Source organism: Pelophylax lessonae, assembly GCF_965119305.1.
Source record: "Pelophylax lessonae genome assembly, chromosome: 7".
In the NCBI taxonomy this organism is placed as follows: domain Eukaryota; kingdom Metazoa; phylum Chordata; class Amphibia; order Anura; family Ranidae; genus Pelophylax; species Pelophylax lessonae.
In genome coordinates this window covers 143,872,183-144,016,361 of record NC_138774.1, presented here as the reverse complement: position 1 = coordinate 144,016,361, position 144,179 = coordinate 143,872,183, and positions in this window count along the sequence as shown.

Sequence of the window (144,179 nt, the reverse complement as noted above, 5' to 3'; positions counted from 1 at the left end):
GCCCCAAGTCGCTTGACATAACAAAAGCAATGTTAATCAATCAGTGCCGTCTTAATTGGCACTACTGAAGTCGCTCCGACTTCAGAAAAGGGTCCTGTACTACTTTGAGGCGACTTGTAATCCGACTTGTCCCATATACTTCAATGGGAGTCGCCTCCTTATCTTAATTGAAGCGACTTGTTATCAGACTTTCCAGGAAGAAGAAAGAGATTAGCCAGGCATTCCCCACATTGCAGCCATGCCTATATGGTATATGGTATATACAATATATATATATATATATATATATATATATATAATGATATATATATTCCATTATCTTTGCTTGGTCTGTGTGAGTGGCACTGGTGGACACTGATACGTGGCACTGATATGTGGCACTGGTGGACACTGATATGTGGCACTGATACGTGGCACTGGTGGACACTGATTCGTGCCACTGATACGTGGCACTAGTGGACACTGATTCGTGCCACTGATACGTGGCACTGGTAGACACTGATACGTGGCACTGGTGGACACTGATTCGTGCCACTGATACGTGCCACTGATACATGCCACTGATACGTGGCACTGGTGGACACTGATACATGGCACGGAGATTGGGCTGCTGCACACAGAAGGCATTAAAATAAACAAAACTTTCTGCTTTTACAATCCCTTTCAACATCCACATTTTGGTGGAAAGCAAAATTCCCTTAAGACTTTAGGCATACCATACTCAAAATTTAGTAGTATAGCAAAGTATACTACTATGTAGACAACCATGTATTAACATCAGAATAGCCACAGGCTTTCCAATTATGACTCATGAAACTATGATTATAAATAGTAAAATGTTCAGTTTATAATATACAATTTATATATATATATATATATATATATATATATATATATATATATATATATATATATATATATATATACACACAACTTTTTATATTTACAAAAATGTGAGGGGTGTACTAATTTTGTGAGATACTGTATATATATATATATATATATATATATATATATATAAAATCAGCAACCATTGTCCTTCCAACCATTTTTTGTTGGAAGGCAAACATGCTGGTCTTTTGGACCTTTAAACATGATTTATCAGTTCCATGACGCTAGATGTTTCTTGCCTTTGTGTTCAGAAGGATTCTGTGCAGTGTAAAGGTCATAATTGACACTTTATGTGTAAATGTTTAACTACCTCAATATAGGGCACTTAAACCCCCTTCCTTCCCAGACCAATTTTCAGCTTTTAGCGCTGTTGCATTTTGAATGACAATTGCGCGGTCATGCAACACTGTACCTAAACCAAACTTATGTCATTTTTTCCCCACAAATAGAGCTTTCTTTTGGTGGTATTTGATCACCGCCAGGTTTTTTCTTTTTTGGTGCACAAATAAAAAAAGACCGAAAAGTTTGAAAAAAAAAAAAAGTTTTTTTGTTTAGGTTATAAAATTTTGTAAATAGATACGTTTTTTCCTGCACTGATGAGCACTGATGACGCCGCACTGACAGGCACTGATGAGGAGACACTGATGGGGTGGCACTGATGGGGTGGCACTGATGGGGTGGCACTGATATGCAGCACTGATGGGCACTGATAGGTAGCACTGATGGGCACTGATATGTGGCACTGATAGATAGCACTGATATGCAGCATTGGTGGGCACTGATAGGCAGCGCTGATGGGCACTGATAGGCAGCACTGATGGGCACTAATGGGCGGCACTGATGGGCACTGATAGGCGGCACTGATGGGCACCGATGGGTGGCACTGATGGGCGGCACTGATTGGCACTGATGGGGGCACTGATAGGCAGCACTGGTGGGCAATAATGGGCACTGGTGGGCGGCACTGATAGATGGCAATAACGGGCACTGGTGGGCAGCACTGATAGATGGCATTGGTGGGCAGCACTGATAGGGGGCACCACTGGCAGGCTCTCTGAGCCCTGTTTGCCATCCCTGGTGGTCATCCCTGGTGGTCATGGGTGGGCATCCCTGGTGGCTCTAGTGGCATCCCCTCCCCCCAGGGCTGCACTGGTAATCAATCATCTGATTACCAGCACAGACCCCCCCTGTGATCAGTGAGTAATTAGAAATACTCACTGATCACCCCGGCTGCAGAATCGATCCTCTGATCTTCTCCTCACTGACAGGATCTGTCAGGAGGAGAAGAGATCGAAGCCGTTACAACGGCTGTATTGACATTACATGACGACTGTGATTGGTCACAGCCGTCATGTGATCAGGAGGGCCAATCACAGGGCCCTCCTGCCGAGTCTTGTTGCTTTGTGTCCTAGGGACACAGGCACATCGAGATCGCGCCGCTGCGCGTGCCCGCGGCGGCGCGATCTCTCTCCTTCTGAAGGACGTTCCGGAACGTCCATTCAGAAGGACGAGACTCCCACCCGGCCGTATATGTACTATGGCCCGGGTGGGAGGTGGTTAAACAAACATTTGATCCTTAACGAATATCCAGTGTGTGTCTGTGTCATAGACGAAACATGAAAAACGGTTCTTAAATTAATGACTTCACCACATATAGTGCACGCCTCTTACTAGATATATCTGATCTCAAATTACAGAGATTAAATTCGCTTATGGTATATCCAAAGGGGTACAGCAGCCAACCTGAGAGGGCTTTCCATTCCACTAGCAATCACACTGACAATCCCAAGGTATCAGGTAATAGGAGGTCAGCTGATAATCACTCCCTATATATGCAAAAAAAGACTTCGTAGTTTAATATGTTTATAAAAGCATTTATTCAAAGCACAAATCCCACTAACAGTTTAGAGGATTTTAAACCAGTGAAGCACCCACATTAACACACACAGCAGCAGTCAGCACCAGCCTGCTTGTGCGGAATGACGTCACAGAAATGACTCCATCTGACACGTTTCCCTGTAACATGTGTCAACTGGGAAAGGAGGCAAGGAGGATTGTCAGTGTGATTGTGAGTGGAACGAAAAGCCCTCACAGTTTGGCTGCTAAATCTTTTCAGATATACCTGAAGCGAGTGTGATCTCTATAATTTGAGATCAGCTATATATGGTAAGAGGTGTGCGCTATATTTGGTGAAGGCATTCATTTGAGCACCGTTTGTCATATTTGGTCTTTGACACAGACATACACTAAATATTCATTATAGGATTGGACATTTGTTTAAACATTTACACATAAGGTGTCACTTATGAACTTTCTTTTTTTTACAAAGGACTATTTTTAAGTTTTATTCATTCACTTGATTTTGGATTATATACTCAATCTTATTTTGATGATTTTTGGGTATTTCATGTTTGAATTTAATCATGATTATGTGAGGAGCGCACCATTTTTACTAAGACTTATAAAGCTAATGAAAGGTCTACTTTAACACTGGCATGTCTGGAGGTTAAGCACTTTTTATAAGTGTGACGTTATTTGCATTTTAATACTAATATTATAGTTTACCACATTTTACCTGTGTGTTAGCACTAAAAACATTTAGTGTGTGTAAAGGAATTTTTTTTAAATAAAATAATAAACAAATTATACGTGCCTGCTCTATGCAATGGAATTACACAGAGTGGCCCTGAACCTCCTCTTCTGGGGTCCCTTAATGGCAATCTTGACTCCTCCTCTTCTGTGTGTGCCCCAATAGCAAGCTGCTTTCTATAGGGGAATGCTTACTCCTGTGCTGGGCTGTGTACTTCCATAGACACACACCACGTGGATCAGCCCTGCCCACCACTCCTTCCTAACAGAATTTCAGTGACAACAGCAGGAGCTCATGGCTCCCTCTGCTGCTTCTGTGGCCCGTGAGGAGAGGAACACAGACCAGTAACTCTGAAGATGGGCACAGTGCTGGATAAAAATAGGGCTCAGGTACATATATAGAGAATTAAGTAGGGAATATAATTACTGGGACAAATTTTGCCCTAATGCAGGGAATGCATTAACATAAAAACTGTCCTGGCTTTACAGCTATTTTAAATATTAAAAAAACTTTTGACATTTTCTACCAAGCTTAAAGCAGGACTTCACACAAAAGGGTAGTTCTGCTTTTCTACCTCAGCCCCCCCCCCCCTCCTTCTTTTGGCACTTTACTTTTTATTTTTTTGGGGTGGGGGGTGAAGCAGGTAACTGGTTTTGACAGGTACCTGCTCCTATTTCCGCCTGGATAGCCTAGGCAATCGGAGTGGAAGTTTGGCCCCCTTCTTCTTGCCCGCAGTCTTCTGGGACATGTCACAAGTCCCAGAAGACTGTGGGATCATTCACAAAATGCAGAGAGGGTTAGGCATGCCCAGTAGGGAAGCAAGCTGTGAAGTCACAAGGAGTCACAGCCGACTTCCCACACTAAACATGCCGACACCAGGGACCTGAAGACTGGAGAAGAGCTGGTCTGGGTTAGGACAGCCCTGGATCCTTGGACAGGTAAGTGTGCTTTAATTAAAAGTCAACAGCTACAGTATTTGTAGCTGCTGACTTAAATTATTTTTTATTTCTAGGTTAAATATCTTCTTTAAACTGTTCTTTCTCATTAAATATAAATACATATAGTGAAAACATCTTGCTGAAAGCATGCAAGAATCTTATTTGCAATTATAAAAGATAAGCTTTAATGTCTACGGAAAAAAAATCAATGTTAGTAGTTTTAAAGACTGTTGTAGCTGTCTTTTTTGTTTTTATTATCTTACAGTGTATGAATTGATAAATGCCAGTCTGTTCTGCAGTTTAAGCTTGTCAAACCTACAAAAGGAGTAATTACCAGATGTACAGCTAGACAAACTTCTCATCTTTTGCCAAACACCTCAAGAATCTGACAAGAAAGCTTCACACATATAGCATAACCTCTTATTAAGTAAACACTTACTGACACTTTCCAAAAAGAAAAATCCATTGGAAGCTTGAGTTAGCAAGAAGTAGCAGAGGGGATCTACACTGACATCTACAAGCATAGGATTTCAACAAATGCACAGTTGGCCACTTGTCAAGGAATAACAAATTAAACTTTGTATTAGTAATAATAAGCCAGCCTTTTGGGTGGAGGTGGGCTCTTAATTAATTATGCATCAAGCATTAAAAATAAGTCTAATTAGAGCATGTAAATGTAATGTTGGTCGATTGCAAACGCATTGGGGTTGATTTACTAAAACTGGAGAGTGCAAAACCTGGTGCGGCTCTGTATAGAAACCAATCAGCTTCCAGGTTTTTGTGAAAGCTTAATTGAACAAGAAGATAGAATGATTGGCTAACATGCACAGCTGCACCAGATTTTGCACTCCCCAGTTTTAGTAAACCAAACCTATTATCTGAGTACAAAAAAAAACAATGATCTGCACATAGAAGAAAAGTTTTTATGTTTACATCTCTTGTTCATTATCTTTCTCTTGTACTTGGGAATGTTTAACAAATAAAGCTCCAGAGTAGGTAAAGTGTCACTAAACCCACATCATAAAAAACTATAAATTAACGGTATATTACATGCTTTTTGTACTCACTCATTCACTATGAGATTTGTTACCTGTATTCTGCAAAATACCTGGTTGATCCTGCTGTTCTCTATCTCTCCCTTCTGTCCAAGTCCCCAATACAACTAGGGATTTTGCAGAGCAGTGTTGGCAGCTCTGAACATTCTCAGTTTTCAGTGAGTTTCTATGCTGAGCATTTCCTCTCTATCACATCTGAGCAATCCATGTGACTATAGAATCACACATGTGGGTGTATACACAGTGGTAAATGACAGCCCACTCCCTCCCTTCTCCTCCATGCCCACTAACCAGCTAAACACAATAGGGACAGGATATTACATGTAAATTGATGAAGGCTTCATCTTCCTCTTATTCTAAGACACAGACTGGAGGGGCTTGACACATCTATATACAGAAAGAGAAGGGACAATGTAAATTAAACAGTGTGTTTTTAGTATTGCTGTCTATCTGCTCATTAGGGAGATTTCTCACTTCCTGTCCTAGTGGCCACACATGGCATACAGGGGACATCCTAGCAAGCAAAAAACATATTCCAGACTGATACTTTCTTTATTCTGTGGTAGGAAAATATGCCAAATATTTTTAATAATTTTTTGGCTATTTGAATGATACAATATTTTTCCTAAAGATTTATCTATTAGAATAATCCAATATTTGTTGTTATCCACTTAACCCCCAGAGGATTTGGCTGCTCAAAGACCAGGCCCCTTTTTTCAACTTGGCACTGCGTGGTCATGCAATGCTGTACCCAAACGGAATTTACGTCCTTTTTTTCCCCACAAACAGAGCTTTCATTTGGTGGTATCTGATCACCTCTGTGCTTTTTATTTTTTGCGATATTAATAAAAAAAGAGTGAACATTTTGAGAAAAAATTACATTTTCAACTTTGTCTTTTAAAAAATATCCAATATACTCAATTTATGTCATATATTTTGGCCAAAATGTATTTAGCTACATGTCTTTGACAAAAAAAATCTCAATGAGCATATTTTTATTGGTTTGTGCAAAAGTTATAGTGTCTACAAACTATGGTGTAAATACTGGAATTTATGCAGCTTTTACTTTCCGACTGCCTATCTCATTTCATGAAGTGCTAAAATGGCAGGGCAGTACAAAACCCCCCAAATTACCCCTTTTTGGAAAGTAGACATCCTAAGGAATGTCCTGAGGGGCATGTTGAGCTCATTGAATATTTCATTTTTTTGTCACATGTGTTGAAAAATTACTAGAAAAAAAAATTACACATAGCTGTCATTGAAATGATATATTGCTCAGGCATGCCATGGGTATATGTGTAATTACACCCCAAAATATATTCTGATGCTTCTCCTGAGTACAGGGATACCACATATGTGAGACTTTTTGGGAGCCTAGCTGTGTACGGGACCCCGAAAACCAATCACCACCTTCAGAATTTCAAAGGGCGTACATTTTTCATTGCATTTTCTCACGACCTATCACGGTTTAGGAGGCCCTGAAATGTCAAGATACCATAACCCCCCCCCCCAATGACCCCATTTTGGAAAGTAGACACCCCAAGCTGTTTGCTGAGAGGCATGGTGAGTCCTTGGAATATTTTATATTTTGCCACAAGTTTTGGGAAAATTAAATTTTTTTTAACACAAAGTAGTCACTAAAAGATACATTTCTCACACAAGACATGGGTATATGTGGAATGACACCCCAAAATACATTCTGCTGCTTCTCCTGAGTACAGGGATACCACATGTGTGAGACTTTTTTGCAGTCTAGCCGAGTACAGGACCCTGAAAACCAATCACCACCTTCAGGCTTTCTAAGGGTGTAAATTGTTGATTTCACTCCTTACTACCTATCACTGTTTTGAAGGCCATGAAATGCCAAGATAGCACAACCCCCCCCCCCCCAAATGACCCCATTTTGCAAAGTAGACACTCCAAGCTATTTGCTGAGATTGCTGAGGCTTAGATTTTTCGGCTGGAAAACAAGTTTGATGAGTATGCCAGACAAATCAGGACAATAAATATAAACTACCCAGCGACTGGCCCTAAATTGATCTGGCACAGACATGATGAATGTTATGGCTCAGCAGATGCATTAGAAAGTGCACTATTTAAAAAACAGATAACTTTCCCAAAATACCTAACAAAGCTTGTTAGACACCCAGCGAGCTAATTGACTTACTAATGGAGATTCAGTCAGCCAAATCTGAAGAGGACCTACAAGGACTTGCATTCCTTGACACAGCTAGAGGTGACAACGCCATTGTACAATAATTGACCTATAACTAGCAAGAGCAGTGGATCACATAAGGCCCCAGACTATAAATTAATGCAATGTTTAATTTCCCCTTCTCTGTTTTATGGGCTTTGTGTTCCAGCATACTAAGACAAAAAAGGATTCTAGTTTTGATTTAATTGCAACAGTGGACAAACTAATGTGATGTCTCCAAATTTTTTTGCAGGTGTGCCAGCATCTCTCACTGAGACAAGGGTCAAGGCTCCTCGTAAGCAGTGTCCCTTACATCAGAAACCAGAATCTCTGCTAAAATGAAAGAAAGAAGTCCATGGGGACTGCAAAGCTTTCCTGAAAGTGAACGCCTTCTGGCACAAGTACTGCTCACCAACATCTCACTTGTAAGTGTAAAATGCACAGAATGTGACAGCTTAGATTACAACAGATTTTTATTTAATTGGGTGCCAAAAAGACACATGGAAAGAAAAAAACATTAAAAGGAGCTCCCCTGAGAGAATCTATGCTGGAAAAGTATCTGGGGGTGCTTGTAGATCACAAATTTAACAACAAAAATACTGGTAGACCAGATGGTCAAGTTGAAATGGTTGCTGCTAGCCCTGAAAAATGTGATATGATGTATAATGGTATGACAGACACAACAAAGGTTAACAGTGCAGTAGACAGAGGCCCCCTACAAGTTCAGGAGAGAAACGGCCCAAAACTTTCCAAGGTGTCATTAAAAGGGCTTGACTCCCAAATAAAAAAGCTCACGTCTATTGCAATAGTGTTTAAAAGTGTGGCCTCAAGGAAAAAAGGCAGACAGAGCTTTTGGAAGCGCACCTGTAAAAAGACACAAGGATGTCTTGAAGTACCCAAGTCAGAGTAGCAGGGGAACACAGGAAAAGTCACCTGATAAGACAGGGTTTGGTCCTTGGGGGTGATGGCTGGCACAGAGCTGCCAAGTTGGAGAAGTGTGGACACCTTTTAGGCCTTTTTAAAAAGCCCTCAATTTAAAGCTAAAAAGCAAGCAGATTGCATGTGGAAAAAAAATGTAATCTTTTTTTAAATTGAAAACAGAAAAGTTTTACAAAATTGCACCATGACTTTTAAGACTATTTTCATAGGCTTCAACTTCAGAGGGAGAATTTAATTCATGAACATTAAGTTAGATTGTACTTGTTCAGATGCAGTTTATAACAATTGTACAGATTTGCGGCATATAATCATATTATTTTTAAAAGGATGCAATTTCAGAGGATAAGAGCAGGTGGATTTCTGCCTGAAATATAAAAAATAGACTGTAGGTTTTTCTGAAACCCCCAAAAAATACAGATTTGCTGCACATATTTTCATTACTTTTATTAAATGTGGCTTTAGAGCAGAAAGATTGCTGTAAGAAATATTAAATTAATCTTTATTTTTTTCAGAGACAGATTATAACAATTATAGAGATTTGCTGCAATATCATCTCTTTTAATTGTAGTCCAGAAGAAGGAAGATTTCAGCAAGAATTTTTAAATTAGACTTTTTTCAGAGACAAATTATTCAAAGTATACCGATTTGCTGTACCTAATCTCATCTTTTTTAATAGGATGCATATTTAGACCAGGAGAGAAAGCAGATTTTCAGTCGAAAATATTACATGACACTGTATTTTTTAAGACAGTTGTACAAAGTGGCTGTTTGGTGCAATTTCTGGGGGAGAAAGCAGGCAGACTGCATCTGTAATTAAAAAGTTATGCTGTATTCTTCCTGTGACAAAGTACAAAAATAATATGCAGATTATCTGCACAGTTTTTAAGAATTTTTGGTAAGTCACTATTTTAGAGGTAGAGACCAGGCATTTCATAATTAAGGAATCACTGGCAGAAAAGGAAAGAAAATATGGGATTTTTGTCTGGTGCTAATTCTCAAGGGAGAATGACACATAAAGAATTAAAATCCCAAAAGTTTATTGATATGTACTGTTTCACAGTAGTTGATTACAAATAGAAAAAAAAAATATTCCAATATTCCAATTTAATGTGGGAAATGTTCTGCAAGTTTTTACTATTTTTAATCATTGACTGTGAAACATATGTAAGAAAACTTTTGGAATTTTAAACGTTTATGTGTGCCTGGCCTCCTGAGAGTTAGCACCAGACAAAAGTCCCATGTTTTCTTTCTTTTTTTACATTTTTAGTACAAGGGATGCTGCGTATTATCCATCATCTTACTCGTTTTAAATGAATTAAGGAATTAATGTTAAACCACACTATATGGAAAAGAGAACCAACAAAAATGATTGCATCAAATGTCCAACACCATGAAAAAAAATGCAGGGACTAATTATAAAAGAATGCATATGCATCCTGTGAAACTGCAAAAATAATGCTATTAGGCTATTTTCTCTCCAGGTTGAATGTTATTCTTAAAACAGAATAGAGTTATTCAGGAAAATACTGCATTATGGCCAATAGTTTGAGCTAGTGATTATAATAATTAGGTATTTATTTCCTATGATCATCACCTCCAAATATTTAGTTTGATTTTCTATAAAAACACCCCAAAGTGCTGAATTTTTCATGCTGATGTATTTAACCGCTTCCATACAGAGCAGTTAGACCCCCTTCCTGCCCAGACCAATTTTCAGCTTTCAGCACTCTCACACTTTGAATGACAATTGCTCAGTCATGCTACACTGTAACCAAACAAAATTTTTATCATTTTTTTCACACAAATAGAGCTTTCTTTTGGTGGTATTTGATTACAACTGGGGTTTTTTTTTTTCGTGATATAAGCAAAAAAAGAGCAAAAATTTTGCAAAAAAAACACTTTTTTTTAGTTTCTATTATAAAATTTTGCAAAAAATTAATTTTTCTTCATACATTTGGGCCAAAATTTATACTGCTACATATCTCTGGTAAAATTAACCCAAATTAGTGTATATTATTTAGTCTGTGTGAAAGTTATTGAGTCTAGAAGCTATGGTACCAATTACTGAAAATTGATCACACCAGATGTACTGATGGCCTATCTCCTTTCTTGAGGCCCTGAAATGTCAGGACAGTACAAATACCCCCCAAATGACCCCTTTTTGTAAAGTAGACAGTCCAAGGTATTTAGTAAGAGGCATGGTGAGTTTTTTGAAGTTATAATTTTTTCCCACAATTCTTGGGAAAATGAAGAAAACATTTTTTTTTCTTTTTTTTTCCCAAAACGTTGTCAATTTATAAGCTATTTCTAACACATAGCATGTACACAGCAAAAATGACACCCCAAAATTCATTCTGCTACTCCTTCTGAGTATGGTGATACCACATGTGTGAGACTTTTACACAGCCTGGCCACAAAAAGAGACTCCACGTCCAAGTAGCACCATAAGGCGTTTTAGGAGCATAAATACACATAAAACTTTCTTACTACCTATCACACTTTTCAAGGCCCTAGAGCAACAATACAATGGAAAAGTCCACAAAATTACCCCATTTTGGAAAGCAAACACTCCAACGTATATTCTATGAGGCATTATGGGTCCTTTGAACATGTCATTTTTTTCCACAAGTTTTTGGAAAATGTGGGAAAAAAATAAAAACTTTTTTTTTTACACAAAGTTGTCAATTTATAGGATATTCCTAACACATAGCATGTACATCGCAAAAATGACACCCCAAAATACATTCTGCCACTCCTCCTGAGTATGGCAATACCACATGTGTGAGACTTTTTCACAGCCTAGCCATATAGAGGGGCCTAAACATCCAAGGAGCATCATCATGCATCCTAGCCACTTGCCTAGGCCTATTTTTGACATTTGGTGTTTACAAGCTAAAATCAGTTGTTTTTGCTAGAAAACTACTTAGAACCCCAAAACATTATATATTTTATTTTAGCAGAGACCGTAGAGAATAAAATGGAGATTATTGCAATATTTTTTATCACACCGTATTTGCGCAGCGGTCTTCCAAACGCAATTTTTTGGGAAAAAAATCACTTTTTTAAATTAAAAAATAAGAAACCAGTAAAGTTAGCCCAATTGTTTTCTATAATGTGAAAGATAATGTTACGCCGAGTAAATAGATACCCAACATGTCATGCTTCAAAATTGCGCACGCTCACAGAATGGTGACAAATTTTGGTACTTAAAAATCCCCATAGGCGACATTTTAAAAATTTCTACAGGTTGCTATCTTAGAGTTACAGAGGAGGTCTATGGCTCAAATTATTGCTCTTGCTCTAACGATCGCGACGATACCTCACATGTGTAGTTTGAACACTGTTTACATATGTGGGCGGGGTTTCGGTATGCGTTCGCTTCTGCACGCGAGCTCGCGGGGACACGGCGCTTTCATTTTTTTTTTTTTTTACTATTTATTTTATTTATTATTTTTTATTTTTACACTGTTTTTTTTTAAAAAAAAAATTGATCATTTTTATTTCTATTGCAAGAAATGTAAACATTACTTGTAATAGAAAAAGGCACGACAGGACCTCTTTTTTGTGAGATCTGGGGTCAAAAAGTCCTCAGATCTCACAAGTACACTAAAAGATAGAAAAAATAAAAAAAAAAAATTAAAAAAAAATTAAATAAAATGAAAAAAAAAAAAGGGACCTTTAAACTGGTTGCTAGGCAACGACGTTTGCCGTAGCTCCGGTCCTCCAAGACCATAGAGTCGAGTGAGGGCAAGCTTGCCCTCACTCGACATCCTGTCTGTGAGGATCTGGGACCGGATCGTTTTCCCCGCTGCCGGCGGGTCCGGTAAGCGGGGAAAAGGACCAGAATGCAGCGGGAGGGGGGGGGCACCTCTTCCGCCACCCCGGAAGGGTGATCCCGCGGCGAATCTGCCGCTGGGACCACCCTTATCGGAAAGCCAACCGTCCACCGTTTAAAAAAAATACCAGGGTTATGGCAGCTATCTGCTGCCATAACACCGGTATTTAGGTTTAAACGGACGACGTATGTTAACCTTTTTGGACTTAGACATGGTGGCTGTATGAAGGGTGACAGGTACTCGGGTACTTTGCTGGGCAGGTGACAGGTACTCTGGTACTGATGAGCAAGTGGCAGGTACTCGAGTACTCCAATAGGCAGGTGACAGGTACTCGGGTACTCTTATGGGCAGGTGACAGGCAGGTGATAGGTACTGATGAGTAGTACTGATACTGATAGGTGATACTGATACTGTACTGATGGGTACGGATGATCAGTACTGATACTAATAGGTGATAGGTACTGATGGGTACTGATGAGTACTGATGAGTAGTGATGGGTAATGATGAGCAGGTGGCAAGTACTCGGGTACTTCAGGTGTCAGGTACTCTGATGAGCAGGTGGAAGGTACTCGGGTACTCTGTTGGGTAGGTGACAGGTACTCGGGTACTCCGATGACGGGTACTCAAAGTACCAGAGTACCTGTCATCAGAGTACCCGAGTACCTGTCATCAGAGTACCCGAGTACCTGTCATCAGAGTACCCGAGTACCTGTCATCAGAGTACCCGAGTACCTGTCACCAGCCCATCAGAGTACCTGTCACCAGAGTACCCGAGTACCTGTCATCAGAGTACCCGAGTACCCATCATCAGAGTACCCGAGTACCTGTCACCAGAGTACCCGAGTACCTGTCATCAGAGTACCCGAGTACCCATCATCAGAGTACCCGAGTACCTGTCATCAGAGTACCCGAGTACCTGTCATCAGAGTACCCGAGTACCTGTCATCAGAGTACCCGAGTACCCATCATCAGAGTACCCGAGTACCTGTCACCAGCCCATCAGAGTACCTGTCATCAGCCCATCAGAGTACCTGAGTACCTGTCATCTGAGTACCTGATGGGCTGGTGACAGGTGCTCTTTATTGGGGGGGGGGCAATCAGTGTGGTTGGGGTGCACTATGATTGGTAACTAGCTGTTACCACAATCTCTTCCTCACACAGGATCAGTGTGTGAGGAGGAGAACACGGTGACAGCTAGTTACCGTGTTCTCTGATGACATTTGTGACCGGCTGTGATTGGACACAGCCGGTCACGTGGTAAAGAGCCAATTTCATTGGCTCTTTACCTAGATCGGGGATGGGCTCTGTCCGAGGGACGAGCCTCGTCCCCGATCGCCGCGCTGCGCGCCCCCGGGGGCGCGCATTAAGGAAGGAACGAGCGGCTCGCGCTGGAGCCGCTCATGTGATCGGCTGTGATTGACACAGCCGATCACATGGTAAACAGCCAATTTCATTGGCTGTTTACCTTGATCGGGGTTGGGCTCAGTCCGAGGGACGAGCCTCACCCCCGATCGCCGCGCTGCGCGCCCCTGGGGGCGCGCAGTAGCGGGGAGATCCGGGCGCCGTCATATGACGTCGGCCCGGATCGAGAAAGGATTTGTGCCGACGTCATTTTACATGACGCGGTACGGAAGGGGTTAATGAGGGGGTCAACAACCTGTAGATTGCGATCTACCAGTAGATTACGGACAGATGACTGGTAGATCGTGATTTGGGCTCACTGACCCACCATCCCAGAGGATCAGAGGGACTACTTGTAAAGTTTGAGCTGTAGTAGGGCGCAAGAGCCTCACAAAACTATGCCTCCTCTGTAGTGCTGGCTCCTGTCCCATGCAGAGTAATTCCAACTGCACTCTACCTCTTATCCCGGCTAGCGGTCTCCAGAGTGTGGCCAGCAGCAGGAAAGAAGAGATCTTTAGGACAGTGTGAAGCAGTACACTGGACATTATAGTATAGGGCTGCTTTCACACTGATGTGCTGTGGTTTACTGCAGCTTTCCTGCAGGTTTGTGGTGAAGGTAAACCACAGTACATTCGTGTGAAAGCAGCTTTCTAGGGTGGTCAGAACAGTAAGGGTTCATTTACATTTGCATTTTGAGGGGTGGTGAAAACTCACTTTTAAGATGTGTTTTTATCACCCCGTTCCAACCTTACCCCCTTTGGCTGCAGTGGCCAGGGGTGTACATAGGTTGCAGCCCCAGCAGGAGTCGTATGCCCTGTCATAGTTGGTGGGTGTAGCACCTGCCAAACATGACTCATTCACATGAATGAGGCCACTCTGCATGTGCCCTGCAACCTTGTACAATACAGCAGACAAAGGGGTTAAATCAGGCAGCCTTGTGTTGCTTTCTCACCACCTGCTTTTACTCCTTGGACCCTGCAGAAGCCTGCAGTTCCGGGGCACTTGCAGAGTGGCCTCATTTACTTGAATGGGCCGAGATTGGCAGGTGGTAACACCCATCAAAAGCAACAGGGGCCTTATTCCTGCTGTGGCATGTGTACACCTTTTCACTTATGCCTCAGCAGTTAAAGGGGGGTAGGGATTGATAGGGATTGATAAATAAATTGACACATTTAAATCATTCTAAGGATACAATTAGTTATCCTCTAATAATTGAATCAAATAAATCTGGTATTTCTAGTCTTAGTGTGTCATTTGGTGGACAAATTGAGCAATTGACTGTGCAAACAATTAGTTAATCGGTAGTAATACTCCAAAAGCAAAGGTGAGTAAAAATTCCAGATTATGCCCTCTGGGCTGATCCGTAGATTTTTGGAATAAAATAGGAAGTTCAGAGAAAAAATGGATGGTCATCTTCATCTTCCTCCAGATCCTCCATCTTGAACTTCATCTTTATCCAGTTCCAGCCATTATTATCTATATTCATCCAGAGGTATCCATCTTGAGGGCTTGATCGGCATCTATCTTGGGGCGATATCCATCCACCCAAAGCGATCCATCTTGAGGCATCACCATCTTGCTCTTCAGGTCTTAACTAAGCAGCTTTTTCCCAGGTGAATCCAAACTCAGTATAGATCACATGACTGGAAAAATATAACTCCATAATTACTTTGAAAGTTCCATCTTACTTCTAAGGTTAAGCTGTGTGTTATTATCTGAGTGATAGATTTTTGCTTCTTTAATGTGATATTCCGCTTACAGTATTATAGCCTCTAGGAATTGAATAATTAAATTTGCAAGTAGTAAAACAGCCTGCAGATAGTCGGTGTGCTGTCCCTTTAAATCATATTAACATAAAGTGCTAAATCAATATTTTGATATAGGAGTTCTTCAAAATACCATAATATCATCCATATATTATTTAACGTGTTTACACCTAATACAGTATATATATGATGTTGAAAGTGCTAACATGCAAAAAAAATCATACAACCAAATACATACACCTATTAACATCTCATATACCAATGATTTAAAATACTCTCTCATCAAAGTGCTATAGTGCATAAATTCAAAAAAAGAATGACGTCCAGATTTCATAAACTTCAGAAAAAGTGCAAACAAGCATGCTGTCTATGCGTGATGCAAAGAACAAATCTTTCTACTTTAATTCCACTAATTCTGTATTATGAAAACCACACCTCCAAGTGAGAGACCACCACCATCAAGAAAGAGCTGCTTACCAGAAGGTAGGCCTCCACATCAGGGGCTACCATAGCATCAGAGGCTACCATAGCATAGTTCTTCACTAATCACTAGGGATCTGCATCAAATGGATCCCGTGTAGACAGCAATGAGAATCACCTCTTTCAGAATTAAAGCTCCAGGAAAAGTGCCTGTGTGCTCACAAAAGGAAAAAACAAAAACATGGCCCTGTGGTACTGTTTCGGAAGAAGTGGCAATGTTTGTTTTCTGTAGCAAAACCCCTGCTGCATTAAATGTATGTGCAGAATGCACACAGATTTCTGGGCAGCTCTAACCAGTATTCCACTTTGCCCAATATCCAAGGGGGTCCTCCAATCTCAGAGTGTCAACATCTGCCCTTGATACCCATGCAATCTTTCACCATATGATTCAGGCCTTGTCTATAGATGCTGGCAGCAGACAGATCTGGTGCTGTGTACTGAATGTGTGATTATATACAAAAAAGTCCTAATTTTCCTCCTACTGCTGTGCCTCTAGTGCCCAATATATTACCCACACAACAATGTGCTTGAGTAGGAACATTATAGGGATAGTGTCACAGATTGGCTCACCATTTTGGTTGCCTACTAACATAGTGATAAAACAGTACATGCGTCCCAATTGTGGAACCACTGAGTTGTAGAAAAAAACAACTCCCCCAAGCCTGTCCTTGTGCAATACTTGCATAAGTACTCATTTATGGCCTGCTGATGCATGTGCAGCCATTGCAGCATGGCAAAGGTTGAGTTTTTCCAGATGGGCGTATTTCATATCAGACAGTTTGTGGGCAGAAGTATGAGGGCACCCATATGAAGTGGCTACTTGCTCTTCTGGCCTGTTTCTGAAGATTCTGCAAACCAGGCTACCTGACTAGGAACCTGTGCACCACACGGTTCAGAATGTGTGCCAGGCATGGCATGTGTTCCTGAAGAAGGGACAGCAGGTTGGGGCTGTTGTCACACCTGACCATACTTGGCACAAGATGGTGGGAGGTTTGCAAATCCATGGGCTGGTCCTGTAGAGCTGACAGCATTTCTGCCCCAGTGTGGCCCTTGCCCCCTAATAATACCAGCTCTAAAACATTGTGGCAATGTTTTGGCTTAGGCATTGCATATGGTCTTGGTCACATGGGGGAACTTGTGGTTCTGAGGATGATTCACCAGAAGAGACAATTAAGGGGATGGGGTGGAAGTGACCGATATATCCCTATCACCAAGTTGTGGAATGCAGGGTAGCACAATATTCTCCAGTGGTATGCCCTGTCTTGCATCCTTCCTGAACACCAGCCCAGTTGGTAATGAAGGAAATATAATGTTCCTGCCTATGCTTGCTGGGACACATGCCAGTGGTCACGTGGACTAGACATTAGGTATGATCGAACTTTTCAAAAGTTCGGTTCGACCAGAACACCCGAACTTCCCGAAAGTTCGGGCCGGATTTCAGAACCCCATTGAAATCAATGGGACCCGAACGTCGGTAATCAAAAAACACCATTTTGAAGCCCTAAAACCCAATAAATGCCCCTAAAAAAGTGCCCAGGGTTCTGGGTCATGCCCCAGGGACTATTAATCACACAAAAAAGTTCTTAAAAATTGTCATTTTTGATAGAGAGCCAATTATTGAAAAAATTATTGAAAAAAAAAATGAGATTTCTTTGGATTTAGTGTCTGGGGGGTCTAAAGCGTGTACCTGTGAAGTTTCAGCTCTGTAGCATGTCCAGAACCAGAAAAAAACCAAATGTTTGTTTGTATTAGAATTGCAATAGAACAGGATAGTGGCTCGGCTATTTTCACACCTTGCCGGTTTAGTAGCAGGCGTTTTTTTTGGGCATTTTTTGGGGGTCTTTGGAAGCAGGCATAACATCAGAACTTCTGTGTAGGGGTATATATACACGCACACATGTATGTATATATACACATACACATATATAGGTGTGAAAGTAGCAGAACACTATGCTTGGGCTAATGAAATAATTAACACCCATATGGCTTCTCTGCTATAACACCTATATATGTGTATGTGTATAAATACATATAAGTGTGTGTGTATATATACCCCTATACAGAATTTCAGATGTTTTGCCTGCCTCCAAAGACCCCCAAAAAATGCCCAAAAAAAAGGCCTGCAACAACACACCTGGGCGTTTTTTTTTGGCGCAGGCGTTTTTTTGGGCATTTTATGGGGGTCTTTGGAGGCAGGCATAACATCTGTACTTCTGTATAGGGGTATATATACACACACACTTATATGTGTTTATACACATACACATATATAGGTGTTATAGCAGAGAAGCCATATGGGTGTTAATTATTTCATTAGCGCAAGCATAGTGTTCTGCTACTTTCACACCTATATATGTGTATGTGTATATATACATACATGTGTGTGTGCATATATACCCCTACACAGAAGTACAGATGTTATGCCTGCCTCCAAAGACGCCCAAAAAATGCCCAAAAAAACACCAGCTACAAAAACGCCCAGGTGTGTTTTTGTAGCAGGAGGTTTTTTTTGGGCATTTTTTGGGGGTCTTTGGAGGCAGGCAAAACATCTGAAATTCAGTATAGGGGTATATATACACACACACTTATATGTATTTATACACATACACATATATAGGTGTTATAGCAGAGAAGCCATATGGGTGTTAATTATTTAATTAGCGCAAGCATAGTGTTCTGCTACTTTCACACCTATATATGTGTATGTGTAGCCCTTGCCCCCTAATCATACCAGCTCTAAAACATTGTGGCAATGTTTTGGCTTAGGCATTGCATATGGTCTTGGTCACATGGGGGAACTTGTGGTTCTGAGGATGATTCACCAGAAGAGACAATTAAGGGGATGGGGTGGAAGTGACCGATATATCCCTATCACCAAGTTGTGGAATGCAGGGTAGCACAATATTCTCCAGTGGTATGCCCTGTCTTGCATCCTTCCTGAACACCAGCCCAGTTGGTAATGAAGGAAATATAATGTTCCTGCCTATGCTTGCTGGGACACATGCCAGTGGTCACGTGGACTAGACATTAGGTATGATCAAACTTTTCAAAAGTTCGGTTCGACCAGAACACCCGAACTTCCCGAAAGTTCGGGCCGGATTTCAGAACCCCATTGAAATCAATGGGACCCGAACGTCGGTAATCAAAAAACACCATTTTGAAGCCCTAAAACCCAATAAATGCCCCTAAAAAAGTGCCCAGGGTTCTGGGTCATGCCCCAGGGACTATTAATCACACAAAAAAGTTCTTAAAAATTGTCATTTTTGATAGAGAGCCAATTATTGAAAAAATTATTGAAAAAAAAAATGAGATTTCTTTGGATTTAGTGTCTGGGGGGGTCTAAAGCGTGTACCTGTGAAGTTTCAGCTCTGTAGCATGTCCAGAACCAGAAAAAAACAAAATGTTTGTTTGTATTAGAATTGCAATAGAACAGGATAGTGGCTCGGCTATTTTCACACCTTGCCGGTTTAGTAGCAGGCGTTTTTTTTGGGCATTTTTTGGGGGTCTTTGGAAGCAGGCATAACATCAGAACTTCTGTGTAGGGGTATATATACACGCACACATGTATGTATATATACACATACACATATATAGGTGTGAAAGTAGCAGAACACTATGCTTGGGCTAATGAAATAATTAACACCCATATGGCTTCTCTGCTATAACACCTATATATGTGTATGTGTATAAATACATATAAGTGTGTGTGTATATATACCCCTATACAGAATTTCAGATGTTTTGCCTGCCTCCAAAGACCCCCAAAAAATGCCCAAAAAAAAGGCCTGCAACAACACACCTGGGCGTTTTTTTTTTGGCGCAGGCGTTGTTTTGGGCATTTTATGGGGGTCTTTGGAGGCAGGCATAACATCTGTACTTCTGTATAGGGGTATATATACACACACACTTATATGTGTTTATACACATACACATATATAGGTGTTATAGCAGAGAAGCCATATGGGTGTTAATTATTTCATTAGCGCAAGCATAGTGTTCTGCTACTTTCACACCTATATATGTGTATGTGTATATATACATACATGTGTGTGTGCATATATACCCCTACACAGAAGTACAGATGTTATGCCTGCCTCCAAAGACGCCCAAAAAATGCCCAAAAAAACACCAGCTACAAAAACGCCCAGGTGTGTTTTTGTAGCAGGAGGTTTTTTTTGGGCATTTTTTGGGGGTCTTTGGAGGCAGGCAAAACATCTGAAATTCAGTATAGGGGTATATATACACACACACTTATATGTATTTATACACATACACATATATAGGTGTTATAGCAGAGAAGCCATATGGGTGTTAATTATTTAATTAGCGCAAGCATAGTGTTCTGCTACTTTCACACCTATATATGTGTATGTGTATATATACATACATGTGTGTGTGTATATATACCCCTACACTGAAGTTCAGATGTCATGCCTGACTCCAAACATGTCCTCAAAAAAGCCCTATAGACGCCTGCAACAAAAAGCAGGGTGACAGGGACGAAGCCACTATCCAGTTCTATAAGTGTTCTAAGAGAAACAATCTTTTCTCTATAGCGGTCACCCTGAAATGGAAGGGTTTTGTCACCCTGCCATAGCAGTCAGAGTCAGTTAACCCTACACTACACTATGGTCCCCTTACACTTAACACTTTCAATACAGAAACTAGATTATTAAATCTAACTATAGTGGAAATAGTACCCTAACTACACTAGATATCCCTTTCCTCACACTAATAATTGCTAAATGACACTTTGAGAGCAGAAGTAACAGAACTGCTTCCACTCTCTTCCACAGCCCTGTATTAAAATGGTAGAGATTTGGCGGGGCTATCTTATATACTGGGGGGCGTATTCACTAATGATTGGCCTCTGGACCCCCTAGTCACTCCAATCACATTCCTAGCATTCTCCTGCCCCCTCAATTGACTTTTACTGATGGTTCTGGTCCAATCACTGGCTTTTAAAGCCCAGTTCCTGTCCCATTGCATTTTGGTTGGTTCTGGTTGCCGAATTCCGAACTTTTTCAGCAAAAAGTTCGGAATTTGGCCGAACCTCGAACAGTCAATGTTCGGGTCGAACCAATGGTCGACCCGAACCGTTCGATCATCCCTACTAGACATGTGCAATTAATTTCGGTCCGAATGTAAATTTCAATTTCAACACATTTTTGGTTATTTGGAGACTTTTGTTGAATTTCTTTTAATTGTGTTTTGTTTATTTGTTTTGTAACGAATTCCAAATTTTCGAAAGATTCAAATTCCGTTCCATTGAAAAATGATCAACCGTTCCGAATTCTGTGCGAAGGCTGTTCAGGAGTGGGCCGGGAAGCTGGCTGCCGCATGCTTAACAACTGATGACTCATCAGCTGTCAGCAGGCTTCCCCGCTGAGAGCTGAAATGTAAGCAAAAAAATGCTGGCAATAGAAATTTCAGAAAAAAAACAGCATAGGCCCCCCAATCCATACCAGTCCCATACTCATTCACAAAATAGGGGGGGCAGATCTAAGGGCTCCCTTGTTAAAGGGAGCTTCCAGATTCCGATAAGCCCCCTGCCCACAGACCCCCACAACCGCAGCACAGAGCTGTGGGGAAGAGGTCCTTGTCTCAATCAACATGGGGACAAGGTGCTTTGGGGTTGGGAGGGGTATCTGTGGCTATTGGACCTTGTTGTTTTCCCTTTCACTGTGAATGGATGACTCGGCCAAGCGAGCGGAGCTCCGCATGGCTGCATTTTTTGCAGATTGTGACAGCTAGCAGGAGGGAGAAGATCCCTCACTACCTGTCAGACTGGGAGTTGAGGGGGAGCAGGGGCCGGTGTGTCTGTAACATATTACAAAAGATAATCTCACCCTTTAATCACTTGAGCTCCGGAGGGTTTACCCCCTTCATAACCAGGCCATTTTTTGCAATACAGCACTGCATTACTTTAACTGACAATTGCGTGGACATGCAACGCTGTACCCAAACACAGAGATTTCTTTTGGTAGTATTTGATCACCTCTGCAGTTTTTATTTTTTGCACTATAAACAAAAAAAGACCAACAATTTTGAAAAACAAACAAAAAATATTTTTAACTTTAAGCTATAAAACATACCCAATAAAAAAAGGTTAAAAAATCGAATTTATTCATTAATTTAAGCCAATATGTATTCTGCTACATATTTTTTGGTAAACAAATCCTAATAAGCATACATTGATTGGTTTGCGCAAAAGTTATAGCATCTACAAACTATGGGATATTTTTATGGAATTTTTATTTATTTATTTTAATTTACTAGTAATGGTGATATTTAGCGATTTTTAGCAGAACTGTGACATTGGTGCGGAAAAATTGGACACCTAACTGACACTTTTGACACTTTTGTGAGGACCAGTGACACTAATACAGTGATCAGTGCAAAAAAAAAAAGCATTCCCACTGTACTAATGACACTGGCAGGGAAGGGGTTAACATAAGGGGGGATCAAAAAAGTTAAGTGTGCTCCTAGGGAGTGCTTTCTAACTGTATGGGGGGGTGGCTTAACTGGAGGAAGACAGAGATCAGTGTTTCTGCTTAGCAGAATTGGAAGATCTCCATCTTCCTCTCTGACAGAACAGCAGTTTGCCTTGTTTACATAGGCAGACTGCCGTTTAACCTCTCCTGTGAACGATCGGTGGGTCCCAGCAAACATCGCGTCCGCCGGACCCGCTGATTGGCTCCAGTTGTGTCCACACGCCCCAGACCCTGTGCACAAAATCACGTACAGGTACATGATTTTTTGCAGGAGGTTATCCCTGCCACAGTATATTTGTGTGGGGCAGTCCATAAGTGGTTAAAGTTTGCAGAAACAAACTTGTTCCTCAGACCAGTTTCTGATCAAATCTTGTTGTTGTCACTACCTCACATAAGTGCAAGAATGTGTGTATCAGCATTTTGACTTTACTGAGGAAGACATGCCTCCCACGATTCGTCAATCAGAGGAATATTAAGCATGTGGAAGCCAGCCATGAACTTGTTGAGCCTGAAGGGACACCATATTCCATAAAGCCAGAATTTCTGGTAAGAAATGGATTTATTTGTACCTAGCATCTGCCACACACTTTAGTAGTAAAAGTAGTAAAGTAATAAAAGACTTTGTTAAATTGTTTAATGTGTGTGTTCTAGTGCATACCTTTCTATTTTGTACCCCTGTTTCTTCATAAATAAAACTTCAGATGCATTTATATAGTCTGGCCGATTGGAGGATAGGATGATTCAGCTGCATGTCAAACTGCACGCATGTCACAATGTGGAGAGTACAGAATACATTATATATCTTGCAGTCCTGCCACCATCATGAATCCCTGGGAATTATTCAATAGAGAAAGATGTGAATGTGGCATCTGTTTAGTTCTAACAAGGATATTCTTAAGTATTTTCCAAAAGAAGAAAACATGAGAAATGTGTATGATGCACACTATTTTAAGGACCTTTGCCTAGAGGTTTTAAGTTTGTGCAGATGGCATCAGTCTGACATCAGTTTAAGACACTTCTGAGATCACTCAGAATTAATTGACTCATTCAATAATTTGCAAGTGAAGCATTGATTTTTTTTTTTTTTTTTTAAGCCATGTGATTCAATAATGCAAGAAAGAAAGAAATTGTAAAATGTAATTTAACAACTTATAGCTACCTAGTAAAACTCTTTGGATATCATTAGACAGGTCGCTATGGATTACTGTATCACATCTAGATACTGCTTTTTGCATTGCCTTACTGCATAAATATAATGTTGTGAGGAACATCAGTGAGTGCATTAGATGTACAATATTTTTCATAACAGTAAAGTTCTTTAAAATTGCAGCTGACTATATTCCATTGTCTTCATAGAAATAAAACAAGCCCTGCCTCGTCTTTTTTCTATTAAATTGCAAGTTGGGAATCAATTTCGCATAAGTGTTGCGTGATATTGTCTGTACATGCTGCAATGTTCAATAAAACACCCTTTAAATCTACAGTATTAAGGCCAAGCCCTTGCTAGAGCTCATTTGAGCGAGATATCTTCTAAAAGAAGAAGAAGCAACTGGATCAAAGTAAAGCTATACACATTAATGTGAGAGGTGTAAGTGAAAGGCAAATCTATATGGAGTCATTATTTTTCCAATATGTATAATTGCAATAGCTAATGTTTAGGATTAACAACTCAGTGAAGCAGAAGATTGCAGTAAAAATCTTTCTTTAAAAGCATCCTTTCCACTGCTTTAGGTGCCTGAATGCTCAGAGAAGCCTGAATCTTGATTTTCTTCATTTTGCAGATCTTTTTAAAATTCAGAACAGTGCTTTCTGTTGTCAATCAGGGTAGCATAAATCAAAGCAGAAATCACACATGAAGACAAGCCAGCAAGGTAAAGTCATGCTGAATAGAGCTAAACGTGTCTTAGCCTCTGTGGTGTCCTTGTCATTTAATGTTGTTGTCATTCATCAGCCATAGTTGTAAGATACAGTCACAAAGTGTGGTCATCGTGTAGCTCTCTACGGGAATTATAAATCCAGTGTGTATTAAACTGGTGTACTAAGCCAAAATAAAAATCTAATAATAATTACACTTTAGTCTTAGTACTCTTACAGTATATCACAGCCTTCATTGGAATTAAAATTTCTTTAGTAAATGTATTTATTTCAGCATCCATCATCTGGTTTTAGAGCTAAACACTTTGGTGTGAAATTAAAGTGTATTGCTATTGCTTTGGATGCATTCTCTTAATGCAGTTGTATCCTCACAACAAAAAACAAAAAAACAAAAAAAAAACCTGCAGGACAAAGGCATAATGAGCTAGTATGCATCGCTGGTGTCATCGGCTGCATGCAGGGCGAATATCTCCTAAACCGTGCAGGTTTAGGAGATATTCATTTTACCTACATGTAAGCCTTATTATACAGTAGGTTTACCTGTAGGTAAAAGTTGAGGAGGTGTCATCTGGACACTTTACTTTATTGTATATGTAATGGTAGCCAGGAGACTAGCATTTTCATCAGAATGTGTCAGTACTGTGGCCGCCATATAGCAAATATTTATTTAAATGCCCTACAATGAATTTGATAATGTAGGGATATCAGTGAAATAACTATTTAAAACATGTCATACTGTTAGTTCTTATCCTGTGGAAGGATGTAAATGACCCTGTTGGAAATATTGCTCGCTATTATTGCACATTATGCAAGAAAAGCTGTTTAGGTTGTGTGCTGAGAGCTGCAAGGAGACCATTCTGCATTCATACTGTAGCTGTAGTATAGTTCTCTGCATTGATAATGACATAAAATGTTCCTGTCATACAAAGCTGAGGAAAGTGATATGAACACATTGGCTGGAACTTACTTTAGTTTACAAACTGACATTTTCGTACAACAATGTTTGCATGCTTAAATATGCATGCAAGGAACACTGAAAACTATGGCATTAACAACCTTCTGGGTTTAGCTTTTATTTTCTAACCCACTCCAAAAATGTAAGCAGATAAACTGCTATGAGCAACACTTCATTTTTTTTCAATTTTTTAAGGCAGCCACCACAATATTAGTTAAGCTAAGCTATGGCTTCCCCTTCAACTGTTCAATCACAACATGGGGAAAAGAACAAGACCTAGTTGTATAACTTTACCACCGTAGAGAAAATGTGAGCTGTCTGGAAGGGCTCTGCAAATCTAAGGACTGGGTGGACAGAAATACAAATTCTTTAACAGGTAAAACAACTCCCCTATATGTATTTCATATGTGTGTTTAGATCTTTCCTTGGAGTTCAGCTTTAAGTAAATCATCCATGTTGTATTCAGTATATTGATCAAGCCTGGGAAACCAGGAGCAGTTTTTGCATGGTGATTATATACTGTGCAGAGGGCACTGAGACCTGTACATAGGGCACAGAGGATACAGGTCAAATGTTCTATTAGAAATTGTCATATTTGGTGTAACTTTACATGTTAAATAGATTTTGCAGCTTGTAATAATAAACTGCCTTAGTGTGTATTGGCCAATAAAGCTGTTGATATATCCTCTCTTATCCTGGCTCAGCAGCATATAGTGCTGGCTTTCAGTGGATTTTACTGAAGAACTCATGCACAGTTTAAGTAAATAAATAGGTATCTTCCTCATCCTTGGATATATAAATACGAGTTAATCCTGATAATTCTTTTCTCCCACATGTTTGACCACTAGCCAAATCCCTCAGCAGGGGAAAATATATTCCTTGGAGATTATTTTACATAATTGCAGATGTTGTCTTTCAGCGGCTTTATACAAATATCAAAGTTCATTTACAAACTAAAATACTGAGATTCATCTTTTACATAATAAAATATTAAGTTATCATTCATTTTACACTGATTGAGTGAATCATATCATATAAACCACAAAATAATAAAATAAAGTTTTATTTTTTTTATTTTTTTTATAAAATAACATGTTTTATATGTATTTTATTTTATTTTTTTATATTTAAGTCTTGCTTTTAAAATAAAGCATAGAATATATAAACAAAATTATATTAGAAATGTGTTGTGTGTTGTATCATATACAACCCACGGGGCTCAATCCACCCAAAATTGATATTTTGTGTAGGTTGAAGTTGGATAGTTGAATTAGCCATCAATGCATTTTAACTCTTGGGTATTTAATTGGTAAAATCAGTATCTTTCTAGTTCAACTCACTTGCTACACTATGGTTAGTGTGAGATTTATTGATACCACTGTTGTCTAAGCAGCAAAAAATACAAACTCCAACATATTTTTACCATTTAGTATGCTAAAGACTGGGTGTTATTGAATTGGAAAAGAAATCAAACAGCAAGGTAAAAAAATCTGTGCAAATCCAACTGCAAGATGTTAAATGCTTGTTTCTACATTATAAATAAGAAAAAATAAGTGTAACAGATTCCCATTTATAACAGACAAAAAAAACCTCTCACTGTAGGCTTTTGTGGGACACCCGTGTTCCCTGGTTAGCTGTCACATGCTACTGTGGTGCATTATGTAGTTATTGGCTACAGCATGTTGCTCATAAAGCAGAGGATTAGGATTTTGTTTCATGGGAACATCTTACAACACCTTTTTGCAAATATAGCTAAGCAAATGTTTCTTCTTGTTTTTTAATTTATTTTTCTTTCTAATATTTTTTCTGTATGGGAGCTTTTGCAGCTTCTAGTTAAATCCTCATTTGGGCAAGTTATTGTTGATATTGGTCCCAGGCAAGAATAGCTTTTTGAGAACCTAAGAACCTCCATTCCTGGCCATTTTTTATGATGCCACCAGAACAAGAGAATTTTATAGAGCAGTGTTTCTTAACTCCAGTCCCCAGGGCACACTAACAGGCCAGGTTTGCAAGAAAACTGAAATACATCACAGGTGATATAATTTGCTGCTCAGTGATTGCAGTATTCTAGTCTGTATCTCTCCAAGATAATATTTAAAATCTGGCCTGTTAGTGTGCCCTGAGTACCAGAGCTGAGAAACACTGTTATAGAGTGCTCTCATTCATTGCAACTTTTTCACATTTATATCAGATATATATATATATATATATACCCCTCACATTTTTGTAAAAATGTTATTATATCTTTTCACGTGACAACAATGTAAAATAGTGAGTGTACAGCTTGTGTAAATTTGCTGTCTCCTCAAAATAACTTAACTCACAGCCATTAATGTCTAAACTGCTGGCAACAATAGTGAGTACACCCCTAAGTGTAAATGTTCAAATTGGGCCAAAAGTGTCAATATTTTGTGTGGCCACCTAGGTGGGTGCTAGTAAAATAAATTTAGTGGCTCTTTTCTGCTTATCAGGAGAGCCTGATCTTTTAGTTTAGCCTGTCACATGTTTCCAAGTGTGATTTATTGGGTCTAAGGGAGTGTCCCCACTGGTATCCAATAAGGGAGCTTGTTGGACAGTGGAGGAAACCTAACCAGTAGCACAGCAGGGTTTATGGGTCTCTCAGTGGGTGGACATTGTTGCAATGCATCCTGGGATTGGCTATAAATCTGGGGGGGGGAGCATGTGACAGGGCATCTTTGGCGGGAAGCAGAGTCCCAGGAGGAGGTGGATGGCTGGTCTCTCCTCCTGCAGGTGTGAGGAAGGTGGTTCAGGCAGTTGGCCTATTGAACCAGGTGTGGAGCTGAGCTGCAGAGGATCCAGAGTGCTGACAAGTGGAGCTGCTGGCAGAATAGTCTTGGGAAAAACAGTATCATGAGTACCAGGAGATCTGCCTAAGGGTCTGCCTAGGAGAGGGGACCACTCCAGAGAAGTCAGGGGATCAAGGAGCTAGCTCACGCAGGGAGTGTATCAGTGAAAGGGGGTGCCGTGTAGTTGACCCTGAAATTTAGGAACAAAGGAGGAAAGGGAGTGCCAGGAAGGGCCCTGAAATTGTTCTGCAGTACAGTACAGTTTACCTCAGGATACAGTTTACCTCAGAAAGTTCATTCAGTCCTGCATCACAGCTTGTGACAGACTGAAGCAGCAGCCTAGTCGTGACTAGCGTTACTCAGCATTTTTAAGTCGCCCCAGCCTATTGTGCATAGTGTAAAAAGTTGGAGTATCCCACTCATTCCCTTCTCCCATCCTAGTTCCAAATAAAACATAAAAACCAAAGCTACTGGACTGTTTCCTGACTGAGCCATAATCACTTGGAAAATTCCTAATTGTCATGCTGTTGCTAATGGTAACCCAGGGGAACCCATAATCAGCAGCTGCCATGGGAGTAGTGCTACACTCAATAGGGTTTAGGTTTGGAGAAATGCTTAGCCAGTCCATCACCTTTACCCTCAGCTTATTTAGCATGGCAGTGGTCATCTTGGAGGTGTGTTTGGGGTCATTATCATGTTGGAATACTGCCCTGTGGCCCAGTCTCCAAAGGGAGGGGATCATGCTCTGCTTCAGTATGTCACAGTACATGTTGACATTCATGGTTCCCTCAATGAACTGTAGCTCCCCAGTGCCGACAGCACTCATACAGCCCCAGACTGTGACACTCCCACCACCATGCTTGACTGTAGGCAAGACACACTTGTCTTTGTACTCCTCACCTGGTTGCTGCCACACATGCTTGACACCATCTGAACCAAATAAGTTTATCTTGGTCTAATCAGACCACAGGACACGGTTCCAGTAATCCATGTTCTTAGTCTTTTTGTCTTCAGCAAACTGTTTGCAGGCTTTCTTGTGCATCATCTTTAGAAGAGGTTTCCTTCTGGAACGATAGCCATGCAGATCAATTTGATGCAGTGTGCGGCGTATGGTCTGAGCACTGACAGGCTGACCCCCCACCCCTTCAATCTCTGCGGCAATGCTGGCAGCACTCATACATCTATTTCCCAAAGACAACCTCTGGATATGACGCTAAGCATGTGCACTCAACTTCTTTGGTCGACCATGGTGAGGCCTGTTCTGAGTGGAACCTGTTCTGTTAAACCACTGCAGGGTCTTGGCCACCATGCCGCAACAATTATTTTTTTCAGGTCCTCAGAGAGTTCTTTGCCGTGAGGTGCCATGTTGAACTTCCGGTGACCAATATGAGAGAGTGAGAGCGATAACACCAAATTTAACACACCTGCTCCCCATTCACACCTGAGACCTTCGTAAAACGAATGAGTCACATGACACTGGGAGGGAAAGTGGCTGATTGGGCCCAATTTGGACATTTTCACTTAGGGGTGTACTCACTTTTATTGCCAGTGGTGTTGAGTTCATTTGAGGGTACAGCAAATTGACACTGTTATGCAAGCTGTACACACACTACTTTACATTGTAGCAAAGTGTTGTAATTTCTTCAGTGTCGTCACATGAAAAGATATAATAAAATATTTACAAAAATGAGAGGGGTGTACTTATTTTTGTGAGATACTGAGTGTATATATATATATATATATACATATATATATACAGTATATATATATATATATATATATATATATATATATACATATTTATATAATTTTTTTTTTTACAATATGCCAAAAACTTTTATTCAGAGTAACAATCCAATTATGTGAAAGGCTTGTTACCTCTCATTGGATTCCTCGAACATTATGGTACTGTTCCTACCTATACTCACAATGACAGTGTTTTAAGGACCAATTTGAGATGAGATACTCATACAAGACATAGTTTACAAATGTGTCAAACCTTCACAGACTTGCACATGCACTTTGGACTACAGCTTGGACTGTGCTTTAGCCTATATACGATCCTTAAAAAGTGCTAACTATTATCCACGACATGCTTTCAAGGAGGCTCTGCCTAGAGGTAATTTTGACCTTTGGTTGCCACAGCTCATGTACTTTTACGTTGGCTTTCTAATTCTCTGATGTTTTGAAACAGTTTCCACATCTTATCCACCACTGCATCATTATTATTGCATTATTATCACTTGACACAGAGGCAGCCTTGTCATAAGTAGTATTATCACATAAAATACCAAAACAGTGGGATATCAAATGTTCCTTAATCACATTAACTTTATCTGTGACACTCCGGCTGATGCCTGGAACAGAGACTACAGCTGGGGAGTATTTCCTCTACCTTTAGCAGCCACCTTCTCTTAAGGCAAGCAGGACTGTTGGGTTACCCCTCAAGTTTTAGAACACAGTGCTAAAGTTCCTGGCCAGATTGTACTGGGAAGAAATGCATGTAATTGGTAAGGATACCTGTAGCCTCAAGGCTAGTCAGATGAAGGGCAATACCTGTCAGCAGAATCCAGGGACAGGCCAAGGTCAGGGAAGGCAGCAGGCAAGTGTCATTGAGTAAACAGTTCCAAGGTCATGGCAGGAGGAGATCTGAAAGAGTAGTCCAAGTTCAAATACAGGGGTCATCAACAAGGAATCCTTGACAGGTTAACTAACAGGGAAAAGCAAAGCATGACAGATAGGGAGCTAGGTAGCAGACACTATCACAACCTCAGAGTCCTGGGCTTGTGATACCTAATTAACCACTCTACTACCGCTCACGGTAATACTACTGCGGCAGAGTGGCTCGTTCCCGTCCAGTCACGTAGTATTAACGTGACTGGACTCCTCCCCTTCTGGGCGGCGCTTGCGCGCCGCCGGAGGCTCGCTCCCGCTGTTTTCATTCACAGCGGGAGTCGGGCCAGGGGAGGAGCAGCGGCGATCGCCGCTGCTCTTACCCGATCGTCGGGGATCGAGTCTGGAGATCCGCCCGCTGTGTGTAAACACAGCGGGCGGATCTCCATAGTGACAGGGAGTGACAGATCGGACTGTTCAGCATAGCTGGACATCCGATCTGTCCATGAATCACACAGTCACCTCCCCCCCTACACGTCAGTAAGCACCAGGCATACATTAACCCCTCCCTCTCCAATAAAATTAACCCCTTCCCTGCCAGTGTCATTTTTACAGTAACAGTGCATATATATAGCACTGATTACTGCAGTAATGTCACTGGTACCCCCAAAAGTGTCAAAAATGTCAGTCAGGGGTCCGGTCTGTCCGCCGCAATGTCGCAGTCCCGCAAAAAAAATCGCAGATCGCCGCCATTACGCGTTAAAAAAAAAAACACCAAAAATGACAGAAATCTTTCCCTTTGTTAGTAAACGCAATAACTTTTGCGCAAACCAATCAAAATACGCTTATTGCGATTTTTTTTACCAAACATATGTAGCATAAAACAAATTGGCCAAAAACTTTTAAAAAAATTGGTTTTTACATCTTTTTTGGGGGGAATTTCATATAAAAAAATGTGAAAAATATTGTTATTTTTTCAAAATAAACGCTCTTTTTTTGTTTATAGCGCAAAAAGTAAAAATCGCACAGGTGATCAAATACCACCAAAAGAAAGCTCTGTTTGTGGGAGAAAAAGGACGTAAATTTCGTTTGGGTACGGCGTCGCACGACCGCGCAATTGTCAGTTGAAGTCGCACAGCGCCGAATCGCAAAAAGTGGCCTGGACGGAAGACAGCAAAATCCTCCGGTTGTAAAGTGGTTAAAGTCACAAGAAAGCACAGCCAACCAGGGGGCAGAACTAAGAGGCAGGGGTGTGTGGACATAGTCCAATCAGTACTAGGGAAAGATAGCCTACTGCCTATTATTCAAGGCGCCCTGCACAAGCTGTACTACTGCCAGCCAATCTGTACAGAGTCTTTTTTTCCCAACAATGAAAATGCGGACAAGCAGACAGCAGCTGGGTGCTGGGGAATAGAGTAGGAGTCAGGGCCGTCTTTTCCAATGGGCATACCCGGCGGTTGCCCGGGGGCCCCACTTGCCAAGGGGCCCCACACACATGGTGGCAATTACTGTCCCCCAACAGGCCAGAATCCAGATTACTAGATTATAGTGTAGCCAGGGCCGCTTCTCGTCACCTCTCCCGCCGCCGCCTCCTTTACTGTACAGCCTGTACTGAGTGTGGAAAATAGAAATACACTGCCCGACTCATCTCTCCTGACTGACAGTAGTGAGTCACTCTCTCTCTCCTCCTGAAAGTCACTCTCTCTCTCCTCTCCTTCCAGTGAAAGAGGCAGCCCACACCTCTATGATCAGATACACCTGTCTGTCTCTCCCAGACTCTGTGGTGCCTCCCTGGTCCCTCCCACGATCGTCCATGCTGCAAGTTACACGGACAGCCTGAGCCAGCATACCTGCTGTCCTGAAGTGGTGTGTCATGTCAGACAGTGACACTGACAGCCTGCATAGGAGACACCGCTGAGGCAGGGCTTGTTGTGCCTTCCTGGAGAGTGGAGACAGAGAGAGAGAGAGAGAGAGAGAGCCATTGGGAGCAGAGCCCTGGTGCTGTGCCTGGAGGTAAGTGAACACACAAAAACATATTGAGTTTATTTGACTGTGTATGTACTCTGTGTGTATATAGACTTGTCCTTAAACTCCTCAAATGTTTGATGGCATCCCCTCCTCTGTCCTCCACCTTCTCCTCCCCCCTCCTCATTACCCCCTCCTCCACCCCCTCCTGCCCCCCTCCTCCTTACCCCCTCTTCCACCCAGGCTGCTTGAATTTCTTTGTTTTTGTCACTCTCTCTCCATTGAAACAAGAGACAACTACCTGTCCTGGAGCATATACCTTACTATATATTGGTCCCTGTAAGATGTATATAGTAAGGTATATATCCTCCAGGTAGTAGTTGTACTCTCTTGTAGTATATAGTCTATATACATATTACAGGGACCAATATATAGTACAAGAGAGTACAACTCCCTGGAGTATATACCTTACTATATACATATTACAGGGAACACTGTATACTACAAGAGTCTCTTGTAGTATATAGTGTTCCCTTTAATATGTATATAGTAAGGTATATACTCCAGGGAGTTGTACTCTCTTGTAATATATTCTCGTGGGTGATTGTGTAGGCAGGGGGCCCCGGTGCACTGCATTGCCCAGGGGCCTATAAGGCTCTTAAGATGGCACTGGTAGGAGTGTGAGTCTGATTCAAACTTCTTGCACTACCCTAGAATTTTTGTAGGTCCTTTTGCCATCTTAACAATTTTATTGCGAGGAAAATATGGAATGTCTTTTTTAGAACTTCTAAATACATTTTTTTCAAACATTTGGCTATGTTTTCTAGTTAACTGATTAGCCTTAAGCTGGGTATACACATACCTTTCATTAGTTGTACATGTGTACCTCTGTCTGTCAAACTGCCCTGCTAGAAAACCAGCATTCAATCGGCACATGCAATCAATGGCTGCAGCACTGATCTGTATTTTATGACAGGGGAGACTCATCGCTGCCAAGATACAATAGTGCATTCGAATGCCTTGTGTAGATATGGGGATCTGCCAGGTTTTTTGTTGTTCAACCTGCTTATTCAATATAAAAAAAAAAACCTCAGTGTGAATACCCTGCTGTAGAATCACACTAACAATTACATATTATAGACACATAAGAGTTGGGGAGAGGTTAAAATAGACAGTTTGTATATTTATGGCATAAGACCTAGAATCGACAGCTAGAAGAGTAGGGAAAACTGTCACCCTACTATGGTAGTACTTTATTTAGTGTTAGGTGTAAAGACAGAGTAGGCAAAATGTAGGTACAGTATACAGTACTCCACACACAAAAATACATACACTGTACATCAATGAGGACCCACTCATATTGCACTGGCAGGCAGGGCATCAATATGCAACTTAATTATACACAGGAATGCATAACTTTCAGCAGTTTTTGTGAAAGGATGTGTCATTCTTGGTAACCAGTCTGAAGTTGGCCACTGCCTATGCTACCTGTGCATAAATGCAACCCCTGGTTAAAGTGACTCTTTAAAGCATCTCTATAGCCAGGCTAAAACATTTTATACAATAGGACACAAGAAAAATGCTCACATCAGGAGCTGGGATTTTTAATGTGCAAAAAAATAAAGAGATCCATGTATAAACACTCAGAAAGCATAAAGAAAGAGACATCAGCAGCTGGGACACACAGACACAGTGATAAACAACAAGACCTGTGGAGAAATCATCCTCCTTCAAGTGGCCCTGTGGGTGGATTGGGGATGGAAAACTCCTTTGTTGGGGGTTAATAACTAACTGGCAATAGCGAAGGATCTATTTATCCCCTCCTGTGGCTAGCACACAAGTGCCCCATCCCACAGCCACTTGATGTGTCTCTTTCTTTATACTTGCTGAGTGTTTATATGTTGAATCCTGGACCTTTTGGATGTTTTTATGTACTATCAGTGTACAGTGGTGTGGTAATAAGTATCCCCTTAGGAAGCCGAACTCAGTGGCGATATATTACCCCAAATTCACCATCCATCATTGATCACATTTGTTAAAGGAGTTTGTAAAGGCAGAAGGTTTTTGATCTTAATGCATTCTATGCATTACGATAAAAAGCCTTCTGTGTGCAGCAGCTGCTCTAGCACCCCCTAATACTTATCTGTGCCTCATCTCTTCCCAGCGATGTCTACGAGTCCCTTGGTCATCTGGGACACTCCATCTTGATTGGCTGAGACACATCAGCAGTGCCATTGGCTCCCATTGCTGTCAATAAAAGTCAGTTAGCCAATCAGAAGATATAGGGGCGGGGCCGAATGGCAGCTCTGTCTTAGTGCCGGTTTCCACTAGTGTGACTTGCTGTGCGACTTGACACATGTCAAGTCGCACAGCAAGTCAAAAGCCATTTGTTTCAATCTGGCCCGTTTTCACTGCCGCGACTTCAGTTGCGGCAACTTCAAAAGTAGTTTGTGCACTACTTTTGAGCCGACTTCAGTGCGACTTCCCTCTATAATGAGGGACAAGTCACATTGAATGTCGCAAGCAACTTTCACTACGAAGTAGCGCTAGAAGTAGCACGACTTCGTAGCCGCGGCAGTGGAAACGGAGCCTTAATTTACACACAGAGCCGCAGCTCTGTTCGGGACACTCAACAGGAGTTAGAGGCCAGGAGCAACAAGGAGGGACCTGAGAAGAGGAGGATTGGGGTCGCTCTGTGCAAAACCATTATACAGAGGAAGTAAGTATAACATGTTTGTTATTAAAAAAATAAAAAAAAAACACGAGACTTTACAATCACTTTAAACTCCAAAACAACTTGATTAAATGTGCCTGTGTTTATGCATTATTTTTGCTATTGCTATGGTGAAAGTCAAGTAAAGTAAAAGTCAAAATAATAAAAGATTTCTGAATTTTAATACCTGTCTGTGAAATTGGGTTACTGGCACCTTAAAAATCCCAGCTCCTGATGTGAGCTTTTTTTTCTTCTGTCCTGTTCTAATTGATGGGATGCGGTGCCTTTGAACTTTTTTCTGTTAACTCGTTTCCTGTGTTACATTTTAAAAAATACCTCCCTTACAAGAAAAAGGTAAACACTTATCTGTCTCACTGCCTGTGCCAGTGATCTCATTATTCTGAAGAGCTGAACTTCCGTGAGTTTCAGATGCCTGCTCCCCTCTGTGGTTCCTCCAGCAGCCCCCATGTTACAGCAGAACACAGTGGTGACACAGGTGCTGTCAGAAGGAACAGCTGAACACAGCAGGCAATAAGGAATGCATCATACCCTGTGGTATTATATGCCTAAAATTCTTCAGCAATTAGATTTTCAAGAAGATCAGTGGCACAAGTAAGCAGAGAAGACAGGAAATTGTCTGCACTCCGGCAGTGTTCTTTCTCACTCTGTATCATTACTCATTGTTCTTAACTGTACTGGAATGTTTATCACTTTTTATGTTTTGTACTTAAAAAAACTTTTTGACTTTTTATACCTCTCTACTGTTTGCTGCCTTTAACCACTTAAGCCCTGGAAGATTTTACCCCCTTCCTGACCAGGGCCTATTTTGCGATTCGGCACTGCGTGACTTTAACGGACAATTGCGCGGTCATGCGACGCTGTACCTAAACAAATTTGACGTCCTTTTTTTCCCACAAACACAGCTTTCTTTTGGTGGTATTTGATCACCTGTGCGATTTTTTGATCATGCGCTATAAACAAAAAAAGAGCGTCAATTTTGCAAAATAAACAATATTTTTCACATTTTTTTATATGAAATTCCCAAAAAAAATGTAATAATCAAAATTTTTTAACATTTTAGGCCAATTTGTTTTATGCTACATATGTTTGGTAAAAAAAATCGCAAAAAGCGTATTTTGATTGGTTTGCGCAAAAGTTATTGCGTTTACTAACTAAGGGAAAGATTTCTGTCGTTTTTGGTGTTTTTTTAACGCGTAATGGCGGCGATCTGCGATTTTTTTTGCGGGACTGTGACATTGCGGCGGACAGATCGGACCCTTGACTGACATTTTTGACACTTTTGGGGTTACCAGTGACATTACTGCAGTAATCAGTGCTATACATATGCACTGTAAAAATGACACTGGCAGTGAAGGAGTTAACTTTATTGGAGAGGGAGGGGGTTAAGTGTGTCCCTAGGGGCGTGTTTCTAACTGTGATTGGCTGTGGCTACATGTGTAAGAACAGAGATCAACGGTCCTACATAGTAGAACCGTGCAATCTCCATTCTTACACAGGGAAGAATGACAGGCGGCTTTGTTTACATTAGCCGCCTGCCTTTCTTCCGGTGTAACGGAAGATCGCGTGTGCCCGGCGGCCTTGGGGTCCGCCCGGCACACGCGCCGGGGGGACCGTGATCGCGCGGGAGCGCGCCTCCGGCGGCGCGAGCTCGCTCCCTAGAGCCTCACAGGCTAGCGACGCAGACCTACGTCGCTTTGCCTGTGAGGGGCTGACCGCCGCCTTACGGTCACTACAACCACCAAATTTCTGAAGTGGTTGAACACTATAAAGAGATTAGCTCTTAACTGTTTCATGGAGCATGAATTATTTACTATTTTTCTATTCCAAGGAGGATTTTTTTTAAAGTTAATAAATCCAGCAAAAGAGTCACTATAAGTGTTACAAAAGTTGCATCATAACTAAAAGCAGTGTTATGCAATGTTTTAAAGGAAAATCTTTGTGTACTTTGTAAATGACATGTTCACCAAATAAATCCCGTGAGTAATACCCCGGCTTTGTGATGTTTTTGTGCATTCAAAGGTATTTTATTGTGGTACATCCAACATAAAATGATATTGTGTGAAGCTCAGACAATGCTGACCCTGTTCACAGATCTCTCTCTTCTCTGCCTTTGGTGTTCCTTTACTCTTAGGCACCTGCCAGCCTTGCTCTCAGGGCCAATCTTGTGACAGCTCCTACTTTGCCTTTGTTCTCATAATTTCATAACCCATTGCAGATAACATTTTTGATGTGAGAGGCAATCAGAGTGTGAAATTTACTGCCAGAGGGGGTTGTGGCCTCACTTACAGAAAACAAAAGTCATTTTTCAGGATTATAGGTAGGGATAGGTTAGGTGTGTAACCTTTCGCTTGATATTAACACATAAAAGCAAGGCACATAGGATTATCTGAAATATAAAACCATCCATCCATTTATCATTTCCGAGATTCCTGTTATACTCACAACCTCTTGTTGACAGGGGATAATAATGTGCTTGTGCTTTGATTCATATTTGTAAAATTTGCAGACCTACATATTGGAAATGCATATCTCGTTTGTAAATTGAAGAGTTATTCCAACGCTGTTTTTCTTGTCCCATGTTCATGGTATGCTGGCCATACACTAGCCAAAAAATTGTTAAAACTCATTTTCAAATAACGAACACTCAACCGTCAGAGCAAACGATTTTGCCATGATGTAATGACCGAAATTTGATCGATAAATTGTTCAATGGACATATATAAATTAGTTTTTCTTTAGTTTTGTCACATTTGCCTAGTGCAAACAGTTCTGGTGAAAAACAAATTAACCTTTCAATTTATTGTTCGTTCGGCGGAAATTTTCCAAACTGTTCCTTTGATTTTTAAGCTCTGAAAAGTTAAAACCGATTTTCTATTTGTGTCCATTAACTGGACGAAAATGAACAAACAGACAAAATGACAGATTTTCGAATGATTTTTCAGCTAGAGTATGGCCAGCATTAGTTGGCTAATAATGCTACACAGCATTATTCAGCCAGAGTATGGCCAGCTAAGCAAAGCACCTAACTAATTAAAGCGGAACTAAACGCATCCATTTAACTGTTTAACAAAACAGTGACTTTCAAGACATGTTATGAATGATAGCTATCACAGTTGCTTGATCTCTTAACTGAACTATCAAACCATTGAATAACTGCTATCATAACTGATCACGTGAGTAATACCAATTGCAATTGCAGGTCAAACAGAAGCTAAGATAGCAGTTTGCTTGGCTCTTAAGGATCAGAGGGTTTAGTTTTACTTTGAAGTGGATGTGGGATATCAGTAAGGTTTAACCCCAAGTATGTTTTGCATTTTCAAAGTAAAGGTTAGTAGATGCCCAGTGAACTCCTGTACCAGCATTTTTGCTGGTATAGGGTAGACCTCATTTGCTGACAAAAAAAACCTTTTAAAATATACAATTCACAAAGCTAACGCAACAGTAAAAGTATACTTATTTTAAAATAAGTGACCGTCATTTTCTGCTGAGTTCACAGAATTTGAAAATTGCAATCACATGGCTATTTTAGAGAGCCTTATGCTTGTGGTAAGATGAGATTTTTATGTATTGCAGTTTTGTACATTTTAAATAAATGGCTTGAACATAATTTGCACTGTCTGAGCTCCTCTTTTCTCACAGAATATCACCATTTACATATCCATCGGCGGGCTTCAGTGATCTTGATCAAAGTGGATATCCTTACCTGCCGCTGGAGTGAAGGAACATTAGGGATCATATACAGCTTTAGCCTGAAAGAATATGTCTTACAAAGCATAAACTGACCTCTGTTTTATCATGAGGTCAAAGTTATCCTGTGAGCTACCCTTTCATTACAAGGGATGCCTACTACTGGATTGGATAGACTGTATATCATCCTTTTAATGCAAACAAGTTATTATTGTGATTCTTATATAGCGCTGCATCTCAAGGAGCCACTGGTTGAAATGGCCCCTTTGTCCCTTGCCTCAACCTTCTGAAAGATCTCAGTCCCTCTTACAGTGCACACCAGGCTGAATGCACAAACACACAATATCCCAGAAAATCACTGACGGTGACCCTAATTACCCAGCAATAAGGCCATTTCTAGAAATAGGCACCACACTGATTGTAAAGGCAAACCTAATATATTGTCACCAAAAAAGTTAGTAATGAGGCAAGCAAAAAAAGAATGAAAAACAAAGATCATAATACACTTTAAGACACAGATAAGTACAGGGCATAAAATGAAGTTTGCTGTCCAGATCATCATAAACCATAACAACGCAACCTGAAGTGCAGCAGTGAGCAGTAATAATACTAAATCTATAAACAGCTGGAGCTAAAGTGTCAGAGCACACTATGCTAAGCCTAAGACTGTCTGGTAAGCATTGTCAGTATTATGGAGGTAGAGGACAGGTAGCGTGACAAGAGCAATCCTTAGGATGTTTATTTTGCCGGCTATCGTTGGGGCCCTTTAAGAGCGTTTGTGCACTTAACAGTCCTGATGGACCTGCAAACAGTTAAAAAATACTATAGGAGTGGTAAGGTCTTTACACAAAGTGGATATGGGTCAAAAACAGTAACAGTTCAATATAACAATTGTATGGGTGTAGTATAGTTTGGATAGATGTGTTAAAGGCTGATACAGATACGGTCTGTGTGAACCGCGGTTAGGGTCCTGTACTCAACAACTCAGTTTTTGCCAACAATGGATGAACCCCATCTGAGGGGGGGGGGGCAGGAAGAGCAAGGAGAGCTGTATGGGCGGACACACACAGACCCTTTACTATGTATACAGGGCTGCTCCGATTCCAGTGCAGTGGTTTTGACAGGGATGGGAGGGGGGAGACAGCCCACAGCACTGCCACCTATCCTGCCAATATCTGAGTGCCTGCAGCAGTGGGGCGAGCATGTAGAGATCCACGAACAGCCCTACATTTTTCTAATTCAGATAATTTTGTGTTAATAGGTGTGGCTACACCTATTAACACAGAATTATCTGAATTAGAAAAATGTAAAAAAAAAAAAAACATGGTTGGGAGAAATATGACCTAGTTTTACCCTACCTTTAATCACTAATCAGGAGCATGTTTACAGAAAAAAAATGAAAAGTCTTTATTTTAATTGACTATCAAAGGTTTACGGCAAGAATTTTATGTTCTATTATTAGGGTACACGCACACACATGCATGTGTACATGGCAAAGTTATTTAGTGTGTTCTTAAAGGAGTTGTAAAGGCAGAAGGTTTTTTATCTTAATGTATTCTATGCATTAGTATTAAAAGCTTTCTGTGTGTAGCAGTATCCCCAGCACTCCCTCACTTACTTGAACCCCATCCCTGTCCAGCGATGTCCACAAGTCCCTCGGCCATCTGGACTCTCTCTCCTAATTGGCTGAGACACAGCAGTGGCGCCATTGGCTCTTGCGGCTGTCAATCAAGGAGAGAGAGGGGTGAGGCCAAACGGCAGCTCTGTGTCTGAATGGATACACAGAGCTGTGACTCGGTTTGAGTGCCCCCATAGCAATCTGCTTGCTGTGGGGGCAATCGACTGAAGGGAGGGGTTAGGAGCAGCAAAGAGGGACCCAAGAAGAGGAGGATTCAGGCTGCTCTGTGCAAAACCACTTCACAGAGCAGGTAAGTAAGGTTTGTTATTTCACTTTAAGTCTTTCTAAAATATAGTCGAAAACTCTCAACCAAGTAACCTTTTTTTTTTTTTTTTTTTTTTAGATGTTCATATGACTATGAATATGTAGACTAACTTTTGTAAAAATGGTGGGATTCTATTGATTTATCTAAATATTCAAACTGTCCTAGAAGAAGACAGTGAAGGAAATCTATTTAATTACCTGTAAATATTACATTTATTTATGCTACAAAATGTCTGGCTCTGTTAGAGATTAACACTGGACAGCAGATGCTAAATGGCAACTTATAATAGCGGTTCTTCAAAAAATTATATAATAATAATAAGCACTACTGGTTTTTCAGTGAAGTACCCAGGAGTCAGGTTGGCATTGAGAGCGCAGAGTAACAGCCGGCAGATATCTGAGGTAAATCTGAGACAATAAATCATAAATTGTCATCCTGAACCTGATGACATTGGTAATTACTACTTTGTACACAGCAGGGCATGAACATTTCAGTGCTAAAAGGGGAAGCAGCTATTCTTGTAATAAAGATGTAGGATAGAAATATAATTGATAGCCAAGGATACAGGGTCATATTTTTTCTTTTGATACTGCTGTATAGCTATTTCCTATGTAGTAATCAAAAATGCCACCTAGAACATTCTTTCAAAGCTAATGATATATCAAAATTGAGTTAGGAAAGGATAATGTCTCTAAAAACATTTAAGCTGATGCCGAAAAGCATTACTAAACCCACAACAGTAAAATTAGTGTGTAAATTCAGTAAAACATGCTTGTTATACTCACGGTGGAACGTTTGATTCTGTCTTCTCTGATCCTCCCCTTCATCCAAAGTCCCCAATCCCTTTTCTGATAATACAGAGACCTAGGGGCACTCTGCACATGCTCAGTTTGGTGTGTATTGCTAGAGAGATTTTTTTTTTTTTTGGGAAGGTGCATGTAATTGGTACAGGGCCAATCACCACTGTCAGGACAGAGGGTCAGATTCATGCAGCCTCATAGAAACAGCCAGAGGAGAATGAAAACTCTTCCTATAAACTCTAACAAGTGCGCAGCCAGACGATGATACAAGTCAGAAGACTGCTATATACTGCTGACGAGAAAAGGTATTTAGCAATTTATATTTACTAAAATAAATGCATTTCCATTTTCTGTGTACTATGGGAGAACAGATATAGTAAATGCAGGTTCCTGGGTTTAGAAACACTTTAAGCTATTTATCAGGACTTTGTTGACAAGATCTTAGTGCTTCAGTTCCCAAGTTCATACTGTAATGTTCCGGTACCTTTGGTACCCTAAATTACACTTTCTATGCGCCCTACCATTTACTTTTGGAAAGGTGCGCATACACCTTTAAGACTGGAGCTGTCATCACTCAGCGCCGGACTAGATGGCTATTTAAGGCGTCGGCTCTCACTCACATGTGTTCGTTCAAACACCCTTATCTGGATGCTAACCTTGCTTGAAGCTTCCATGCTTGCAAGCTTACTTCGCTGACGGAACCTCGCTGCGCTGATCCCTGTATCCCGCTACTGGATCATCCGCCTCTCCTGAACCACCCTTCGGCTGTATCGCTAATAGTGCTAAGTACCCCGCAGGGGAATTCTCTATAAACTTATACTAAGCTTACACTATCTAGCTCTGCATAGTAGAGACTGTTTATCACATCTGCATAAACTAGATTGCTAGCTCTTGAGACTACTGCTACTTTTCTGCACTGGGTTGATCTCTTTTGTATGTCCACCTGCTATTCTATCATCTGCTATCATACAACATTGTTAAACCTTCCTGCATCCATCTGCTACTGTCTCACCTTCAAGTGTCTATCACCTACCACCTCCACTCAACCTATCCCTCAAACCTTCATCATTGTGTTACCACATATATAAAGTCACTCTAGGAACCAGCTTGTTAATTGTGTGTATTTACTGGCTGAAATAAGACCTTCCACACATGATGAGTCATTGAGGTTGGGAATGGTATCTCAGCATATCTCTTACATGACAACTGACGTGGAACTATTTCTGCAGCTGAAAATCCACACCATATAAGAAACGCAGGAGCGTTACAGATTGAACGAACCTAAAAAATGGATTCAGCAGAAATAGCCACTCAGGTGACACAATTAAAACAGCAAGTATCTGCGTTAATACACGCACTTGCTGAATTAAAAGAAGACAATCAGGCTCTGTCGCAGCAGGTAATTAGACTGACACAACTTACCTCTGCTCAGTCCCCTGAACCCAAGATAAATCCCCCTTTGGTATTTACAGGCGATCGCAAAAAATTTCGCGAATTTAAAAACGCATGTGAGTTACTTTTTTTGCTAAAACCTCGTACCTACCTTACTGATCACATTAAGGTTTGTACTATTATTTCTTACCTATCAAGCGATCCTCGAGCCTGGGCAGATTCTCTTTTTGAGAAAAACGACCAGCTTCTCAACTCCTATGCCTTGTTCCTGGCAGAGTTCACTAGCCTATATGATGACCCCAATAGGCAGAGTACTGCTGATCTTCAGTTAAGATCCTTGAAACAAGGAAGGAGGCCTGTGGAAGACTTTGTCGCAGAGTTCAAGAGATGGACCCTTGATTCAGAATGGAATGATGCATCTCTGAAAACCCAATTTAGGCTTGGCCTATCAGAAGCCGTTAAGGACGAGCTCGCCCGAGCGGATCTGCCAAAAACCCTGGATGCATTAATACAACTCAGTATTACCATAGATAGAAGACTACGAGAAAGAAAGGCTGAAAAGATGGGAATGCCATTATCCGTTTCCTCTCGGAGTCTGGCCGTTGACCCCGTTCCTATGGAGATAGGAACCATACGCCCACCGCTATCAACTATGGAAAAAGCCAAAAGACGAAATGAAAATCTCTGCTTGTACTGTGCATCCCCGGATCACAAGATAAACGTCTGTCCCCTAGTCAACAAAAAGAAGGGTGAGTGTTCACATGTCTCTCTAGGAGGATTGACAACTTCATTCACTAACCCCTACATTTCTGTTTTTTTGACATTACAGTGGGACCAGAACAGGATTACTACTAAGGCCATGATTGACACAGGATCTTGTGGAAATTATATGGATATATGTTTTGCTGCTTTAAATAAAATTCCTATTATTTCTAAACTCAAACCTGTCTCAGTAAGTCTTATTACCGGTGTTCCGTTATCCTCTGGTCCGATCACCGATCAGACACAAGCACTTCTAGTCACTATTAACGAGTCTCATAGGGAGACTTCTACCTTCGATTTAATACCATCACCCGACTTTCCCATTGTGTTGGGACTTCCCTGGTTGCACACACACCAACCAACCATAGATTGGAAGAAACGGTCCTTGACCTTCCCTTCTTGTTATTGCGAGGAAACGTGTAACCTCCCGTTTTCCGGGAAGATTCTGTCTGTGGTGACAGATGAGATTGCACCACTATGTTATCAGGATCTTTCTGAGGTTTTTCTTGAGAAAAATGCTCAAGCATTACCTCCTCATCGAGACTATGATTGTAGCATTGATCTACTCCCAAATAGCAAATTGCCGTTCGGTCATGTTTATCCTCTTTCACAGGATGAACTTGCCCATCTCAAAACCTATTTGGATGAGAACTTGGAAAAAGGTTTTATTAGACCTTCCACTTCTTCCACAGCAGCAGGACTCTTTTTTGTTCGCAATAAAGATTCAAGTCTCAGACCTATCATCGACTACAGGAAATTGAATGCTATCACAATAAAAGATCGCTATCCTCTACCACTTATCCCTGAGCTCATTGAGCAGGTGCGTGGAGCTACCTATTTTTCAAAATTAGACCTGAAAGGAGCATACAATCTCATTCGAATCCGTGATGGACACGAGTGGAAGACTGCGTTCAGAACTAGATACGGATTGTTCGAGTATCTTGTGATGCCATTTGGCCTATGCAATGCCCCTGCAGTTTTCCAACAATTTATAAACGATATTTTTAAAGACTTACTAGATGTCTGTGTTGTGGTATATCTGGACGATATACTTATATATTCACGGACCCTGTCTGAACACATAAGACATGTAAGACTTGTATTATCGAGATTGCTTGCACATAATCTTTATGTGAAGCTGAAGAAATGCTTGTTCCATAAAGATGAGGTACTCTTTCTAGGCTACATCATATCCAAAACAGGAATCGAGATGGACATGAGTAAAATATCTTGCATTCAGGATTGGCCTACACCAACTACACGCAAGGCGCTACAGCGATTCCTGGGATTTTCAAATTTCTACAGGAAGTTCATAAAAAACTTTTCTGCTATTGTGAGACCCCTCACACAGCTCACTAGCATAAAAATACCATTTAAATGGTCAGAAGAAGCAAATAAGGCTTTCCACTTGTTAAAGACAAGGTTTACTTCCGCTCCCATATTACGCCATCCAGACCCATCCCTCCAATACATTCTGGAGGTAGATGCGTCAAACCTGGCAGTAGGAGCAATACTCTCCCAACGACCTACCCCCACTTCACCACTTCATCCAGTCGCCTTTTTTTCTAAATCCCTGAGCAGTCCCGAGATAAATTACCCCGTGGGTGAGAAGGAACTGCTTGCTATAAAATTGGCTCTGGAGAATTGGCGACATTTACTCGAAGGCACCCAATTACCAATAATTATATACACGGACCATAAAAACCTCCAATATCTTCAGACTAGCAAAACTCTCTCGCATCGACAGGTACGATGGTCACTATTCTTTCTAAGGTTTAACTTCCTAGTGACCTACACACCTGCAGATAAGAACAAAAAGGCGGATGCACTATCACGACATGTCTGTGCCAGGTCCAAAATTGACACTACGAGACCATCCGGCCTACTATGCAGTCTACCAATACCCCAAACTCCATGGGAGGTTCTGTCATTGGACTTCATCGTAGAATTGCCTCCTTCCAAAGGATTTAATACCATCTTGGTGTCAGTGGACCATCTGACAAAGATGGCACATTTCATTGCTATTCGCAGACTACCTTCGTCCAAACAAACGGCAGAACTCCTGATGAAACATGTCTTCAGATTACATGGTATCCCAAAAACTCTTTTGTCTGACCGTGGATCCCAATTTATTTCTAAATTCTGGCAAGAACTATGTCACATACTACGGATTGAGCGGAAGCTCACTTCTCCTTACCATCCGCAGACCAACGGACAGACTGAAAGAGTCAACCGATGCATCGAGCAGTATTTACGTTGTTACACTTCTTACCAACAGGATGATTGGTTGGATCTTCTCCCCCTGGCAGAATTTGCCTACAACAACGCAACTCACAGTACAACCAAGCAGAGTCCGTTCTACTTGAACTATGGGTTCCATCCCTCTATTCTCCCTCCACGCATCCTTCCTTCAAATAACCCAGTAGCCTCAGACTATCTTTCCCAAATAAAGGATTCTCTGGGTTTACTAAATACTACCATTGCACATGCTCACAGTCAACAAAAGAAGTACTATGATCTTCGTAGAAGACCTTCTCCACAGTATACTATCGGGGACCTCGTTTGGCTCTCAACAAAAAACTTGAGACTGAAGATCCCTAGCAAAAAGCTTGGACCTCTGTTCTTGGGACCTTTCCCAATCAAGAAACTTATTGGAAAAGCTGCAGTGCAGCTTACATTGCCAATGGACCTAAAAATCCATCCCATTTTCCATGTGTCGCTACTAAAACCCCATGTTCCAGACCAAGGAATAAGGCCTAATATTCCACCTCCCCCTCCTGTACAAGTTGAAGGTGGAGAAGAATACGAGATAAAAGAGATTCTGGATTCTCGTATCTACAGAAGAAGACTTCAGTACTTGGTTAGATGGAAGAACTATGGGCCCCAAGACGACACCTGGCTGAACACCTCTGACATACATGCCCCTAGATTAATCCGCAATTTTCATGCGAGATTCCCAGACAAACCAGCTCCAGAGGCCTTCAGGAGCAGGCCTTAAAGGGGGGGTATTGTAATGTTCCGGTACCTTTGGTACCCTAAATTACACTTTCTATGCGCCCTACCATTTACTTTTGGAAAGGTGCGCATACACCTTTAAGACTGGAGCTGTCATCACTCAGCGCCGGACTAGATGGCTATTTAAGGCGTCGGCTCTCACTCACATGTGTTCGTTCAAACACCCTTATCTGGATGCTAACCTTGCTTGAAGCTTCCATGCTTGCAAGCTTACTTCGCTGACGGAACCTCGCTGCGCTGATCCCTGTATCCCAATACTGGATCATCCGCCTCTCCTGAACCACCCTTCGGCTGTATCGCTAATAGTGCTAAGTACCCCGCAGGGGAATTCTCTATAAACTTATACTAAGCTTACACTATCTAGCTCTGCATAGTAGAGACTGTTTATCACATCTGCATAAACTAGATTGCTAGCTCTTGAGACTACTGCTACTTTTCTGCACTGGGTTGATCTCTTTTGTATGTCCACCTGCTATTCTATCATCTGCTATCATACAACATTGTTAAACCTTCCTGCATCCATCTGCTACTGTCTCACCTTCAAGTGTCTATCACCTACCACCTCCACTCAACCTATCCCTCAAACCTTCATCATTGTGTTACCACATATATAAAGTCACTCTAGGAACCAGCTTGCTAATTGTGTGTATTTACTGGCTGAAATAAGACCTTCCACACATGATGAGTCATTGAGGTTGGGAATGGTATCTCAGCATATCTCTTACATGACAACTGACGTGGAACTATTTCTGCAGCTGAAAATCCACACCATATAAGAAACGCAGGAGCGTTACAATACACAGGCCAAAACAAAAACATAGGGTTACATTTCACCCTGATGATTTTTTACATTTGTTTTCAAATATAGAGAATACAAGCAGAGAAAGGACCAAAGAATTAAAAGCAAATATTATTATTATTATTATTATTATTATTATTATCATGTATAAATATAATAATACTCTTAATTATATATTAAGTATTATATTATTAATGTAATTATATTTATATTATATATAGCTATTAATATAATTATTAATAAATAGATTATGACAATGTAGCTTAAAATTATGAATAAATGATAACATTTTATATAATATAAGTATATATTACTATTAGAGTTGAGCGAACACCTGGATGTTCGGGTTCGGCGGGTTCGACCAAACTTGAAAAAAAAGTCCGGGTTCGTGACCCGGACTTAACCCGAACTTTGTCCCGATCCCGAACCCCATTGAAGTCAATGGAGACCCGAACTTTTGAGCACTGAAATGCCTCTAAAACAAACATGGGAAGGGCTAGAGGGCTGCAAATGGCATCAAAATCATCTTAAGAGCATGGCAAGTGCTCTGCAAACAAATGTGGATAGGGAAATAACTTAAAATAACATAAAATACATAAAAATAAAAAATAATCATCTTGATCTAGGAGGACGAGGCCCATATGGAGTAGGAGGTTGAGGTGGCGGTGGATGTGGCGGTGTAGGTGGAAGCGGCGGTGGAGGAGGAGGAGGACGAGGCCCATATGGAGTAGGAGGTTGAGGTGGCTGTGGCGGTGTAGGTGGAAGCAGCGGTGGGGGAGGATGAGGTAGCCAACACTGGTTTTTGTTTTTAATTTTATTTCTTTTTAAATTAGGGTACACCCCAAAAAGAGTGAGAAAGATCAAAAATACAACAATGGCTGGGTAAGGCCGGTATGCATGTCTATTCTGCACAAGGTACGGACAAGTCCTGTGGGATCCATGCCTGGTTCATTTTAATGAACGTGAGCTTGTCCACATTGGCTATGGACAGGCCGCTGCGCTTGTCTGTGATAACGCCCCCAGCCGTGCTAAATACACGTTCAGAGAATAATATAAAGTGATGTTAAACCCGTGCTAACTTAAGAAAAGTGTTGGGATAAGTGATGAATATATGACCAAAGAAAATGGATTAAAAAATGCAGCTTCTGCTCCCTAAGTGAAAAAATCAGAAACGATATATATATATAACCAAATTAACACAGCGCTAGCATAAAAATAGTGCACAGTTTATCCCCAAAAAATAAAAAATAAACAGGTAAATAATCAATAAAACATTTTCAAAGTGTCCAAGTAGGTGCTCAATAAATATTCAATAAAACATAATTCAAACAATGTCCAAAATGGGTGATCAATCAATAAAGTGCAAGGTGCTCCAGTGCAGACATAGAAAGATTTGTGCTCCAGGTGATTGTGGTGTACCTGGAGGTTTCACATGAACTGTGAAAAATGTTGCATTCCATTTGAAAATCAAGGTCCCTGTGTCTGCAGGAAGATTTGAAGATTTGAGAGGCACAAAATCCAAGTTACATAAGGTCCAGTGTGAAGTTTTCACAGTTAGTAATGATTTGGGGAGCCATGTCATCTGCCGGTGTTGGTCCACTGTGCTTTATCAAGTCCAAATTCAGCGCAGCCCTTTACCAGGAAATTCTAGAGCACTTCATACTTCCTTCTGCTGACCAGCTTTATGGAGATGCTGATTACATTTTCCAGCAGGACTTGGCACCTGTCTACACTGCCAAATGTACTAATACCTGGTTTAATAATCATGGTATCATTGTGCTTGATTGGCCATCAAACCCGCCTGACCTAAGCCCCATAGAGATTCTGTGGGGTGTTGTCAATAGGAAGGTGAGAGACACCAGACCAAACAATGCAGATGAGCTGAAAGTCACTATCAAAGAAACCTGGGCTTCCATATCACCTCCATACCACTCCACATTTATGCAGTAATTCATGCAAAAGGAGCCCCGACAAAGTATTGAGTGCATATTATACTGCTTATGGACATACTTTTCAGTAAGCCAAAGTTTCTGTATTAAAAATCGTTTTTGTTATTGGTCTTATGTGATATTCAAATTTTCTGAGATAACTGAATTTTGGGTTTTCACTCGCTGTAAGCCATAATCATCAAAATGAAAAGAAAGAAATGCATGAAATATATCTACGTATCTATATAAAATATATCAGTTTCCCTTTTTGAAATTAATTTCTGAAATAAATTAACATTTTGATGATATTCTCATTTTATGAGACTCACCTGTATATTTTGAGTCTCCTTCCCTGTCAGACTGGGCTGTACAGTGGTAGAGCTGTGTAAATCCTAGGATGGGATGAAAACAAATACAAATCCTTTTGCAGGAAAAACAGCTCTGATATATATTTTATCTGTGCATTTAGCTCTTTGTCTTGATTTCATCCTAAAGAACCACATATCTAACATAGGACACATTCAAATACAAGCTAAGATGCTCTCCAAAAAAAATATTTTCTTGGCCGTGAAGCAGATTTACCAAGGGCAGTGTTATTCTTGAATGCTTCCATAACAGTGCTCTTCACAGTGTTTGCCTCAGCTTCTGGAACAATCCCTTTTACTGTATGAACTTTATATGTCTGGAAAAATTGTATGGCATTTAAACCAGTCTATGTAATGTTAACATTTTATAAAAATCCACATCTCTTTAACTTTTTCCTTAGCTTAAAAAAAAAATAAGAAAAAGTAGAAAAAGTCACACTTATACAAAAACATTTTATTATGCAAAAAACTTCTTCAAACTCCTCCACAGATTTCTTTCTTTCACTTAAAGTGTAATTTTTAGTACAATTTTTTTTTTTTTTTTACAGAAGGGACTCAAAACGTCTGTCAAAAACGTCTATATTCTTGTAAATGGATTGTTTCAGTTTGTTGATGCATGGACATTCTTGGTGTTTAGGGAGTAGTAGACAATTGCACAGCTTGTTTTTAAAATCGGCATTTACTCTCACCCAGTTCTGCTGTCCCATTTTGCTTTTGCCGTGCACTCTACACCCTACATGAATTTTTGATACTTGCCCTCTTCTGTGCTTTTACACACTCTTTTACTCAATGAGTCACTCTACCCATTGTTATACCCACGAGTCACTCTTTTTTAATTTGTCTTCGGGCCACATTCCTCTTATCAGATTGTTATACCTTTTCATCTTTTCCCTGTTAATAGTTTAGCCCATTTAGCACCTCAGCACTTTTTTATAAATTCTTGCAACCTTCCACTCTGCAACCTATGTCCACAATGCCTGATGTTCAATGGCGGCCTGTCCATTTGGGGCGCAGGGGCGCCGCCCCCCTATCCATGCATCCTGCTCTCTAATCTACATGCAGGGTGCCGGACGCATGGATTCCAATGTTTTTTTTTTCTTTTTTAAAGCACCTGCTTAGAGCCAGAGGCTCTAATAGGCTTCAAAAAAGGGTGGGCTCGGGGCGCAGAACACTGCCCCGAGCCCACCCAGTTGTGTGACTAATAATGAATGAATATTAGCTATTGCCACACTGATTCTCTTCCCAGCCTTAGACCTGTTTCCCTAATGGCCGAAAGGAGAAGGCATGCTATTGGCCAAGAAGGTGGGAGGAGACGGCCGCCGAGAAGGGACATGAAGGAGCCTGAGGGGGAAGCCGCCGCCGCCTGTAATTCCGGAGGAACAAGCTAAGTAAACTGACTGACTGACGGGCTGGTGGGGGAGAGATGTGATGGTGCAGGCTGGAGTGATATGGGGGGCAGGTCCATCTGCGGCCCCCCTGACTGATGGAGCACCAGCCGCCACTGCTGATGTTCCATAACATAGTCCTTCATCCAAGGCCTATTTCCCCCTGGCATTAGCTTGTATAGGAGCAGTGTAAACAGTAAGATTGACAAAGCATTTGCATAGTTTTCAGCCAGCTTTGTTAAAAGTGCCATTTAACTCAGGTTTTTAAATATTGCGCTCCACATTCCCATTTGGATCTGTGTTCAGCATTTGCAAACTGGAACTGAATGGTACTTTAAAAGTTTCAACAACACTTGGTTAAAGCTCTGCAAATGCTTTGCCAAAGCTTGCTGTTTAGGAGACACAAGTCAAAGTGCAGCAGATTTATTAATTTATTAGTAAAAAATTTAATTTAGCCACTCACATCAAGTAGGAATAAAAGTGCATACCAAGCTTAAAAACCATCATCCATAAGGACATAGGTCATCTGAAGCAGATGCAAGCAACACTACCAGTGTGAGGAGGTGCACAAGCTCAAAACCAGAGAATACAGTGTTTTAAGGGTATAAGGGGATTGGTATATACCCTTCATTCATACTTGACCCCTATTTTAGGTTTTGGTTGGTGGCAGCTTCACACCTGTACACAATAGATTTTTTACATATTCCATAGCGCTGGTCAATCCTATTCTTTCCATTTATCAGTGTCTCAAAAGCCAGTCTGACAGCACAGGAACTTGGCCGATGACAAGTTCTTGGCTGAAGACAGTTTGAGACTGGGTTCACACTAGTGGTAATTGGATGCGGGTTTCCTCGCATCTAATTTGCATGACAAGAGAGTGTGCCAGCCAGGCTTTTAATGGAACTGCGGAGTGGATTGCACAGGGGTCATGTACATCTTTGGCTTGGTTTCAGGTCCAAATTCAAGCAAAAATTCAGGCCTGATTCGTCCCTGAAACAGAGAACAGGGACGCATCGGACCCCTTCTGTGAGCCACATCCGTTTAAAGTTTGAATCCAGCCTAAAAGAATAGAAAGAGAGGTGTTGTTGCCTCCAAATGCATAGCCATGCCCCCTCCATGCCGTCTGGCGTCTGATGTCATTAGCCAAGTTCCCATGCTGTCAAACTGGTTGCTGAGCTGATATAACCTCTGATTTAGAGCTTGTGCATCTCCTTACACTGGCAGTGTTGCTCCCATCTGCTTTAGTGCTTTAGAAGACCTAGGTCCTCATGGATGACAGCTTTTAAGCTTGATATGGGCTTTTATTTCTACTTCATGTGACTGGCTGTTTTGCATTCTTTACTAATAAATTATTTAATCTGCTGCATCAGTTGTGGGATTACAAAACTCTCTCAACTGTATGCCTCTCAACAGCGAAATCCTATCAAGATGTAAAAGATGAATACTCCCTGCCAAATCATTGCTTCCACCAGTATCTACAATAAGGCTCAATGCACACCTATGCATTTTGCTTTTGAGCATTTCTGTAGTGCATTTTTGCTGTTCGTCCCACTTTTTTTTACATCGATTTTGCCATGATTTTACTGCGATTTGCGTTTTGCAATTGTTCTAAAAAATTTTTTTTTGGAAAATTTGTTGTTAGGTAGATTTAAAAATGCAAAAATGCAAATTGCGTAAAATATTGTGACAATCACAGTAAAAATGCAATACTTGCAAATACAAATTTCATTTGCATTGATTTTACTTTATTTTTGTTTTAAAATCCTTCCCCTATCTGTTTAATTTCTACACCCTAACCAGAAAGCTGGACACATTCTGGCTTGCTAATCCAGCCAAATTTGAATCAGTGTATGGTTAGCTTTATATCTGCTGAGGTCAGAAAGATATAACCAGCCCATTGGAAGTGGAGCAGTTAGGATGTTTACCATATTTGAGTTGATATCAAAAACCCAAAACACATACAATTATAAATAACTATTAATAGAGCATAGTTTTTCATAAATTCTGTCTTTTTTTTTTATCAAAGATGCATTCATTTAATATTTCACACATCCTTTTTAAGATCAGTCACTGTTTATAAGGCCATGCTTTATGCATTAGCCCATGTTCAGTTTTTATATCTGATTCAGATTGCCTGAAAATAAATCAAGAGATGACTTGTTTTTTATATTAGTAAAGAGTCAAGAGGCAGTAGGACTTTAGGTCAATGCTTGACTGCATAACTAAATATAATAGAATAGCAACCTCATAGCAAGAAATAGCTATTCCATTTGCTTTTAATTTCTATCAAAAAGCATATCTTGAAATCAAAAGGATTTCATTAATCGAAGCAAGACTTGTCCACATAATATTTTAACTAGGTCCACATTGCCATACATATTGACCAAATATTTCTTTAAAAACTCAGCACATTGAATAAAGTAATTCACGCAGAGCAACCACATCGCTGTGATTCTGATGGCAGCTGGTCTACACCCTCACATTTGCTACCCTGTTCACAGCCAAAACCTTGCCAGATATCCAACTTTTCTAATGAAATGGAAGCCTACAGTAACAGTATACTTTACTAATGAGTTTGAACAGTTACCTCCAGTTAAGTTGTCCATGCTATTTACTTACAAACATGGAAATTAATTAGATTATATGCCAAAAGGTCAGGAACAATCTTTTAAGGTATTTAAAAGAGGAATAAGATGAATATATTTTCTTTAAAGCTTGTCCAAATAAGTTCAGCACTAAATGTGTTTATGGGATGTGCTTGTATCTTCAGTAACAAGTCCACACTCCACACTTGCACCCGACGGAGTCCATTTTGCTGAGCGGGGATCGATCCGCCGATCCCCACTGAGCAGGCGGATGGCAGCTTCGTCTCCATTCTGGGTGCAGAGACGGAGCTTTCAGAGCCCCGCTCTCCTCTATGGAAGATCGGATGAGAACGGCCTGCCTGTCCGTTTTCATCCGATCTTATCTGATTCGATCCCCCAGATGGATGGAAAATAGGGTTTCCATCCATCCGGATTTCACTGATAGGATTGGATCGGATAGCAGCGGGTGTCAGCGGAGATGTCTCTGCTGACATCCGCCGCTCCATAGGGCTGCATGGAGCATCCGATCCGGTCTGAAAAACTGACAGGCGGACCGGATCGGAAAGCCTGTGTGAAAGGGGCCTATGATTAGATAAAAAAAACATTGCATACCTGCTGTAGAGTTTTAAATGTCACTAAAAAAGAAAATCTTTACAAAATGGAACGCTAGTCTTTTTACAGTGTTTTAGCAGTATATGTGATTTATTTCAACATAAAACAAATGATCTTATCTGTGAGTATTTGTGGCTGATGCTTTATAACTAATATACCTATATCTTTCTTTAAAAAATATATATATAATACATGACAAATGATTCCCACAGCAATACAGTTACTGTATTTTCTGGCGTATAAGACTACTTTTGAACCTCAAAAAAAAATGGGGGGTCGTCTTATACGCCGAGTATAATATCTCCAAGGTAACCTAAGTATAAGTATTACTGGTAGATCATGTAATAGGGGGGTCGTCTTATACGCCCAGTCGCCTTATACGCCGGAAAATACGGTATTTAAAAAGAAAGCACAGCAAAATCTGCCTGCCTTTGGCTTCACTCTGTTTAACTTAAAGGAGTTGTAAGGGCAGCAGGTTTTTTTTCTTATTCTGTGCATTAAGATAAAAAAACTTCTGTGTGCAGCAGCCCCCCTCAGCCCTCCAATACTTACCTGAGCCCATCTTCACCCAGCAATGTTGCAGGAGTTTCTCAGCTGCCCGGGACTCCCCTCCTCATTGGCAATTGGCTCCCACTGCTGTCAATCAAAGTCAGTCAGTCAATCAGGAGAGGTAGGGGGCGGAGCTAGGTTGTGACTCCATGTCTGATTAGACACAGGGAGCTTTGACTCGGCTCGGGTGTCCCCACAGCAAGCAGCTTGCTATGCAGATATTGTGCATATTGTATTATATTTTGTAGATTTCAGCTTCAGTTACTAAGCTCTGCACAAAACAAGTTTTTTGTTTGCACTAAAAGAAGAAATAAAAACATTTAAAATGAAGCCCAAAACCCCACCTGCAAGCTGGATAAATAGCTACAAAATATTGATATGGAATATGTAACATTTATTTGGTTAAAAAATTAAGTTTTTCTAGCCCTGCCTATGATACATAAAAAAAAATACAAAGCCTCTATACATTGCCTTTAAAACACCCGTTTCTGAATATATCTTGAAAGCATATATGCACATAGAAGCAAACATAAGAAGGAACTGTACTTTTTTTTTGTAGTACTACATAATGGCCATTCTCAGATGCCCTTTTTCAGTAATAGGCCAAATGTCGGGTTTGCCAGTGAAGGAAAAAGAAGACAAACAAGTTTGTTGATAATGTTCTTCCAAGAAATTGTCAGAATATCAGCTGCTCACCAAAAATCTATATCTCCCCTATACCACAATACATTCCCTGATTTGATACTTTTCAAAATGTAAATATATTTATCCATGAACACCTTTTTATGTAAAACTGTAATAAAAATAAAGAAGAAGTTTACACATTTCTATAGAAAGTGCAAAAAGCTATGCACAGCACACCTCCCTGAACATAAATATAATTACCATGTAGAAATTGAGATGTAGCAATAAGCTACAGTATCTCAAAAAAGTGAGTACACTGCTCATATTTTTAAAATATTTTATTATATCTTAACCCCATAGAAGTCTATGTAATGTGCTTGCATGGCCAGGGACAGAGAGGAGTTACCACACAAGATAAGAAAAAAAGAGCATGGGACTTTATTGGTTGCCATAGATAACTCCAAATAATAATAAACTAACTATGATTGGCACTCCATGTGCATTGACAGAGGGGGTGACATTGACCTCTAATTGTTATGATTGGAAGCAAAATGGATTAGCACCTTAAGGGCCACAAAATCCTGTAGTAGGAGTCATAGGACGTTCCTATTAAGTACATCCCTTCTGTGGGACATGATGGTAAGAGTGTCAGACAAGACAAACGGGGCCGAGCTTGCAGTGTGTATGGATAGGATGAAAGAAATCTGACTTGCATCTTAGGCAGATTTCTGTGAAAATTGGTGAACCAATCACACAAGCAAGAAATGATGTTTCTGGGGTGTGGTCAGTACACATTCTGTACACACAACAGCTCTAGGTAGCCATATTGCACTGCATTTCCAGAAAATTACAGCGGCTGCAGATTGAAAAGGAAAGTTATTCTTTTACATGTTAATGCTGGAGCGAAATGATCCTCATAATCACCCATAACAAGTGGCCATGAGTACTATCTGAACACAGAAACCTACCCGACTGTGAACAGTGGAGTGGCATATGACTTCTACATCCATTGTGGCTGCCAATATCGGTTGAACCTGAGAGCAGTGAGCAGTGCTTGATATACCCATTTGATCTGGTAAGAGGCCCGACGGGGTCTTGTGAATGCACGGCGGGGAGCACTTTGTTCAGTTTGGGCACCAGGATTGTTTATTTTCACTATAGAAAAGCACTTACCCTATTCCGTCCGGTAAGGAGGCTTTCCAGCAGGTGGAGGGAACTTCAATTCACAAAGCGAATTAACCATCACCTGTCAGCACCTCACCATTGCTGGTGGTTTCACCATTGATACAATTGTGTTGGGACTTATACACTGTTTATTTACATTTATACATTGATTTGTATTGTATAGAAGACACATTCACTTGTCACCATCACTGTTGGTGGTCTCACTATTGACACAGTTGTGTCGTGGGACTTTTCTTCACCATTTCTGTATATATATATTTTGTTTATATTTGGAATTGTTTTTGTATTGATTGGAATACACACTTTATAAGTTTTGATATAGCGCACCATCAATTATTCTATCAAATATATTTATCCATGAACACCTTTTAAACAGTTTTTATGTAAAACTGTAATAAAAATAAAGAAGAAGTTTACACATTTCTATAGAAAGTGCAAAAAGCTATGCACAGCACACCTCCCTGAACATAAATATAATTACCATGTAGAAATTGAGATGTAGCAATAAGCTACAGTATCTCAAAAAAGTGAGTACACTGCTCATATTTTTAAAATATTTTATTATATCTTAACCCCATAGAAGTCTATGTAATGTGCTTGCATGGCCAGGGACAGAGAGGAGTTACCACACAAGATAAGAAAAAAAGAGCATGGGACTTTATTGGTTGCCATAGATAACTCCAAATAATAATAAACTAACTATGATTGGCACTCCATGTGCATTGACAGAGGGGGTGACATTGACCTCTAATTGTTATGATTGGAAGCAAAATGGATTAGCACCTTAAGGGCCACAAAATCCTGTAGTAGGAGTCATAGGACATTCCTATTAAGTACATCCCTTCTGTGGGAAGTGTAAATATATATATATATTTAAGTATCTGACAAAAGTGAGTACACCCCTCACATTGTTTTAAATATTTTATTATATCTTTTCATGTGACAATACTGAGAACTAAGAAATTACACTTTGCTACAATGTAAAGTGGTGAGTGTACAGCTTGTATAACAGTGTAAATTTGCTATCCCCTCACAATAAATCAACACACAGCCAATAATGTCTAAAACTCTGGCAACAAAAGTGAGTATATCCTTAGGTGGAAATGTCCAAATTGGGCCCAAAGTGTCAATATTTTGTATGGCCACCATTATTTCCCAGCACTGCCTTAACCCTCTTGAGCATGGAGTTCACCAGAGATTCACAGGTTGCCACTGGAGTCCTCTTCCACTCCTCCATGATGACATCACAGAGCTGGTGGATATTAGAGACCTTGTGCTCCTCCACCTTCCATTTGAGGATGCCCCACAGATGCTCAATAGGGTTTAGGTGTGGAGACATGCTTGGCCAGTCCATCACTTTTACCCTCAGCTTCTTTAGCAAGGCAGTGGTCATCTTCGAGGTGTGTTTGGGGTTGTTATCATGTTGGAATCTCCGAAGGGAGGGGGAATCATATTCTGCTTTAGTATGTCACAGTACATGTTGGCATTCATGGTTCCCTCAAACTGTAGCTCCCCAGTGCCGGACCATGACACTCCCACCACCATGCTTGACTGTAGACAAGACACACTTGGCTTTGTACTCCTCACCTGGTTGCCACCACACATGCTTGACACCATCTGAACCAAATAAGTTTATCTTGGTCTCATCAGACCACAGGACACGGTTCCAATAATTCATGTCCTTAGTCTGTTTGTCTTCTGCAAACTGTTTGTGGCCTTTCTTGTGCATTATCTTTAGAAGAGGCTGCCTTCTGGGACGACAGCCATGCAGACCAATTTGATGCAGTGTGTGGAGTATGGTCTGAGCACTGACAGGCTGACCCCCACCCCCCCTTCAACCTCTGCAGCAATGCTGGCAGCACTCATACATCTATTTCCCAAAGACAACCTCTGGATATGACGCTAAGCACATGCATTCAACTTCTTTGGTCGACCATGGTGAGGCCTGTTCTGAGTGGAACCTGTCCTGTTCAACCGCTGTATTGTCTTTGCCACAGTGCTGCAGCTCATTTTCAGGATCTTGGCAATCTTCTTTTAGCCTAGGCTATCTTTATGAAGAGCAATAATTCTTTTTTCAGATCCTCAGGGAGTTCTTTGCCATGAGGTGCCATGTTGAAATTCCAGTGACCAATATGAGAGAGTGAGAGCGATAACACCAAATTTAACATACCTGCACCCCATTCACACCTGAGACCTTGTAACATTAATGAGTCACATGACACCGGGGAGGGGAAATGGCTAATCGGGCCAAATTTTGACATGTTCACTTTAGGGTGTACTCACTATTGTTGCCAGCGGTTTAGACATTAATGGCTGTGTGTTGAGTTATTTTGAGGGGATAGCACATTTACACTGTTATACAAGCTGTACACTTACTACTTTACATTGTAGCAAAGTGTCATTTCTTCAGTGTTGTCACATGAAAAGATATAATAAAATATTTACAAAAAATTTGAGGGGTGTACTCACCATACTGTATATATATATATATATATATATATATATATATATATATATATATATATATATATACTGTATAAATACAGTATATTGAATAAATAAGTCTGTGGAAAAACCAAACTGGTCTGCCTAAATCAGCGTACTTGTATTGGAACTTGACTGTGTCACCCAAGCATTCCGAGCATCGCTGACAGGGAAAACAGAAAGAATGTAATCAATGATAAAAAGGTATCTTTATTGACAAAGAAGTATCCACTTATATTAAACCACTACCACTTGCCGAGCAGTCATGTACCTGGTACATCACTGGTCTTCAAGTGATTGTACAGCTGCAGGCTCCATCCCTGTATTGTTTTTTAGAGCTGGCAGTAAGCTCTCTTGTAATAGCATTTGGAGTGGCTAACTAGCCACTCTATTGTCATTACAAGCTGCGGGAGGGGACAACCCCCCCCCCCCCCATTGCCTATTGCTGTCACAAGGATGTTTACATTCCTTGTGACAGCAATAAAAGTGAACAAAAAAAATTTTAAACAGTAAACATAACAAGATAAAATAATTATTTAGTAATAGAAAGTGTCCCCCGGAGCTAAAGGCGAACGTGTGCATCTGTCCCGTACGCACGCAAACAGCAATTGTCCCGCACATGTGAGGTATCACCAAGAGCGTTAGATCATGGGCAGTAATTCTAGCACCAGACCTCCTCTGTAAATCTAGAGTAGTAAACTATAAAGGCTTTTAAACAGTTTGCTATAGATAGTAAAATTTACATCATCTTTTATATTTTACAAAAAAAAAAATAAAAAATGGGTTATGTATTGTGTTTTTTTGCATTACTATTCAAAAAAGTGCATTCTTCCTAAAAAATTGCATTTGAAAAAACGCTGAACAAATGCCATGTGACATAAAAAAATTAAAACAACACCAATTTATTCTCTAGGGCCTCTGCTTTTAAAAATATATAATGTTTGGGGTTTTTAAGTGTCAGGGCTTATGGAAACCATGCCAGTATTTTACAGGAAATGAGAATTTTGGTCTGCTTATGGCTTTGTGAGCATATGAACACATAAAATACAACAGACTCCTAAAGCCATACAGATACTCTTGGTACCCTTGAGGATTTTGTTCTTCCTATTTCCCTTTTTGTTTTGTTTTTTTCTAATTTCTTGTTTTCTCTCCTTACTTTTTTCGGTTATATATAAAAATGGCCACTTTGTTACAAGGATATATGATGGACTTAATGTACTAAATCCCGAAAAGGGACGATGGCCGCAATTATTGTGTATTCTTTTTCATGTAAGCATTATTTGTACAAGACTAATAATCGACATATGCAATGTATGTACCTGACTAATAATCGACATATGCAATGTATGTACCTGTTTCTATCTTGTAATATTTTTTCTTTATACAATTCATTAAAAATCATTGGCAAAAATAAAAATCCATTGTGGATATAAGACAATAAGATTTTTATTTGTAATATACATTTAAATTTCAACTTAGTCAAACCTGTACTGCATTCAAAAAAATTAAATGCAGTACAGGTTGACCAAGTTGAACCTAGATATATCTTATCAATAAAAATCTTAATGTTTTATACCCACGATGGATTTTTGAGGTGCCTGAGAAGAAAGCCACATCAATACAAAGTAAAACATTTGGGGAAAATGCTCTCTAACTTTACAATTTTCTTAATACAATTAATTTAAACTAGACATGAGCCAGCCTACAAATTTGCAACATGATAAGTAAAAGTAAATACTTAAACTGCATCTCTAAAATAGCTTTATACCATGCACATATGTGATAAATGAATGGTTTCTAACATGGAGTAATTGATCCCTTCAATAAATATGACATTCACTTTAATTGTAAACTTTGTTGGTGTTGCTTTCTCTTTAGGCATCTCAAAAATTATTTGTGGGTATAAAACAGGATTTTAAATATTATTAAGATGTGGTGACCCCACAAGAGGTCCTGGGGCATCTCCAGATCTACCCGATCTGATATCTTACCAATAGTTTAAGTATATTTTCATTATAGTATATTTTTTGTATAATCAAGGTTCATTTTTCCAGGCAGCGTGTGTATAAGCCCCAGTTGCCATTGCTAATAATTAGGGTTGAGCGAACACCTAGATGTCCGTGTTCGACGGGTTCGGCCGAACTTTAAAAAAAAGTCCGGGTCCGTGTCCCGGACTTTTACCGAACTTTTCCCGGACGCCGAACCCCATTGAAGTCAATGGGGACCCGAACTTTAAGGCACTAAAATGGCTCTAAAACACCAAAGGAAAGGGCTAGAGTGCTGCAAATGGCAGCAAAACGTAATTAAGAGCATGGCAAGTGCTCTGCAAACAAATGTGGATAGGGAAATAACTTAAAACAACAAAAAAAAACAGAAAAATAAAACAATGTTCTTCTTCATCTCTGAAGGACGAGGCCCATATGGAGTAGGAGGGAGGTTAAGGTGGTGGTGGATGTGGCGGTGACATAGGCGTGCGCACAGGGTGTGCTGGGTGTGCCTGGGCACACCCTAATCACCTAGGGCACATAGCATTGCCAGTGAGGAGATGGGAAAGATCTCCCTGGGACCTGCTCTGCTCTATTTCTCCTTGCCTACAGGTACATGGCCCCGATACATTACTCTCCCTGCTGGCAAACACATGCATGTGTATTTCAACTTTGGGGTGCACACCTTAATGCAATAGGCTGCGCACACCTATGGGCGGTGTAGGTGGAAGCGGCGGTGGAGGAGGACCAGGGCCGGATTAACAGCATCATGGGCTTGGTGCTGAGGATTTTGAAGGGCCTTAGGGCCGTGCCTTGCCATGCACCCAGAGGAGGAAGGGTGCAGCCATGCATGCCTAATTCAACATGGGATGCTGTCTCTGAAGCCCATAAACACATCCATGCATCGCCAACTGTCCCTCCTTGTCCGGCCTTCACGCTGTGTGGGGAGGTTCTGAGGGTGCTGCCTGGGGAAGCGAGCATAGAAGCCAGACTTCTGTGTTTACAAGTGACAGAAGAGCGGTAACAGTGAATATGGCCAACCCGGGGCCTATATAAAAGGTAGGGGCCTGGAGCTGCAGCTCCAATAGCCCCTACATTAATCTGGCCCTGAGGAGGAGGACGAGGTAGCCAACACTGCTTCTTTTCACAAATTTTAAATGAGGGTACACCCCAAAAGAGTGAGAAAGAGCAAAAATGGAACAATGGGTGGGTAAGGTCGGTATCCATTGCTATTCTGCATAAGGTACGGAAAAGTCCCGTGGGATCCATGCCTGGTTCATTTTAATGAACGTGAGCTTGTCCACATTGTCTCTGGACAGGCGGCTGCGCTTGTCTGTTATAACGCCCCCAGCCGTGCTAAATACCCGTTCAGATAATACACTGGCTGCAGGGCACGCCAGCACCTCCAAGGCGTAAAGGGCAAGCTCAGGCCATGTGCCCAATTTGGAGACCCAGAAGTTGAAGGGGGCAGACCCGTCATTCACTACATGTAGGCGTGTGCACACATACTGCTCCACCATGTTGGTAAAATGCTGCCTCCTGCTAAGACGTTCCATCTGAGCTGCTGGTGCTGCTGTTTGTTGTGGCGTGCTGACAAAGCTTTTCCACATTTCGGCCATGCTAACCCTGCCTTCTGAGGTGCTGGCGGTGCCCTGGTTGCGTTGGCGACCTCCTCCTCCTCCTCCTCTGCCTTGTGCTTCCACTGTGGCCCCGCTGTCAGATGGGAATGCCAGCAGCATGGCGTCTACCAGCGTGCGCTTGTACTCGCGCATCTTGCGATCGCGCTCCAGTGAGTGAATTAAGGACGGTACGTTGTCCTTGTAACGGGGATCCAGCAGCGTGGCCACCCAGTAATCAGCACAAGTTAGAATGTGGGCAACTCGGCGGTCGTTGTGGAGACACTGCAGCATGTAATCGCTCATGTGTGCCAGGCTGCCCAGAGGCAACGAAAGGCTGTCCTCTGTGGGAGGTGTATGGTCCGTGTCCTCTGTATCCCCCCAGCCACGCACCAGTGATGGCCATGAGCTGGCCTGGGTGCCACCCTGCTGTGAACATGGTTCCATCTCCTCCTCCAGCTCCTCCTCCTCCTCATCCTCCTCATCCTCCAGAACTGTGCCCCTGCTGGACAATTGCGTCCCTGGCGTTTGCGTGTGCAGGAACCCACCCTCGGAGCCCCTTGCGAATGACTGCCCTGAAAGCCTTGGAAATGTTACCTCTTCATCCTCCTCCTCCTCCTCATCCTGTGCCACATCCTCTTCCATCATCGCCCGAATTGTTTTTTCAAGGAGGCATAGAAGTGGGATAGTTAAGCTGAGAACGGCGTCATTGCCACTGGCCATGTTGGTGGAGTACTCAAAACAGCGCAACAAGGCACACAGGTCTCGCATGGAGGCCCAGTTAAATTAAATAGCGGAATAGAAAATATGATCCAAAAAAAGTGTATGTATATCACACGTACACAACCACACTAGGCCCCAATTACTATTGTTTGTACCCCTAAAAGGCTAGATGAGGAGTAGGGGGAGTATGGAACAGGCAGCACCCTCAAACCTTCAGAAGTATGAGATGAACCCCAACAACTTGGAAAGGTGGATCTCTCTCACACGTACCGACACAGACTATCCCGCAATTCAATTGATCCTCAAAGGTTTTTATTGAATAGCGGAATAGGAAATATGATCAAAAAAAGTGTATGTATCTCGCACGTACACAACCACACTAGGCCCCAATTACTATTGTTTGTACCCCTAAAAGGCTAGGAGTAGGGGGAGTATGGAACAGGCAGCACCCTCAAACCTTCAGAAGTATGAGATGAACCCCAACAACTTGGAAAGGTGGATCTCTCTCACACGTACCAACACAGACTATCCCCCAATTTAACTGATCCCCAAAGGTTTTTGATTAAATAGCGGAATAGAAAATATGATCCCAAAAAAGTGTATGTATATCACACGTACACAACCACACTAGGCCCCAATTACTATTGTTTGTACCCCTAAAAGGCTAGGAGTAGGGGGAGTATGGAACAGGCAGCACCCTCAAACCTTCAGAGGCTTGATAGCTGCTGTTGATCCAGGACTGATTCATTTTTATAAATGCCAACCAGTCAATGGAGTCTGTGGACAGACGCTCTCTTTTATCTGTCACAAAACCTCAAGCAGCACTGAATCCATTCAGAAAGCCTGCTGGAAGCAGGACAGGCCAGTAGCTTGATTGCATATTGAGCAAGTTCTGGCCAGTAGTCTATCTTCCAAACCCAGTAACCCAGTGGATGCTCAGTTGGAAAGGTCTGCTCTTGCCCCTAAATAATCCTGCTCCATATACTGCAGATGCTGCCGATGGTTGCTTTAACCTACCAGCCCTGGGTGCTGAGGACTAAAGAATTGTTTAAAGGCATTGGTCCATTGGCCGCCTTCTCCATTGATCCTCCTTTGACCGAATGAAGCCTCTGAAACACGTTGTCCAGGAAATGGTAACCTTCCAGTGTCTGGAAAGGTGTTACACTAATTTATCTTCAAGGTGTCCTCAAGATGTTTCATCCTCTGCTCCCTTTGCGTAGGCAGGGTGAGCTCTGAAACTTTACCCTTGTAACGTGGATCAAGAAGGGTTGCCAACCAGTAATGATCCCTCTCCTTGATATCATGAATCCTCGGGTCCTTTCGCAGGCTTTGCAGCATCAGGGAGCCAATGCAGCATACGTTTGAGGAGGCATAAGATTCTGAGTCCTCTGGGTCACTAATGATGACATTATCAGGAGTAACCTCTCCCCAGCCACATACAACTCCTGGGGTTTCTGTGTGCTATTCTCTACATCCATGCTCTCACAATCCTCCTCCTCCTCCTGTGTGTTTTGTGGTCCCGCAGGAATGTTATCTGCATAAGGGGGCCCTGTGAAGAAAGGAAGTCCTGCTCTTTCTCCCTCTATTCTGCCTCAAATGCCTTGTCCAAGATTGCATGAAGCGTGTGCTCCAGCAAGAAGACTAGAGGGACAATGTCAATGATGCATGCATCATCATGGCTCATCATCCTTGTGGCCTCCTCAAATGGTGACAGGACAGTGCATGCATCCTTTATCAGCAGCCACTGGCGTGACAAAAAGAAGCCAAGCTTCCCTGAGCGTGTCCTTGTGCCTACTCACACTGGTACTCATTGATGGCCCTCTGCTGCATGTGCAGCCACTGCAGCATTGCTAATGTTGAGTTCCACCTGGTGGGCATGTCCCAAATGAGGTTGATTCCTGTTTAATGTCAGCCAGCCGAGCACTGGCATTGTAGGACTGATGGAAATGGCCACAGACTTTTCTGGCCTGCCTCAGAAAATCTTGTAAGCCTGGTTACCGATTCAAGAAAGGCTGCACCACCAAATTCAGGACATGTGCCAAGCATGGAACATGTGTCAAGTGTCCCTGTCAGAGGGTGGAGAGAAGGTTGGTGCCATTGTCGCATACAACCATTCCTGACTCATGCTGTCATGGTGTCAACCACCTTTGAGCCTGCCCCTGCAGAGCTGATAGACCAACTGAAGCACTGCATTACATATTTTAACCTGACTGCTTGCGTAGCCCCTTGAATGCTTAGGGAGCACCGCTGCTTCACAGGACAATTCAGCAGAAGAGGCCATAGAGGAAGAATAAGAGGAGGGGGTGGATTAGATAGATGTGGCAGAATCACTACCAATGTTTTGGAGGCGTGGTGGCAGAACAAGCTCCAGCACTGAACCCTGTCCTGCATCCTTCCCAGCTGCCAGTAGAGTTACCCAATGTGCCGTGAACAAAATGTAATGTCCCTGACCATGCCTGCTGAACCATGAGTCAGCAGTGATATGCACCTTCCTGCTGACTGCTCTGTCCAACTATGCCAAAACATTGCCTTCCACATGATGGTACAGAGCTGAAATGGCCTTTCGTGAAAATAATTTTTTTTTTTAACCTTCCACTGGGGTACAGCACATTCTGCAAATTCAAGAAAGGGGGCAGAATCTACCAGATGAAAAGGCAGCAGTTGTTGTGCTAGCAATTTGGCCAAGCTTGAATTTATTCGCTGAGCATGTGGATGGCTGGGACAGTATTTTTTTTGTCTGGTTCAGCAACTGGGGTAGCAAAATTTGCCTGCTGGTCAAATCAACAGGTGGTGTACTGCTAGTAGATTGGGTGGAAGTACCTGTGGCACTCATTGCTATACCATCATCCCTCTCAGTGCAGATTTTTGAGAGGACTTGAGGTATAGTAGGGGTAGAGATTCCAGATGAGGAGCAAGGAGAAGTCTGCATTTTATTATGATGTGGGTCTTTCAGGTGCTGTTGCCAACGAACTGCATGGCAGGTCATCATATGTCTTGTCAAGCATGTGGTGCCAAAGCAGCTGGTGTTCTGGCCATGTTTGATCTGCTCAGACAGAGATTGCAAACAGCAAAGCTGTGGTCTGCTGCACATGTGCTGAAAAAAGCTCACACCAATGAACTTTTGGAAGTCGGCACGGAGTTAGCAGCGCCCCGCACCTGTGGAGCTCTGTGGTATAATGCAATAGGGTGGCTGCCCTTAAGACAGCCCCTGGAGGACATCCTGCCTCGTTGGAGTTGTTCCGCCTCCTCCTCCTCACTATCCTCCTCTATTCTTTCAGGCACCCAAGTACGGTAAGTGACCTCATCATCCCCTCCCTCCTCATCAGTGGAGCAAACTTGGCAGTATGCTACAGCTTTTGGAACATGACTGCTAGTTTCTTGTCCGTCATTGTCACCCCCTCTCTAGGCTCACTTTATTCCCTTCCTCAACCTGGTACCCAACATCAGAGCATTCAAATTGCTGCACATCCTCCAGCATCATGTAACTGACACTATGATCGAATAATTCGGGTGACTTCACCGTGCATGATGGTGAGGCTATGGAAAGAGTAGCTGTGGACAAGGAGCCTGTGGAATAGGCCGCTTTGGCAGCTGCTGTGGAAGTCAAACTAGTAGGAGTCTGGGTGACAGAGTATGAGGAGGATGAGGACGGCTTAGTTATCCACTCCACCAACTCCTCTGCATGTTGTGCCTCAATAACATGGCCTGCACCGGAAAAAAAGGACAATCATTCCCCGCCTGCAGAGGATGCACCACGTCTGCGACCACCACTTTTCACTGTGGACACAGAGGCTGCTTGCCCTCTTTTAGTGGCCTGTGAGCATCTGCCTCTCCTTGTTGGCCTTTCGGAACATAACGGGGATTTTTGGAGGGATTTTTATAACTTTTAATTACAGAATGTGGCATGAAAATATGATGCTTGGGTGCAATACTTTTGTGCTTGGTGCCCTATAAACCGTTTTATTATTGTTCTTTATTTTTTGGGGGGAATATTCATAATTTTTTATTTTACAGTGTGGGAAGGGAATATGGTGCCTGGGTGCAATACTTTTGTGCTTGGTGCCCTATAAACCATTTTATTATATATTTTTTTAATAAAGTAATGCTTAATAAAGCCAAAAAAATGAAAACCCCTGCTTATGCAGAAGGAATAGTAGCTATGACGCAAAAGGGGGGACAGCAATTATACCCTAAATAAAATTACTGCTGCTGCGCCACGAAAACAAATAACTGCTGACGCACAAGTAATAGCACTTGCAACACAAAAGGGGGTACAGCATTATTCCCTAAATAAAATTATTGATGCTGAGCCAAAAATGCTGCAGCATTCTGCAAGTTTTCTCTTCTATACTTGAGATCAAGCCGCCTTCAGGAGAGCACAGACCGGTTTCATGTATGGACTCCATGGACTTTTTCATAACATCTTTCAGGTCCGTTTAGTTTTCTTTTGATTATTAGGAGCCCATTGAGGTTACTTTTTAGTCCGGTTGCGCTAGTCCTTTCATGTTTGTTAAAAATAAATAAACCACTGCTGATGCACAAGTAATAGTACCTGTGACACAAAAGGAGGGACAGCAAATATGCCCTAAATAAAATTACTGATGCTGCGCCACAACAAAAACAATCACTGCTGATGCACAAGAAATAGCACCTGCAACACAAAAGGGGGCTACAGCAATTATGCCCTAAATTAAATTACTACTGCTGCGTCACAAAAAAAAAGCCCACTGCTGATGCAGAACTAATAGCACCTACAAAACAGAAGGGGAAGTACAGGCATACCCCGCTTTAAATACACTCACTTTAAGTACACTCGCGAGTAAGGACACAGCTTGTTCAGCTTGGCATGACACTACTCCCGGTTTTTAACATTGGCGTCTATAGGAAATCTTGGTCAGCTTGACATGGCACTGCTCCCAAACCATAAGTGACAGGGATACCAAACTTAGGGAGCACCGAGAGGGGACCCAGGACTACAACATATCCTGTTTTTGGCTGGCCAGCTTGCCTAGGTAATCTACTATGTCATAGTCCTGGATCCCCTTAACATGCTCTCCAAGCTTGGTGTCCTTGTCACATGGTTTGGGAGCAATGCCATATCAAGCTGACCAAGATTTCCTATGGAGCTAGTGTATTTACATGCATTGAGAAATGAAAAAAGGTATTGCTTCACTTTAAGTACATTTTCGTTTTACATACATGCCCTGGTCCCATTGTGTACTTAAAAGTGGGGTTTGCCTGTATTAATATTGCAGCAACAGAACCTGATAAAAAAAAAAAATTATCAATGAAAAAAAAAATGTGATCAGTGGGGTGACACAGATGTGTTGTATACACCAACACTTCAGTGGCCCCCCACCCACAAGAATCACAGCACAGCACTACACTGACTGCACTACACTGTGCTATACAAAAATCAGCCCTACACTACACCGCACTGCAGTACAATGTGTATACAAAACTCAGCACAGCACTACATTACACTGACTGCTCTACACACAAGAATCAGCAAAGTACTACACTAAACTGACTGCGGTATACTGTGTTATACAAGAATCAGCCCTACACAACACTGCACTGACTGAATTTAATATGAAAGCACAATCCACAAACTACCTGCCTAATCTCCACTCCTAATCTCCACTAACACACTACACACGGCTGCCATGTAAGCAGCCTTATATAGTGTGCGGCATGTACTTAGCCCCTGAGCCATGATTGGCTAAAGGCACCCTGCCTCTGACAGGACATTGTACTGTGATTGGCCGAAGCATACAGGTCAGGTGCATGCTTTGGCTAATCACAAACAGCTAATGCGCTGCAATTGCTCAGTGGATTATGGGGGCGCTCATTGGCGGGTGAACTTCTGGCCAAGAGCCACATTTGTTCGTGTGTTCAGCAAACAGATACAATGAAGTTGATTTACTAAAGACAAATAGACTGTGCAGTTTGCAAAATGCAGTTGCACTCTTCAAGTGCAGTTGCTCCAGAGCTTAGTAAATGAGCAGAAGCTCCGCTGACTTCCATTATCCAATCATGTGCAAGCAAAAATGTTATTTTTTTTTATTTTTTATTTTCCTTGCATGTGATTGGGTATTCTTTACCAAATTAAGCTTTATCTCACTTTCAATTTGTATGCAATCTGGCCGGCCCTTGCACTACATAGAAAAGGTAAATCTGAAGGAAATCTAACCACAAAAGTTGGATAGTGTGTATCCAGCTTAACACACCTAGACATTGCAAACAAAGGTTCTCATGCATAAACATCTTAAGACAAAACAGTTCTTCATACCCATAAGCATATACCAAGTTATTCTTTTCATTTACCAATATGGCTAATACCTGGGAGAATAAAAGTCACTTGAAAAGGGTTTTCTGAAAGGTTTTTATGTCTACTGTAATGTATAGGAAGCAGTGACTAAGGCTTGAGCCTTGACCTTACCACAGACGTACATCTTTGTGGAGAAAGTCATTATGGGGTGCTATAATCAGGGCCGCTGATAGGGGGGGGGACCACCAGTCCTCTTGTAGGGGACCCGACCACACAGGGGGGCCCACACAGGGAGGGGGATTTGTGATTTACAGAAATCTTCCTCTAGCAACTGAAAGCTGACCTATCTCCCTCTCCCTGTTGTGAACTTTTATCTGCTGAGAAAGAGACAGTTGTCCCTCACTAACCACCCTCCCTGTGTGGGCCCCCCTTCCCAGCACTGCCTCTAATGTTAGCTCTGCTCAGGAGTTTATCTTTGAAACTTTGTTTCTTTCTCTGCAGTTCTTTCTATACTCCTTGTCCCAGCCTGTATACTTTTTTCCTCTCTCTCCCACATTGCTCTGTCTTCCTGACACAGTCACAGCTGATCAGCTGCATTCCCATGAGGTGAAGAATCTACTGTTACACTGGTTCCATAGCTGCCTGTTATCTTTTTCCAGTGCAGTTTAGTGTGCAATTATGTAGCTGGGCTTCCCACTTCTCTCCCCCCAGGTCCCTTTCATACTTGTGCAACTTGTCCTGCGATTTTGGGACTGCAAAGTCACATGACAAGTCGTACTCCATGATTTCCAATGAGGTACCGTTCTTATCTGTACGACTTCAAGTCGCAACGACTTCAAAGTAGCCCCTGCACTACTTTGGGCCAATTTTAGTGCATTTTGAGGTCCAAAGACATAGGCATTGTTTCAAGCCCATTCAAAATCGTGGCAAATCATATCAAAATTGCGGCAAAATCGCCGTAAAATCATGCAACTTTTAGGTCGCACAAGTGTAAAAGGGGCCCCAGACTACTTCCTAAACTATGCAACTTTTCTTCTTCTACGCTTCACTGTCAGTTCCCTCTGCATCCATGTATCAACTCCTTTTATTTACCCATTTACTAACTGATCTGGTAGTAGTAAACTCCATGTTTTATCTTGTATCTACAGGTAAGCCTATAATAGGGCTTACCTGTAGATTCAGTGAATATCTTATAAAGGTAGCAGCCGGTGATAGCACCAGCACATGTGCACTACACTCTTAATGGATGACATAACATCCATTGAGAGAGCTGTGCTGTTACCATGACACCCACGCATGTGAGTTACATTATTGCAGTTTGGCCAAACGACTGGAGCCCAAGAAACCAGAGAGAAGACCAGATGAAGATTTAATCCCTCTTAGTAGTGACAACACACCACTGGAAAGATCTGTTTTTTTAAGTTTGAAAAATATAAATAAGGGTTCCCATAGGTACTCTGGCTGTGTGAAGGAGGGGTTTGGGCTGGAGCCCCCTGTCATTCTATGGGGATGCAGCACCTGTATGAACATAGCCGCAGGCCCTACTTGGACAGGTATGCAGGTGAGTGGCCCCCAAATGCACACTGTTTGTGTTCGGGCCATATACCTGCATCCCCACGCCTGTCAAATTAGGACCTGCAGCTGTGTTTGTACAGCTCCAGGTGGCTCAAACCACATAAATGAACCACTGATTCACATGGTACAGACCACAGCACCCATGTGCGGGACCCCCAACACCTCCCCCACACAGAGATTTATTTATCAATTCAGTTTCATCTTTTAGATTTAGCAGGAATTCTGTGAGTTATGTGAATATTTGTGTCTGCTAATAAGGATTTTATTGTATTTTTATCGAAATATAGCTTTAATATTTTATTGGGGGGGCTGTCAGGTAGTCTGCACGGGGCCCCACAATTTCTATCAGCAGCCCTGGCTATGATGCTACAGTTGTGGGCGGGGTCAACTGCACCCGTGCATGTGGGGTAATACTCATGTGGAGCGTGCTCATTTACCACTTGAAGATCAGGCCCATTTCTGACATTTGTTGCTTACAAGTTAAAATCAGTATTTTTTGCTAGAAAATAAATAGAACCCCCAATATTATTTATATATGTGTGTATATATATATATATATATATATATATATATATATATATATATATATTTGATATATATATATATATATATATATATTTTTTTTTTTTGCAGAGACCCTAGAGATTGAAATGGCAGTCATTGCAATATTATATGTCCCACTGTATTTGCGCAGCAGTCTTTTAAACACAATTTTTTGGGGAAAAATACACTTTAATGAAATAAATAAAAAGAAAAAAAAGCAGTTAATTTAGCCCAAGTTTATGTATAATTTGTAAGATGATGTCACTCCACGTAAATAGCTACCTAACATGTCACAAGGTAAAATTGTGCACACTCATGGAATGGGACAAACGACGGAACTTAAAAATCTCCATAGGCGATATTTTAAACATTTTCAACTGTTACCTGTTTAGAGTTACAGAGGAGGTCTTGCACTAGAATTATTGCTCTTGCTCTAACGATTGTGGCGATACCTGCAGGCATTACCCCGGTACAACCACTGGAGCAAAATGACGTACAGGTACGTGACTTTTCAGCAAGTGGTAATGCCCAGAATCAGGCAAAGACTGCGGTCATGTGCACAATCAAACATCAAAGCAGTTTCCTGACTCAGAGATGGGTCTTCACTGTGTGCAGTAATAAAGAGCAGAGTTCCTTTGAAATGCGACTTATCCCATGTCACTACACACTGTACTTGGATGTTGCATTAGGAGGGACGTGCTGAGCCTGCGCCCATTCAACCAGTCCAGCGTACCTCTATTACCTCGCTCCCAGTAACAGAACTGGGTACCGGTGAGCTCCTAGTATAGACCTCATGCAAGCTCTCACTTAACTCTGTTCTTCCTATACCACATGACCAATCCATAGACCTTCATAATGATAGTCTGCTCTCGGTTTCTTTGGGAGATGGGCAGCTGGGGAGGGAGCCAAAACATCAGCCCCCTTACTACCAGAGGATCCTTCACTTTACCAGGTACAACTCTTCAAGACTGGTTGCTGTAGCTTGTTCCTTCACATGGCTACCCGTACCAACTACACTTCTCTTCCTTGTCTTTGCTGAGTTAACTTTTTGTAGTTGTGTTGCTTCATATCCCATAGTGGTATTACAGACCCAAGCTCTTTAAAAATACTTCAGAAGCAGCATGCACCCCTTTGAATAACTTCAGACCAGGCTTAGAATGGTTATTATAGCTTTAGTGAAAAAAAAACATTGTGGCAATACAGCATGAATAACATACTGTTGCTAAGTCTAACTAAAAGAGCATGGTGGCCCAGGCATACCTCCATGAGGTGAGAGTCCATATAGGCATTGTCCAAGACTTGGCAGCTGTCTGTGACTCCAGGTATTGTCAGTACTGTCCTAGCCCTCACTGGAGGGTGTCCATACCCTCGGCACTACGTACTCCACTCCAACTCCTGGTTTTGGCTCTGGAAACCACCCCCCTAGTCTTAGCGGTCCCCCTCTTTATATTACAGATGGGCCCGCCAAAATCAAAAGCCCGGGAACTAAACCAAACATGATTAACCCCTTCCCCAGCCTGGCCTGCAGCTGGACTAACTATACACATTTCAACCTGCCGACACAGTGAAAACATAATAGTGTCTAGAATGGATGCTATGGCAACAAAAATGGTTCTGTCTTAAGCTGCTATGCATTCTACTCAATATAATACAATTAAGCAATGGTCCACATATGTGCACTTAATTTCAGTTCAACCCCTGTGATTTCTTTCTGGGATGTAAAATTAATGGAGGAATAAAAAGTGCAAAAAGCTATAAAATATAAATCCACCTATAACTAATAGTATACTACTGGGCATACACCACTATATTAACTCTAAATCACAAACCTGCAGTGCTGCTACAGCAATATAGAAACATAGAATGTGTCGGCAGATAAGAACCATTTGGCCCATCTAGTCTGCCCAAAATATCTGAATCCTATGAATAGTGCCTGGCCCTATCTTATATGAAGGATAGCCTTATGCCTATCCCATGCATGCTTAAACTCCTTCACTGTATTTGCAGCTACCACTTCTGCAGGAAGGTTATTCCATGCAATATCTACCACCCACAGCTGTTGGACTGCCCTAAACCTGTCCCTAAAAATTTAAGTGCAGCAACTCTGCTGTATACGCTGTGGTCATGAAAGGACTGATTACATTTGTGGGGAAAAAAACATATGGACTGCAAGAAAGAAACATGGCAAGTGATCCCAATCAAGACTCTGACAGCTACAGGCATGACTCCCAGAGGTGGAGGCCTGATGGTATTTGTAGTTTCACCACAGCTGGAGCGCCAAAGTTACCAACCCCTGCGCTAAAAACACATGTGAAATACTGACTGACGTGGGATATGAAAAATTTGTATTTCTGTTTATTCATCCAGGTCTGAAATGTAATTAGCTCTGCTGCATAATTCTCTCCATCATGGCAAAATAACTAATTATTAATTGCTGCAGTTAAGTAACATTTACAAGTGTTTTGCTGCTGTCTCTATTTTCTCTCATTACTGTGATTCTGACCAGTATCTTTGTGACTAAAGTAAGGAGTAATCTCTTCAATTGGGGCATAAAAAATAATAAATTTGACAGAGGCTCATACCCCTCATCACTCTATCTGGAAAAAAAAGGGTAATCTGTTTTTCCAGTTATATGTTCGCATTTTACAAACATTACAGGCCTTAAATAAAATACAGCAAAACAGGACTTGATCTTTACAACTTCAGTGAGCTGACATAGAGTTAATAAAACACAGTAACATATTTTCCCCAAAATTGATGGCTTTCTGCAAAGTAAATTGCAGGTTGTTCAGACCCCAGTTTGTTATGTAATAATGAGTAGGAGGCACGACTGCTTCTGAAGGTTTACACAATAAATGTGTCCTTGCACAACCTTTGCATCTGAAAAAAAAAGGTATTGCAGTAGTAATATATGCAATATGTATTAAGTTAATTCCACTTAAGAGAAAGCTTTATCTATATGTGACAGGGTATACCAAAATCACCACAGGACAACCTGCATAGACAACATACATTTTAAAGGTACACGCCAATCAAAATGTAAAATGAAGCCTCAAAAGATACAGAAAACACAACTTACCTGTTTTGGGCTTCAGTTTTTCATCCTATTAAACTCAAACTCATCTACAATGCAGTAGGCCAGCCCCTTTACTTTGTGTTGGATTACATTGTTTATATGTTTGCTTCATTCACACCTGAGGATATTGATTTACTGGCGTTTTTAGTGTATTTTTCAAAATGTCAGGTTTAGTTCAGTGCAACACTTACGTGCTGTTTTTCGGGGTACTTTTTGGAGTTCGGGTTGCTGTCCTGTCTGTAAGCAGATTTATAGTCTATGTGGTGACATTGCTTGTCCAAATTCCTTAGTTTGTGCCCATCAGTCTGATACAAGGAGGCTGTCAAAGCCAGTTGGTTTTGTTGTGCTAACTTGCAAAAGCCATCTCTTTCACAAAAGCTATGCAGGAAAAGAACAGCGTGGACAACTGTTGGGTCTGGAAGAGTGAGGACTGTGGAACATTAACATTTGGCTTCTAGTGTGACTGCATAATCCTTGTTTTTTTAGCTAGAAGATGATACAAAGTTAGCAGATATGGGTGTTTGAGTGGCAACCCTTCTGTGCACAGGAAGGAGGTCTAACACTTATACATTTTCAGAGGTCTTACCTGTCTATAATTTACAGCAAGGGAAGGTACTTTATATAGCAGAGTTCAAGGATTGGTTAAAAGTTAGTTAGTCATGATGCTAGTAGGTGGTCTGATTTTGAGTTATACAAAAGAGATGGTCTGTATCCCTCACACAAGGGCACTGAGCTTCTTAGTATGGAATTAAGGAGTTTTTTGGACATGAATTTAAACCGAGAAATGGGGGCAGATTTTTAATTGAGAATTTCGGTCCCTGCAGGTTAACCACTTCAATACCAGGTACTTTTGTCCCCCTCCTGCTCAGGCCAATTTTCAGCTTTCAGCGCTGTCCCATTTTGACTGACAATTGCACGATCATGCAACAATTGTGTTTACACAAATAGAGCTTTCTTTTGGTGGTATTTAATAACCACTGTTTTTTTTTTTGCTAAATAAACAAAAAAAGACTAAACATTTTGAAAAAAAAAAAAAACACTTTTTGCAAATAGATAATTGTTCTTTATAAATTTAGCCCAAAATGTATTCTACTACATTTCTTCAGTGAAAATAACCCAAATCAGTGTACAGTATCTCACAAAAGTGAGTACACAAATCAAATTTTTTTGTAAATATTTTATTATATCTTTTCATGTGACAACACTGAAGAAGTAGTGAGTGTACAGCTTGTATAACAGTGTAAATTTGCTGTTCTCTCAAAATAACTCAACACACAGCCATTAATGTCTAAACCACTGGCAACAAAAGTGAGTACACCCCTAAGTGAAAATTTCCAAACTGGGCCCAATTAGCTATTTTCCCTCCCCGTGTCATGTGACTCATTTGTGTTACAAGGTCTCAGGTGTGAATGGGGAGCAGGTGTTTTGAATTTGGTGTTATCGCTCTCACTCTCTCATACTGGTCACTGGAAGTTCAACATGGCACCTCATGACAAAGAACTCTCTGAGGATCTAAAAAAAGAATTGTTGCTCTGCATAAAGATGGACTAGGCTATAAGAAAATTGCCAAGACCCAGAAATTGAGCTGCAGCATGGTGGCCAAGACCATACAGCAGTTTAACAGGACAGGTTCCACTCAGAACAGGCCTCGCTATGGTCAACCAAAGAAGTTGAGTGCACGTGCTAAGTGTCATATCCAGAGGTTGTCTTTGGGAAATAGACGTCTGAATGCTGCCAGCATTGCTGCAGAGGTTGAAAGGGGTGGGGGGTCAGCCTGTCGGTGCTCAGACCATACGCCGCACACTGCATCAAATTGGTTTGCACGGCTGTCATCCTAGCAGGAAGCCTCTTCTAAAGATGATGCACAAGAAAGCCCGCAAACAGTTTACTGAAGACAAGCAGACTAAGGACATGGATTACTGGAACCATGTTCTGTGGTCTGATGAGACCAAATTAACCTTTTTGGTTCAGATGTGTCAAGCGTGTGTGGTCGGCAACCAGGGGAGGAGTACAAAGACAAGTGTTTCTTGCATACAGTCAAACATGGTTGTGGGAGTGTTGTGGTCTGGGGCTGCATGAGTGCTGCCGGCACTGGGGAGCTACAGTTCATTGAGGGAACCATGAATGCCAACATCTACTGTGACATACTGAAGCAGAGCATGATCCCCTCCCTTTAGAGACCAGGCTGCAGGGCAATATTCCAACATGATAACGACCCCAAACACACCTCCAAGACGACCACTGTCTTGTTAAAGAAGCTGAGGGTAAAGAAGATGGACTGGCCAAGCATGTCTCCAGACCTAACCCTATTGAGCATCTGTGGGGCATCCTCAAATGGAAGGTGGAGGAGAACAAGGTCTCTAACATCCACCAGCTCTGTGATGTCGCCATGGAGAAGTGGAAGAGAATTCCAGTAGCAACCTGTGAAGCTCTGATTAACGACATGCCCAAGAGGGTTAAGGCAGTGCTGGAAAATTATGGTGGCCACACAAAATATTGACACTTTGGGCCCAGTTTGGACATTTCCACTTAGGGGTGTACTCACTTTTGTTGCAAGCGGTTTAGACATTAATGGATGTGTGTTGAGTTATTTTGAGGGGACATCAAATTTACACTGTTATACAAGCTGTACACCCACTACTTTACATTGTAGCAAAGTGTAATTTCTTCAGTGTTGTCACATTAAAAGATATAATAAAATATTTTAAAAAATGTGAGGGATGTACTCACTTTTGTGAGATACTGTATATTATTTTGTTTATAGGAAAGGTAATGAGTCCACAAACTGTGGTATTTATCTGAAAATTGATCAATCCTCATGTACTAACGGACTCTCAATTCTTGAGGCCCTAAAATGCCAGGAGAGTAGAAATACCCCCCAAATGACCCCTTTTTGGAATGTAGACAGTCCAAGGTATTTAGTAGGAGGCATGGCGAGTTTTTTTAAGTTGTATATTTTTGTCATAATTTTTTTTTTTTACAATTTTTATTCATATGATGTTCAGTCAGGATGGGAAGGCCACCTTTATTCAGTTAACGTTTCTGGTGCTGGGGGGGCAGGGACAATCTTCACCTTGGCTCACAGCACCTGTTTAACCTGTGCCCGGAGTGGTCCGTGAGCTCCCTGGAATCTGCTGCACCTGCCGATCCACCAGCTGTCTCTCTGAGCCACCGCCATGACCAGATCAAAGAAAGGAGAATGGAGAGATCTGAGACTCCCAGCATGGCACCACTGCTCTGCCACAGCGGACCCCACATGGAGCTTAGAAATCCAAAGATAAGGAGACTGGGGTCTCCAAACCCACGGGCACCCAGTCTCAAGGTAATGAAGGCACCAGATGTTATATTATACCCAAAAGCTGCCACTGCCATGTGCACATCCTAACAGCGCTGAGGACTTGGATGCAGACATGCTAAAAGAGGATGAGGAGGGACAACCAAGAGGGGTGGAAGCCATCTTAGCTAAGCAGGATGACCAGTCTCAGGATGATCTGGAGGAGAATCCTGCAGAGCAAGAACAATCTATGCTTTGAGAGCAGTTTGAATGCTGAGAGCGGTTAATAAATGCACCGTTTGAGTTGAGAAGCTTTAAACACATCTGGGCAGCCTATCTGAGGATGTCACTTTGATCAGACATGACCTCCTGAAAATTATGGATTGCACATCAGCCATTGAAGATCGCATCAGTGAATTAAGGGACCCTTGAAAAGATCCATGATTACTGCAAATATTCATAAATATCACCCAGGTATTTATGACTTTCAAGAAACTCACCTTACTAAAGACTCTGTGGCGCAAGTGCCCTGTCCATAATGCCATGCAGAGTATGCTCCAGCAGGAACACAAGAGGGATAGTATCACTGATGCATGCATTGTCATCCTTGTCACCTCCTCAAATGGTGACAGTACAGTACATGCATACTTTATCAGCAGTCATTGGCGTAGGGAAAAAAAAGTCAAGCTCCCCTGAGCCTTTTCTTGCGCCATACTCACACAGGTATTGATTGGTGGCCCTCTGCTTCATGTGCAGCCACTGCAGTATTGCCAAAATTTAGTTCAACTTGGTGGGCATGTTACAAATTAGGCGATTTATGGGCAGGTGGAATTCCTGTTGAATTTCAGCCAACAGAGCACTGGATGGGTATTATCGCCCAAAATGGCTACAGACTCTTCTGGCCTGCCTTAGAAGATCTTGCAAACCTGGGTACCTGTTTAAGAAACACTACATCACTAAACTGTGGACATGTGCTAGGCATGCCATATGTGTCAACTTTCCCTGTCGATGGGCGGAGAGAAGGTTAGTGCCATTATCACAAACCACCATTTCTGGCTGAAGCTTCCATGGCGTGAACACCTCTGGGCCTGTCCCTGTAGAGATGAAAGAATCTCTGCTCCGGTGTGGTTCCTGTCCCCTAGACAGACCAACTGAAGAACTGCATGGCATCTTTTAGCCTGATTTATTGAATAGTCCTTAAACGCTTAGGGGGGTACTGGTGGTTCAAAGGACAATTCAGCAGAGGAGAGCATGAAGGAGGAGGAGGAGGGGTGGAGCTGAAATATCTTGCATCATCACGACCATCGGTATAGAGAAGTGGCAGCAAAATCACCTCCAGCACTGAGCCCTGTTCTGCATCCTTCCTAGTTGCAAGCAGAGTTACCCAGTGTGCTATGAAAAAATTATATTTTCCCTGACCATGCTTGCTGGACCACGTGTTAGCAGTAAGGTGGACCTTGCTGTTGACCACCTTGCCTAACAATGCAAAACATTGCCTTACACATGATGGTACAGAGCTGGAATGGCCTTACGTGCAAAGAAATAGTGACTGGGGACCTGCTATTGTGGTACATTCTGAAAATTCATGGAAGGGGGCAGAATCCACCAGATGAAAAGAAAGGAGTTGTGAAGCCAGCAATTTGGATAAGCTGGAATTTAGATGCTGGGCATGTGGGTGGCAGGGAGTATATTTTTTTCGATGCATCAGCTGGGGCAGAGAAATTTGCCTGCCATACTCTACATCTGGTGGTGTGCTGCTGGCAGACATTTCTCTGTCGCTCATTGACAGACGTAGTCTTCTTGATTCACATCAATTGGGTTATGTTGTCTCCGCAGGAGTAGGACTAGGCAGAAAGAAAAAACGTTCTGGCTCCACCCTAGGGGCAGTCCCAGAGGGTATATCCTCCCTCTCTCTGCTACAAGGAATCAGTTTTTTTCTGTCTAGTCAGGAGTAAGGACCTAAGTTCCTTGCTGGGATCTTTTGGTCCTGGCAAGATTTTTTTTTTAGAAAAAATATTTTTTTAGGTAGTTTTCTCCAGTGTTTTTTCCTGTGAGATCTTCAAGCAATTATGCCGGATCTGGGCGACACTAGTGGTCACCCCAGCCGGCCTACGAGCGAGCGCAGACCATTGCATCGCGCTTGGTCAGCCGCGACACATTCAAGTAAGTATACGGGGCCGGGCGACGGGCTGGATGTTGAGATCCAGTGGTCACCCCGGTTTCTGCCTACGAGCGCGTGCAGACCAGAGCTCCGCGCTGGGTCGGCCGCGACGGAGTCCCATTGGAGGGACTGACCTTGCGAGTTAAAAGTCTCGCTTGGACGCCAGGAACCAGAGAGTCGAGTCGTCCGGAGTGGTCAACAACCCCCCACCCCGGTGGAGAGGGTATTGTGAAGAGAGGGTGCCTGTCGGTTCGGTATGGTGAGTAAATGTTTCCTTTTTTCCTCGTTATGAGGCAGTGTGGAATATGGGCCCCTCCATACATGGTCAGTATCTATCTGACACTAAAAGTCCCCCTTGTAAATACAATGGGCAAGCGGACTTGGTTTGGGAGCTAACACTCTACCCAGCAGACTGCAGTATTGCAGCAGACATAGGAGGTATAATCCCACCTTAATTGTAGTGGACCTCCTGCAGATCGATAAACCGCCATCAGCATGATATACAGGTGGATGTGCTGGGAAAACGAGACTTCGGCAATCCGCCGCCATTTTGCTGTAGACCAGGTACATGTATGTCCGCAGGTCACGTCGGCCGCCATTTTTTTTGAGTCTATTGTCTCCTGTATGGGGGCGGCCATGTTTGAAGAGCCCAGCTAACCTCGAGGAGAGCTGGGAACGCCGGAAGGCGTACACAGGGGGCGGAGCCACTTCCTTCTACCCGGAAAAACGAACACAGCTCTTTCCAGTCTGTAAGAGACAAACGCTGACTGCAGTTGGTAGGAAACTTCTCTGCATCGGGTGGTGAGCCTTGAGGGTCCCTCTCTCTCTCTGTGGGGATCAAGAAGCAGGTACTCTGAGGGGCGCTATTGCGCTAGGGGGATACACATAAAAAAAAAAAAAAAAGAAGGGTTTTTTGTTTTTTCTGGCAGAGGTGTCCTGAGTTAACATGGACCCTGCCACTCATGTATCTCCACCGGATCCCCTCGAGGTGTCTGCAGGATCCTCCAGCACCCCACTGACGATTGAATCATTGTCAGCTATTATGGAAACTTTTGTGTCCCGGGTGGAAGTGGCTTGTCAGGGACAGGGCGCAAGAAAGCGACCCCCGCCTAACCCCATATTATCTGAAACTTCGGATTCAGAATCTGAGCCTATTTCTGCAGTTGCAGGTACCTCATCTGGGATTGGTTTCTCGGGTACTGTCTCTTCAGACAGTGAGGAGGATGTTTCGGCATCAGCCATAGCCCGAGAGGAAGCGTTGGTAAACGCACTCATTGTATCTGTTCAAGAAACCTTAAGATTACAGGGTACTCCGTCGGAAATAGCTGAAACTGAAATCCCCTTTAGGACTAAAAAACGCATCAAAGTGGCGAAGGTTTTTCAATTGCCCAAATGTTTTGGCAATCCAATCAAAGAAGAATGGAGTCTGCCAAAGCGCACTTCTGCTATTTCTAAACGCATTAACAGGCGTTATCCGTTTGAGGAAACACTCATTAAGAAATGGACAGAACCACCTGTGGTGGATTCACCAATTGCTAGATTGAATAAAGCCACGGTTATTCCTTTAGAAGACGCTCCGTCTTTTAAAGATCCGGTGGATCGCAAGATAGAAGCTATGTCTCGCACCATGTTTTCCTTGATTGGATCAGCTTTCAGACCAATAATTGCTATTGGGCTGGTTTCGCAGACTGTAACTGAATGGACCAAGTGGTTACGCCGGGACTTAGAAGAGGTCCCTCAGGCGGTATCAGATTTGTTGGAACAGATGATACAGGGGTTACAGTTTGTGTGTGATGCGGCGTTAGACGCCACTCCATTATTGGCGCGAGCATCAGTTTCAGCAGTGGTTCTCAGGCGTACACTGTGGCTAAAAGGTTGGTTAGCCGACCAAGGTTCCAAAAAAGCATTGGCTAATATCCCCTTTTTAGGAGAGCGTTTATTTGGAGCCAACTTAGATGAGATCATTAAGGATCTCACGGGAGGAAAGAGCACCTTTTTACCGCAAAATGTTAAGGGTAAAGGACCTCATCAAAGACGAGGGCCTTCTTTCTCTGCTCACAAAAATTTTTTTCGCACCGCGGGTGAAAAAATTAAGTCCTCCAAAGCTCCTTCAGGAGGCTTCAGGGGTCGTTGGTCGGGCAAGCAAAGGCCCGCCCCCTCCAGACCTGAAGATAAGTCTACCAAAGCCTGAAGGTGCGCCCCCACCCATAACTGGGGTGGGGGGACGTCTTCGCCGGTTCCCGGATCCATGGCTTTCCAGAATCCCGGACAAGTGGGTTTGCGAAATCATAAGGTCAGGGTACAAGATCGAGTTTCGATCTCTCCCACCGGCGCGATTCTTCCCTTCCAATATCCGACTATCCCCGGATCGTTTAGAAGATCTGCGGAGAGCAGTCACGGATTTACTACAACAAGGAGTGGTAGTCCACATTCCTTGGACAGAACGCTTTCAGGGGTTTTATTCAAACCTATTTACAATACCCAGGAAAGAGGGCAAAGTGCGTCCAATTCTGGACTTAAAGGCACTCAATTCCTTTCTCAACATAAGAAAATTCAAGATGGAATCCATTCGCACAGTAGCAGCCTTCCTGCATCCAGGGGATGTCCTAGCGTCCATAGACATCAAGGACGCCTATCTTCACATTCCCATTTTTGCAGGACATCAGCGGTTTCTACGTTTTTCCGTAGAAGAGAACCACTATCAGTTTGCGGCATTACCTTTCGGTCTCGCCACGACTCCTCGGGTCTTCACGAAGGTGTTGGCCCCAATGTTGGCACTACTGCGCCAAAGAGGCATATCGATTCTAGGTTACCTAGACGATCTCCTGCTTCATGCAGAGTCTCCTCAGACCCTGCTACAAAACATAGAAATTACTATAATTTCTTTACAGGAATTCGGGTGGCTGGTGAACCAGCAAAAGTCATTTCTGGTTCCCACCCAGAGGCTCGAATATCTGGGTCTAATTCTAGACACAGTCAGGACAAGAGTTTTCCTTCCGGTAGGGAAACTCCGGAAGATTCAATCAGCAGTCCAGTTGTTACTATCCAACAGCTGGTCTTCCCTTCGGACTTGCACAAGGGTTCTGGGGTTGATGGTGGCTTCCTTCGAAGCAGTCCCATTTGCCCAGTCCCATACCCGAATTCTTCAGCAAGAGATTCTCCTCAGATGGAATCGGAATCCGGAATCCCTGGACTATCGGATCCGACTGAGCGAACAGACCAGAGAGTCTCTGGTCTGGTGGCTTCGGTCTCCGATGCTCAGCCAGGGAAAGTCATTTCTGCCAATATATTGGACGATAGTGACCACGGATGCCAGCCTATCCGGATGGGGAGGAATTCTCGGTCAGTTATCCGTTCAGGGACTTTGGTCCCCGGAAGAATCCAGGTTACCGATAAATGTATTGGAACTGAGAGCGATCAGACTTTGTCTGATTCACTGGACCGAGCATCTCCAGGGCAGCCCGGTTCGGATCCAGTCGGACAACGCCACGGCTGTGGCTTATGTCAATCACCAGGGGGGCACCAAGAGTGTCCGAGCGGCCAAGGAAGTGGCTTGCATTCTTCGCTGGGCCTAACAATTTGTTCCAGCTATCTCTGCGGTGTTTGTTCTGGGGGTGGAAAATTGGCAGGCAGATTATCTCAGCCGTCAGACTCTGGATCAGGGGGAATGGTCCCTCCATCCAGAAGTTTTCCACCAGTTGTGCCTACGTTGGGGCACCCCGGATGTGGATCTGTTGGCATCACGATTCAACAGGAAAGTACAGAGATTCGTGGCTCGCTCCCGCGATCCTCTAGCAGAGACCGCAGACGCACTGGTCGCCCCGTGGGGGCAATACCAGCTAATGTATGCCTTCCCTCCTCTCGGGTTACTGCCAAGACTTCTTCGCAGAATAGAGGAGGAAGGAATTCCAGTAATCCTGGTAGCTCCGGACTGGCCTCGCCGAGCTTGGTACGCCGACTTGGTCAGACTGGTGGCGGACGTCCCGTGGAGACTTCCTCTCAGGGAGGATCTACTGTCTCAGGGACCGATCTTCCATCCTGCTTTACGATCGCTGGCTTTAACGGCCTGGCTATTGAGACCCAGGTGCTGAAGGACAAGGGATTGTCAGCTTCAGTTATTCCTACTCTAGTTAAAGCAAGGAAAGCGACTTCCAGAAAGATTTATCATCGCACATGGAAGTCCTACATTGCATGGTGTGAACCCCTGGGGTTCCACCCACGATCTTATTCGGTTAGTCGAATATTAGCTTTTCTGCAACAAGGGGTTGAGCAGAAACTGGCCTTGAGCACTATCAAGGGTCAGGTCTCAGCATTAGCTATCTTCTTTCAGAAGCCTTTGGCTACTCATTCCTTGGTGCGGAATTTCATCCAGGGGGTGCGACATCTGGCTCCGCCAGTGCGCGCGCCGTTACCACCCTGGGATCTTAATTAAGTATTGTCGGTTCTTCAGAAACCTCCCTTTGAAGATATTAGGGAGATTCCTCTACCTACGTTGTCCCAGAAGGTGGCCTTCTTGGTGGCTATCACTTCTGCACGCAGGGTGTCAGAGCTGGCCGCATTATCTTGTCGTTCCCCATATCTGGTGGTTCATAGAGATAAGGTGGTTCTTCGTCCGAATCCATCCTTCCTACCAAAAGTGGTTTCAGAATTTCATCTGAATGAAGAAATTGTATTACCTTCCCTGTGTCCTAAGCCCAGTCATCCTCGGGAGTTTGCTTTACACTCCTTGGATGTGATCCGGGCGATCAGGGTATACTTGAAAACGACAGACTCGTTTCGCAAGACGGATTCACTTTTTGTGATCCCGGATGGACCCAAAAAGGGGTTGCCTGCATCTGCCGCGACTATTTCCAAATTGATCAGACAGACGGTGGTACAGGCTTATTCTATTAAGGGTCGGGAGCCCCCGTTCCCTGTTAAGGCGCACTCCACTCGGGCACTTAGTGCGTCATGGGCCTTTCGCCATCAGGCGTCTGTGGTCCAGGTGTGCAAGGCGGCTACCTGGTCGTCGGTGCATACCTTTACAAAACATTATAAAGTTGATGTAATGGCATCGCCTGATGCCTCGTTTGGCCGCAAGGTTTTGCAGGCCGCCATTTGAGGAGACCAGTGGTCTACCTCGAGGGTTTTTTTCCGTTGGAATTTTTATTTGAGTCTCATTCTTTGCTTATAATGAGCCTTTAAAACTTCTAGTTGGCACCGGTTGGGCCTTCTAGATTGGATTTTGATTTCTGTCAATCCCACCCCTCATTTGTGGCACTGCTTCTGGATGTCCCAATTGATGTGAATCAAGAAGACTACGTCTGTCAATGAGCGACAGAGAAAATCGGATTTTTGTAAGATCTTACCGTAAAATCCTTTTCTCTTAGCTCATTGACAGACGTAGTACCCGCCCCTCTATCATTGAGTTGGGTTGGGTTAAATTCTCTGTTGCTGCTTTATAACAGAACTGATTCCTTGTAGCAGAGAGAGGGAGGATATACCCTCTGGGACTGCCCCTAGGGTGGAGCCAGAACGTTTTTTCTTTCTGCCTAGTCCTACTCCTGCGGAGACAACATAACCCAATTGATGTGAATCAAGAAGACTACGTCTGTCAATGAGCTAAGAGAAAAGGATTTTACGGTAAGATCTTACAAAAATCCGATTTTTGCAAGGATCTGTGAAACCCTTTTCTATACCATCATTCCTGTCAATGGAGGATGCTGAGAGGTCATGAGATATAGCGGGGGCAGACATGAAAGGTGAGGACTGAGGAGTAAAAGAACTTTATCCCTTTTAAGTTGATTTCAAAGGGCTTTTGCCAATGGGCTGAGTTGTGGGAGGTTAAATTACTTTGCAAGCATGTGGTACCCAAATGGCAAGTGTTTTCACCACGCTTGATCTGCTTGCAGCAGAAATTCCAAATTGCAACAATGTGATCAGCTGCACATTTGCTAAAAAAAGCCCACACAGCTGAGTTGTGGGAAGTGGGCCGCTCCACAATCTGATGGAATAAGGTGGCTGCGCTTTACTGTTTCATGATGGCTGCCTCTGTAGGACATCCTGCCTCATAGGGGTTGTCCCTCACCCTCACTTTCCTCCTCTGCTCTATTGGGCACCCAAGTCCCGTCAGTGACCCCTTCATCCTCATCATCACTGGAGCCAACTTAGCAATGCAATAGTATTGTATTATAAATATAGATTATTATTATAATATTAATAATTGTTGTTTATCACTGTACTCCCCTCTCTATAGGCTTATGTTACTCCCTTCCTCAACCTCAGAACCAACATCAAAATCAAATAATATTTGTGCATCATCAAGAAGCAAGTGACTGACGCTGTGTTCAAATAATTCAGTTTACTCCTCGATGCATGATGCTGGGGTTATGACAGGAGTAGCTGGTGTCAGTGTGACCAGCCACATACACAGGTATGTTTGGAGCTCTGCCTTATGTTTAAGTGGACCAGAGACACTTCACTTCAGTGGGAAGGCCCGTCATGAGGGGGAGGAGCCTGGCGACGTGCACGTAGGCTGTGAGGGAGGAAGGCTGTCTGCAATATGAAGGAGCTGAACATCCGATCCGTTCCCGACCTACCCTCTGAGCCAAACCCAGAGCGTTTGATGCCTTCCGAGGCTGAGTGGTAGACCTCCAGCCCTCCTCCGCCTACCCCCCCCCCGCCTCTTGATCCTGGTGCTCCCATACGACTCGTCATACCTCCTGGACGTATCAACACCTGGAGGTGTCTCTCCCCTGCCCGGCTGTGTTACCACGCCACGCCGACAGACAGCAAACACTGCTCCACTGGACGCAACAGACATAGCTGTTCGAGGCAGAGAGTGAGAAGCAGTACCCGAGGGAGTGAAGGTGAGAGCCGCTCTCTTCTCTGTGAAACCTGGGAGAGCTGCAAAGTACACAGGAGTGCACGGGAGCATTAGGAGGGAGATTCCCTCACCATCCCATCTATCACGCCTAATAAAGAGCTTCGCTATCCTGCAACCGAGGGGTCAGAGAACCGAGGAGGACAGGAAAGCGGACAATCGACAGAAGAATCAGTAACAAAAGAGACAGACTGTTTCAGAATCGTGAGTCAGGGGAATAAACCCCATTTTTCTCTATATCTCTATAATGCCTCTATAACTTATTAATCGAGGATTGATTGGACTGTTGGAGACTTTTAAGGCAAAAAAAAAAAATAATAAAGTGACCAGTATACAAAATGCAGGACTTAAAACAAACACACCCAGCAATGAGTCAGTTCACTAATTGAAACTCAGATAGTATCTGGCACCCTGAGGAGTAATCAGCAACATTGACCCCACACATGCTCTAAATCAGTATGTGCTGGGCCATATGGCACCTCTGTAGCTGAAGCTCATATATCGGGGTATGTACATGTCAAACCAAAGTAAAGTAAAATAAAGCGGGGTGAAGAAACTAAGGATTAAGGACTAAGGGACGACAGTTAGGCAGAAAAGAGACAGCTTCTCTTTGCCCCCCCTGCCGCTCATAGTAGTCCGCCACCAGTCTGCCATATACCATATACCATCAACCCCCTGTTGATTTATCGACTGTTTACTTTGTTGGCCTCACCTGACATCTGAGGGTCTTACTTTTTACTCTATTACCCTTTTACAGGGTTGTCTGCGGCCGCCACCGGGATCTACCCAGGTGGACTTTGATGCTGCTGCATATCCCCAGTTACATGCAGATTTATCCTGCGGACTAAGATCTGAAAATACCTTTTCCCCTTCCCTGATTACTATGCGATCACATCATTACTGCTGAACCCACATAGATGAGATGTGTCCACCTTGTCTACATTCCTCTCCAGTTTAATATTAACACATACAGCCTATTTATTTACCCACGCATCTGTACATATCGTTCCAAAAACGTATAAGAGGAACTCTAAAGTACTACTTACACAATGAGGGGTAAATCAACAAGAGGAGGGGCTATAGCAAAATCACAGAGGGTGTCTGCAAGCCCCAATACAATTAAGAAATTTATGACTCAAGAAAACTCGATGGAAAAAACCTTTCAGAAAAAACAACAAGGAACAGGAAAGAAGAAAGGGGAGACAAAGGAGAAAAGTCAAAAAACGGAATTAAATAAATCACCTATAAGCTTAGCAAATTCTGAATTAAGTCTAAGGACTGAAAATGAAGAAGAAGAAGAACAGGGAGAAATAAAGGAACATGCCCCTACAAAAGGGGCCATGCGAGAAATGTTTGCAGAGCTAGAAAAATCTTTAAAAATTGAACTGGTTAAAATCCAGACTGATCTGGGACATGTCCAAACGGATCTAGGTCTCGTACTAGGAAGAGTAGAAGAACTAGAGAAAAAACAAGAAGATCAAACAAAAATAATACAGGGGATGAGAAAAGAAATAAAAGAAGTTAAGAAAAATGCCAGAGGTCTAGCATATAAGCTAGAGGATCAAGAGAACAGAGCAAGACGAAAAAACTTGAGAATCCGAGGACTAACAGATACATCACAGGAAGAAAATTTAAGAGAAAATATTCAAAAAATTCTCAACCCTGTTTTAGGAAGAGATGAAGGTTAACAACTATTGATTGAAAGATTTTGAAGAGATATTGCTAGAGATGAAGTAAGAGACACCACATCCCATAAATTGAGTAACTACAATAGAGGGGGGCAAGTGGGACTTTAACGGTGCTAAATGATGGAGAAAAATCTGAATTCTCAAAAATTATACATTTTATTACACATAGAAAGTGAGGACAAGACAATACATCAATATAAAATGATAAAATCAAGAAAATGCACTCGAAAATATCAACTCTACATGTTTCGCCATCTTCATAATAGCTTCTTCAGGAGTTTTCATAGACATTTCTCGAGAGTGAACATTTCTAGGTAACAAAGGGAAAAGACATAAAAAACATGACATGTGTATGTATATAGGGCTTATCTCAATGGTCCTAATATTGAGTGCCCAATTGATTTACATGATTATAAAGACAATGATACCAATAAAGTACCTTAAGATGACTTGAGCCCTTTCTTATGCCGAAGGTGGAGGTAATAGAGGTGACGCCACCAAAGCAAGCACAGAGGGGGAGGGGAGCCGAGACCCTCAGACTCCTAGAGTTGACCCATAGAGAGGGTGACAGCCAGGCTAGAGATGATAGATAGAGATAATAAAACCAGAGCATAGAAATACATTTCAACCCAAAATTTGCTATTTCTCCAATTGGTATGAGGCTAAATATATCAGGTAGGAAAAGTTACCAGAATAATCACCTGATTATGAATAAATGTGCAGTTGATTCCTTAGGTACCTCAATGTAACAAAGACAGGAAGGGAAAATGAAGTCCCCTTAATATCCCCCAAATGGGAGGTATCCCTTGAAACAAAAGAAAATGGAATTTGTTGAAGATAGTAATAAATATAATAAGGGTCTGTCAAATTTTGAGGGTATGAATACTTACCCAAAATTGACAAGATTCAGCGCCTAAATTGTCATGCAGTATTCAAAAGTTCACCGCCATTTCAATTCAACAAGTTTTCCAATAGTACACAAAAATGGAGGAGACTGCACGGGAAGAAAGAGAAAGAGGGCATGGAAGAACATCCTCAGCGTTGGAATCCACCAAACATGTATGGAGAGAAGCAGGGTTTAAAAGATTTCATTTACCGCAAGTGGTCTCAAAGATCATGTATCGTTCCCCGGTGGTCTAGTGTAATACTGACCATGTGGCGCCGGCATTTATACACCCCCTCCACTCCCTCGGCGTCTGACGTCACCGAGGGAGTGAGAGCGAGGTACGCCCAGTGGTCCAATGGAGGCCGAGAAGGAAGTGCGTCATTAAGACGCGACCACATCACGTGATTCCGCCGGAACCGGAAGGTCGGGGATGACAACATCCGGTCAGGACATGAATGTAAGCAGAGGAGGTAATAGGTTGCCGAGAGGCAATCTAAAAAGGATCCAAAATGAAACTGACAGCATCGCCGAAGACCGGATTTCAAGGAAATATATCCGCAATGCCTATACAATGGGGAAAGAATCCAAAGACACAAAAGGGTCATAAAAAAGAGAAAATTACCCCATCTAATAAATAAATCAGTATAGTGATACAGATGACAATTAAATAGAAAGGGAATGTTAGTAAAAGCTCCATAAAAGGACAACTGGGCGTTTTAAAGCGGTGCTGCTACTAACCAGGTTGGACCATTTTTCCTGGAAAATAAATGTAGGGCACCGCGAGTGCCCATATGGGCAACCATAATAGAGGCTGAAAATAGGCTCGAATCCAAAAAGTCCCCCAATGTGCCTGCCCCGGGGTATGCCACCTACAATCACATCCACATAACGGCGGGGGTCAGGAAAAAATATATGATGAACAATTCACAGAATATTCTTGTTCTTTAAATGGTAATTTAACCACATCCACAGAAATAAACACATGTAGGCAATTTTGCCAAAATATATAGGATGTGCCAATAAAGGCACCTAAAAGGAGAGGACTTTGTAGCAAAAGTACAAGATCCCAAATGCTGACCAGCTACAGAGATCCTGTGCTGAATCAGCAATAAGTACAAATGACATTATTTAGCCTAGAAAGGGTTTGAAACTAATGGATTCATTTATACCTGGATACTGAGTGGCTGATAGGTTAAATATCCATTTGGTTTCACGTTGCAATAGGTTTCTGTCTACACTTCCACCTCTTTCATTCAGTGGGATGTGTTCCAAGGCAAAAAAAGTCATCATCCTATCATCAAAGCCATGATATAAACCCATATGTCGACTAATGGGACTTACGAACTTTTTGTTTTTGACAAGTTTGACATGGTCACGAATTCGATTAAAGAAAGGCTTTTTTGTTTTACCTATATAGAAGGCTTTACAACTACAATACATTATATAGACAATTCCTACTGTTTGACAATTCGCATAGAAATTCGGTCTATACAGTTTTCCATTAGGGAGAATGATTTCACTTACATTAGGTAGATATCTGCAGAAATTACATTTTCTGCAGGAATATGTGCCTGTGAGTGTTTTTTTTGATTTGTTTGAAGGAGCATAATGACTATGAACCAATTGGTCCCTTAAGGAACGAGACCTTTTAAACGTTATCTGGGGGCGGACATCAATAAATTTCGATACCTTTTCATCTGCCTCTAGGAGGTACCAAAATTTTTTAAGAATTGACCGTACCTGGTCATGTTGACCAGAATATCGTGTAATTAGACGTACCCCGTCGGAATTAGTTTTATTCTTCTTTTTGCCAAAAATCAAATCAGTCCTGTTCCATTTTTTCGCTCTATGGTAAGATTTTTTCAAACAGGCCCTACTGTAGCCTCTTCCCAAGAGTCTCCTCTGTAAGCTCTTAGCTTCTCTCTCGAAATCTTTGGATTTCGTACAATTACGTCGTAATCTTAGATACTGGCTGTATGGTATACTGGATACTAAAGGTTGAGGGTGGGAGCTGTCTGCCCTCAATATAGTGTTACCTGCAGTGGTTTTGCGGAAGAGGGTGGAGCCCAGAATGCCATCTTCATCTACATAGATGGTAATATCCAAAAAGTCCAAAGACCTTTGGCTATAAGTGTGAGTAAATCTGAGATTGAAGTCGTTGACTTTCAAAACCTCAAAAAATCTCAAAAGCATACTCAAAGGACCTGTCCAAATCATATTGATTGAAAGAGTCCACCGTATAAGAAAACCAATAGGAATCCCAGCAGAATCACCTAGAGACGTGATAATTAGGTTCCAAAATTACAGCGATAAAGCACAAATATGGGAGAATTTAAAGAAAAATAAACCATTAATAAATACGGAAAACAACAAGATACAGATCTTTACGGACTTAGCACCTGAAACATTGAGGAGAAGGAGAATCTTAAAACCATTAATAGAAGAGATGCAAAAACGGGGAATCAGATACAACTGGGGATTCCCAGCATGTCTGATAGGAAAGAAAGATGGACGATCTGCAAAACTTACCTTCCCAGAAGAAGCTCAGGACTTCTGTAAAAAACTGGATATACAAGAGCCAAATATGCCCGGATGGTATGAGGATGACGACAACGGAGAAGAATCAGGAAGAAACACACAAATTGAAGAGCAGAGATGGAGACTAGCCGGAAAGAATAAAAAAAGCGGAAATAGCAAGACGACTTAGGACAATGAAAGAATGAGGGGAACTTCCTTTTTTTTCCCCCGCCTGATTTCTTCTACTGACTTTTGCCATGTAGGGAGGGGGGTGGCGGGGGAGGGGGTGGAGGAGGGATGAGGGAGGGGAGGGGGAGGAAAGGAGGTAAAGGAGATTAAGTAATATAAAGGGAAGTAGGACAGCCCCCCCAGAAAGCCGTAACGCCCTTCCAACCAGGAAGGAGATAGAACGTGCTAGGCCAATCGAGCACCACCCCAAAAGAAAATGGGTACCAGGGCAAATGGCCCAAAAAAAACAACCAGATACCCTAAGATCAAAAGTAGATTAAAGGAACACCAGCAGGAGACGGAGGGGGAAGGAGGAGGGGGAGGGTCAAAGAAAGGGGGGGGAAGGGGGGGAGGTAGGAGGGAGGGAGGGAGGGGGAGGGGGTCAGATAGGGATAGGGGATCTACCCACTTGCCAAAAAGGAAAATAAATTTCAAAGGAAATATGGTTCTCCAACCTTGGAAGAATGTTTTTAGAAAAGCTTCAATCGATCCTGCCCCCTCCGCGGGCGGATAGGAGCAGGACCGAGGAGAAAGGTTGAAAAATGAGAGGTGAACAACTAAAAATAGTAACCTATAACTTAAGAGGACTAAATTCCCATATGAAAAGATATAAGATCCTAGAAGAATTAAGAAGGGAAGCTGCGAATATAGTTTTCTTGCAGGAAACACATATTTCTCTCCACTCAAACGTAAAATTATACTCTAAATATTTTCCAACTTGGTTTTATGGAGACACATCAGTTGAACGAGCAAGAGGGGTGGCAATAGGTATAGCTGGGAATGTAGAATTCTCTCCAGAAGAAATAAAAACTGACCCATTTGGACGATATGTTATTCTTAAAGGACAAATAAGGGGGATAGAATTAACACTTGTTAACATTTATAATCCAAATAAGAATTCAAGTGAATATCTGGGGAGAATCCTAAATGATTTGGAAACCTTTAAAAAAGTATATCTAGTAGTAGCGGAAGATATGAATTTCTGTATAGATCCAAGTCTTGACAGTACCTCGAGAGTAAGGTCACTGGGAAAGCAAAAACTCAGAAAAATTAAGAAAAAATTACATCAAACCCAATTAGTAGATGCTTGGCGGATTAAACATCCCAAAAAAAGAGATTATACCTATTACTCCTCGGTACACTTGATGTATTCAAGACTGGACTATTTTTTCATAGACCACTGATTGTTGGAGTATATGGAAGACATAGAGATAGGCACAATAACATTATCAGATCATGCGCCCGTGACATTAATAATCAAAACACCAGCATATCAAAAAAATATAGGAATATGGAGGTTAAACGAAGATATAATCCAAGACGAAGAAACAGGAAATAGAATTGAAAAGGAACTAGAGTTATACTTCAAAAAAAATGAAACTCCGGAAATACCATCTACGATAATATGGGAGGCACATAAAGCCTACATTAGAGGAATACTAATATCCATAGCCTAAAAAAAAAAGAAGAAGAGGACTAACCAAATCAGAAAATTAACAACAGAGATATATGAAATTGAACAAAAGCATAAAAAAGATTTAACTAAAGAAACTGAAAAAGATCTAATATCGAAAAGGGATGAATTAAAAGAACTATTAGAGGAAGAAACTAGATGTTATTTTAATAAACTAGCAAGATATAGATATAACTTCAGAAATAAACCTGGAAGATCCTTAGCAAGATTATTAATGAAGAAAAAATCAAAAAATTATATAGAAAAAGTCAAAAATAGCAGAAATTAAATAACTAATTCAACTCCAGATATAGCAGCATCTTTTCATTCTTTTTATAATGCCTTATATAATGTCCGAAAGGGAGAAACTAAGCAAACAAGACAGGAAAGATTAATAAAAATTCAGGAATACTTAATAGAAGCAAATTTACCTAAAATACCAGTAGACAAATTAGAATTCTTAGATGCCCCGATCACTGAAAACGAGATCAGAGATGTACTAAAAACTATCCAAAATGGGAAAAGTCCAGGCCCAGATGGATATACAATAAGGTATTATAAAAGATTCAAAGACATCTTAATACCAAAAATGCAGACTTATATGAATAAAATCGGGCAGGAAGATCTGAGGGAAGAGTCTCTGATGGCCCATATCATGGTAATACCGAAAGAAGGGAAAGATCAAACCCTATGTTCCAGCTACAGACCAATTGCTCTGTTAAATACAGATACGAAGATTTTCGTGAAAATCTTAGCAATGAGATTAAAAAATGTACTGGAACTCTGGATCCATCCAGACCAAACCGGATTTGTGCCAGGCAGAGAAGAAAAAGATAACGTAATCAGAACTTTATTACTTTTACAAAAAACTAAAAAGCATGAAGTCCCCTCCATCCTATTGTCGATCGACGCCGAGAAGGCCTTCGATAGGGTGGACTGGGACTTCATGAAGGAGACAATTAAAATTTTAGGGATCGGACTAAAAATGAGGCAATGGGTAGAAGCCCTATATAAAAAACTGACAGCAAGAATTAAAATAAATGGAGCTTTGTCAGAAAGGTTTGAAATGGGAAATGGGACGAGACAGGGATGCCCTCTGCCCCCCCTTCTATTTATATTAACCCTAGAACCTTTATTAGCAAAAATTAGACAAAATAAAGATATAAAAGGAGTGAAGGTAAATCAGGACGAACATAAAACTGCGGGATATGCAGACAATTTATTATTTTTTTATCACAAATCCCAGGATTACACTCCCCAATATCCAAAAAGAACTTAAGGAGTATGGAAAGCTATCAAATTTTAAAATAAATCCAATAAAATCAGAAATTCTCAATATAAGTTTAAATATTCAAGAAGAACAAATGTTAAAATCATATTTCCCATATACCTGGGAAAAAGCAAAATTAAAATATTTAGGGATATATATAACATCACAAACTGGAAAACTATATCAAGCTAATTATATATCCCTATTAAATGAAATAAAAACAGATATAAGAAAGAGATCAAATAATCAAATCTCATTAGTCGGAAGAATAAACGTCATCAATATTACCAAAAATTTTGTATAAATTCTCTTTATTACCAATAAATATTCCCGTAACTTTTTTCAAAGTAATAAAAACTTTACTAACAAAATATATATGGCAGCGGAAAAAACCTAGAGTACAATATAAGATACTCACAAGAGGTAAAACACAAGGGGGATTGGCAACACCAGATATAGAAAGGTATAAAGCAGCAATCATTGCACGAATGACGGAATGGACAAAAGGAGACACGGGGAAAAGATGGGTGGAGATTGAATGTGCACAAAATAACACTAATCTACATAAAACTATATGGATACCGCCAAAATATAGGGATTCACAAGGAGCACACGAATTAACAAAGGTAGTTTATAAAGTATGGGATAGGTTAAATAAACAATTAAAATGGGAATATAATTCACTAATGATATCACTAAACGGCACAAAATATTTCCCACCAGGGAATGAGGGAAAACATGTAAACTGGACTGGTAACACTCAGCTAAAAGATGTACTTCACAAAGGTCACATAAATACACTTCAAAATTTAAAACAAAATAATAAAAATATGAAATTGGATGAATGGAGATATTTCCAACTGAGCCACTTTATAAAATCATTGCCACAACTGATCAGATCCGATAAAAACTTTAACGTTATTGAGAAATTATGTAACTCCACCAACCAAAAACATGGAGTATCACAAGTGTATAAAATGTTGACAGAGCGGCAAGGTCTGGAAATCCCTCCATTCATAGTAAAATGGGAGAAAGAAATAGGGACACAATTGTCAAAACAGGAATCTGATGTAGTACTGAAGGCGGTTGGATCCGTTGCCATAGATATAAATTCGACAGAACTAAATTACAAATGCCTGTTAATATGGTATATAACACCAGAATTAATAAAAAATTACCAATCGGATAAAACGGATAAATGTTGGCGGGATTGCGGCAGAACCGGAACAATGTATCACATTTCCTGGGACTGCCCAAAGATTAGAGAATTTTGGACTGTGGTAATACAACTCATTGGTGAAATCATGGGAATAACGATCCCAAATGACCCCTGGGTATGTCTATTTCATAAAACAACAACACCACTAAAAAAATATAAAACAACTCTGGTTCCAAGTTTATTAAATGCAGCAAAGGGAACAATACCGAAAAAGTAGAGAGAGATAGACAGCCCCAAAATAAAGGACTGGTGTGTTAAAATAAATAATATTTTTCATATGGAATATATAAGTAATTCCCAAGAGGAGATCCCAATAAACATGAAAGGAAAATGGGGAAAATGCATACAATTTAAAAAATCACCGAAGTATATTGAAATCAATGCATAAACAATGTCACATCCGGGGAAACAGGAGGAAGAAGGCAAGATGGGTAGAGAAGGGAAGGGACTATATGGAAGGGAGAAGGGAGGGACAGAGGCAGTTAGGGGACAAAGCAATATAAAGTTCATAAGTCATCACCGTTGCTTATTTCGTAGAATATACTTATATCTGGGAAAATTGTTTTCCTCATCTACTTTTATACGGAGAAATGTGCTGTAAAATTTTATATGCAAATAAAAATAAAAAACTTTAAATATTAAAAAAAAAATGACAGGAGTAGCTGTGAACAAAGAGACAGAATAAGCCTCTCTGGCAGCTTCAGTGGGCTGCCCACTAGTCTCAGCTTGGATGATAGAGGCTGAATAGCACATGCAACATCACCAAACGAGAAAAACGTGTCTTGCCTGAGGTAGACCACCTCCACCTTTGCCTGTGGACACAGATGCTGTTGGCCCTCTCATAATGACATGGGAACATCTGCCTATACTTGTTGGCCTCTCAGACATGATGGGAAGCTTATTACCCACATTTTTTAGATACTGGGAAATGTGTAATTGGATGCACTTTATTCAATGAAAAGTGGTGCTTGGTGCACTTTAAATTGAGGACTGCCGCTGACAGAAATGTAAAAACTATAAAAAAATAAAAAAAGGGGTAACAACAGCATGGCAGTCAGAAAAACTGCAGCTGACAATTTCAAAAAAGGGGGCAGGCACAGAAACACTACACTACACTGACACTACACTATACTTACACGATACTTCACACTATTCACACACACTATACTCACACTAAACTGACACACTATATTCACGCTACATTGACACACTACTTTATACTCACACTACACTACACTATACTTACACTATACTCACACTATACTTCACATTATACTTACACTACACTAACACTGCACTGACACACTACACTTAGAGTCACAATAACACACTAACTCACTAGTAGGAAACAGAGCCCTGCTCTATCTATCTCCACTCCAACAACACACTGCAAATGTTTCCTGTGGGAATTAACCTTTTATAGTGTGGGGTGGGTCTAAAAGGCACTGAGCCATGATTGAGCAAAGTCATCATTACTCTGTCCAATCATGGATCTGACTGTGCTCTGTGCCCTGACTGGGCAAAGCCTTGCACCTGAACAGCATCATCCAATTTGGCCCTAGAATACACTGTGCAGCTCTTCCCCCAACTTTGGGTGTTTGCCGAACGATGTTCTGGCCGAACTTTTGCTCGGTTTTAACTGTTTGCCCAACTCTACTACTGGATAAACCCAATTTACCTCTCTTACTAATGGGTGACTTTACTTGCTACCTTCACCCCTTGTTAGACAAGCACTCTCCTTCTACCATGGGAGCTCATGATAGAGGCACAGTTCATACAAGAGGTTGGCTGGATTGACTTCTGGCTGTGCTAAGCACCCTCAGGAGAAACAATTTTCATGCTTTTCCAAATCTCAAATGTCTTTATCTCAGATTGACCTATGTCTGGGTACGCCCTCCTTATTTCCCCACCTTGTGAACATTAGAGGAATCCCAAGATCCCACATGCCAAGAGGAATATTTGATCACTCACCTCTGGTGATCCATCTGGTAGAAGGGCCCTCATCTACCTTACTGTGAGCCCTGTGGAAGCTTAATGCTTTTTTACTTAACCTTTTCCATTCACATGTCACTATACACTGGTACACCAGTCTATTGCTTATTTTCTTGTAGCTCATGAGAATCATGCTGATTTAACGCAAGGTTGGGATGCCTTTAAAGCATTTCTAAGAGGTATACCTATAAGCCAAATTAGTGGAGTTAAACAAAACACGAATTGTATGCAAATAAAGCTCAAGCAACAGGTATGCCAATTGGAGCAAGCGTATATAGATAACTCTACTAGGGGGTCCTGGCTGTCTGCTCACAATGCACTGGACCATCTGGTATCATCCTTGGCAGATAAGGAGCGATTCTTCTCTAAGTTGGCATTTTATCCCAGGTAGCAAGGATAACTTACCACAAATTTGTGGCATTGTTGAATTATAAGTCTGGTAACTTGCTGCACATTTTCACTAGCAAGTTGTACACCTGCAGAGCAGTTGAAACATAAGTTCTAGTTGACACTTTTTCAATTTGCATGGCAAGTCTCTAGAAAGAGCAAAGTTACAGTGGTGAGTCTACAGCAAGAGCTCTGGAAGTCACAGTGACCCCTGTGGTGGGATTATTGCATAACATAACTGAAGAACAGACTGCAACTTGCAGAATGTTTGCAAAAAAAAATTGATCTGGAGTCATGCAATGCAGACTTGCTGCAATTGTGCAACAAACTTGTGAAACCTGGCAAGTCTAGCAATAGCTTAGCAGGCCATTTTCAAACCTGTGGCTCAATTGCTTGCTATCTGGGATGAGGAGGCAGAACAGACAGGGAGGTTATTAGCCTAAATTGCAGGAGCGTAGCACTCTGGAGGCACTATAGGTTGGCACATTAGCCATTACTCCGGATTCCATAATCACAAAACCAGTCTCTTTTTATTTCTCTCTATACCAATCAAAGTAGGTATGCACATAAAAATATATCTTGACTTATTTGAATGGTATCCGCCTACCGGAACTGTTCATCCAAAACTGGAAAATTATTTTCTCCCCAACTACAATGGAGGAGCTTCAGCAGGCAATTACCACATTTCCATACTGCAAGGCCCTGGGAGATGATGGTCCCCCGGTAGATGTATACAAACAGGAGGATAATATATTGCCATTCCTGTTAAAATGGTTGAATACTGCCAGGTAATGTGCTACCTTACCATTTTCTATGATGAAAGCTAATATCATACTCTTGTTGAAACCAGGCAAGGATCCCAGTGATACAGGGTCTTATAAGCCAATCTCCCTATTCCAAAGTGACTTAAAATTTTAGCAAAGGTACTGGCTCTAAGCCTTAATTAAGCTATCTCCAAGATTATCTATCCAGATCAATCTGGCTGTATGCCCAAAAAGTCCACAGCTGTCAATCTGCATAGGTTGTTTCTCAACATACAGGCCAGGTCTGATAACATAGGTAGCAGGGCTGTGCTGTCTTTAGACGCAACCAAGGCCTTTGACAGTATGGAGTGACCCTTTCTTTAGGCCATCCTTTCCAGATTTGGTTTTGGCCCTGTCTTTATCTCATGGGCTAAATTGCAATATAACCACCTGGAGGCAGCTACCTGGGAGGCTGGGTGGATTTCATCCAGATTGCCCCCTAGGGCTGCCCCACTAGTGACTGACCCCTTGGCTGCTTCCATTAGGCAGAACCCTGACAAAATAGGATTCAAATTTTGTGCACGGCAGGGGAAAGTCATACTCTATGCTGACGACACCATGTTACTGATAGGGGATACCTTACACTCCCAAGGGAGTGGTGTCTGCATATAGGAGTGGCTTCACAAGACGGCTCTCATCCTGTGTCTGCGGGTCTATGTGGTGGATACGGAGGTGGATCATACCTACTTTTATCCAAGGACTTATGAAAAACACTGAAAGATCCCTGAAAGAAGGCTTTTGTGCATTATACATCTCAGGCGCAAACAATCTGGCATTGTGGTGAGTGGGGAACCAAGAGGGGTCACCTATCACCTTGGAGCACCTTTGAATATTTCTGCACTTGAGCACTTTATTTGGATCACCTCACAAGGACTTTTATAATCAATTGTATTATCCATATTTATTATATCACATTTAACACATTTGTTTTTATGCTAGCGCTGCTTAAATTTTGTTTTTAATATTTCTCCTAAGATTTACTTAGAGTTGCAGCAGCTGCATATTTCTGTTTTAATTCACTTTTATTCACTATTTATACACAATTCATGTTCATCTATTTTCACTTGGTTTTAAGAAAATTATTTATTCACAATTTTCAGTAATTTTGATATATTTATTTGATCTACTAGCGCGGGTATTAATATAGTTTTTTCACTGATGAGCACTGATAGGCGGAACTGATAGGCGGTACTGATGGGCACTGAGAGGTGGCACTGGTGGGCACTGAGGGGCAGCACTAATGGACACTGACGGGCAGCACTGATGACCACTGATGGGCAGCACTCATGGACACTGATAGGCAGCACAGATGAGTAGGCACTGGGGGGCACTGACTGGCAGCTCTATGGGCACTGATTGTGGGCACTGTGGGCACTGATGGTGGGCACTGTGGGCACTGATGGTGGGCACTGTTTTTTACTTTTCTGTAATGATCAGTGCCCTGATTACCTGTCCTAGGCTTCCCTTTGAGGAGGAGCCGCTGATCGGCTCTCCTCGCCACACACTCTGACAGGGTGAGGCAATGAGAGCCGATAAATGGCACTTCCTCATTTTCATGTGACCGGCTGTGACTGGACACAGCCGATCACATGGGTAAAGAGCCATGTCATTGGCTCTTTACCAAGATCGGGGTCGCGCCTTATGCTAGCAGGTGCGCGAGAGAGGCTGTTTTGGTGCGCCGTCATATGACGGCGTCCCAGAACGAGAGCCGCACTGCTCTGCCGTCATTTGACAGTGGGCGGGCGGGAAGTAGTCAAAATAACATATACAAAGAATATAAAACACCTATAAAAGGTGAACACATAAATCACCACCCAGAATAGATATCTACCAACTATAGTAGTCACATAATAGTAGACTTTGTCTCTGGTAATGTATGACAAGGCATCATTCCTGGGTTCAGCATCAACGCTGCTTTTTTAGGACAGAGTGGTTATTTAGTATTCCACTATATATTAACAGAAATACAAAAGGTTACTACAAATTAACCTCTAAACTTCTTTTATGAAATAACTACTACAGAGAGTACTGAGTATAGTCACATGTTCAAGCGGTGTGAAGGTTTTATGGGTGGACATAGGGCTCCATGGGAACTGCAACGCCTGGAAAGACAGATTGCAGGTAGACCAACACCTTGCAAAAACATAACAAATCATCAATATCTTGCCCACTGTAACTCATAATTAAATATCTGTACTCCCAGTACTCACTGATCGGGTAGGGAGACATCCAGGGGGATAAGCTCTCTCTATATGTAGTCAACCATGCAAAGATTGTACATAAACACCCTGTCCAGGTGGGTATACTGTCACAAAATTGTCCTCAATCTGTAAGTGAAGAGCACAGGATAGTACTAACTATGGAGACTCTGAGCCCCTAGAACATGCAGTGGCTCCTACTCTTCATTTTTAGGACTGGAAGCTATGAATGACAGCAAAAAGTAATAGGAAACATCAACCAATATGTGGTAAAAACGACTCTAGTATAGGTTTGAATATAATCGATCTTTTATCGAACAACTTAACTTAGGCAGAAAAAGAGGTTTTTAACCTGAGATAACAACTCAATGAATTATTCACTATGAGATTGTGAAGGATCTGAACCCCTTTGCATGAAAATTAATCTATAGGTTTCTTTTTTGTAAGGATCAAAAAACTAAAAAAAGTGAGAAGGCATTGATGGAAGGATTTTATTATAAAAGATTTTCATGCGCTGAAGGATCTGATGCAATTATTAGAGGACAATGAGGAATGGGGAGACCCCTCTCTAGATTATATCCCCCCCCCCCCATCCAAAACTATGGTTGTGGAGGAGAGAGTATTTAAAAACAGGATTGACCCTTTGATAAAAAATACATTTGAGAAATGTACCCCTTTTAAAAACAACCCCCCTGCGGGACAATCCAGTGGTGGTGGTCCCCCCCTCCCCCTCTTGATTTTCTTATTCCAAGATACCTTAGTTGTTTTGTTAATATATGCTAACAAGTAAATATACACTTAATCCTCAGGGTGATGTACATACTAGGGACCTTGATATTTCCCCCCTCCTAACCGCTTTACTTTCAACTAGTGGGAAAAAACACTGGTCCCTCCTACTGGGTACTAAATGCTCTGGTGAAAAAACACTTTTTTAAACATTTTGTAGATTGCAAGACCACTAGAAGGGTGGTAATATTTTTGTTTTGTGAGTGTGGTGCCTTTTATGTTGGAAATAGGAAATGCCCCTTTTGGTGCAGAATAAATGATCATGTCTATTATATACAAAATGGAAAACTATCCATGCCAATAGGAAAGCATATCAGCGTATTTCATAATTATGATACCAAGGGGAAAAAATGCAGCTTTAGAGCAGATATTAGAGGATCCTATGTGTGGGGATTTTGCAAAATGAATTTATAATTTTTAATCTGTATGTGTTTGTAAATGTGCCATACCTGGTGAAATTTATTTAGTAATTTACAGTATATTATTTCTAGCTTGTTATACATTTATATATTTTATATATTGCATATGTATTTGCATTGTGTACATTAATGCATTCATTGTCCACATTTTTTCAAACCTTTTTCTATATAGTTTTCATACTTCTTTTATACTATGGGGTAGATTTACTGAAGGTAATGGTGCTGTAGGCTGAACCTTATTATAACAAAAATAATATTAATTAAAAAAAAACTCATTTGACTACAAACTTGCATTGGTTGATTGGCTGCGGCCATTTATTAAATAAAATATCCAAACATGTCTCATTTGGTTCAGCCAAGAAGCTCGAACCAACCATACTATATAATTAACCATTGTAGTTTAGCCAAATAGCTCAAACTACCCATAACCAATTAACATTAAAAACCATTCCATTAACACAGAAACAAAAAATTACCGCGACAAAAAGTCAGGGCGGGAGGGAAGGAAAATTTTCTTCTTCTGCTCCTGCTGACTGAAATGGCTCAACGGCTTCTTCTTCCTTTATAGGTACACTTCTGACATCAAGGTGTCCAAATTCTCTTTTTTAATCCAATCACAGGTAAGTGACTAAATAACTGACCAATTAACTATTAAAATCTAACTGACCAATCTGAATCTTCAGTTAAATGACCAATTAGCTGTTTACACTTTGAAAATGACATTTCTTCTTTTACTATTGTCAAGCCACAGCCCCATATATGCAGACTGGGTACAGTTTGACCCTATCTGCATTTCCAATCCACTGTGCACTACAAATGCATTGCAAGTGCATTTGGAAGTGCAGTCACTGTAGATATGAGGGGAAGATCTGAAATGAGTGGAAGCTCTGCTGATTTCTATCATCCAATCATGTGCAAGCAAAAATGCTGTTTTTTTTTTTTTTCCTTGCATGCCCCCCTCAGATCTACAGCGGCTGCACTTCCAAGTGCACTTGTAGTGCACAGTGGATTTGCTTTTAGTAAATAAACCCCACTGTTTTTATATAGATGTGGTCCAATTTAAGACAGGCGCTCTGTTGATGTGAACAGTGGTAGTCTTTTTCTGGGTCCTGCCTATCCCAGGGCCTATATTAGATTGCTCTGTATTCTGTCCAAACAGGTTTGAGAAAGAAGCTGATGCTTTGAAATGTGTTACCACCTAACCACGGCTCTGTGCTAACATCACATCTAGCTCAGCTTCCTTCTGTGATCCCCACTGGTTCCCGCAACTTCCAGCTGTGACCTTCGGCTATCCCAAAGGTGTGCTGTCAGAGCAGGGGAACTCATACTGGGAGAGTTTGGGAGACCATGTTGATTTTTTTATTTCTATTATTATACTGTATAGTGGAAGACTAAATAACCACTCTGTCCTAAAGAAGCTGTGCCAGTTGCAAAATACATTTATGGTGAATCTGGGAACAAAGTCTACTTTTCTGTGACTACTATAGTTGGCTGGTGTCTAATCTCACTTTTGAGCATTGATTTATGTACTCACCTTTTATAGGTGTTTTATATACTTTGTATATGTTATTTTAAAGGGATATGATAAATCGTGTGTTTTCATGCTTCTTGTTTGCCTCATAATGTACCTTAAAAAGTCAGACTTTATGGAGCAACATTTTTTTTTTTTTGTTTCTCTATTTTTCTGATTATACATATAAAAGGATGTGATACAGTGGAAGTCTAAGGTAGTTTAGCGATTATCATCTGTTGTAGTCAAGTTAATGGAATCACTCCTAATAAGAAAGATAATTGATCACCTAAAAACACATAATTTGCTGGACCCAAAGCAGCATGAGTTTACTGTAGGCAGATCATGTCAGAATCACTTGACTGAATTTTTTGACTATTTTACTCATGTTTTGGAGTGGTGCTGTGGACATAGAATATCTTTATTTCAGTAAAGCATTTGATACAGTTCCACATAATGATTTATCAACCACTTTACCACTGGTCACTGTGCTGCTACTGCGGCAAAGTGGCTTGTTAAGGTCTGGCGACGTAGACCTACGTCACCAGACTTTCCCCTCTCTCGGCGGCACGCGCGGGATCACCGCCACTCTTCCCCGATCATCGGGGATCGAGTGAGGAAATCCGCCCGCTTGTGTAAACAAAGCAGGTGGATCTCTTCTGTGACAGACAGTGACAGATTACAGGATTCAGCATAGCTGAACCTGCGATCTGTGTCTCTGTCACACAACCCCCTCCCCCCACACACGTCAGTAAGCATGAGGCATACATTTAACTCCTTGATCACCAATAAAGTTAACCCCTTCCCTGTCAGAGCCAATTATTACAGTAACAATGCAAATTTATAGCACTGATTACTGTAGTAATGTCACTGGTACCCCCAAAAGTGTCAAAAATGTCAGTTAGGGGTCCGATCTGTCTGCCGCAATGTCGCAGTCCCGCAAAAAAATTAAAAAAAAAATTAAAGTAACGCAGTGCCGAATCGCAAAATATAGCCTGATCAGGAATGGGGTAAAATCTTCCGGTCTTAAAGTGGTTAAAAATACGCTCATTGAGAATTTTTTTGTCAAAGACATGTAGCTAAGTACATTTTGGCCTAAATATATGACAAAAATTGAATATATTGGATATTTTTTAACTGTCAAAGTAGAAAATGTCAATTTTCTTGCAAAATTTTAGCTCTTTTTTTATTAATATTGGAAAAAATGAAAAGCGCAGAGGTGATCAAATACCACCAAAAGAAAGCTCTGTTTGTGGGAAAAAAGGACGTAAATTTTGTTTGGGTGCAGCGTTGCATGACCGTGCAATTGTCAGTTAAAGTCGCACAGTGCCAAGTTGCAAAAAGTGGCCTGGATGTTAGGCAGGAAAATCCTCCAGGGCTAAAGTGGTTAAAAAGTTATACAAGCTAGGACTTCACCCATGGGTAGTTCAGTGGATATGCAGTTATCTAAAGAATAAATACTACAGTGTGGTTGTAAATTGGATTCATTTGGGACATACCTCTATATCAGACACGAGTGATATACCACAAGGCTCCTTCAAGAAAGGAAAACTTTTGCACTAAGAATAATAGTTCTATTTGACACAAAAGATAATGGACTAAATTTAAACCTGGGTTCTCTAAATCACTATCCAACAGTTTTACGGGCCCCTTCTGTTAGTGTCTCTCCCCAACCCCCCCATTCCCACCAACTCCTTAGCTTTCTCTCTGTCTTATCTCACTAACTATCCTAGCTTAATAACCATCGCTGTGTGCATTTTTTTTTTCCCTCAGAGATTACCTTACATTCTGCTAAAACTTTCTGTATTAGTACTGCTTGGACCTTGAAGAAGGGGGTACACCCCGAAAGTACATGCAGCTAAATTTGACTGATTTTCTTAACTTTCCCCACTTTTCCATTGAAAGTGTCCACTCCAGGTGTTGGTTGAGCCATATTATCCATACTAATTACTGCTTAGGAGCCTACTGATTTTACTAGTCCAGTACAAAATTTGTTTCACAGCACCAAGCTCTGATGAAGCGGGACTTCTGAAACAAATTACCTTTTTATGAAATAGGAGTTTTAATAAAATTGCATCTGTACTTTATGTGGGGTATGAATGCATTTAACCACTAGAAGGTTCTCATTATCACAGGAAACAAGTGTGCTCTGCAGCTCCATCCACATAATGCAGAAATTTCTGTGTTTACATATTTGATCTGCTAAAAGAATAGCATGAGAACATTTGATTTTGCCCCAATGGTACAGAAATGTACATGCAGTTGTAATAATTTATCAGCCAATCAAAAGTTTTTTTTTAATATACTCCCATGCATTCTACATTTTACATTTTTCTCCTTGCACACCAAGCAATACCTTGACAGGAGTATTAACACTTTTGTAACACTATTCTATCCAAAACTAAAAATAAAATGTTTAAGTTTGAGTTTGAGTTAAACTTTTGCCTTGCTTTCTTAGATAGGGATGTACTCATATTGGGGCTGTATTAGGTTGTCAAGGTAGTCACAAACAGTCCTCAGTGAATTTATTCAAGTAGTCTCACTTGTTTGTTTTAGGAAACTAGATAAAGTTAGATTATATATTATTGTTTTAGTTTTATTTACCACACATAAACACACAAATCCCACCAATAAAACTACCAAATATTATATAAGTATAGAGTACAGACACATATATACACATTCTTTAGAAAATAAAACAAAGAATTACAAAATACTGAACCCAAGGCACATTAAGTATAACCAGCCTTGTGACAACACAAAACGTTTGTCTTTATTATGCAGCACTGGATATTGTTTCATTAAATTTATACTGGTAAACTGGCAGTGAACTTTACATTAATTAAATGGATTATTCAATGTTATATTTCAGCTATGTATTTGCTTTCAATTAAAGACTTGCCATCCAACAGCAATTCCCTAAATACATTTTGTCATCAAACTGTGGAGAATAATATTTTCTAACCAGTTGTATCGTGTTACATTACATGTAAACACGATTTTATAAATCTAATTTTGCTACATTCCTTACAAATTATCATTATATCCAATTTCACCTATCTTTACAGCTTGCATAACTTTTGGTCACTGTATTTTCGTTGCATCAAAAGGATTGACAGTGGATAGAATTCCACTAAAAAGTCACAGATATGACATGAATCAAGTCATAAATCATTTTGATACATTGTTGGAAACAACAATACAGTTACATGGCTATTTATATTTCCTCTACAAACAGAATATCCAAGCCGAAGTGTTTGTTGGATAGCATTTTCTAATGCTATCCAACAAACACTTCAACTGTGCTGAAATCAGAAAGTTCTCTCCATGTAGCCTAATCAGAATTTTGTGTATTCTGCTACAGAACAACTCTATCCAGAACTTCACAAGGTCACTGGGGATGTAATTCCTGAAGTTTATGTTGTATAACCTCTAATTTCCTCTGGTATCACCCCTTACATTTAAAAATGCTATACTGGTAACCAGAGAAAAATCAAAGTAGTAATATTTCTATTACATTAAATTTTATTCATGGGAGAGACAGCAAGAAGTCAGGAGTGAGTGTGTTTGGGAACACATCTCCTAAATTACAAGCACAATTTGCTGTGCTGTGCTTTCTGCATGCAGCACAATTTTTACTTTTCCATTTTTATTGGAGTACACCTTTGACAATGTTTGACTATAAAACATTATTGGGCTTTATTTCTAAACTAGTATAGGTGTGCATATGTTTTCCAATCAGATTCCAGTTTTTCCTGTGCAGGTTCAAAAATTATGTACACAAAATAAAAATACGAGATTTTCTGCGCTAAAACCAATGAGTGAAAATGACAAAAATTATAAAACGTATAAAGCAGCTGGCACAAGATCTACAAACAATGATCAACAAACAATATAGTCCAAAAAGTGCAGCAATAAAATATTAGTGACATAAAAAGTGATAAACTTAAAAGATCATCTGAGAGAAACAACAAAACGAGAGTGACTGGAGAACCAAGAAAAAAGTCCCATATTTGAAGGTGAATCCAAAAATATAAATCAATTCTTCCTCCTTATGACACCCAGGAATTCTGTGAAGGGGGACACCTCTGTGCACAAGTGTGAGAAGCAGCTTACCAAACAGCCGGCTCATGGAAACAGCCACTGGCGACTCCAGATGCAGTTGTCCACACGCCCCTTCCATGAGCCGGCTATCATTTTTCTATGCTGATTGGATACATGCGGAACGCCACTGTTTGGATCCTCAGTTACCAAATCTATGTGTCTGTTCTTTTCTACCTATATGTGAGTAGTTTTTTAATAAATATATTATTTTATATCTTACGGGATTACGCTATGGTCCTTTTGTATCATCTTTTTCCCCACACCCTCATCTGACCTCTATGGAGCTACCTTGAGGAATATATTATCTTTTGGTGTTATCCATGACCCCTTTGAGTTCCTGAGATCCATGTTATATCTGGCGAGGCTGTCTCATTCATTTGAGTAGCCATGGCTGTTTGGTAAGCTGCTTCTCACACTTGTGCACAGAGGTGTCCCCCCCTTCACAGAATTCCTGGGTGTCATAAGGAGGAAGAATTGATTTATATTTTTGGATTCACCTTCAAATATGGGACTTTTTTCTTGGTTCTCCAGTCACTCTCGTTTTGTTGTTTCTCTCAAAAATTATGTACTTGGTTGGTTGTCATGGGCAAGGGCGCCTTTCCTTTTTGCTCCTCTGCATTTTTTGTTATCAGAACATTTATTTAATGACCTAGTATTTTATGGTGTACCTACTATTCAAGCTGGTAAGGTAAATGTGGCTTGTGGTTAAAGTGGTAATAAAGGTAAAATCAAAAATGAAATAGTGTATAAATGCAGTATCTCACAAGCACAAAAGTGGTTTGTTCTTCTGAGTCCCTGCTGTACTTTTTTTTTTTTTAACCTATTTTTCCTGCTGTAATTTTTCAATTATTTTTACAGACAAAGCTGTGCAGCAAAATTAGTATTGAAAGAAACCATTTAACATGGACAGGGGGTCTTACAATAGTCAACTTTTATTCCTTTAGTTAAAACCTTTAGCCCAAAAGGAAAAGAATGTTATATCAATAATTTTTTTTTAAAGTGTTAGCTGAAGCTAGGCTTTAATTTATTAATCACTTATTTAATAGTCCATCTAATACTACCTTGTCCAAGGGTGTCTCTGTTGCTGCTTCATTTATTTAACCAAATTGGGGGAGAGGTGTGGTATATTATCCCATTGGAGAATATCATCCTTGATAGAGTATGAAACCAACCATATATATTTCTAAATGAAAGGGACTTTAAATATACAGTATATCTTTAATGAAAAATAACCATCTTTAAAAATGCTCATACATTTTTATTTATAGAACATGTTAAAAATACAAATCTTTAAAAAATGTCAGTTAGATGCCAGTTGATTTACAAATGGTAGGGACTTGAACTGTAGAGCCCCCAGAAACTATTGAATGTGGGTAACCCATTTCCTTGGGACCTCACATCTCCGCCAACGAAGTAATTACTACCATAATATCCAAAAACACATGTTAAGCCTTTTACAAGTAAGCCTTTTTAGTAGGCCACGTTTGAAGGGTGAGAGATGAGCTTCTTTTTAGCAATTAATAAAACATTACAATGGATTATATTAGACAAAAGAGCCAAAAATAGAGCACAGGCATGATGCACATTCTGTAAGCCTTTTTACTAGGCCACACTTTCAGAAGGAGAGATGAGACAGGTTTTATTAAGAAATAAATATGACAGTGGGCTATGCCAGAGACAAGAGCTGTAGGATAGCACAGACATACTGCACATCATGTAAGCCTTTTTAGTAGGATAGTAGACAAGGTATGTTTTTAGTGACATAAAAATTACAGTGGATTATGTCACAGAGAAGGACCAGAAATATACCACAGACACAGTGAAATATTTTACGGTCACCATTGGATTAGGCTGAGCTTTTTAAGCCTACAAATCCACATTTGACACAGAAAAAAGAAAGAATTATCGACCAGACTACATCATTGGGGACAGATATTAGACTCACCTGTTTGATACCCAGATGCTAAGATTTTGTCTATATTTTTTTGAATGAACCAGTTCTGAATAAGCAATAAGTACCAATCACCGCCGCTCCTCCCCTGGCCCGACTCCCGCTGTGACTGAATACAGCGAGAGCGAGCCTCCGGCGGCGCGCGCGCGCCGCCGAGAGAGGGGAATGTCTGGCGATGTAGGTCTATGTCATCAGACGTTATCGAGCCACTTTGCCGCAGTAGCAGCTCAGTGAGCAGCGGTAAAGTGGTTAAGCTAACGGATGGTGGAAAGTTAATTTTTAGGGTGGAACTCCACGTTAATGCATTCTATACATTAAGATAAAAAGCCTTCTGTGTGCAGCAGCCCCACCTAATACTTACCTGAGCCCCAAAAACAAACTACTAAAAGAAATGCCTTTTGGGCCTGGAATGACCCAAAAGGCATTTCTTTTAATAGTTTGTTTTGTTTCTATACAGGCTTTCATAGAACTAAGTATCCATGCAGATATGGCATGAACAGTCAGGGGCTTCAGGACTTAATGTGAAAGGTATCACTTGCATATTGCTTGTCCCTCCCTAACCCCAAATGCTAAGTCAACATTTTGAACCCTGAACAGTTTATTAGGCTCAGCAACAGGAATAACTTAATGTGCCTATTTTCAGACATTCTTTTTAGGTCTCAGATTCTATAGTGTAGCCAGGTTCTATATTTCATCAATTAAAACTGAAAGAAGCCAAATATATCTTAACTTTCTGTTAGCTTTAGTTTATTTCTCCCCTTTGTCAATCACCTGTCTTTCTCTGACAAAATATGAAGCTCTGCATCTATTAGAAATTAGAAAAGAGTGTGCCCTCTCTGCTGGCCATTCAGAAGAATGCAACCAATGTGCCAGTCAAAATAGAGTCCAAATGTAGGACATACCGTGCCTGCTTTGTAGGCTGACTATAATCCCATCAGAAGACACAACAACTGAATTTAAGTTATAAAGGATGCTGCTTTCAGGATTTTAGATTAATACAACCGGTATGTCTTGTCTGAGGCTAAATATCACCATTATGCTTATCAAGAAGGTGAGGGGGGACATTTGTGTGGTTTCAAGTTTAAAGGTGCTCACACTATTAAATTTATAGTTCTGTGAAAAAAAGCACAAAATAAAAGTTTGCCTCCACATAAAGGTTTATATTTTATTTTAAAGTATACAAAAGGGCTACATTATATTGCTGCTTTAAACATATGTACATATGGAAATTCATTTTTCAACATTTCAACATGCAGTCAAAATTTAAAGCCAATAATTTTTTGTAAAACGGTAAAGATCAAAGATTTTCTAAACCTTAAATAAGTAACTGTAAAGTCTTTGTTGCGTTACCTATTTAGGTCTTTACTGAAATGATGTTCCTAAAACTATTCTAAAACTCCTAAGTTGTAGGGGGGCACTAAATAAATGTAGTGTAGTAGTAGACTATACATCTGTAGGTACTGTTGGGCCATATTGAAAGTTATGTTTATGAAGGTAGGTTGTGCCTGTATGTTTTTTGTTAAATTTAATTTATATTTGTTTTGTTTTTTTTAACATTTTACTTTTTTTTCATGGTTATCCTCACAAGGTAGTTGGAAGTATTCTTTGTGAAAATATACACACACAGCTGATGACATGTCTACGTTTTGGAAGTTTCAGAAACCCTAAAATACCCCTGCCATCACTCCTGTTTATATAGATGGAAATTGGTGATACAGACTTCCCTATCACCTGCTTGCCCAACGTTTTGAACAAAAGGGCAGCAGAATGGACCAGGGAGATTGATGCAGAAGGTGATATGGTTGAGGGGATTTTTTTTTTTTGACTGGAGGATTTTTAGCCATCCAAAATATGTTCTACAGTTAATGCAAATGACGCACATTTAAAGTTGAACTGCTCAAGACTAAAACAGCAGCTGTGACTTTGTTTAAGCACTAATTGCCATGACCTATTACATACATCACTAATTACCTAAAAAAGAGCCATCCATGACATATGGAATACATTCTTTGCTGTAGGTTAATCTGTTGTTGATTAGTATTATTTTTAGGCCTTGTACATATGAGCTGTAGCTTGTATAGGAGCAAGGTTTTACAAAATAACTGCAAAGCTTTCAGCAAGCTTCTGGCAGCTTTATTGATATTTATATATGATATTATATATTTATATTAAGGCACAGATAATAATCAAAATGCTGGCTGTCACTTTAAATAAATTCCTGGCACCTGTAAAAAGAAAGGTTGGCTATAAACAAAGAAGTTCCCACTGCAGAAAAGGTAAGTATTCAAATAAAGGGTTACGTTTACTTCAAAAACTTCACAGGCATCAGGATTTACAGGATTTTGTCATCTCTGAGCTATCCACCAGTAAAGGTAGTAGAAGGTGATCCTAGAAAATGTCTGAACAAAGATGACTCCTCCTGTTAGGAGAGAAAAGTAAGAGAGTATGAGAGGTAATAAATAGCTGGGAGTGTCACACCTAAAATTTACTTATTGTGCACTTTTCATGAAAAGTATAGCTGATGCTAGGTCTGTTGCAGTTAGCATTAGGGTTACATAGACCACTAATGGGAGGGATAGTGAGAAGCTAGGCTGGAATAACAATTAAGCAATATAAGCACATGATTAGGGCATTATGGTAAGAAGGAACTTCAGAGTTTTTCCCCAGCTATCATGCCTTTAAAGGATAACTGCACTGATAAAAAGTCATTTTTATCATAAATCCATAGTACCTTTCCTTTTTCCCCTTTGCCTTAAGCTAACACATCCCACCCTTCCCCTCCACAGATGTATACTAAAGATGGCTATGCTCTATTAGAATCTTGTTTTTGTTTTAGGAAAGTTTGTTTATTTTCTAGTCATTAATGGGGTCAAAATTGACATTTTGTTCTCAACCATATTGGTGAAAAAAATTTAAGGAACAGGATGGAAAATGTATCTTGAACAAACAAATTTCTTACATTGCATCTGGTTTTCGTTTGGGGAATTATTTTCATTCCAAAATTGAATGTGCAAAGCAAATACATTTGTTAGGTAATTTTGAATGAAAGAGTACATAAGAAATGAGACACTCGATTAGCATGGCACCACATTCAATACAAATTTCGAAAAAAGAGCATGGGACTTTATCGGTTGCCATAGGTAACCCCAAAAGAAGGAAATGGGTACTAAAAATATACAAAAGTTATTTTCATATCATTACATAGTTACATAGTAGTTGAGGTTGAATAAAGACAATAGTCCATCCAGTTCAACCTGTGTAGATGTGTGAGGCCCTTAGGGTGAAAATCCATTTTACTTCCAATCATAACAATTGGGGGTCAACATCACTCCCTCTGTCAATGCACATAGAGTGCCAATCAAAGTTAGTTTATTATTATTTTGGGTTATCTATGGCAACTGATAAAGTCCCATGCTCTTTTTTCTTCTTTTTACAAATACTTTTGAAAGAAGTTTGTCGAGTCTTTGAATATACAAAGAATTTTCATATGAATGTTCTTGTGAATATTCGTAGAAACTTTCATTTTTTATTAATATCCTGTGTGGCAACTCCTCTCTGTCCCCTGGCCATGCAAGCACATTACATAGGCTTCAATGGGGCTTACCTTCCTTAATCTTCCCCAGACAGTAGAGGAATGTAAATGAAAACAAAGACTGTTCACTTTGAAAAGGAATTTTCACTTTGCTTGGGAAGTTTCTATTAGCTTAGTGAATGTAGCTCTGCTGACTTCCATTATTCAGTCACGAGCGTGAAAATTATTGTTTTTTTTTTATTCTGCATGTGACTGGGTATTCTTTGCAAAGTGATTTTTTACCACATTCACTAAGTTAAGGGCACATTATAAAGTGAATAACCTAAGTGCCTAACTGCCTTTGCAGTTAAGTAATGGAGGGGTCACCATTGTTGGGCTGTGCTTAAGACATAATTGCCCTTTGTCCAGCTCAGATGTAATAGGTAGGGCATTACTGTCTGTTCTGAAAACTACTATAGTAAGTCTCCTAGAGTTGAAAGCATGCATAATGCAAAAAACAGCATGCTCTTTCAAGATGCAGGCATTGCATTTTAAAATACATGTTAGGTCATGTCCAAAGCTTTAGCTGAATTACAGCTTGTCCTGACCGCTGGGGAATCCATTTTGATACCAATATGTAAATGAAATAAATAGAGTTGTGTTGCATCAAGCAACAATAATTTGCTGATTTTTGAAGTGTGTGAAAGAAAGCTAAACTGCCTTAATGTTATAGGAATTGTAAATGACAAAAGTACATGGATAAAGCAAGAAGAAGAATGAAGAACTACTGTCACATCAGTATCTGAGCAGACTACAAAATGAATAAAAAAATAAAGAAATAAATTATTTAATTTCAAATGTTGTGCTGAATTGTTGAGCAGTTCCAAAAAACTTACATCATTATATATGTCTAAAATGGGGTACACACTAGTAGAAAATCTGCCGAAAATTCCGTACGATTTTTGGCTAGTGTGAACACAACTTTCAGCAGCCGATGCCGACATTTCCAACGAAAAAAAACGGAGGGACAAACACCAAAATTTTTATTGTCCGTCCCCAGACGACCAATTTTCGTTTAATGTGTATGCAGTACGTCCGTGAAAAATTGGATACGAAAGACCGTGCATGATCTGAAGTTGCTGACAATCCGGAAGTCTAGGAACAAATGTCCCAAAAAAAAAAAAAAAAATCGGACGAGAAATTTCGTGAACATATATGCACTGTCAACTAAAAACGGTAATGAACGCTGAGCAAGAGAGAGAAAAATCAAAGGATATTTTGTCCGATTTCCGTCAAGTGTGTACAGGCCTTAAGTAACAGTAAAACAACGTACCTTGTAAAAAAAAGTAAAACTTTTAACACAAGAAATAAGAACAAAAGAAATAGAATCTAAATGAAGAGTAAATATATATATCCAGTTTGAAGTTGCAAGTAGTCTGATTTAATAAATTCAAACAACCAAAATACTTACTGTGCAACTTCAAAGGGATGACACTGATAATATACTGTATAGTGTAGAAGAAGAAGTTGTAAAATATTTTAGGCAATGTACAAACAAAAGTCTGTGCTTAAAATTATTATATAAAGCCAGCCTTTTCTTTTGCACTCAAGTCATGGTTTATATGCAAAGGTAGCCTTTTCTAAAAAAAAAAAAAAAAAAAAAGAGTTCACTTATATCACTGAAACACACATATATTCCAAGCGTTATGCCAAAGTCTCATAGGTACATATAAAGGAGTTAAAATCATTGTTAAATAGCCCAAGACTGCAGTCACAAATGCACTGGGATTAGTGATGTAAACAGTTACCGGTCAGGATATAACTCAGGGCTAATAATGCAAGTGGTCAAATGGTGGTATTCCTCAATGTATAGGCTTATGTTCTCCAGTGGATAAACAGTTAATGTAATTTATTCCAAACTTAAAGACCAAAAAACATTCAAACAAATAAAAGCAAGCAGTACCAAAAGTCACTGTATCTGGGAAGTGATGGTAACTTACACTTGCATTCCAATGGTAGGGGGCACTGAAGGTGAGGGTGTCAGCCTGCGGACTTACTGTGAAAGGATGTTCCCAGCTATGAGATGTTGTATCCAGGCTGCGAGAGCCCCTCTGCCCAGTGTGCCACGGATGACACAGAATGGGCCACTGGAGGGAAGAAAGGAGAAGCCACATGAAGCCAGCTTGGACCGCAAACGTGGATGGCTGCCATGACAATGACATGAAAAATGCTTTTATTTGTTTTAATGTTCTGTGGTCATTTAGTTTGGAATAAATGACATTAACTGTTTCTGTTTGCACACAAGTTTATACATTGATGGATACCACTATCTGACCACTTGCAATATTAGCCCTGAGCGATATCCTGACCAGGTAACTTTATATATCGCTAGTAAATCTGTCTTCTGTGATAAATTAGATGATGTCTCACTGTGTACCGAAATAACTTATATTCACCAAGTGAGATTATGGTAATTATTGTTGATTTGATATAGATACTGTAAATACAGTTTCAAACAAAATCTGACATCAGTGCATGGCCAGCTGCCAGATTTCCTTTCGAGTAGAAGAAAGAAATCCTATTGTATCCTATCAATTGCACCTTTTCCATCTTTCACATTATCCTTCACCAGTAAAGCATTCTGGTGTAACCAAAAGGGCCTGACCTTCTCAAAGTAAACCTGTCAGTAGATTAATAATGGGGTTGCCATTACAGACTTTTTACAGGAAATGCTGGTATACTGGCTGCAATAATGACCCACTTGCTTCTTTACTTTGTCAGCCACAGGTTTCCCAGCTGAAGGCCTTACTTGCAAAACTCAATGTATTGAAGTAAAATGTCCAGCATGACAGCCAGACAATTAGAATTATCAAAGATAAAGGTCAGCAATGGCAGCCTCTCTGTTTTTATCAATAAACATTTATTTGAAAGCTTGACTATAGCCAAAACATGTATTATATTTCATGTAAAGGATTCTCTGCCATGTTTTAATTGCCATTTGTGTGCCTTTATGCCGTTAATAGCGATATCATTTCATTTCTCCCTTCCTATCATTTCTCCAACAGTGACATGAACAAAAACCAAAGAATATGGTAAATATTGGTTAGAACTGCCAACAATAGGTTAAAATAATTTAAATATGTAAAATATTTAAAATAATAGACACTGATAAATTAGCAAACTGAATATTCACTTACCAAATCATGTATGTGAGAAAATTAAAAACAAAAACAGCATTTTTGCTTGCACATAATTGGATGATTAAAGTGAACCCAGATTCACTTTATTTACTAAGCGAAGTGAAGATTTACTTTGCTAATTAAATTAAGTACATTTTCCAAATGTTTTTTTTGTGCTGTTCATGCTTCCTGTCCCGGTAACACCCTTTCAATTTGATGCAGACACAGAAATTTAGGAACGATCTCCCAAACAGGATCTGGCAGGAGTTAGGATTTAAGTTGGAAGTGTGACAAAGTGAAGTGCACTAAAGCAAGCCTGGGCCTGATTATTATACAATGAAAAAAAGAAGAGAAATAATGTCAATAGAAGTGAATTGTAAAAAAACAAAAAAAAAAAAAAAATCGGGTATAAATAAATGTGAAAAATTTAGCTTATTTTTAATCTCTTCTATCTGCTGCTCTTTACATTTTTTTTAGAACTGCTTACAATCATTTTTTACCGCCACAAACAGTTTGTATATAAATATTTATTTTGATTATTTAATGACCAGGAGACAGAGATGAAATAGAAGTTATATTTTTCAAATGTATTTACACCTCATTTTTCACTGTTTGCCCCTGCTTCTGTTTTGCTTTAAGTTATACCCTAGTTATACCCAGTGCTTTTTTCAGCTGGAACACGGGGGAACGCAGTTCCGGCACCTCCACCACCTCCACCACCTCCAGCCCTGAATGTATCTAATAGCAAGGGGTGCTGGGGTGTGCTGAAGGGTCCGTGGCTAGTGGGGGATCTATTGTTTCTGAAGATCTATTTTCACGTGGCAGTTTAATGATGCTGGGGGGTCAATTGTTGCTGAAAGAGATCTACTGTTGAGGGATGGGTCTATTGTTGCTGGTCACTGGGAGATCTATTGTTGCTGGGGAGGTCTATGGTTGATGGTTGGGGATCTTTTTTTGCTGGTTAGATTTGTGTTGATGGGGAGTTAAATATTGCTGGAAGGGATCTACTGTTGAGGGTGGGTTCTATTATTAGTGGCTGGTGGAGAATATATTGATGCTGGGCTGGCTGCTTGGAAATCTGTTGTTGCTGCCGGGGTCTATTGTTATCGGGGTCCATTGTTGTGGGGGGAATCTATTGTTGCTGGGAAGGGTCTATTGTTGCTGGCTGCGGTGGATCTACTTTACTGCTTTTCTTGTTGTTATTAACAAATTCCATACGAATTACTTAGCACCACAAAATGATACTTGGTTCTGTATTCTCTAAAAGGGGCAGTGATAAGAGGTGGAAGGAGGGTGGAACCAAGGGATGGTGCTCGGAGGTGGGCAGGGTTACACCAGACCCTAGTTTGACACTTTCAGCCTCTCCATGCCACGTTTTATTCCTGTTTCCTCCTTACATTAAGATAGGAATCTATTTTCATTATAAAAGCAGTACCCAGAAAACATCTCTGTAACCTGCCAATCTGGAATAAACTGCACTGGATTTTTGCTTCTGAGACATCTTAAAGGGTTAACACTGCCTGTGGGTCTTGTTGAGTCAGTAAGTTGCCATAATATCTACACAGACTGTGTCTTGGGAAGTATGATTTCTTTGACAAATTGCTGATGTGGAACATGTATGAACATATTGGATATCTTAACCACTTAAGCCCCGGAAGATTTCACCCCCTTCCTGACCAGGGCCTATTTTGTGATTCGGCACTGCGTGACTTTAACGGACAATTGCGCGGTCGTGCGACGCTGTACCTAAATGAATTTGACGTCCTTTTTTTCCCACAAACGGAGCTTTCTTTTGGTGGTATTTGATCACCTGTGCGATTTTTTGATCCTGCGCTATAAACAAAAAAAGAGCGTCAATTTTTTAAAAATAACAATATTTTTCAAATTTTTTTTATATGAAATTCCCCCCCAAAAAATTTAAAAATCAAAATTGTTTAACATTTTAGGCCAATTTGTTTTATGCTACATATGTTTGGTAAAAAAAAAAAACACAAAAAGCGTATTTTGATTGGTTTGCGCAAAAGTTATTGCGTTTACTAACTAAGGGAAAGATTTTTGTCATTTTTGTTGTTTTTTTTTTTTTCACGAGTAATGGTGGCGATCTGCGATTTTTTGGGCGGGACTGCGACTTTGCGCGGACAGATCAGACCCTTGACTGACATTTTTGACACTTTTGGGGTTACCAGTGACATTACTACAGTAATCAGTGCTATACATATGCACTGTTACTGTAAAAATGACACTGGCAGTGAAGGGGTTAACTTTTTTTTGAGAGAGAGGGGTTAAGTGTGTCCCTAGGGGCGTGATTCTTACTGTCATTGGATGTGGCTTGAGGTGTAAGAACAGAGATCAACGGTCCTAGTCCTACATAGCAGAACCGTATGATCTCCATTCTTACACAGGGGAGAATGACAGACGGCTAATAATGACAGGCGGCTGTGTTTACATTAGCCGCCTGACTTTCTCCCGCTGTAATGGACAATCGCGACCCGATGTCCGCCGGGCACACGCGCGGGGGGGGGGGGTCCGTGAACGAGCGGGAGCGCGCCTCCGACAACGCGTGCTCGCTCCCTAGAGCCTCACAGGCTAGCGACGTAGACCTACGTCGCTTTGCCTGTGAGGGGCTGACTGCCAACGTAAATCGTCGTTAGGCAGTCGGCAAGTGGTTAAGACCTGATATGCATATGCTTGATCCAAATAGAGAAGGAAAAAAATGATAAGTCTGGAGTGTGAACCTTCAAAACCAAGTCAGCAATGACAACTTCTATATTTCTATCTAAATAGGTTCTTTTTAGCTTAAAACTCTTCTGGCAAATGGTCTGCAAAAAAAAGTACCTTTTAGAAAGTACATATCGAAAGTGCTATTCTTCCTCTCATACAATGTTCCTGGTGAAATTGGAGAATTAGATATTTCAGATCTACAAAAATAGACATTCCAGGGACTTCAGATTTTAGAATTATAAAACTTTCCATTTCATGGGACACAACTTGGTAACAAACATATTAAAGCGGAGTTCCACCCAGGATTTGTTTTTTTTTTTTTTAATACCCCCGGGACAGTCAGGGCTAGTGCATTCCACAATGGCTAGCCTCTGATCTGTCCCGGGTTGCACTTACCTGCAAGACGAAATACTTACCTTGCAAACGTCTTGTCCAGCGCTGCCATCTCAGATGTGGGCAGCTTGAAGCCAGCGCGTCCTCTTCGGCGTCTTCTTCCGCCTTCTGTGGTCCCACGATGCTCTGCGCCGGCCCCGACGTCACTTCCGGGTCGCGCGCGTCACCCCTCCACAGCTTCTGGGCATGCCCAGAAGCTGTTTAGAAGGGGATGACGCGCGCGACCCGGAACTGACGTCGGGGCCGGTGCAGGCGCAATGATTCCTGGGAGCTATGACGTCCAGCTCCCAGGAATCATTGCAGAGCCAGGAAGTGACGACGGGCCGCGGCCGAGGAAGGAGGAAGAAGGAAGTAAGGTAAGTATATTTTCTTCGCTACGAGGTAAGTAAAAAAAAAAAAAATATGCGATTATCCATTTCTTTTTCAGGTGACCCGGAGCGAGAAGATGGAGGTAAGTATAAAAATAGGGTGGAACTCCACTTTAAGCTGATTTTTCTCCTAAGTAAAGAATATTTAAGGTTTCAATTACAAGCTTTGTACACTGCTCAAAAAGATTAACCACTTAAGGACTAGAAGTTTTACCCCCTCATTGACCAGGTCATTTTTTGTGATACGGTACTGCGTTACTTTAACTGACAATTGCACGATCAAGCGACGCTGTACCCAAATAAAAAATATTTCCTTTTTTTTCCTACAAATAGAGCTCTTTTTTGGCGGTATTTGATCACCTCTACAGTTTTTATTTATTGAGCTATAAGCAAAAATTAAGTGACAGTTCTAAAAAAAAAAAAAAAATTTACCTTCTGTTTTAAAACATTCCCAATAAAAAAAAAAATTAAAAAAATATATTTTTTTCATTAATTTAGGCCAATATGTTTTCTGTCACATATTGTTAGTAAAAACTATCCCAATAAGTGTATATTGATTGGTTTGCGCCAAAGTTATCGTTCCTATCATTTAGGGGATAGACTTATGTAATTTTTATTTATTTATTTATTTATTTATTTATTTTTTTACTAGTAATGGGGGCGATCAGCAATTTTTAACGGGGCTGTCATATTGCGGCAGACAGATCGGACTGACACTTTTGAGGGGACCAGTGACTTTACTACAGTAATTAGTGCTAACAATATGCACTGTTACTTTACTAATGACACTGGCAGGAAAGGGGTTAACACCAGGAGCGATCAAAGGGTTAAGTGTGTCCCTAGGGGGATGCTTTCTAACTGTGTGGGGGATGGATTTACTAGATGAACACAGAGACCTGTGTTCCGAAATAGGAGGGACACAGGATCCCTGTGTTCATCAGTGACAGAACAGTGGTCTGCCTTGTTTACATTGGCAGACCGCCGTTCTGTCTCCATGGGGAGCGATTGCAGGTGGCCGTGGACATCACATCTGCTGGACCCCCTGATTGGCTTCCCCTCTAGCCAATCAGCATGTGTGCATGCCCCTGACGGCGAGTGTGCACCCCCACTATCTGTTTTATAAAGTGATGTACAGGTACGTCTTTTCTCGTAACAAAGCCAACCTGCTGCAGTGAAACTACGGTGGCTGCTTGGCAAGTGGTTAAAAGAACACTTTGAAAACACATCAGATTTTAATGGGGAAAAATAGCATGCTGGCTATCTATACTGATGTGGACTGGGTAAAGTGTTAGGAACAAAAGGATGCCCCATCGTTTAATGAAAATGAAAATGATCAGCCTACAGGGGGCTGAATTCAAAGACACCTCAAAAATCAAAGTGAAAAAATGATGCAGCAGGCTAGTCAATTTTGCTTAAATTTCATTGCAGCAACTCAAAATGGTACTCAGTAGTTTGTATGGCCCCATGTGCTTGTATGCATGCCTGACAACATCTGGGCATACTCCTAATAAAACGACAGATGGTGTCCTAGGGTATTTCGTCCCAGATCTGGACCAGGGCATCACTGAGCTCCTGAACAGACTGAAATGCAACCTGGTGGCATCGGACAGACCGAAACATAATGTCCCAGAGGTGTTCCAATGGATTTAGGTAAGGCAAGAGTAGAGGCCATAGATACAATATATAAAACAGTGCAGTGCAATAAATAACTAAAATATTTCTAAAAAGTTAGATTGGTAAGAAAAGTCCAAAGTGCCCAGAGGATCCAAGTGGTCCAATTCATTGTAGAAAAGGAAGTTGATTATTTCACGTGACAGACCCTTCACTAGTGAGAACACACCGTGCTCACCTGAGAGCAATGACCTCTGTGTTACCAGCAGGTCAAACACACTTTCCCATAAAGGGTAAACCAAAGGCAACAGACTCCACCTTCTTTAAAATATCCAGGTAAAAGATAGGGACTGAAAATCCTCTTGGGGTTACTTGAGTCAGGTCACCATAAAATCAACAGGTCCTTGTCTGGAAGAAATTATGTCACATGTATAGTAACACCTAGATACCAGCAACTAGGAAAGACTGGCAGAGGAAGGGGCTGGGAGGCTCTGGAAGTGATGTAATCGAAGGCCGTAGCATGGCGGCGAAGCTTACAGCGCGTAGAGGCCATTCAATGATATCAATTCCTTCATCCTCCAGGAACTGTCTGCATACCCTCACTACATGAGGCCAGGCATTGTCATGCACCAGGAGGAACTCAGCACCCACTACACCAGCATAGGATCTGACAAAATGTGTTCAAGGATTTCATCCCGGTTCCTAATGGCAGTCAGGGTGCCATTGTCTAGCCTGTAGAGGTCTGTGCATCCCTCAATGGATAAGTCTCCCCAGGCCATTACTGACCCACCACCAAACCAGTCATGCTGAACGATGTTACAGACAGCATAACATTCTCCATGGCTTCTTCAGACCCTTTCACGTCTGTCACATGTGCTCAGGGTGAACATGCCCTCATCTGTGAAAAGCACAGGGCATCAGTGGCGGACCCACCAATTCTGGTGTTCAGTGGCAAATGCTGGTCGAACTCCACGGTGTCAGGCAGTGAGCACAGGGCCCACTAGAGGATGTCGGTCCCTCAGGCCACCCTCATGAAGTCTGTTTCTGATTGTCAGAGACATTCACACCTGTGGCCTGCTAGAGGTAATTTTGTAGGGCTCTGGCAGTGCTTATCCTGTTCCTCCTTGCTCAAAGGAGCAGATACCAGTATTACTGATGGGTTAAAGACCTTCTACTGCCCTGTCCAGCTCTCCTAGAGTAACTGCCTGTCTGCGGAATCTCCCTTATGCTCTTGAGACTGCGCTGGGAGACACAACCAACCTTCTGGTAATGGCACATATTAATGTGCCATGCTGGAGGAGTTGGACTGCCTGTACAACCTCTATAGGGTTCAGGTATCGCCTCATGCTACCAGTAGTTACACTGACCCTAGGCAAATGCAAAACTAGTGAAAAAAAGTCATAAAAATTAATAGGGGAAAAAAATAGTATCCACCTGTAAAACCATTGCTGTTTTGGAGGTTGTCTCATTGTTACACATCTAGTGCACCTGTTATTAATTTCATTAACATCAAAGCAGCTGAAACTGATTAGCAATCCCCTCTGCTACTTAATTGACCCGAATAATATCCCAGGAGTTTATTTGCCTTGATGGTATACTCTGATTAAAACGTGTTCCTTTAATTTTTTTGAGCAGTGTAGTAAGGCTCTATATATTGTGCACATTACTGCAACATATGACAGACAGTGCCAAACCTATAGTGCACCTTCAATGCAGCTCATTACAGCATGCAGTAACACACTGCTTCATGTTGTAGTGAGCAGTGTTTGAAAGAATAATGCATGTCATATTTGCAGTTTATTGTGGGGCATTGGCAGCCTGTTCAAATGAATGGGCTGCCTTAACACAATGCACAATAATGATCAATATAAAATGTGTATGTAACACACCAAAGTGGATTGAAAATAATGGGCCATAAAAAATTCTTACCTGCCAAAGTATGAATGTACAATTCCAAAGTATGACCAATCCCCTTGAGGGCCTGTATTGATGGGCTTTTGTTAATTTCAAATGGGTTTTGCATTCCCATACATGTCTATGGGAATACAAAACTTGCTGAAAACAGGTTGGAAGGAGGTCAACTACAGATTAAAATGACCTGTCAGTTAATTCTGAATGACTCAATTCTCAAACACTTTAGGCCCCTTTCACACATACATGTATCAGTGTTTCATCTGTTTTTCATACATTTTTTCATAAATTTTTCATCCGTTTGTCGTCCGTTTTTTTTGTCCGTTTTTTTCATCCATTTTTTTTACATCCACTACCAATGAAAAAACGGATGAAAAACAGACCGTTCGTCCGTTTACATCCGTTTTCCGTCCGATCCGTTTTTTTGATGGATGAAAAATAGGCCATTTATCTGTTACAAAATATGGACATTGGCGGAAGCAGATGAAAACAGATGATCATCCGTTGTCATCCGTTTTTCCATAGAGATGCATTGATTTCCGTTTTTCATCTGTCAACGGATGGATGAAAAACGGACAAACGGACCGTATGTGTGAAAGGGGCCTTAAACTATTGCCATGGACACAAAGCCTGCTGACACATGGTCTAACCCTGCTAGTCTCAACATAGGTTTTGTGGTTCCTAGGGCAGCTATAATTACATAACTTTATGTCAGAGCATTAGCAATCTGCCCCTAGGTAGGCATAGCAATGTTAAAATGAACCAATCATGGAAAAGCAACACGTTTGCTTCAATCCTGCACCCTAGCATGTATTTAGCCCTTTTTTGTGAATATGGAGGAGCATAGGATTGGGTAAATGAATTCTGTCACACGGAGAGTATGTAGCCCTGTGTATGATACGAGTCCATTAACTTGTAGGATTTTCCTTAATTTCTGGTGGCTGAAATGAGCAGAGGAGGATTTTTTTTTTTTTTGTATATGCAGTTAGGGAGCCTAGTTAAAACTGTTAAGATTAATCAGGCTCGGTTCACACTTGTTTTCCTGCATGGGTTCCCGCATCACATCTCACTCGCAGGCAGTTCACACTGTCCTCTGCGAATTGCTGCGGGTGTCAATGTAAAGTTATTGACACCCCAAAATCGCAGATTTGCAGATCGCAGTGCGAATTGTGAAATCAGACAGGAATCGGATCGCATGGGTGTTCACACCCATGCGATCCGATTCTAATGTGGGCCAAAAAAAGTGTCCAAATGGTCCAAATGCGATGCGAATTTAACCATACAAAACTGTATGGCTGAATTTGCATTGCGCAGACACCACATGTGATGTGCACAGTAATGTGGTGCGAATCCCATGCAACGTGGATGATCGCACCAGTGTGAACCCAGCCTTAAATAACTTTTGTAAATGTTCAAATAGCTAATAAGATCTATCTTTCAATAACTGTTATGCAATTATACATTCAGTTCCTTGGTTGCTCTAAAACACTTACTTTAGTCTTCAGTGGAAAAAAAAAAACTTAAATGTACTCATATATTGACAAAAAATCTACAGACATGCTTGTCATTTTATAGTGGAATAAGCTAAGGTAAGGAAATGTTAACATTCATTTGATTGAGATAATATGTACCTTATATCACCCAACTGCACATATTATCAGAATATGTCTTGCAAATTATTCAGAAATAATAAAATGGATTTGCACATTATCTCTATCAGAGCATTGTCAGAAAAGAGGACAAGATAATTTTAACTTGTCTTTCAGCTTTAATATTTTGTTATTGTATGTTTCTGGAATTGTATTCCTTATGTGAGATTTCAATGCATTGTATGTTGTTTCTGGAATTCTGGTTCTATAATTATTTCATGTTCCTATTCCTAAAATGTTATTTCTTACAGAGGCCCTGCCACTGTATTAGGCAGATTGAAAACAACACAGGGTCCTCACAAATTTGAAGGGGCTCCACATGCTCAATTCAGAGTGGAGATTGAAAACTTATGGTTTTCTCCAGATTTTGTAATTCCCAAATCAGGGTTTGGAGTCCGGAAGCCTCTACTCCTGTCATACCGGAGACCAGCAGGCTGAGTGCGCAGGTGCCCAGTCCTGTCAAACATCTGACGAAGACTGTGTGTGTCACTGTGGTGCACGTGGTGCATGGAAGCAGTGTGTGTGACCAAGAAACTAATCAGGTGTTCATTCTAACTTGAAAGACAGACATTCTAACGAGGCTAAGGCCTGAGAGAAACAGATAGCCAGGAGGCTGAACAGTTTTTGTTGAGTTGATGCTGAGTGAAGCTGAAATTCCTGTGTGGAATCTTGCTAAAAGGAGCTTTAGTTTTCTTTTTCAATAAAAGTATGCCACAGTCCCTGAAACTGTACTTCCTAGCTGGATTGGACATACTTACAAGCACCACACTTGAGCTAACAACCCTCAACATACCACACATGTTTTCTAAAATTATTGTTTGTTCCTATTCCCAATATTCTATTCTATTACCTAGACTCTAAAGTTATTGGGTGTTTTTGTTACTGAAATTGTATTCCTTACAATGATGTAATAGAATAAATAGATGTTCTCAGTTCAACAATTATTCCTTAAATAGGCTCCAACATTATTGTATTGGAATTTTATTTATTTTTATGAATGGGCTGCCAATACATCAAAATACACTGCAAAATAATTGGAATTTCATTCTTTTCATGGACTCTAAAGTTATTACATGTTCTAACTCCTGGAATTGTATTCTTAACATGAACACCAAAGTTGTATGTTTTTGTTCCTGAAATCTTATTGCTTACATTATTGTATGTTACTGTTCTTGGAATTGTATTGCTGATTGCTTAAATAGGCCAAAAAAACTATTATGAAAAGAATACTAATACAATAATTTGTTGTGCAGTTGCATCTAAACCTTACCAGCATTTATGAATTTAGGATAAACTATGTTATAAAACTAGTTTTGATCAGGGTCTGTGGGTGAACTACCTGATGATAATTTGAGCTTCAATCCACTCATCGTTTAATATGTAGGAAGACTATTATATAAATCTGGAGGTCTTTAAAAGCTTTGATAATGAGTGAAATAATGTGTGGAGGCTGCCAGTTTACTTCTTGAGTACACAGTTAGGAAGCCAATGCCTACACAAAATCTCACACCAAACAATGAAGGTAAATATTGTACCTGCTGCTGCTTTGGTCCCTCTTCCTTATTGTTCCTTTTCTGGTTCTGTTGTAGCCATTAAATCAATTCTAAACTATACAATTTTAAGCATTTACTAATTATATTTTTAAAACAAACTTTTACAAATGCATCTAAGGATTCACACATTACCACAATAATAGTGGAGTGTTCCATTTGGCAGTAAAATTATCCATTCACAATTGCATCTTCGTAGTAAGAAGAACCGCACAAAGCAGATCTAACAGAATAAAAGTGTGGCCTCAGTAAACACAATTATATATAATTGTTTGTATGAAATGAGCAGTTTAGATGAACTAATGTATTGGCTGTTTTTGTAGGTGACAGCATGTTATCAAATTATATATGCCCACAAGTAGTTTAGACCTACTTTATCTTTACAGTATTGTGTTACTTATTGTGAAGAAAATATCCTGTGGAGAAAACTCTTTTTTTAAAAAAAGAATGCTTCACTTTTTTTGGCTCAGTAAGATTGTAAAAGGAGCTACTGAACAGTAAGATCATTTGAACCATCTATTGTTGTGTTTTTTTACCAGAGTAAACAAAAGCAGTTTATATGAACTTGTAAAAAACAGTATAAGAAAGTCAATAGCGTTCAGTCAAAGTTATGAAGTCCAACTATTTGTTTTTATCAGTAAGTGGTGACCCTTTTTAAGCTACAATGCATTACATTTTTGTTTTTTACTTTATAAATGCTTTAAATCTTGTCTATACAAAAGCATACCCATGCCTTCCTCCTACACCGCTTATTCGCCAATTGAAAAAAAAAAAACACTTCCAGAGCAGATTATTATTTACTTGTCAAATGTTATTTGCTAGTGCCACTTCCTAGACTGAAGACCAGTTATCCAGTGCTAGAGACTAGACCAGTTTCCTTGCCTCCCCTATGCATGCAGTTGTCATGGCACTGAAGTCTTCTGGAGCATTAGAGAACTCTGCCCCTACAAAACTAATGGGAAGTGCCGATTTCACACATGCAACGATATGGGCACCCAAAAAGGACCCACCCACTCTGCAGTCCAGAAGGAAATTTAGTACCCTGGCTCATCACATGATCATGTATTTAGATGGGTGAATCACGATTTTAGTGTAGTTTTCTTTGCAGCTCTTTAAAAGGGCAGCTTGACCAGAGTGAAGCTTCAAAGTTTACAGTTACATATCCATCTAAAGACTGCTACACATCAAACTTTTTTTTTCTTCGCTCAATCTAATTGGGCACCCCTTCCAAGCTTTATTATTTTTACCCAGTTTGCATTGCCATCCCTGCATATATTTGGTTGACTATGGCAGGTATAGCCTTACAGGAAAAAATACAATAAAATAATAAAAACTGCAAAAAACTAAAATCTGTAAATAATTTTTACAAAAATTAAAATGCTTAAAATATGTCATAGCAGGCAGAAATATGTTTCACCATGTGTTATTCCCTAAATACTTTTTCCTTTTTCTCCTCATATAACCCCAGCCTCCAGTACCTCTCTTCTTATCTCATAATTAAAATGAAGATGAAGGAGGAGAAAGGGAAGGAAGATTGAAGAGTGGTGACGATATAGGGGAAGACATGGAAGAGGTGAAGGCATAGAGGGAAAAGGAGTAGAGGGAGGAGAAGGTGGTGGTGGGGAAGGAGGGGGGAATTAATCATATTATCAAGACACACTATTTACTACCTGCATGTGGCAATACCTCTATGTCTCCTTTAAGGATCAGTTGCTGGTTTGGAACAAATTTATACTGTTCAGAGTTTTTGACAAATGGCTGAACTTAATAGGTGTTTTAGGCATTAAAGTATTTACATACTCTTAAAAAGCAGTCAAAGAGCTTTAAAACAAGTCCTAACTGTGTCTATACTCTTGGAGAAAGTTGTCTTTAAGCATGTGCTTGTTTAGGAAAAGTGGACTGCAAATAATGATAACAATCCAATAATATTGGTAATTGGCGCTGCCTATATAAAATATTAACGTATGAATCACTGCGTGATATATGTGGATATAAATGAAAGTGTCTGTGTCAGTGACAGTCTGTACAAATTATATGAATAAATAGACCCACATATAAAAGCAGAGATAAAATAATAAAAGCAGCATATACAAAAATGGGTAATGAATCCCAGTGATGAAAAGTGCAATCCAGTGATATATATAAAGAAGTTAAATAAATAATATAAACGATATAAAGTGACAAGTGACAAATAGTGCTATATCATGTGCAATAAATTAATTGTACTAAGAAAATTGCAACAAATACAATATTGTGCAAACGAAAAATGGTATATAGTAGCTAGCAAAGTATATCGCATAAATAATATATGATGGCTAGCTTAAATATTATATATATATATATATATATATATATATATATATATATATATATAATCCAAATGGCCAATGTTAAATCCGTGAATAAAGTGCAAAAGGTGCCAGTATTGTGCAAAAAAGCAATAAATAATTTAGTGACTAATTTAAAAGTTTAAAAGTCCTAATGGCCAATTTTGGTGATAAGAAGTAGTCCAAATAACAAAGGAAGATCCAGAAGGAATCGGTGAAATGGATAAAAAGGATCAGTGGATAAATAAAGACAGGTTGCAGGTGACCCCGTGGTGGGCAACTGGCGAGGTGCAGGGGGATCCCACTAGTAAACCTACTAACCAGAAGTACCCACCCCACACATGGGTATCGGGCGGGTATTAAGCTGTAGCTTGGACTCCTTCCCTTCACTCCTAGTGGTAATGGAGGCCGTCCCTGGGGTCCCGGGTGTCACCGAAGTAAAAGAGGATCTTTAGGGTCCACTCCAATGGGGATGTTAGTATGTACCAAATCCGTGGGTAAAGGCCGGCCACTCAGCAGTAGTATATACAGGGCAGAAGAAAGGACTAGATAGTGTGATACAGTAAAACTAATCTTTTATTTAAATAAAAAGCTGGGTACTCACAATATAGCAAAGAATATAAAGCGGGGAAATGGCGTCCCGGAACGCACTGCGTTCCACCAGTAAGTCCGGAACCGGAAGTGATGCAACGGCGCTGTACGCGTTTCGTCATCCGACATCCTCTGCAGCCCTCCCCTTTGTCAGCTGATCCTAATGACAATTTGCTTCCTTTTCTCCAGTTCATCTAAACCCTTTTCTATATCCTTTTTTCGCCTGCTTGGGCTAATTCTCAATTTTACCAAATCATGTTCTACTATAGCTTTAAAAACCTCAGTGAAATGATTATTAGCTACCTTCAGGTAAAAAACAGAATTATTCCTTAGTTGGGGGTGTTGATAGTAACCTGCCTCCTGATCCACTGGTTTTTGACCTTTTGCATAATATTTCTTAATATTAATTTTTCTTCTAAATTTCTGAAAATCAATAAAAACATAAAATTTCTTTAAATTCCTATCCGGGGCATATTTTAAAGCAAGTTCTAAAACCTTTAACTCATCTTCTGTAAACTAAATGAAAAATTCCTTATGTTTCTTTTTCCTCTGCCCTCCTCTACAGCTTCTTACCCTTCTCGTCTTCCTTCCTCTATATAAGGTTGGGGTTGTATCATGGGATACCATGGTCTCCATTCCCCCTCTCTCTTGTCTGGCAGCTTGTGATCTATCCCTCGCCTGCTGAAATTAGACCCTCCTCTCCCCCTCCATGGGGGTCCTCCATATCCTCTCCTGTGAAAATCCCTCCTGTAATTATTGGGTCCTGCATACCCTCCATGACCTCTCCTAGGGCTGTCATCCCTATCTTGGTTAGGAGTCTAAGAAGAACCTCCTTTACCTCCCCTATAACCGTAGCCTCTACGATTAGGGGTTCCTCTATATGATGGATAAGTATGGTCAGTTCTGAGTGGTTAAAACCTATTATAGGTGGTAACTCCATATTGTGAGGTCTCAAAGTGGGGTCTCTCATGAGCACTATTTTTGTAGTCTCCTCTCCCCTGTTCTCTCTGTGGTCGTTCGTTTATATTAAGAGATGTTTTCGGATTTGATGGGGTGGGATAGATTTGTTCTCTCTCCAGTGTGGAGGCGCTAGATGTCCCCACCTGTCCCTCCTGATCTTCTTGCCATTTATATACCTTGTTGGATTTGTAGTCATTGGTATCTCTAATATATTTTTTCATCTTTGTCTTTTGTGTCTCTTTATCTAGTCTTTCCATAAATTCCTGAAGATGTTTAATTTTTTCTTTATATTCTGCTATTTCCTCCAAAGACAACAGCTTGGATTTCACAGCATTGATGTTAGCTTCCAAAAATTATGTTTTCTCTCTTTTCTAGATATTAACAATTCCAATAATCTTTTTTTGGTAAGAATGAAGACTGAGAACCATTCATTCTCTTATTCTTTACCTACTATGCCATCATTAGGGGCCACATCCCATCTTAATCTCCTAGGTGTAATCCCATCTTTTACATATTTCCCAAGCGTGAATACATCCCACCAAGTTCTAATTTGTTTATCTAAAGCACTTCTTAGTTGTTTTCTTGATTAAGATCCAAATTCACATTTCTTTGTGAAAAAATTGAGTCCGCATCAATAGTTCTGTTGATAACAAAAGTGAATACCTCCATAGCTGCTGATTAGAGTGCACTCTAATCAAAGAAAATCAATGAAAAAAAAAAACATATAAATACTCATGCTATGTATGTGTGATTCCAAAATATCTGCAGCTGTTGTCCACCCAGTGCTGAATACACCTCAAAAAATACAATTATTATAATACAGCGTTTGCAAATGAAAATATATAATCATATATCATAATGTGCTCAAAAAACAAAAAAAATATACAAAGTCTTTCAAAATGTCTCATATAAAGAGCTCAGGTGCTCCAAACTCCCTAAATAAGGTGCTGAAGTGTTTCATGTAAACCTTCTGTGAAGTGTGTCACACTTCCCTCTCGTATCCCCACTCACCAGAGAGAATGGACCCACAGCTTTTCAGTCTGGGGGTCAACCAAGCTTGTATCTGGTGTTGTGGATATCAGGCCTCTTGGCGTCTAAATCGGGTCTCACCAATAATACTCTTGGGGTGGCTTAAAAATCCTCCAGGCTCAATAAAATAAAATGGTGCTCATAGTGAAGTACTGTAAAATTATATTTACTTGTGCAAATGCAAAGCAACTTACAAAATTGTAAAAGACGGGCATAAACAACTATGAGGCTGTTCCGATTTTGCCGCTGCTCAGCGAGCGTTCCATGAAGAAGGGAAGTGATGTCATTGGTTAAGTGAAACCAGAAATACGTCAATACGTCATCGCCCTTGATGATGCCATGGAGGAGGACCAAAACACGTTGAGATATTATTGGTGAGACCCGATTTAGATGGCAAGAAGCCTAATATCCACAAAACCAGATGCAAGCTTGGTTGACCCCCCAGACTGAAAAGCTGTGGGTCCATTCTCTCTGGTGAGTGGGGATGCGAGAGGGGAGTGTGGCACACTACACAGCATGTTTACATGAAGCACTGCAGCATCTTATTTATGGAGTTTGAAGCACCTGAGCACTTTATATGAGAACTTTTGAAAGACTTTGTATATGTTTTTATTTTTTGAGCACATTATGTTATATGATTATATTTTTTCATTTGCAAGCGCTGTATTATAATAATTGTATTTTTTTAGGTTTCTGTTTATTAGTCAGGTATCCTGTCACTGGATTTTTTTGGTTCACTTATATTTTTATTTTTGCTGAGTGCTGATCTATGCTGATGGATTTTTATTTCACTGTAAATAAATCTCACTTAAGCATATATAGCCTGGTCTCAGTTTCTGAGTGTAGCCATGCAGACCTGGTCCTCTCTGCTGCTGAATCCTGACACAGTAATTTGAAAGAGGGTGAGCATTGACAGAAAATTATTTTATGACCAATAATACCTTCCAAAAAGATGTTGGTGTGCTTCCAAATGCTCTGGATAGACGAACATTGCCAAAGAGGATGGTTTAAAGGAGTTGTAAAGTCAGAAGAATTTTTATCTTAATGCATTCTTTGCATTAAGATAGAAAACCCTCTGTATAAATTCCAAATTTCTACTAGGATCTTACATCTAACATCCTCTCTTTACTCTAGGCAGCCAAATGGAGAGGCATTGAGCAAAGATAAAGTAACTATGTACTGCCAGGGTTGGGAATAGCACCAGTCCCTTTTTTTCTTGTTCATTGAACAAAAAGAGTAGTATGTGCCATATTCTTTTTGATGTCATGTTTACCATTTATTTTCATACTTTAGCCATAATTTTTTAATTGCCTGAATTTTTAATTCCCCCCAATGCTATTTTGTTTTTAGGCAGGTAACTTGTATTACAGGTTCTTTTAACAAGACAAAACAGAATCTAACCTAGAAGTCAGATGTCATGTGGTTAACTTCTGAATATCTTGTCTTACAGATTCTTAACACCCTCTCCAGGTCTCCAGTGTGCAACCTATTTTATCTTTTCTCATTTCTATTCCTACTGCTCCGCTTCAATAAAGTTTAGCAGAGATCATCAGAGATCAATGATTTTGATTCCAGTATTGAATTATAGCTCTTTGAAATTGCAATGCTTTCTTTATGTCCTTAATGCAAAACAAAGTCTTTATTCTAGTCTTTTGGAATTATTTTAGGGCCTACTTTTTTTTTTGGAGGTTTGCTAGTTATGTTTAAAGGAAAACAGAACACATTTTAGAGTTAGAGCTTTAGCTCTTTACCAAGTGTAGGTTATGGCAAAATAAAATAAACATACAAAAAAATATATGCAGTGAATCTCTGCAATACATTTCCCAAATTTTATTCCTTTCAATGTCATGCAAGTTCAGAAAAATACCCGTTGATTTGCCAGAAATGCACTCTGTCCTTAATTCCTGTTGTAGTCTGAGAACACACATCATTTTTGTGGACTCAGTGATGTCAGGCCTGCTCAGTTGTTTTTTGTTAACTACTTAAACCCAAACTCTATCCTGATCTCAAAAACATAAAGACTAATTACTCTCTAGTTGTAAAAAAAAAAAAAAAAAAAAAAAAAAAAAGGAATTAGAAGGGCTATTTAGAGGGCTATTTAGACTTGACAAGGTAACATTGGAAGTGTGAACAAGGTGCAAGAGTATTCTGAATATCTGACAAGATCAATAAGTGTTTTTGAACTTATCAAATAGAAACAAGAAAATGCTTTCAAGGCTATATTTAACCACTTCCTTACCGCTGGACATCATATGACGTCCAGGGATTTAAGTGGGGGCATCATTCAGATATCATTTTTTTCAGTCAGGGATTCCCTTTACCATAAGAAACAATCATAGCGCCTGTTCATAGTTACATAGTTAGTCAGGTTGAAAAAAGACACAAGTCCAACTGGCTCAACCTATAAAAAACAAACAAAAAAAAAAAAAACCCCAAAAAAACAGTAAAGAAAACCCAACCATACAATCCCATATGCACAATCATATACCCGGAGAGGCAATCAGATATTCCCTGGATCAACTTTACCTATAAATACTAGTACCCATTTATATTATGTACACCAGGAAAGAATCCAGGCCTTTTTAAAAGCAATCTAGTAAGCTAGCCAGAACCACCTTTCCACATATTCACAGCTCTTACAATGAAGAAACCTTTCCGTATTTGTAGATGAAATATGTTTTCCTTTAGACGTAAAGAGTGCCCCCTTGTCCTCTATGTTGGCCTTAAAGTGAATAACTCAACACCAAGTTTACTTTATGAACCCCTTATGTATTTATACATGTTGATCATATCCCCTCTTTATCTCCTCTTCTCAAGAGAGAATAAATTCAGTTCCTCTAATCCTTTCTCATAGCTGAGATCCTCCATGCCTCTTATCAGTTTGGTTGCCCTTCTCTGCATTTTCTCCTGGTCCGCGATATCTTTTTTAAGAACAGGTGCCCAAAACTGAACTGCATATTCCAGATGAGGTCTTACTAATGACTTGTACAGGGGTAAAATTATACCTCTCTCTCTGCAGTCCATGCCACTCCTAATACAAGAAAGGATTTTGCTCCATTTGGAAACTACAGATTGGCATTGCATGCTCTTATTAAGCTTATGATCTACCAGAATACCCAGATCTTTCTCCACCATTGACCCCCCCGAGTTGTTCTCCCCCTACTATGTATGATGCATGCATATTCTTAGCCCCAAATTTAAAACTTTACATTTATCAACATTAAACCTCATTTGGCACACAGTTGTCCATTGAAACAGTGCATTGAGGTCAGTTTGTAAGTTGGAGACATCCTGTAAGAAAGTTATTCCACTGCATAGCGTGGTGTTATCTGCAAACACCGAAATGGTACCTTAAATCCCAGACCTTATATAATTTAGAAATAAATTAAAACGTAATGGTCCCAACAATGAACCTTGGGGTACGCCACTGATCACCTTAGACCATTAAGAGTAAGAATCCTTACCTATTATGCTCTGAATTTAGGTCTTTAACCAGTTTTCTATCCATTTACAAACTGATTTTTCCATGCCTGTAGACTTTACCAACACATTAGCGATATGTGGGGAACTGTGTCAGATTTGTCTGACAACTTCTGTCTTTCCTGAATCCTTGCTGTCTGTTACTTAAAATATTTTTATCTATCATTCATTGATGTACGTACAGGGGCAAAATGATATCTCTCTCTCTGGAGTCTATGCCTCTGTTAATACAAGAAAGGACTTTTCTTGATTTGGAAACCGCAGCTTGGCATTGCATGCTATTATTAAGCTTAGGATCTACCAGAACACCGAGATCCTTCTCCACTATGGATTCCTCCAGTTCTATCCCCCCTAGTATGTATGATGCATGCATATTCTTAGCCCCCAAGAGCATAACTTTACATTTACCAACATTAAAAATGAGCCACATAGTTGACCAATGCATTGAGGTCAGCTTGTAATTTGGAGACATCCTGTAAGGAATTTATTCCACTGCAAAGCTTGGTGTCATCTGCAAAGACTGAAATAGTACTTTTAATCCCAGATCCCATATCATTTATAAAGATATTAAAAAGTAAGGGTTCCAACACTAAACCTTAGGGTACACCACTGATAACCAGAGTAAGAATCATTAACCACTACTCTCTGAATTCTATCTTTTAGCCAATGTTCTATCCATTTACAAACTGATCTTTGCAAGCCTGTAGACTTTACCTTACACATTAGCTGTCTATGGGGAACTGTGTCAAACGCTTTTGCAAAATCCAAGTATACTACATCCACAGCCACCCCTCTGTCCAATGTTTTACTTATCTCCTCAGAAAAAGAAATCAGGTTTGTTTGACAACTTCTATCGTTCATGAATCCAAGCTGTCTATTGCTTAAAATATTATTTTCAAGCAAGAACTAATCTATGTTGTTTTTTTTTAAACTCACCAGTATCTTCCCAACTATAGAAGTTAAACTAACAAGTCTAAAGTTACTTGGCAAAGACTTTGATCCCTTTTTAAATATAGGCACCACATTGGCCCAATGCCAATCCAGTGGTACTATTCCAGTCCTTAACAAGTCCCTAAAAATTAGAAACAAAGGCTTTGGAATTACAGCGCTCAATTCTTTTAGGATGCATGGGTGGATGCCATCTGGTCAAGGTGCTTTATCCACCCTTATTCTGTCTAAATATTTTTGGACCATATCACTTTTGAGTCATTGTGGATCATTTGGGGCTGTGTCAATACCATCCTCGTTATGGTCATGAGCTCCCCCATGCTCCTTTGTATACACAGAGTTGAAGAAAGTATTTAATACATTTGCCTTCTCTTTGTCCCCAGTCACACACTCCTGATTATTTTGTGAAGGGCCTAAATGCTCAGACCTAACCTTTTTACTATTAATATATTTGAAGGTTTTTTGGGGGTTTGTCCTACAATCTTTTGCATTGATCGATGCACAAAATGATCGATGATCTGTCGTTCATTTTTAATTTTTTGCGTCCTTTATTTCCTTTTTACATATTCTGTTATCTTCTTTGTAACAATTAAGAAATGATCGTGTTCCTTCATTTTTAGATTTTTTAAAAGCTCTTTTTTTTTATTATTTATAGCTTTTTAACTTTGGTTTTGTTTTAGCCTTTTAAACGTATTACCCATGGAGATACACTTTGCAGTGAGTTTGCATACAGTCTTTTTGAAAATTTCCCATTTCTGTTCTGTGCTCATCAATGCCAATATTCCCTCCTAGTCTAAATCCTGGAGAGCAGCCCTCATCCTTGGAAAATTTGCTCTATTAAAGTTAAGTGTTTTTATATTTTTTTATATTTTTATATTTCCTGTATGCATTTATTTCCTGTATTTTTATAAAAACACTTAACTTTAACAGAGCAAAGCGACGTGTTCAGCCACTTGATTGTCCTTACAGGTGGCGGGAGGGGACATCCCCCCCCCTCCCTCTGCCCTTCGGTGCTTCTCCCGGCTCGCCCGTGCGATCGGCGAGCAGGAGAAGGAATCGGCCACCAGCGGAAGTACATCATAGGGACAGATGGTCCAAGTCAAAGACAAGGAGCCTTCTATACAGAAATCCTCATCAGGAGTAGCCTGGGAGGCAAGGAGACTTCTCAGCTACACCCTCTCTAGGCTAAGGTGTGGGAATGAAGGACCCTTTTAAAAGAACACCCCATTTATTTTTCCACTTTCTTAGCCACAACATTGGAATAAACCCATCAGTGATTGACAAATGCAGAATACAAATTCACAACTAAATACACTGTATCTTCTCATTCTAAATAATTTAGGGATGAACTGAATGTACCCAGGTTTGGTTCCATGCAGATTTGGCCAACATGACTAAAATTTGGACCTCAAATCCAACCCCCATTGAAGTCAATGGGAGCTTAATCTTAGAAATCTGTAATGGCCTTTTCTGAGCTAACAGGCAACTAGTTAGCACACAAATAACCCCAGGAACTGGGCAGTGACCATGGACATGTACCAATGAAAAAAAGGATGAATAATTATATACATTATTATTGTTCAGAAGGATGAGGATCCTTTCAGGTGGCTTAAAGGGCAACATTGAAAATACAAAAATCTCTCAAGTTACATGCTTGGCGGATGCCTTGACGTACAGTATATGGTTTTACAGAACATTATGATTCACAAGAACAGCACCAGTGACACCATATTGTGGCAGCACATAAATTGCAGGTATAATAATTTCGTTTACTTTTACATTATTTATTGAATCACATACCATAGCAGAATCATAATATGGTTGATTTCCGAAGGAAAAAAGCTTTATTGGGTAGTTTTTCAAAAGACAACAATTGTTTAGTGTAACAGTGATAATGATAAACCATAATTGAGAGATGGAAGTAGTGTGGAAGTTGCTAAAATCTATCACAAAATACATACTTAAAAACAAAAAATAAAACTTACACTATTAACTTCATACAAATTTCCAGTGTCAAAACAAATCCAATAGCATAGCTGTTGATCCTATTTTCAGTAACACACTGTATCGTGTGCAAAGTTTAACCACTTGCTGACTGGGCCATAGCTGAATGACAGCTACAGCGCGTTCGGCTTAATCTGGGAGGGCGTACAATGAAGTCCTTCCAGAATAGCAGACACATCAATGCCACATCCACGGATGAGCAATGACATGGCATGGATGTGGCACAGATGAGCACTGACCTGGCATAGATGTGGCACAGATGAGCACTGATGTGGCATGGATGTGACATCCAATATTTAATATAAAAATATAAAAAAATATACAGTGCCTTGTGAAAGTATTCGGCCCCCTTGAACTTTGCGACCTTTTGACACATTTCAGGCTTCAAACATAAATATATAAAACTGTAATTTTTTGTGAAGAATCAACAACAAGTTGGACACAATCATGAAGTGGAACAAAATTTATTGGATATTTCAAACTTTGTTAACAAATAAAAAACTGAAAAATTGGGTGTGCAAAATTATTCAGCCCCTTTACTTTCAGTGCAGCAAACTCTCTCCAGAAGTTCAGTGAGGATCTCTGAATGATCCAATGTTGACCTAAATGACTAATGATGATAAATAGAATCCACCTGTGTGTAATCAAGTCTCTGTATAAATGCACCTGCACTGTGATAGTCTCAGAGGTCCGTTTAAAGCGCAGAAAGCATCATGAAGAACAAGGAACACACCAGGCAGGTCCGAGATACTGTTGTGGAGAAGTTTAAAGCCGGATTTGGATACAAAAAGATTTGCCAAGCTTTAAACATCCCAAAGAGCACTGTGCAAGCGATAATATTGAAATGGAAGAAGTATCAGACCACTGCAAATCTATGAAGGCCTGGCCATCCCTCTAAACTTTCAGCTCATACAAGGAGAAGACTGATCAGAGATGCAGCCAAGAGGCCCATGATCACTCTGGATGAACTGCAGAGATCTACAGCTGAGGTGGGAGACTCTGTCCATAGGACAACAATCAGTCGTATATTGCACAAATCTGACCTTTATGGAAGAGTGGCAAGAAGAAAGCCATTTCTTAAAGATATCCATAAAAAGCGTCATTTAAAGTTTGCCACAAGCCACCTGGGAGACACACCAAACATGTGGAAGAAGGTGCTCTGGTCAGATGAAACCAAAATCAAACGGCAAAAAGGAATGGCAAAAATTTCAGTCTCTCGATGTGCAAAACTGATAGAGACATACCCCAAGCGACTTACAGCTGTAATCGCAGCAAAAGGTGGCGCTACAAAGTATTAACTTAAGGGGGCTGAATAATTTTGCACGCCCAATTTTTCAGTTTTTTATTTGTTAAAAAAGTTTGAAATATCCAATAAATTTCGTTCCACTTCATGATTGTGTCCCACTTGTTGTTGATTCTTCACAAAAAAATTACAGTTTTATCTCTTTATGTTTGAAGCCTGAAATGTGGCAAAAGGTCGCAAAATTCAAAGGGGCCGAATACTTTCGCAAGGCACTGTAAAATTATATGCATTGGGGGATATAGAATTATATGCATTGAGTGCAGGGCCGGATTAAGGTAGGGGCTATTGGAGCTGCAGCTCCAGGCCCCCACCACTATTTAGGCCCAATTTAAAGTCAGCAGGGAGGCTACATTTAACATCAGCGGCCGCTGGCCGGCTACCTAATATATCCAGACACAACACTTCCTGTCAGCATCATCCCCGGTCCCCCCCCCCCCCGAAAGGACACTGCCTCCGTGACTGTGACTCCAATGCTTATGTGCGGGTGTGCACTAGTCTACTATGCAGCGCAGTGTGCCGAGGCTGCGCGCTCCTCCCCTACACTTGGGTGGAGCTTCATCCCGATTCCCGGGCGCGATGTGACATCATCCAGAGACCGGCCCGGGCGTTGGTAAAGTGCAGTGACTGTGGCCGCAGCGTGAGGAGGAAGGAAGGTCTGGGTCCTGGAAGCAGAGATACTGGCACTGTCTGTCTGGGCTCTGGTGCTTAATTGTAAAGCTTCAAGGTAAGCTGAAATTAATATGTGAACTGCAGAATTGGCTAATCTAAAATGTAACCGGCTTAGGAGGGGTGGTGGAAAATGGTGGTCTAGTGGGGGGGGGGGTAGTGTTCTAGTGGGGGGGTTAATGGTCTAGTTGGGGGGGAGTGGTGGTGGTCTAGTGATGAGGCCTACCCACTAGGCACCTAGCAGTGCCCACCATGCAGCTCATCAATGCCACTCTTCAGTCCTGCCTATCAGTGCCCTTCATCAGTGCTGCCTATCAGTGCCCCTCATCAGTGCCGCCTAGCAGTGCCCCTCATCAGTGCCGTCTATCAGTGCCCCTCATCAGTGCTGCCTATCAGTGCCCCTCATCAGTGCTGCTTATCAGTGCAGCTCACCAGTGCCGCCTATCAGTGCCCATCAGTGTCACCTATCAGTGCCCCCATTCAGTGCCACCTATCGGTGCTCATCAATGTAGCTCACCAGTCCCACCTATCAGTGCAGCTCATCGGTGCCACCTATTAATGCCCCCATTCAGTGCTCATCAGTGCAGCTCGCCAGTGCTGCCTATCAGTGCAGCTTATCAGTGCCCATCAAGGTCACCTATCAGTGCCCCCATTCAGTGTCCATCAGGGCCGCCTATCTGTGCCCATCAGTGTATCTCACCAGTTCAACCTATCAGTGCAGCTCAGCAGTGCCACCTATTAATGCCCCAAATCAATGCCCATCAGTGCAGCTCACCAGTGCCGCCTATCAGTGCAGCTCATCAGTGCTGCCTATCAGTGCCAATCAGTTTCACCTATCAGTGCAGCTCACCAGTTCCACCCATCAGTGCAGCTCATCAGTCCTGCCTATCACTTCCCCTCATCAGTGCTGCCTATCAGTGCCCATCAGTGTCACCTATCAGTGCAGCTCACCAGTGCTGCCTATGAGTGCAGCTCATCAGTGCCCATCTATGTCACCTATCGGTGATCCCATTCAGTGCCCATCAGGGCCGCCTATCTGTGCCCATCAGTGCATCTCACCAGTTCAACCTATCAGTGCAGCTCAGCGGTGCCACCTAATAATGCCCCAATTCAGTGCCCATCAGTGCAGCTCACCAGTGCCACCTATCAGTGCAGCTCATCAGTGCCAATTAGTTTCACCTATCAGTGCCCATCAGTGCAGCTCACCAATTCCACCCATCAGTGCAGCTCATCAGTCCTGCCTATCACTGCCGCCTATCAGTGCCCATCAGTGTCACCTATCACTGCCCCTCATCAGTGCCGCCTATCAGTGCCCATCAGTGTCACTTATCAGTGCAGCTCATCAGTGCTGCCTATCAGTGTCAATTAGTGTCACCTATCAGTGCAGCTCACCAGTGCCACCTATCAGTGTAGTTCATTGGTGCCACCTATTAGTGCTCCCATTCAGTGCCCACTAGTGTAGCTCATCAGTGCCATCAGAATTGCTTAAATTGGGCTAACTCATGGGGGGGGGGGCTGAGGCCTACCTATCTATCAGTGCTGCCTATCAGTGCAGCCTCCTTAGTGCCAACTTATCAGTGCCCATCAGTGCTGCCTCATTAGTGCTGCTTATTAGTTCAGCCTATCAGTGTAGCATCATCAGTGCACATCAGTGAAGACAAATTACTTATGTGCAAAATGTTATAACAAACTAAGAAAACACTTTTTTTTTTTTCAAAAATGTCTGTCTTTTTTCAATATTTTGCAAAAAAAAATAAAAAATCCAGTGGTGTTTTAAATGCCACCCCCAAAAAAGCTCTGTTTGTGTAAAAAAAAACCTAACGTATCCGTTACCCCACCCCCCACCAAGAGCCAACCACTCCAGCCAGTTCACATACCATCGATGCTTGGAGTTATTACATAAGCTGGCAACATTGCTGGGTATTATTGTTGAAGAAACTGGCACTAATGCTGGGGGTTATTATTGTTGCTAGCGACACCAACGCTCAAGTTTTTTTTTTTTGTGTGCGTAAACTGGCACCAGTGGATTTTATTATGGAAACTGCTATTTATGATGGGGATAATATGTTTAAACTGGCACCGATGCTGGGGGATACAATTGCAGAAACTGCCACTGATGCTGTTTTTTTTATTGCTGCCTCTGACACCAATGCTTTGGGTTGTTGTTGTGCAAATTGGCACTAATGCTGGGGGTTATTATTGCTGCTGCTGATGTCAATGATGTGGTTTGTTATTGCGTAAACTGGCGCTGATGCTTGGGGTTATTATTGCTGCTACTGTCATCCATCCATTGTAAGGAATCCCTCCACTGAGTGCTTCCCTTCTACACATCTCTTCTGGGCTCTTCTGGTGCACCTTTTTATATATTTTTCTGGTAAGAAGTACCTACCCCTATCCTTTAAACACTTTGGAGGTGTTTTTTTGATTCAATAAATTTTCACACACACGAGGTGTTGGGTCACTTTTCACTATTTATTTTTGTGGTATCATGCTATGGCGTTTTTTCCTTTTCAATTGAGGAAAATTTAATGCCATTTTACTCCACACACACCAATCCGGATTCTGCACCTCTAGGAAGGAACTGAGGATTGAGTTACATGCTATTCTTTACTCATCTCTGGTAAGCCGTTTCCCTATTAGATGTCGATTCTCCTGTGTTGGATATCAACAATTCTGCACTCAAGAATTTTTTTGAACTTTATACTATAGAATTTTTAATTTATTATATTATATTTCACAATTTGTACATTTATACTTCTTTCTCATTTAACCATACTCTTTTGGTTTGGAATTATTGTTCCTCTGTCCAGGTTTGAGCGTGACTTATTGGTT